This window comes from Schistocerca americana, chromosome 2, assembly GCF_021461395.2.
Source record: "Schistocerca americana isolate TAMUIC-IGC-003095 chromosome 2, iqSchAmer2.1, whole genome shotgun sequence".
NCBI classification, from domain to species: domain Eukaryota; kingdom Metazoa; phylum Arthropoda; class Insecta; order Orthoptera; family Acrididae; genus Schistocerca; species Schistocerca americana.
The window spans coordinates 696,145,725-696,289,903 of record NC_060120.1 but is presented as its reverse complement, the minus strand read 5'-3'; the positions used below and the strand labels follow the sequence as shown (position 1 = coordinate 696,289,903).

At 40.8% G+C, this 144,179-nt stretch overlaps 1 protein-coding gene and 1 non-coding gene across 2 annotated transcripts; both read right to left on the bottom strand.

Moving 5' to 3' along the window:
* Positions 1–26,051: 26,051 nt before the first annotated feature.
* On the bottom strand, positions 26,052–95,627 carry LOC124595041 (zinc finger protein 37-like). The gene is made up of 6 exons (XM_047133604.1): positions 95,612–95,627; positions 94,330–94,412; positions 88,036–88,561; positions 71,280–71,498; positions 45,959–47,248; positions 26,052–27,396 (listed from the first exon to the last, which is right to left on the bottom strand). Exons 2-6 carry the CDS (start codon positions 94,392–94,394, stop codon positions 26,950–26,952), a joined length of 2,547 nt encoding a protein of 848 aa, XP_046989560.1. The 5' UTR covers positions 94,395–94,412; positions 95,612–95,627; the 3' UTR covers positions 26,052–26,949.
* Positions 50,477–50,583, bottom strand: LOC124596730. The gene has a single exon (XR_006978371.1). It is a non-coding gene; the product is annotated as a U6 spliceosomal RNA (small nuclear RNA).
* Positions 95,628–144,179: the final 48,552 nt, after the last annotated feature.

The window sequence follows — 144,179 nt, the reverse complement described above, 5'->3', positions numbered from 1 at the left end:
AAACAGCTTAGTCTAATATTTCTGCTTACCCTTCATTGTACAAAAAGCCACTCCGTCCATATTAGCAAAAAACTTTAAAAAACAAGACAAAACTTAACAGTCCAAGCACATTTCAAAACCGGCTGCGTTTAAATGGGAGCGAAAATCGATTGTGGAATTGGAAAACCGGCAATCAGAGGCGGATTTCAGATACGATTTTGAAGTGTTACATGGCCAGCCAGAAGCGGTAATGGGAAATCGATTTACGGAATCCGGTTTTGGGAGTTCATGTAAACGGAATGTAACTCAGGACGGGGTATCTCAGTTTTCTAAGCCATTTCATAGCGACCCTGAGTACAAAGTCATAGTTAGTAGTACGCTGCAGCACTGCTGATTTGACACATGCTTCCATCTCGTTACCAGGAAATTACAATTCGGAGTTGTAATTTGGGAAAATGATGCTGGAACAGTTCATATATTCATGTTAAGTTATGTACAAGGTGACCATTGGGGTACATCCTGGAGTAAGAACGTCGTCTGAAAACAATTTGCATTTATTATTTCGAAGTTCATGAATAACGATTGGACACAGTGTGTCACAATGGAATGAGTCATCGTGAGCATAGCAGAGAGTGCTCTTAAACGAAATAATGGCCACGTGGTATTTACTGTCAGTCAAAAACACCTTTCTCTGTCTCCCAAAAAGGAGGTACGAACTTGCCTATTGTGAGATTCTGTTTCCCTCACTGTACTATTTTCCTATCATTGCTGCAGTAATTATTGTGACTTTAGTGGTTAAATGAAGGTACTTGCAGTAACCTTCAAGTTCAACACGTAGGAACTGCACTGCATCATTAATCTATCGTTTTTAGGGTTAGTAAAAACGAAACCCTTTTAGGATCACTTTGTTGTCTGTCTGACTGTTAAGAACCCTTTTACTCAGGAACGGGTAGACGTAACAAGCTGAAATTTGTCATATACTAAAGTCTACGGTCTCTTGGTGATGTAACTACTTTAAGCTCCTACGTCAAAATAAAAAAAAAATATACGGCCATTTATGTCACATATTTTGGTACCTTCCCAGTATCAAAATCGATAATAAGCAAAAATCGCCGAGATTCTAGACTTCTGGGTTTGATGACCTATCTACATACACTATGTGATAAAAGGTATCCGGACGCCTGGCTGAAAATGACTTACAAGTTAGTGGCGCCCTCCATTCAATAAGGTGTTGGCCCACCCTTAGCTTTGATGACAGCTTCTACTCTCGCAGGTGCTGGGTTTCTCGGGGAATGGCAGCCCGTTCTTCACAGAGTGCTGCACTGAGGAGAGGTATCGGTGTTCCAAAACAGCCCAACGGTGTTCTATAGGATGCAGGTCAGGACTCTGTCAGGCTAGTCTATTACAGGGATGTTACTGTCGTCTAATCACTCCGCCACAGGCCGTGCATTATTAATCTGTGCTCGATCGTGTTGAAAGATGCAGTCGCCATCCCCGAATTGTTCTTCAACAGTGGGAAGCAAGAGGGTGCTTAAAACATCAATGTAGGCTTGTGCTGCGATTGTGCCACACAAAACAACAAGGGGTGCAAGCCCCCTCCATAGAAACACGACCACGCCTTAACATCATCGCCTCCGAATTTTACTGTTGGGACTACACAAGCTGGCAGATGACTTTCACTGGGCATTCGCCATACCCACACCCTGCCATAGGATCGCCGCATTGTGTACTGTGATTCGTCACTACACACAACGTTTTTCCACTGTTCAGTCGTCCAATGTTTACGCTCCTTTCACCAGGCGAGGCGTCGTTTGGCATTTACCGGCGTGATGTGTGGCTTATAAGCACCCGCTCGACCATGAAACCTAAGTTTTCTCACCTCCCGCCAGTCACATTACTTACAGTGGTGCCTGAGGCAGTTTGGAATTCCTGTGTGATGGTCTTGACAGATGTCTGCCCATTCTTCAACTATCGACGGTCTCTGTCAATCAACAGATGAGGTCGGCCTGTACGATTTTGTGCTGTACGTGTTCATTCACGTTTCCACGTCACTGTCACATCGGATACAGTGGACCTAGGAATGTTTAGGAGTGTGGAAACCTCGCGTACAGACGCATGACGCAAGTGACTCCCAATCACGTGACCATGTTCCAAGCCTGTGAGTTCTGCGGAGCGCCGCATTCTGCTCTCTCACGATGTCTAATGTCTACTGAGGTCGCTGATGTGGAGTACATGGCAGTTGTGGCAGAACAATGCACCTAATATGGAATACGTATGTTTTGGGGGGTGTCCGGATACTTTTGATCAGATGGTGTAGATAATTTATTTTGTACAGAACCTGAGTTCTTCTCGCACTTATTCGGATTCTTTTTACCAGTTTTGTGGAATGTTGTCGCTGGTATGCGCTGCTAGAGTGTACTTTTTCGTATTCAATAGGCCAGTGGCTGAACTCACTTGCGGGCTCGGTGCATTCATTACATTTCTGGTTCCTCTATTAGAGACGAGTTTCAAGTCGTCTCTGACACAATTCCATTTCACCGGCTTGACCACTACTGCTCAGCATTTGCATCTCTATTTTCCTATACCTTGGGTGGTGCAAATAATGGCACGTACTATATTACGTGAAAACAAAATGCAATCCTACAGTTCTGCTAAACACGTCCTATAGATCTTGCGTTATGAGCAGAAATCAAACAGGAAACAGACAGATTGCAAATTGAGGGTGTCATGGAACTAGTAGTATACAACATATAAGAGAGACAACTAATTGTGACTTAAAATCCCAATAGTTCGTCCATTTGACTGTAGAGAAATTTCATTACAACTAAAATTGTTCACAAATTCAACTATATTCTGTTCGATGCCTAACTAATACGGTGTCCGAATTTGTGTGGTTATAAAATCAGTCACAAACCTACGTATTAGAACGCCAATGCTGGTGTCGTTTCTAGAATACCAATAAGCGATAGCCTGGCTTTGCATTCCCATAAATTTAAAACTGTTTTAAAATATCAATAGAATTTCTGGTTTCTCTCGTGACGAATATGTCGGCTATAGTGGAGTTTCAGGAGTATTCTTGCATCAAGATAGGCGATTGTTAATGGCTTGATGTTCAGTCCTTTCACATAACATCTACCCATATAGCAAAAGCTGCCAATGACATTGACGCTACAAGGAGATTAGTGCTACAATAACCTCTATGAACAGACTTATGAAGCTGGCCGAAATCATGTAAGAGATATTCAGCTTGATCTTATTGAAATCTGCTCAGTTTTGAAGCTCCTTATAGAGAGAAAAAAACATGAAAGTTCAGCGGCTGTTATTGGTAGTGTCAGTAAATTTATAGATACTGATGGAACAGTTAGTGATGTCACAGTTGCGCATGCCATATTCCAGATAAAGCAACTCACTGACGATCCTGTAGAGGAAGCAGATTGGAGGGATGTTCATTGCTACGTTTCACGCCCTGTTGTTCCAAATAGTCCCACAAAGTTACCTTGGCATTAAGATCGGTTGATATACAGGGCCACACGAAGCGCGATAGGGTGCGTGAGTGTTCATAAAACCAGGAGCGTACGCATGGCTGTTGTCATATTGGAAGATGGGAGCGTCCTCTGCAAACTCAGCAGGAAGTTGTAAAAGAATAAAAAAAGAAAGGAGGAAGATTAGGGTTTAACGTACCGCCCACAACAAAGTCATTAGAGATGGATGTAGAAGAAAGAGAACCACTTTCTCACTGAGAATTTTGAGAGAAACGTTCTGGTTTCTGTTCACAGTAACCTGGATGAGTGGGTGCATGTCATGGTATGAAAAATGTAATCTTTTTGGAAAGACCTGTGCCTATTCTTGTTGCCACACTGTGGTTCCGAGCCCATCCTGTCACCACTCATACTGTAGCCAACTGTCTATCAGTATGATGCTCCCGTGTCCCTAGTGCCAATGATTCGACCTTTCTCAAAGTCCAGATGATGGCAATAAGCTGTACATATGCATCCTCTGGACTAATTGTGTTGCAATCTGCATCTGAATAGTTCCACTAATGTCAAACACACCTAATAGTCATCATGTACTCGCATCATTCTTCATCTGTGCCATAGCTTTGTCCTGTACCAAAAATAAGCTCGTGTAAAGATGCAGTTTGATTCAACACGTATCACAGGCATGGAAATACTGGAGTATCAGTCAGTAGCATACCAGTAACAGTACAAGCCCAGCTTCAAGGTCACTGATGATGTCATTTCCAGTGTCAGGTTATGCACCGAGCGAGGTGGCGCAGTGGTTAGACACTGGACTCGCATTCGGGAGGACGACGGTTCAATCCCGCGTCTGGCCATCCTGATTTAGGTTTTCCGTGATTTCCCTAAATCGCTCCGGGCAAATGCCGGGATGGTTCCTTTCAAAGGGCACGGCCGACTTCCTTCCCTGTCCTTCCCTAATCCGATGAGACCGATGACCTCGCTGTCTGGTCTCCTTCCCCAACACAACCAACCAACCACACATTTGAGGTACTGCCAGTATGAGCCCAGATTCAAAGTCACTCCCCTGCCCATGCTTCCCAGGTGTGTCCATACTTCCAATAAGAACTTCCAATACCAGGCTACAGTTGGCCTTGGTCATACTAGCACATATTTCTAGTCACTCCCCTCTCTTCCTCTCCTACCCATCCCCTGGACCATATGATACAAACACCTCCTCCCCTCTCCTGCTTTTATAACTAAAATACTTGAATGTGTGGCTTCATTCTTGAGTTGTGCGCTATATGGGAAGGAACAGGTTGTGGCTATTTGTTAATAACAAATTAATTTTATTGTAATAGTGCCAAGTCATATCACTCAAGGTTTTGGGGGGTGGGGGAGGAGGAGGGGGGGGGGGGGAACAAGTTTGTCGAAATGTGTTACAGATCACTTTTATATTGTAATTAAGTAACTTAAATCATTGTCTAGTGAGAGGATAGGGGTGCAGATATTTGTTAATAACAAATTGAATTTAGTATTACTCATTCGAGAAAAAACCCAGTGAGACTTGTAAGTATGCTCATTTTCCATATTTTTCGTGTGCTTCCATATTTTCCACAATTTTACATAGTTTCCCAAATTTTTATACTTTTTCACGGTTTTTTCATATTTCCCATGGGCTATATGTAAATGTACAAGAATATACAGAGTGAATCACCAAAAATTTGGACCGCAAACATTGCGGAAATGGAAAGTGCTATAGATGTGCAGCTTTCACAGAATGGATTGGTAATCAGGGAGTCGTATCGTTAGCCATTCGAAAGATTGTAATAATAGAAAGTGTTTTTTTTTTGTTTTTTTTTTGCAAACGTATACTCTTTTAAATGGAACAATGCCTCAAGTTCCCACATAGACGCTAGTACAATACCTGTGGTACCACGCACTAAAGGACTACGAAGTGTGTACAGTAGTTATGTGGATTCTGACCAGTAACAAGACAATTGACGATCACAAGTTGAATTCAAAATGGCCACCGCCGGTGGCAATACACTCTTCCTGTCTGGTACGGAACGACTGCTGCATATGTGCTACCATTTCAGCAGAAATTTCGAGCAAACTGCAGTAATACAACGATGCTTATCATTGGGTGTAGTTGGTATGTTCTTGTAGACAGCGTCTTTCAACTTTGCACACAGAAAAAATGTCTAATAGGGAAAGAGCCAACCAAGGTACAGGTTCTCTGCGTCCATTCCAACGATTTGGAAACAATTCGTGGCGACCTGCTGTATACTTCGTGTGCTATGGACTGGACAGCCATTATGCTTGTGTGGCGGCAGCACCGTCCAACGCACGAAGGGCTGAACTACGGCACTGCCGACACAAGTAGGGGCAGCTGTACCGTTATGCGGAATTTCGGCAACGGTGCGTCGCACACCGGACCGCACGGGAACAAAGCTGCCACCAGTGCGAGCTAGTCGACGCGACGCGACACACGTCTCCCCAGTTCTTCCGCCGCGGACCACGTGCGTCGAGTCAACGTGACTCCGCCGTAAATGCGTACGCGCGGTCGTAAATGCAGTCGCCGTTAAATTGTCTTTCGCTTCTTCGCGGACGTTACGGCGCCTCCGGTCGCGCCAAGAGCAGAACATTCTGTGACGCGGCCTTTTGTCTCGCTCGGTCCACGCGGTCGCGCCACGGCTCGTCACTGGAGTGTGCACCCTCCGGGATCGGTGACCGAGCCGTGCCGCCAGTGCAACGCGCCTATATAGGCAGACATTAGCGAAGTATATTATTTGTCATTTATTGTAACGGCAGGAAAAATAAATGTGTCCTGTCCAGAAACCGCCTTAGTCATTTATTGCCACAAAGCCTCTCCCATGAGCATAGTGCGTGGGCGCGGCGATAAATGCCGGTTCAATGCACATGAGCGACTGTAAGCGGAGATACCACACGTTCCCGCTTCACTGGCGACCCCGACGTGATCTGAGGCTAAAAAAAACACGTGGTGACAAACGTTCGTCGGTACGAGAGACGTGGAACCGCGAGTAGGCTTGCGCGCATACGCCCGCGCCGAACAGTGCTCCGTAGTAATTTTTTTTTTAACTAACTTTTTTTGTATTGTTTTTGTGTGCGTATATTTTGATCGCGGACTGCTTAGTGTTATTTTTTTTTCTTTTCGTGTGTTTCCCTTGTGTTATTTTCACTGTGTGCTTTCCTCTTGTACGAGGATTCGACTCTGAACTAAGATGGCGACACTGGAGGAGTTGCGAAAGACCGTCGAAGAACTGCCCGCGCGCAACACGAGGCTAGAGAATGAGCTACAGGCACGGACTACACACGCGGACGCCGCGCAGCCGCAGACAGCTCAGGACAATGTTGGCGCGCAAATCCCCGCCACACCGACGCCTCCTACGACCGCCGGAACGCCGACAAGCGCTGGACGGGCATTGATCAGGCTGCCTCCCTTTTGGCCGCGCGACCCCGTGATGTGGTTCAGCCAGGTTGAGGCGGTATTTATGAGCAACCACGTGACCTGCGACCTGGCGAAATTTGTTCCCGCTTCACTTGTACCGTAAGTTCCTCCTTGTGTGCAGAGGAATGGCTTCAAGCATCTGTGGAAGATAGTCTGTTAAAGGAGGTTTGATACTTCCGTGTTCAATGTTCCATCTATGAGCTGATGGTTCGCTCTACCGTACCACAAATGTACACTCCATGGACACTGACGTACCACCTGACGATGCCAATGGGGAAAGTCAACAGACCAATAGTGCATGTTGAGGTGATTTACGTGGCTGTGATTGGCAAACTTGCTGTCATCAGTAAAAAAAATACATGAGGCGTCTGGAGTATCCCCTCTTAATGCCCATGTGTAGAAGTTAACACGATTCTCATAAGCGTTTCCATGAAGCTCTTGATGGACAGGAAATGAAATGAAATGTCGTGTGGCTAAGGCCCCCTGTAGGGTAGACCGTTCGCCTGGTGCAGGTCTTTCGATTTGACGCCACTTCGGCGACCTGCGCGTCGATGGGGATGAAATGATGATGATTAGGACAACACAACACCCAGTCCCTGAGCGGAGAAAATCTCCGACCCAGCCGGGAATCGGACCCGGGACCTTAGGCTTGACATTCCGTCACGCTGACAACTCAGCTACCGGGGCCAGACTTGATGGACAGGAATGTGATAGGGATGGAACCTGTGTCTATGGAGAATGTGTAGGACACTTGCCTGACTCATGCCACTTCCTTGTGCGATTGCACGGGAGCTAACATGTGATCAACTGCAACGGCAGCAAGAACATTGATATCCTCTTCTTCTGTCATCACTCGCTTTCTTCTGTTCATGCCTAGATGTTACATTACCACTCTCACATATCTTATTGTAGAAGTTGGTAAATAAATGCGGAGATGGTTTGCGTTTATTGGTATATCTTGCTGCATACACCATACTAGAGCAAACTGCATTCCTCCTACGCTCTCCATAAACTATAAGCATGTCTTCTTTTTCTTCATTGATAAATCCCATTGTCCACTCACGACCCACTGCTTGATCTGTCTTACACTAACTGACTATAAAGTCACAATGCACTCGAGGAACAAACAAGCACACTGTAGGAAAATATAACATCATCATATCTAGCAACTATGCAGGTTGAGTAGCAAACATAGGTGTTAGTGAGGAAACTTTTCAAAATACAATATCTTGTAAATGACTTGCACAAGAATCCTACAACAAACACCACTGACATTCTGATTTATCCTACTTTTAGTTTGTTAATGTAAAGAGGAATTGTTCCATTCAAAAAGGTGTATGTTTGCACAAAAAATACACTTTATAAGTATTGTTACAATCTGTTTATTGGCCAACAATATGAGTCCCTGACTACCAATCCATTCTGTAAAAACCACACATCAATAGCACTTTCTGTTTTCTCAATAAGTTTTAGGTGGTTCACTGGGTATATGTTCTTATTGCAACGAATTATTTATCAACAAATACATTATTTGCACAGCACTTTTATCCTATATCAGCAAACTTCTCATGATTTCTTCTCTAACAGTATTAAACTGAGGTCTATGTGTAACACATTTCGTTTACTGAATCATGCCACCTTACATTGCGTCCATATATATGGGTTCACATTTGGATGCTACCTCAGACTTAACAGATGCAGATCCATCTTTGGACTCTATCCTGGACATAATGCAGGTGCATCTGCCCCAAAAAAATATCCTGGGTGTAATGTTAATGGATGTAGCATTTGACATTACTCCTGACTTAACCTTGGTGAATCCACACCAAACAATAATCTAGGTGTATTACAGGTGGATCCACATTTAGACCACTTTGAAACTCTATCCCAAACCCACTCCAGATGGTGGTGCCCCGTCGCGCCCCCCCCCCCTCCCATCCCCCCCCCCCCCCCGGTCCAGAAACCGACACGCAAAATAGAAAATAGTGCAATTGATATGTGTGTTTGTTTACAACAGAATAACAGCAACACACACACACACACACACACACACACAGATATATATATATGTCACATCATCTTTGTTTTTATATCTAAAAACACAGATGATGTGACTTACCGAACGAAAGTGCTGGCAGGTCGATAGACACACAAACAAACACAAACATACACACAAAATTCAAGCTTTCGCAACAAACTGTTGCCTCATCAGGAAAGAGGGAAGGAGAGGGAAAGACGAAAGGATGTGGGTTTTAAGGGAGAGGGTAAGGAGTCATTCCAATCCCTCTTTCCTGACAAGGCAACCGTTGGTTGCGAAAGCTAGAATTTTGTGTGTATGTTTGTGTATGTTTGTGTGTCTATCGACGTGCCAGCGCTTTCGTTTGGTAAGTCACATCATCTTTGTTTTTAGATATATTTTTTTTCCCCACGTGGAGTGTTTCCTTCTCAGTTAGTGCCAGCTGCCTTGCTGCTGTAGTAACACTGGTGCCCATCAGATCAGTGAAGTTAAGCACTGTTGGGCTGGGCTAGCACTCTGATGGGTGACCACCCGGTTTGCCAAGTGCTGTTGGCGAGCAGTGTGCACTCATCCCTTGTAAGGCCAACTGAGGAGCTATTTGACTGAGGTAGCGGCTCTGATCTTGGAAACTGACATACGGCTAGGAGAGTGTTGTGTTCACCACCCATACCTCCATATCCGTATCCAGTGATGCCTTTGGGCCGAGGATGACACGGCGGCCGGTCAGTACCATTGGGTCTTCCGAGGCCTGTTCGGTCAGAGTTAGTTAGTTAGTTAGTTTGGCAGCTTGTGGTTATGTGGGCTCCCATTTAGAAGAAGTATAGTTTGTAACTAGTCTAGCTGGGTTGAAACTCTGTATCATAGTTGGATGGTGAAAAATAGGAAACTGCACCTGCTAATATAAGCTATAAGATCATGCATGCACTTGTACATTTTCATCTAGAATATGGAAAAGCAGGAAAATATGGTAAAATGGAAAAAATATGCAAGATACAGGTAAATAGGGGAAATGGAGAAACATGTTAAAAATATGGTAAAATCAGGATGCAAAATGGTCATGCAGGATATCTGCAGAAAGCAGTCAAAATTTGTGACATAAGAACTAGATGAAAGTGTCTGGAGGTCTCTTGGATACCCTCACCCTCATTGTCCACCATTCCCTGTCAACATACCTAATGGTCTTTTCTCACTTCTCTGTTCCTCTCCATTTCTGCCCTGCCCCCCCCCCACCCCTCCCCATCCTTCCCTCCCCCACAGCCTTGTTTTGTTGCCACGCAGCACTCTTCATCCCCCCCCCCACCTCCCCTGTACCCTGTTGTCCCTCCTCCTTCCCCTTCCCACTATGGATTGCTGCTTTCATTCCACGCAACAGTTGCATTCTGGCTGCAGTGGCTGGAGACATTAATTATTTGTGGCTCAGTGTGTGTGTGTGTGTGTGTGTGTGTGTGTGTGTGTGTGTGTGTGTGTGTGTGTGTGTGTTTGAAGGAGGCTTCGGCCGAAAGCTCAATGCTTAACAATCGTTTTGTGTGTGTGTGTGTGTGTGTGTGTGTGTGTGTGTTTGTGTTTGAAGGAGGCTTCGGCCGGAAGCTCAATGCTTAACAATCGTTTTGTTGTGTCTGCAAATCAACATAAGCATACAACTCTCTATATTGAGTTGCATGCTATCGCTCTGATATTCGAACCTAGACTTTCCATTGTTTTATTAGTGGTTTGTACTGAAATGCGCCTCAGTGAATGCACAAGTGTCAATAAACGTTATTGCAGTTCATAAAGCTAAAAAAGCTAGCCAACAAAGGGAGTTGATGAGTGCAACAGGGAGCTATAGGGGAGGATGAATAAAATAGGTTTGTTCCAGATTACAAAGCTAAAGATCTGGGGCATGATCACCCACTGTTTCTATATTTTCTCTCTTACTTCTCACTTCCTTCATCTCCAACAATGAGAAAAATGCAACTCAAGTAGCACTGTGTTTCAGAGCACATGTAGAATTAAAAGCCCCCCCCCCCCCTCCCCAACTGGCTGCATAAGTCAGTCCAGAGGTGGGAGGAAGACAAGGACAAACATGATGCCTAGTAATTTGCAACACTATTCTCCATTGTATCAAGATATATAATTATGCAGTTAATTCATGTTTGTAGTGCTGCAGAATGGTCAAAAAATAAGAACTTGGTGGTTACTCATGATTAACATCAGCAGATCATAAAGTTTCCTAAATGTCTATGAAATGCTGCTGGATGTACAAGGCGATCTGTAGGTGTTTTACAATTAACTCTTAGCAAATTTTCCTTTAGAAGATGGAATAGTGTTTTGATTAGACATGTGTCTATGCAGTCGCACATAGCTTTGAAATTGAAATGATTCACAAGAGATTCTGGGTTTGAAAACATAAAAGGGTTCTGATATTTGCAGCACTCTAGCAACTTTTTTATCGTGCACCAACTGCAATTATTGCAGCTATGTCTTACCCACAACTTAAAAACAAATAGTTCACCTGTACTGCTGTCTACTACTAAGCAATGTTTACAACAAACTACAGGCATAACTGCGATAGCCACAGGCATGTTGAAGAAATTTAGTAATGAGTTTGTAATCATGTTATGACATAAAAATAAAATTTATCCTGAACATAACCTGGTAGCTCAAGCTAATTTCGTTATCAACACAGTTACATGCAAAAATGAACAGCAGAAATGATGTTCATTATCCTGAAATAATGGCAATTTCAGAAGATATAAGTCATCGATATCTTCTTTGCATGTGCAGAAGATAGAACATATTTTCTTTAGTGTGACAATGAAAGATCTTCAAAAACCAAACAAGATTTTCAATGTGATGTTTGGGGGAAAAAAAGGTGTCCTGAAAACAAATTTAAAGGCAACAAAATTTAGCTAAATGTGTTTGCTAAATTACTGATAATTTGAGCAATAAATGTCATTGGATTTCAAATTTATCTTATTCATAATAAATTTTATTTTATTCCTAACACTTTTTGTTCACAGATGATGAATTAATGTTCTTATCCATGTAAATGAATAGTGCTTCAAACAAATATTTGTTATTCATAAATAATGAATAATAACTTTGATCTGTCTTCATTATATGAATAAATTTTGTCCAACTCTGGTGGTAAGAGAAGCACTTGCACACGTACACACAAGCACTGCAAATTCGCAGCCTATGTGCAAGTGACTGTGTGCATGACATCTGGTTGGCCAAGGACAACTGCTCACTGAGCTGAGTTCTTCCATCGTTCATCCTTAGCAACTTCTGCCAAGGTATACAAAGTGTATTCATGCTCTCTTGAACACCAAAGCAGGGTCCAGATCACTGTGATTGGCCATGTGCCTGCAGGGCTCTACTTCACACCTCATAAAGAAATAGATCTCCTACAGCTTGTCTTCCAGTCACCTACCATCCCACACTACTCAACAGTTGGCCTCTAAGGAGCAGCCCATAATGACTCAGTACCATCTAGGATTAAAGGAACTACATCACGCTCTCTAACAGCATTTCGACTACTACTACCCATCATGCCCTAAAATGAGAAATATCTTCCCCATCCCTCCCACAGAGGTGTTCTGCCACCAACCCAACAAACACAATATACAAGTCTATCCCTATCACACCCCCTGATCCCGGCCCATTGCTCTTATTCTCCTAAAAGACCTAGATGCAAGACCTGTCCCATACATCCTCCCATTACCACCTACTTCAATCCTGGCACAGGCATTTCCTATAGCATCAGAGTCAGGGCCAACTTTGAAAACAGCCATGTTGCGTGTCAACTTAGCTGCAAACACTGTGTGGCATTCTATGTGAGCATGACCACCAAGGTGCCTGTCCACATCAATGGCCACTGCCAAATTGTGGTAAAAGATAGCTGGACCAATCAGTTACTGTGCAAAGAGGGTGGTGAATTCAATGCCCATGCCATCTCGATTCTTCCCATTGCCACCACCAGTTTGTCTGAATTGCACAGTTGGAAACTCTCAATGGAGCATAACCATCATTCCCATAACCCACTTGCATCAACCTTGGCTAGCAATTTATCCTAATTAATATTGTTATTCCATAAAGATACCCCATTGACTTAACATTTTCTGTCCTTTTTTCTATTTTTTGTCTTTTTTGTATCTTCATAGTGTAATGGAGATGAAGCTACCGGTAGCCTCTGAGCACCTGTTGAATTGTGCCTGCATATGCTCCTTCTAGGAGTTCCTGTTATGGTATCACTATCTGTTGAATGGTGCACCACTGATGATGTTTTCCTGGAGTATTTCGAACTTATAGAATTCTCGAATTTCCGCCGGGGTCACACTGAAGGTTTTCTTTGATATCTCAACAAACAGTAGATTTCAAGATGGCGCCGATAGAAGAGTGCTGTGACACATCTCAGTCCTCAAAAAAGGTTAAGTTAAATAGTTCATCTTGTAGAGAATGTTCGAAACGTGCCATGAAAGGCATCTTTTGTGTGAAATGTAACTACTAGCTTCACGAAAAATGGGCGAAAATGAATTTAAAACTCATAAAACACGATTTTCCATGGTCGTGTCCACATTGTTTATGTATTGAGACGGCCGAACTCATAAGTACTGTGTACTCAAAAGAAGAAAATATTAAATTGCTGAAGGCAGATAATTTAGCATTGAAATAAGAAAATTCTGAACTAGTTACTGAAAGAAAATCCTTTGTGTGTAGAAATCAACCGTTACTGAACAAAATGGCAAAAATTCGTTAATTTATAATACAGCGAATAATACCACAGAGAACTCCGTCAGTGAAACAAGCGATAAGTATAAATAGAAAACGGTTTCCTATAATAAGAAAACGAATGTAAAAGTGCAACAAACAAAGAAGATGATAAAAACGATTTTCTGTTAATTTTAAAAATGTTATTGTACCAGACTGTAAGATCGATGTCACCTGGAATTCCACTGCATCAACTCAACAAACATTTTAACAATGTATTGTGCATGAAAAGAAACACGGGCGAAACTGGTAACAAAACTTTAAGTACCAACGATCACAGACAGAGATGTCTCAGTCCATGTGGGCACAAACTCCACCTGCAGTAACTGTGCAGAAGAAATCGACACTCAAACTTAAAATAAAAAGTTTATGTACCCAACAAAGGATACATGTGAAATAACCAAAAACAAAAATGATCTATTGATGCGCTGGAATATAAATGGCTTAGGGGCAGAACTACAAAATCGTAAATACTCAAAAATAGACCAACTAAAAATTCTGCTTTCAGAATCTGTAAATATTAAAATAATCTGCCTAAACGAACACTGGTTAACAGAAGATTGTATAAAAATATTAATAGTTTTAAGGTAGCTGCTAGCTTTTGTAGACTAAGCAAATCTGCATTCTTGTCAATTCGTCTGTAAGTTATAAAGAAAGAGACAGTTTTAATTATTTAAATGAAGCGAGCATATTTGAAACTTGCTCTGTAGAACCAAGTGATGCGAACACACTTGATGCAGCAATCTTCAGAATTCCTGGATGTGTGGCAGCAGAAGTGTTCTTAGCCAAATTCGAATGCCCCCTAGAAAAACTCCAGAAATAAAGTAAGAAAAAAGTTGTTTATATCAGTGACTTTGACGTAAATGTCTTAATTGAAAGCAATGATCCCACAAAATTTCGTGACTTAATTCAGAAATCTGGTTTCAAGCTAAACTTTTCTGAAAGCACTATGGAAAACAGCATATCAGTGTCCTGCATTGATAATGTTACCAACTGCAAATTTTGACAATGGAAATAAGTGCAAATACTGCTTAGACTTGGGTATTTCAGATCACTCAGCTCCATTTATTGAGCTCCCAAAAGCAAATAACCTAAAGCCTCCAGAAATGTATATAAAAAGGGATGTCAGTAAAAGTAAAATGGATTTATTCCACAGTAAATTAAGTATAATAAGCTGGCCTGTAGATCACAATAGTTCAAGCTCAATAAACCATGCCAAATTCTTAAATTGTTTCTTAGAAGTATTTAATAAATCATTTCCTCATAGATCTAAGCAAAAGAAAGTAAATGGTAAACTCAAATGGATTACAATAGGAATAAAAATTTCTAGTGTCAGAAAGAGAGAGCTCTACAATGAGTTAAAATCAAACAGAGATCCGGATTTTGGTACTTATGTCAAACAGTATAAAGCTGTATTTAGGAAAGTTGTAGTGGCAGCTAAAAAATGGCAAATAATAAATTCATACGAGAACACAGAAATAAGACAAAAGCAGTGTGGTCAGTTGTTCAGTTTGAATTAGTTGCCGAAGTAAAAATTCATGACATTTTGAAAATTAGACATGGAAATAAAATTATAGTAAACCCTGTCCAGATTTCAGGATGTTTCAATGAATTCTTCCTAAATGTAGTAAGATCAGATGTCGATATGACATTCTATCAAGGCAGCACAAATATGGGAAACGGCCAGAACACATCTTTTAAACAATTTGGAAAAAAAAAAACCCAAAGGGATGTGGAAAAGGAAATATTGTCTCTAAAAAACAAAGCCTCACATGTGTGGAAAGAAATAACCACATCTGTAATCAAGTTTGTGTATGATATTATTTCTCAACCACAGTCAATTATTATAAATCAATCTTTTGAACAGGGGTGCTTTCCAAATGTATTGAAATATGCCGAGATCAAACCTCTGTTCAAAAAATGATCGACAGAAGATATGGGGAATTGCTGCCCAATCTCTCTTTTTCCAGTCTTCCCTGAAGTGTTTGAAAAGGTTGCAGCAAAACAAATTAATAAATTTCTTACTGTAAATGATATTTTTAAAAACCAGTTTCGATTCCAACAGGGTAAAAGCACTGTGATTGCGATAAATGAGTTTATCCGAAAAATATGCTCCACGTTAAATAAGAGTAGAAAGGTCACAGGAATATTCTGTGATCTAACTAAAGCTTTTGATTCAGTGAACCATGCATTATTCCTCCACAAATTCCACATGTATCGAATCAGGGACACTGTTTTAAAATGGTCTAGCTCTTACCTGTCAGATAGGAGACAAAGAGTTATTTAACCTTCAAATGGAACCATTTATTCCTCAGACTGGAAAACAGTTCTCCAAGGAGTCCCACAAGGTTTGATATTGGGCCCCTAACCGTTTCTTTTTTATGTAAATTTACGAAAATGACCAACCACTTGCTATTGATGTTCACTTAGTCTTATTTGCTGATGATACATCAGTTCTAATTGAAAATGAGGCATCTGAAAGTATTCCAGAAAAAGCCAAAAATACTTTAGAAAAACTCGAATCCTGGTACCATCAAATCGGACTAAACCTAAATGTGACTAAACCCAAAATGATGCAATTTGAAGCTAAATCAGTAGAAAGGACTGAAATAAAGATAACTTGCAATGATCAGGATATCACAGAAGCAAACCACGTGAACTTCTTAGGCCTAAATCTTGATAAAAATTTAAATTGGGAGGTACACTTAGATTACTTAGCAAATAAACTGAACAGCTTGGCATTCGCAATGTGTATTTTGTCAGGTGCCACAAACATTGATACCAGAAAGATAGTTTATCACTGCTACTTTGAGTCATTTATTTGTTATGGCATAATCTTCTGGGGAAATTCAGCAAATGTCACTAGGCTCCTAGTATTACAAAAGAAGGTATTTAGAAACGTGTGTTGCAAAAAAGCGGGAATCCTGTTGACCACTGTTATAAAATTTAAAAACACTCTCTATCCTCTCACTTTGCATATATGAGGTGGTGGTCTTATATGAGGAGGTGAGAAGGCAAGGGGTATAAGTGACATTTTCAGAAAAAATGAGTTACGTGCAGAAATGGGTTCCTAATATATGTAAAATTAGGTGGCCAAGAGGTACAAGTGCATCTCTGCCTGGTGCTGCAATCTGGCGGCAGAAAATTTAACTACTTGCAGAAACGGGTTTATTGTTTGGCAGCCAAGGGGTATATGTGCAGCGGCAATAATGATGGTGCATGTGTGTGAATGCAGTGCTACTGTTACAAAGTGAAGTTCTTTGTTTCATTGCATATAAGTGATAAAACAAACTTCATTTACTGTCTTTCATCAGTAAATACGAATATTAATATTATTTTTATTGTAAATTGTACATAAAATACGAGAGAGAACAGTAACTATGACATCTCCAGAAGGGGACTTTTCTGAGAGCTCCGAAGCTGAGTAATTAAGTACACCATTAATATTATTGTCTCGTGTTTAAATAAAACACTTCATACAGACACGTGCTACATTTGACAACCTGCAAAATACCATTGATCATGGATTGCTTGACGAAAAACAGGGTGCTCTTGTTGAAGAGGAACCCCATCTAAGGAAAGCAGAAAGTGCTCGGAAACAAGTGGTCGATGCAAAAAATCTGGTTGCTAAAGATGCTTGGCATGTGGCTGTATGTTTTGACTTACAGGAAATGCTCCCAACACCAGTTCTGACATGTTCACAAGCTTATTACTCTCGGCAATTGTGGACTTATAATTTGTGTGTACACGATTTGGGTACAGGAAAAGCCTTCATGTTTATGTGGCATGAGGGTCAAGCTTCAGGAGGATGTCAAGAGATAATGTCTTGCCTACTGAAATTTATTAACAGTTTGCCACCAACCATCATCATGCATCTCACTGCATTTAGTGACAATACAGGAGGACAAAACAAAAGTCAACACATAGTGAAATTTTGGCTCTACATAGTCAACACCACTCACATTCAGACCGTTGAACGTAAGTTTCTACTTTCTGGCCATTCATTTAATGATTGTGACAGAAACTCTGGAATTATTGAGCGCAGTAGAAAAATTTCACAAAGGGGTATTTATGTTCCTCAAGACTGGGTTGATGTAATCACCAAGGCGTCAAGACGTTTTGAGGTAGTGAAAATGGGTGACAAAGATTTTGTCACATTAGACGCGATTGAACCATTTTTTCTAAAATCTGTAAAGGGAATTCAAAAAATGCAGTGGTTGCACTTCAAAAAAGATGAACCATGGACATTGTTTTACAAATGAACCTTCAATGAAGATTTTGGATTCTACACCTACAATATGAAAGCAAAAAGCATTGGAAGACATGTTCAGATACTCCCAAGACTAACTCACAGAACAACTCCGCCAAAAAGACTTACTGAACCTTCTACCATTTGTGCCTCCTGTGCATCACAGTTTTTACACAGTTCTCAGTTCTGCAGTCCATCCACAAGAGGAAAGAAATTGATTAATCCTGCAGAGGGAAACCACAAGAGACACTAATGAGTGTTGGCCCTTGTCAGCGGCATGTGCAGCACACCATCAAGAACAGTCGATAACAAAGAATGATAACTCGGAAGGTGAAAATGACAATATTTTGACAGTGATTCAAATTAAGAATGCAATAATAAGAGGAAAATTTTTATATTTTTTACCATTACTTTCCTTAATTTATGTTATTTTTTTAATCAAAAGGAAAGATTAGGCATTTTCAGTTTTTCTATAATTTGCAAAGAAACTTTTTCTAGATTTTTTCAACACTAATTATTACTGTATTTAATGTGCATTATGTACTATGATTCATAATATACTAAATAATTTGAAAATTCTTTTAGTATTTCTTTGAGATCATACCTTTCTAACTCTCACTTGGAAGCCAAGGGGTACAAGTGATACGTGTCATCAAATTATCAATGACAATTGTTAAATGACCAATTTTTTTCCTGTAGAAATATGAGGGAGATAAACATAAAACTATATCTTCAAATGATATGCAATAATGTTTTCTATGTTTATGTCCTAGGATTAACTATTCAACTTTAACTTTAAACTTGATTATCTCAAAACTAACTTTTTGTCACTTGTACCCCTTGGCCTCTCACCTCCCTGTATAAAAATCAACGTACACTAGACACTTTCCATTTTGACCACAACTACAGCACTAGCCACAGAGATAATTCAAACTTCCAAAACATTGTTTAAAACTTCATGCCCAAACGCCAGAGTATATGTGATTAAAAATTTACAATAAAATAAAAGGCAGTAATATATTTGAGATGGAGCTTGGTTCACTGAAAAAGATTGCTCTTTACTCTTTTTGTGGAAAAGTGTTACTATTCTGTCAAAGCTTCGCAGTCTGAAACCAGGGATTGTATTGCATTTATTATTTTATGTACTTGCGTAGCTGTAACTTAGAAATATATAATATAATGTAAACTTTTGTATTTCTCTTAAAAAATAGAAATAAAGTTTCTTTTGTAAACCTTGACATGTCTCCTGCAGATCAAATCAAATGATATGAAAATTGTACGTAATAAGATGAATAAATCGCATATCACATAGACATGTTGCCATCTTCAGATGGTTCCTGATGACTGCTGCTCTTGGGTCGACATCCTATTTACATTGGCCATTACCCCCTCCACCATTCCACTCCTCTTGCCATCATAATGAGAGATGGCAGTTGTGATGACTGGCTGTGAACTAAAGTCTTCAGTCTCTGTGCTCTCACTGCCAGGTGAGGACATCTCTGTAAGGCTATACTTTGTTTTTTCTCAGCTCAGCACAAGGTCCCACAACTGACTCAGTTACAAGCTATTATCTTTGTTTATTAGACCATACTGACCCTAATTTCAATGGCCTCTTTAATGTTGCAATTCCAGTTGCAACCCGTAGTATGGCCAGTTTTTATACTATAGTCAGCCACTACTTACCTGGTGGTCTGCCATAATTCATCATGTTATCTAAGTTCAAGGTAATCCTCTTCTACCATGCGTACAGTTTCCCCACTGAATGCCTTGCCACAATGGCAGGGGACTTAGCAGATCCAGGAATGCAAGAGCCTAGATCACCCTTAATTATACCTAGTGATGTCGAGGTCTTAGAGGATGGGTGAAATACTGATATGATACTGTGTTGCTCCAGGATCCTGCAGACTTTTCCTGAGGTATTGATGACAAACAGGACGCATGCTCGTAATTTGTGCTACACTTTTTCTTCATGCTTCTTAAGTACAACCTGTCTAAACACATGCCTTATCTGTTTATCGTTGTACTCATTCCTTCCAAATGTCTCCAGATGCTTCAGCTCAGTTGGAAGGCTGTATTGTTTGCACATGATCATGACCTGTGAATAAGTGTGCTGGAAACAGTTTCACTCTGTGAGTTGTGGTGACTACTGGAGACTAGTAGATACAAATCAGTGTGATAGTCTTTCTGCAAACACTGTGTCCAAGCTTGATATCTGGTTTCCAATTCACCAGGACATCAAGAAGTGGAAGGACACCATCTTGTTCCACCTCTACAGTAAACTATATGTTGGAGTGAAGCAAGTTGACATCATGGTGAAATTCGCATAAGATGTCCCATCCATGAAGCCAAACAGCAAATGTGTCATCCAGTAATGGCAGAAATATGTTGGGCTTCAGTTAAACTTGCTCCAGGACCTTCTCCTTGAAATCTTTCGTAAACCAGTTCATCACAACCTGCATCAGAGGATATCCCATGATGACACCATCTGTCTGTCCATATTAATTGCCATCAAGCAGGAAGTTGAGGTGAAATGAAGAAAATATTTAACTCATCATTCAAAGATGCAGCTGGGCTCAAACTAAGCATAAAAAACAGAAAGTATCTACGTACATTAAAGCAGTCAACATTTATGTAAACTCTGTTTGTAACATTGCTTCAAAGAGGATAAATTCAGTGGCATATTGAGCCCTATAAAGGCAGCAAAAACAAGTTCTGTTAAGCATTACACAGGTATTGTGATCTTGCTTGTTTCACCTTTATTCACCTACCTATGTATGGAAAGTACTCTCCAAGTCTTCTCCCTAAACAATTACACTCGAAGCACTTGCAAGACTGAAGAATAAGGTACTGTATTTACTAAAGTAAAACTTCTGTAAAGCAAATTTTTGCAGCTTCACTAATAATATGCCTTTGATCACAGTGAATATCTCTCTGATCTAATAATAATAATAATAATAGTGTTATTCCAGTAATGTCACACAACCCAACTGCCTGGAATTTAGTGGGCATGAAAATAAATAATTAGTAAAGGCAACAATATCATAACAATCTGAAGGATATTAGCAGTGCATACCCATATTAGAAAATAGATTATCATGAGGGTCACTTAATATCATTCTGCCACGAGGTTATTTATATTTATACATCTTATCCCTTAATATACAAAATCATTCAGAACAGATTTATACTAATTCAAAATTATTGTTACTCCCTGTCGGTGTGTGTGTAATCTCATGTTTACCTTTATCTGCTCAAAGAAGAGTGAATTAAATTGCAGGTCCACAGAAATCAGATGTTCAAATGAAGAAAGCACTAAAAACTTCTACTTTCTATTCACACACACAATGATGCTTAACTGGCTAGTTAGAAATTCCCCCTTACCCTGAGCATTTGTCACTTTACACGAAGTATTTTGCGGTCAAGCTTCTTTGAAAGACAGTTGCACCCAACTTTTGAAGTAATCGTGACATAGTTACACATAAATGAATATTTCACACTAACAGGGTACACAATGTAATTTACTCAAATCAGAAGCACAAACATAGGATTCTATAAATTTACAATTTCAGCTAAGGAAATACACAGAATTTACACATAGGCTACAGACATATGAAACTGAAATAAATAATGTTTGCCCAGAAACAAGAAACTGCTACAATATTTTCTTGTGCATTTAAAACCACCTCCTTCCTGCAAGAATCAGGGCAATTTAAAACATTGCTTACGGACCTCGTAAGCATCCCCATTCATAAGTTGTTCAGTGATGTCCATGTGATCTAGACTAAATTGTGATCAGCTCGTAAGCATTCTGCTGACTTTACACCTTCTTGGAGATTACTTATTTGGCTGACCACAATTTCTTTCTGGCCTCCTTGACTGATGTATTTAATACAGATGTTGCTCTTACTACACTTCAGCCTAGGTCTTGGAGAAATATGTCAATGAAGTGGGTATAACTCATTTTTGTCATCTTCATTTCTTTCACCAGTTACGAGTACTTCCCAATGTATGTCACGAAGAGCAATGCCTGCCAGGTAGTACAATTTATCAACAAGAGGACCTCACACATCCAGTAAGTAACCTCGCAATGTCTACTTCTTTCATGTGTGTGCATTTGTACCAGATTGCACAAGAACATTCACCAGCCAAGAAACACAGTGCCACAGCAAAAGTTCAGACTACCTGAGTTTGGGCACCCCCAGATACTAACAAACAAATTTCCAAATGGTGGTTTTTTGCTTGCAACTTGGTTAACTCCGTGTTATTTGTGTGTAAGACAATACTTCAGCTCAATGCTTCTGAAAGTACTTTTTTCCCCCTCCTGCCTGTCTGTGTCTTAGGTGGAAAGTGCAGATCTGAGTTCTGTGTGGGTTTGGCTTCAGGTGCTCTTGTTACAGTAATCAAAAAACATTCCGAGAGCACTTGTCAGCAAGTGTTCTGCTTCAATATCATCTATGCCGTCAATGCAAGGTTTTCAGCATACAGGAAAATTTTGAATGAATTAGGTCTTGGCAGCAGCTTCTTTAAGATTCAAAGTGTTGCCTTTCAGAGTGAGTATTTTCACAATCTGGGTTGTCCAAACACTTTCAATCAATGAGCAATATCTACAAGTTTGCAGAACAGCCTATGAGGAGTTGGGAAAATAGGTTTTCAGGTGGGTGATGAAGTGTGACTGGATAACTAAATCAATAAGAGCAATATCTGTGACTGATAAAGTAACCATATCCCTTGTTTATGCCACACAAGTGTCATATTGGTACAGAACATAGCACAACTGAACACAGGAAATAAAACTATTATGAAAATGCATTGATATTGTACAAAGTACATTTCTTCACCAACAAAGTTACACTGGATGGATATCTCAAACAAATGAAGGCAGCCACAGTTATGTCTACCCACAGTTACCCACCTTACGGTGTGTGGCAGAGGGTACTTTGTTACTGTTACTTCTTTTTGCTGTTTCAGGCACGAATGATGTGTAGTAAAAACGATTGTTGAGGGGATTTTATCTCTCTATTTTACCTTCATGGTGTCTTGATGTGATACGTTTAAAAGGAAGCAGTATATTGGCTGACTCCTCTTTAAAAGAAGCCCTCAAAATTTTAACAATAAATCACACCACGATACACATTGCCTCTCTTGTAATGCCTGTCACTGGAGATGGACGAGCACCTCTTGTCGGTCTTCCATTCTTACTAAATGAACCTGCAACAAAATGTGCCTCATCTTTGGATCTTCACTATTTCTTCCATAAGTTCTATTCCGAACTGATGAGCAATGTTCAAGTATCAGCCAAACAAATTTTTTTGTACACTACCTCATCCAAGGGTGGACTACAGTTCTTATGGATTCTTCTAATGGATCTGTCTGGCATCTGCTTTACCCGTTATTAGTTTTACACGATTGTTCCACTTTAAACTGTTCGGTATGTATACATTCAGATATTTAATGGATGTGATTCTTTCCAATGATTCTTATGCCATTGTGTATTAACAAAATAATAGATCTATTACAATTTTTTTGCGATATGTCCAAAGTTACTTTTATGTCTGGAGGTTTCGCTACCTTAAGATGGTCTACTGTGTTCTATTTGGTAGGAAATCTTCAGTCCACACAATGACTGTGCAAAACTTTCGTTCACTGTACGATGGTACGAAACTGTATCAAATGCTTTCCAGAAGCCAAGAAACACATCATCAAACTGGATGTCTTTACCTGCTGGCTTCTTGGTCTTATACAAAGTATATTTTGTCTCCAGAAAGGTCATAATACGTGAGCATAATGTGCTCTAAAATTCTACAGTAGACTGATGTCCACAATATATGTGAGCATGACGTATGTTGTAAAATTCTACAGTAGGCTAACATCAGCAAGACAGGCCTGTTGTTTTATGGATAAACCTTATTTTTTAAAAACGGGAGGACCTGCACATTTCATTCAACCAGTGAAATTCAATTTATCCTGCATCACAGTTTTTCGAAATACTTCTAATTTACCACAGAAACAATAAGGGAACACAAACATCCACTATGGCCTAAAGTATGGAAGTTCCTAGAAGAGTACACTTCTTCCGCAAGAAGAATTTCCATTGAGGATGCAGTGCAGTAAAATACCGCATTTACTCGAATCTAAGCCGCACCTGAAAAATGAGACTCGAAATCATGGAAAAAAAATTTTCCCGAATCTAAGCCGCACCTGGAATTTGAGACTCAAAATTCAAGGGGAGAGAAAAGTTTTAGATCACACCTCCAAATCTAAACAAAGTTGGTCCATTGTAACATGAGACACAATTCAGGTCGAATGGATGAAGATACAGCTACAGTAATTTGGTTCAAGTCGTAAGCTTAACAGTTAATATTTACCAAGTAGCCATTGCTATGTGTCCGTATTTATACTGGTACCCTTCCTTTTTCACGTGCTTCGTCTGGTTTGAATCGATTGCTTATTGTGCTTTGATCTGATAAGTGCCGTTTTCTTTGTTATAGTTGTTTACGTCACTCTAAGCTGAAAATGCATTATTTTACTGTGTCATGCATTGTTTGTCGCATTCTGATAATGAGTGCTTACGACCTGTAGCCACTCGCGGCCTGGCTCGCTTTTGTGCGCGCTACCGCTGCTTACAATTAAAAAAGAGAGAGGGATTGTCTCATAAGCGAAACAATGGCAAGAGACTGCTATTTGTTGTTACTTACACTGCTGCTTTCTTTGACAATGATCAACAAGAACCAAATAATATACTGCGTATGATAGATGTTCTGAACGAGAGTTTAGCGAAAATTTTTCTCCGTTTGAAAATCTTTGCATATGCTTCTTTAGCACATTACATTCTGCACAGAAATTAGAGTCATCTTAGATTTAAAAATCTAGTCAGTTGCTGTGCTTCATTTGTGACTGTATCACTATCCAGCATAAGAATAATATGAATATAAACATGACATGATATGTATATTCTTCCATGTTTGCTGTTGTCTCACTCTATTTTCGTAATTTATTAGGCAGACAGGATTTAAATGAGATAGTAGCAAATACGAAAGAATACACAGCATAATGTTTACGTTGTTCTACCTTTTCTTTTAATTTAATTGCTGACGCAGAGATTTTGGTGCCAGTATTTATCTTTGTGCCTGCAAAGCATGCCTGTGTAGCGCTACATATATTAGACGGCAGAAGTTAGTTGTGGCGGCACCTACCAGCATTTTTCAGAACTTTCGCTTACTTTGCACTCGATTCTAAGCCGCAGGCGGTTTTTTGGATTACAAAAACCAGAAAAAAAGTGTGGCTTAGATTCGAGTAAATACGGTATATACTTGGTGGTAACAGTCAAATCCAGTATGTCCAATCAGATTCAACGTTTTCATTGGTTACACTCTGTACAGCCTAATCCATTAACTATCTCCCCCTCCTCCCTCCCTACGCCACAAAGCATTCTCTTTTCTACAATTTGGAGTGATCACTATTTTTTTCTATGTCCCATATCCTTTAATGAATAATAATCCTGTTACAAAGTTATCCCGTCATGGAGATACAATTAAGGCCATGTTGCTATAGGCTAGAAAGAATATTACAAAACATTTGTGGTGGCTGATCACTACGGGAAAAAATGAGCATGCCACTCTGCAAAATACCCAAAATCTACAGACTAAGAGCTGAAGTGCTTAAGCCGGGTAGTAGGGCACTGAGGAAATCACAGAGATCAGAAACTTCTTTCTTCGAATCATCAGCACATACTATATTAAAATTGTGATGCATTTTTGACCACGAGCCTGTAGACTCTAAATGTTATGATTTATGATAATGGTTTTGCTGAACCTGACATGGTATTGTCCTCTGCAAGCACGATAAATAGTGAACATTGACAAATTTATGCCCTGAATTTCTGGTAACAAAGTAACATGTATTTCCAGATTTGAATTAAATTACTTGACATACTGAAGTCTGTTTCACTTTTCATTTGCCCTCCATACACAAACAACTACTGGTGTTTCCTCCTGAAGTGCAATACAGCACTGCCCTTGGTGCCAGGCAGACCAGTCCATTTGGTGAGGCTGTACAACATGTAAGGACTCCATTATTCAATCAAGTGTCAATAACTTACTGCTTAAAACCGAAGTCCAGAATATGAAGAAATTATGGGATGGTAACATTTTATTTAGCAACCAAATAAGAGCAGTTAATATGAAAAACTAATAACTGAAGCACACAACAGTACTAAAATTTTAATTTTGCTTTTATGTCCTTAATCACTGTTAAGGTAAAACAGTGGAGCATATAGGCAAAATGTTCATATTGCATGGTTCATCTGTTCTTTTCTTCTGTTTTGCTATCATCTGTTATGACAGTCTAGCGTGAGTTACACAGAAAAATAACTTTTACAATGTCATTCATCAGGCCATCACTAGAAAAGAACAGAAAATAAAAAAGTAGATATTTCTTCCCTAACTTCTGACAACACAATATCACAAAACACAATTTATCACAAAATGTGTTGGTCAATCACGCACTTACGCAAGATAACAGCTTGCATGGCGCACATTATGTATATTATACAATTCTGCAACAGTAATTCATAGATAAAAAAACATCGACGAAATTCAATGGCCTCTAAGAGAAACACTTGCTTTCAGCTCACTGTGCTTTTGAAGACATGATTCTTGGGTAATATTAACAGAGTACACAAACAATTAATATTATTACAACGAAATATACACACATCACAAACTCAACCACACCATTAATTACAAAGAAAAATTACAAGCAAGCGCATATCTAAACACACACACACACACACACACACACACACACACACAGGTATTTTCATATGTGACTTTCATTTTACTTTCAGACCACAATAGTGTACAAGGATACATTAGACCATACGTCATTTAACATGCACCCATACTATACATGTGAAAATTTACAAATATGTCAACAAACAAGGAATACTGGCATGACTGCCAGCATAGCACAGTTCCATAGTGTAATCACACCAGAGCAATCACATTCAATTACAACTCATACTTAAAGTTCACTGGCTGGCATTCACCACATTAAACCACGTCCGACCAGCTCCTAGGTGCTCTGATGAGGGTATCCTAATTTGAACAAGATGCACGGGGCCAGAGCTAGTCTGAATAGCAGGTACGGATCCACTGAGGGTAGCAACAGCATCCTGCTCATATGCAGCTGCAGCTGCCCCTAAGTTTGGAGTAGCGGGCACCACAAGTGTGTGTCTGCTCGTATCACCGGACGATGTTGTGATCTCCGTTACCGAACCAACATCAGTGTGAATATCAGCTAGTTCCGAAGGGTCCGCAAAGTGAACTTGTCCATCAATTATAAGATGCTCCACTGCTTCCTGGACAGTCTGGCTCTTCGTGTCGGCATCCTCCACTACTACTGTCTTTTCTGCATAGCAGCGATCATCGCTGTCTTGTTGGATAATCACATGATCCTTCAGTTCTGCAATGTACACCTGGAAAAAATTTATTTATTTTAATAGATTCCTGAATAATAATAATAAAAATAATAGTTAGGAAAATATTCATTCTTAGGGTTCTGTACGTAAATCAGTAAACATGTAACACTTATGTTGTCTGTCTGCCTGCCTGTCCGTTCATTCATCCGACTTTTCAAAATCCTTTTTCTCAGAAACTGCTAGACATAGAGTTGAAATTTATGTCACATACTAAGCTTTTAAGTCAATGCAATCAAAAGATTCAGTCATTTATGTCACATATTTTGATACTTGCAAACTCACTCATTTAAACCTATAGGGCACTTACCCTTGATGTACAATCATGAAATGTGGCAAAAAGATAGGTTTCACAGTACACGTAAAGGAAAAAACAGAAACTTGTAATTTTATCAAACAAAAAAAATTATTTTCCCGTCATTTGTTATTCAACTTCAAACTTTAAATTAAAATGTTCTTAACAGCCTTGGAATCCCTGGGACCGGAGCCAGTGTCAGTAAGGGGCAAAAACTGACTCCCGGAATGGCTGATTTGTCTATATACATTATAGTTCATATGGAACCTTCAGTGTGCGTGTCCTAATCACACTTCGCCAATTTTTTTTTGTTTTCGTCCATCAAATGTGTCCTTATTGTCAACTTTTAAGAGACATATATGGCCATAATATCGATATACAGGCCTCTATGTAATCAAAGAAACATTCTTCCTATACAAATAGCTTAACAAGTAAATGCACAGACTATGTTTTATTAATATGCATACTGATATCTAGCACAAGAGCATACACTGATAAATTCATACTTAATGCAACTATTAATTAATCAACAATTTTTCCACGAGGGATAATCTTATAAAAATAATGAAGAGCAAACTTAGGTTCCGTATTTCTTATTATGATTCTATCAAAGTGATGTGGAAAATCATTGGCGAACAACAAATGTGGCGCACACTGATTTTTTTAATGAAATACTGCCAAAACTAAAACATAATCAATACTCAACGTTACAGAAAACATATAACAACTCATTCATCACACAAGTCTTGTAGTGACACATCCCATTCCTTGAATGAGAGGTATCACATCCTGAAATACACGTCAGAGAAAATATGCTCATGACAGAGTAATCGAAAAGTGAAGACCACTCCACTGTTGAAATGTGTTTTACATCTGATACCAGAGCTAATGATCCAGTGACTGTATGGAAGTGGGTAGCAGTCAGACGATTCTACAGGGTGTTACAAAAAGGTACGGCCAAACTTTCAGGAAACATTCCTCACACACAAAGAAAGAAAATATGTTATGTGGACATGTGTCCGGAAACGCTTACTTTCCGTGTTAGAGCTCATTTTATTACTTCTCTTCAAATCACATTAATCATGGAATGGAAACACACAGCAACAGAACGTACCAGCGTGACTTCAAACACTTTGTTACAGGAAATGTTCAAAATGTCCTCCGTCGCATGGAATCCCTGATGCGATGATGCAGCCCTGGAGAATGGCGTATTGTATCACAGCCGTCCACAATACGAGCACGAAGAGTCTCTACATTTGGTACCGGGGTTGCGTAGACAAGAGCTTTCAAATGCCCCCATAAATGAAAGTCAAGAGGTCAGGAGAGCGTGGAGGCCATGGAATTGGTCCGCCTCTACCAAGCCATCGGTCACCGAATCTGTTGTTGAGAAGCGTACGAACACTTCGACTGAAATGTGCAGGAGCCCCATCGTGCATGAACCACATGTTGTGTCGTACTTGTAAAGGCACATGTTCTAGCAGCACAGGTAGTGTATCCCGTATGAAATCATGATAACGTGCTCCATTGAGCGTAGGTGGACGGAACTAAAATGAGCTCTAACGTGGAAAGTAAGCATTTCCGGACATATGTACACATAACATCTTTTCTTTATTTGTGTGTGAGGAACGTTTCCTGAAAGTTTGGCCGTACCTTTTTGTAACACCCTGTATATGCTGAGGTGGAGATAGGACTTCCATGGAGCGAGCAGTGCGGAAGAAAGAGCTCCGCAAAATCTATGAACATGAAATGCTGAAGATAATAAATGTATTGTAATTGTTAATTATCAAGTTGAATATCAGATGTGTTATACACATATTATAGAGAGGCAGAGTTGGTAGCTGTCCTCATTTATCATGTACTGAGTTATAATTTTGAAGATAATATAAGAAGGTGAATTGAATCTCACTTCTTATTTATGTGTAGGAGTTAATGAGAATGAGGAGTTAATTTTCAGCAGCTTTATCTGCAGCCTTTAAGGAGGCGAAGTCTGGGCCAAGTTGGAGGAGGAAGGTGAATGGATTCAGAGCACAGACTATCTGGACCCTGATTAATAATACTTCACTGCAACTGAATATTCAGTAAGCAAGAGTCACTGTATATAAAAGGAATGTTCAGATGGCAACTTATTTACTTGTTTGGTGCATGAGGTTAAGTATAACAAACCATCACACAGCCAAAGCCAACTTGAAACACTTCAGTCTGACACAGAAACTGTTGTTACATAATTATACAGATAATTATTCCAACTACACATTTATTTTATGGTGTCTCTTGACATTCCTACCATATAGTTTCAATTCTCAATGATAAAGAGTTCAAATGTCTGAAAAGATTTAATATATCATCCAAGATAATCTGTTTTCATATTATGTCAAATGGCTTGGATAACAGTGACCAGAGAAGGAAACCATCACAGTCACAGGTTCTTCAATACAAAGCTGATGTCTGTAGAGTACTTGACTTCCTAACCTTATTTGTGTGTGTGTTTTTAATGACAATTCCTTCATGCAAGCATGGGCATTTGTAGAGAACGAGTTGCCCAGCCTCAAGAAGCTAAGGTCACATTTTATGCACATTTCTAAGTACTTTTTTTTACAAGGAGACAAACTGCAGTGAAACTTGTCTGTAATAATCATTGCCCTTTGGGATTATAATCAAAGATCATTACTTGTTTGACCTTTGACTCAGCTTGTCCAACTTTCTTTCGCTGTTTTACTGGAAGTTCAACTCCAGCTGAAAGCCTGTATTCATTACACACGAGACTGTTGCAGTGCCCAGACATTTCTGCTTATAGTCAGCTATCTGGCAATGAGGGATGCACTGCACAGAAATTGGTCTCTTGTTTAAATCACTGTCAGAATTCAAAATCCTCAAGGACAGTTTCACAATGTTTTCCACATTCACACATAATGATCTTCAAGAACATGTCACATGATGTCAAGTTTTCTGTAACTATGTTGTTGGTTCACCATTTGTGCTCGTACAACCACCACAAAAAAGAAATTTATGAGAAACTGCGCGACAGTTTACTGTTGACTGTCTGTGAGTTTCTATCATGTTTTGAGCAATAACGTTTTGATCTTTATGTACAATCATTGGTCAACAGTAATAGTACCCAAGACCCAGCCATTCTCTATTAATTTCACATTTGCATTACTTAAAACCAGAGGATAAAACAAAACAACTTTTTCTGAAGCCACTCATTGCAACTAGCAGTATTTTTACTATTGTCACATCACCCAATCCTAAAAGTTGCCAACATGCACAGTATTTATAAAGCAATCCTCACATACGCTATTGAAGTGTATCTACTGTATTGTAGGTAAGAAACTCTGCAGTACCGCTGTTACTTGTAAAGTAATTTTCCTCTATGTCGCTGATGTTATAAATGACACAACTTATGATGAAGTAGGTAAAAACTAATACTGATCATAAAGCAGTGAGTATGCACAAAAATAAAAATTATAATAATGGCAATATACTATACAGGAAGCAGCTATTCAGGTAGCAGAATACTTGTGGACTGCATGTGAGGTTTTTTATATATATATAATAGAGGGAAACATTCTACGTGGGAAAAATATATCTATAAACAAAGATGATGAGACTTACCAAACAAAACCGCTGGCAGGTCGATAGACACACAAACATACACACAAAATTCAAGCTTTCGCAACAAACAGTTGCTTCATCAGGAAAGAGGGAAAGACGAAAGGATGTGGGTTTTAAGGGAGAGGGTAAGGAGCCATTCCAATCCCGGGAGCGGAAAGACTTACCTTAGGGGGCAAAAAGGACAGGTATACACTCGCACACACGCACATATCTATCCGCACATACACAGACACAAGCAGACGTTTGTAAAGGCAAAGAGTTTGGGCAGAGATGTCAGTCGAGGCGGAAGTAAAGAGGCAAAGATGTTGTTGAAAGACAGGTGAGGTATGAGCGGCAGCAGCTTGAAATTAGCGGAGGTTGAGGCCTGGCGGATAACGAGAAGAGAGGATATACTGAAGGGCAAGTTCCCATCTCCGGAGTTCTGACAGGTTGGTGTTAGTGGGAAGTATCCAGATAACCCGGACGGTGTAACACTGTGCCAAGATGTGCTGGCTGTGCACCAAGGCATGTTTAGCCACAGGGTGATCGTCATTACCAACAAACACTGTCTGCCTGTGTCCATTCATGCGAATGGAAAGTTTGTTGCTGGTCATTCCCACATAGAAAGCTTCACAGTGTAGGCAGGTCAGTTGGTAAAACACGTGGGTGCTTTCACACGTGGCTCTGCCTTTGATCGTGTACACCTTCCGGGTTACAGGACTGGAGTAGGTGGTGGTGGGAGGGTGCATAGGACAGGTTTTTCACCGGGGCCAGTCCCGGAAAGTATCCTTTCACAAGTGGGGCACTTTTGTGGGTCTTCTGTGGGAGGTTCTGTGTTTGAGGGGATGAGGAAGTGGCTCCGGTTATTTGCTTCTGTACCAGGTCCGGAGGGTAGTTGCGGGATGCGAAAGCTGTTTTCAAGTTGTTGGTGTAATGGTTCAGGGATTCCGGACTGGAGCAGATTCGTTTGCCACGAAGACCTAGGCTGTAGGGAAGGGACCGTTTGATGTGGAATGGGTGGCAGCTGTCATTATGGAGGTACTGTTGCTTGTTGGTGGGTTTGATGTGGACAGACGTATGAAACTGGCCATTGGACAGATGGAGGTCAACTTCAAGGAAAGTGGCATGGGATTTGGAGTAGGACCAGGTGAATCTGATGGAACCAAAGGAGTTGAGGTTGGAGAGGAAATTTTGGAGTTGTTCTTCACTGTGAGTCCAGATCATGAAGATGTCATCAATAAATCTGTACCAAACTTTCGGTTTGCAGGCCTGGGTAACCAAGAAGGCTTCCTCTAAGCGACCCATGAATAGGTTGGTGTACGAGGGGGCCTTCCTGGTACCCATGGCTGTTACCTTTAATTGTTGGTATGTCTGGCCTTCGAAAGTGAAGAAGTTGTGGGTCAGGATGAAGCTGGCTAAGGTAATGAGGAAAGAGGTTTCTGGTAGGGTGGCAGGTGATTGGCGTGAAAGGAAGCGCTCCATCGCAGCGAGGCCCTGGACGTGCGGAATATTTGTGTATAAGGAAGTGGCATCAATGGTTACAAGGATGGTTTCCGGGGGTAACAGACTGAGTAAGGATTCCAGGCATTCGAGAAAGTGGTTGGTGTCTTTGATGAAGGATGGGAGACTGCATGTAATGGTCTGAAGGTGTTGATCTACGTAGGCAGAGATTCGTTCTGTGGGGGCTTGGTAACCAGCTACAATGGGGCGGCCGGGATGATTGGGTTTGTGAATTTTAGGAAGAAGGTAGAAGGTAGGGGTGTGGGGTGTCGGTGGGGTCAGGAGGTTGATGGAGTCAGGATTCCTTGAAGCTCCGCCTGGACATCAGGAATGGGATTACCTTGGCAAACTTTGTATGTGGTGTTGTCTGAAAGCTGACGCAGTCCCTCAGCCACATACTCCCGACGATCAAGTACCACTGTCGTGGAACCCTTGTCCGCCGGAAGAATGACGATGGAACGGTCAGCCTTCAGATCACGGATAGCTTGGGCTTCAGCAGTGGTGATGTTGGGAGTAGGATTAAGGTTTTTTAAGAAGGATTGAGAGGCAAGGCTGGAAGTCAGGAATTCCTGGAAGGTTTGGAGGGGGTGATTTTGAGGAAGAGGAGGTGGGTCCCGCTGTGATGGAGGACAGAACTGTTCCAGGCAGGGTTCAATTTGGATAGTGTCTTGGGGAGTTGGATCATTAGGAGTAGGATTAGGATCATTTTTCTTCGTGGCAAAGTGATATTTCCAGCAGAGAGTAAGAGTGTAGGACAGTAAATCTTTGACGATGGCTGTTTGGTTGAATCTGGGAGTGGGGCTGAAGGTGAGGCCTTTGGATAGGACAGAGGTTTCGGATTGGGAGAGAGGTTTGGAGGGAAGGTTAACTACTGAATTAGGGTGTTGTGGTTCCAGACTGTGTTGATTGGAATTTTGAGGTTTCCACCTTCTAATACCATGTCACCATCACAACACCCCCACAACGACCCCATTAAGTTTTATTTGCATTCCCTCCGCAAACATGCCTTCGCCTGAGCCAGATTACACTCCCCTATTTTATTTTCTCAGGCTTGTCTGACATTTGGCATTACCCCCAAAGGCCTCATACTTAAAGTTCCCATCTCTGGCTGCAACCCTTCTCTCCATCAGTCCCTATACCAGTTCCAAACTGAGCAATCCATTGCCCTCACCCACCTAATCCTTCACCTACACATCAACTCAGCCAATGGACACACCCGTCAACTCCTATCCTTAATAAAAGTCCTCACTCTTTCCTCTCCCACATCCACACCGGCTGTTCAGAGCATCCTCCTCTGGCTCAGGCGAAGGCATGTTTGCGGAGGGAATGTAAATAAAACTTAATGGTGTCATTGTGGGGGTGTTGTGATGGTGACATGGTATTAGAAGGTGGAAACGTCAAAATTCCAATCAACACAATCTGGAACCACAACACCCTAATTCAGTAGTTAACCTTCCCTCCAAACCTCTCTCCCAATCCGAAACCTCTGTCCTATCCAAAGGCCTCACCTTCAGCCCCACTCCCAGATTCAACCAAACAGCCATCGTCAAAGATTTACTGTCCTACACTCTTACTCTCTGCTGGAAATATCACTTTGCCACGAAGAAAAATGATCCTAATCCTACTCCTAATGATCCAACTCCCCAAGACACTATCCAAATTGAACCCTGCCTGGAACAGTTCTGTCCTCCATCACAGCGGGACCCACCTCCTCTTCCTCAAAATCACCCCCTCCAAACCTTCCAGGAATTCCTGACTTCCAGCCTTGCCTCTCAATCCTTCTTAAAAAACCTTAATCCTACTCCCAACATCACCACTGCTGAAGCCCAAGCTATCCGTGATCTGAAGGCTGACCGTTCCATCGTCATTCTTCCGGCGGACAAGGGTTCCACGACAGTGGTACTTGATCGTCGGGAGTATGTGGCTGAGGGACTGCGTCAGCTTTCAGACAACACCACATACAAAGTTTGCCAAGGTAATCCCATTCCTGATGTCCAGGCGGAGCTTCAAGGAATCCTGACTCCATCAACCTCCTGACCCCACCGACACCCCGCACCCCTACCTTCTACCTTCTTCCTAAAATTCACAAACCCAATCATCCCGGCCGCCCCATTGTAGCTGGTTACCAAGCCCCCACAGAACGAATCTCTGCCTATGTAGATCAACAACTTCAACCCATTACATGCAGTCTCCCATCCTTCATCAAAGACACCAACCACTTTCTCGAATGCCTGGAATCCTTACCCAGTCTGTTACCCCCGGAAACCATCCTTGTAACCATTGATGCCACTTCCTTATACACAAATATTCCGCACGTCCAGGGCCTTGCTGCGATGGAACACTTCCTTTCACGCCGATCACCTGCCGCCCTACCAAAAACCTCTTTCCTCATTACCTTAGCCAGCTTCATCCTGACCCACAACTTCTTCACTTTCGAAGACCAGACATACCAACAATTAAAGGTAACAGCCATGGGTACCAGGAAGGCCCCCTCGTACACCAACCTATTCATGGGTCGCTTAGAGGAAGCCTTCTTGGTTACCCAGGCCTGCAAACCGAAAGTTTGGTACAGATTTATCGATGACATCTTCATGATCTGGACTCACAGTGAAGAACAACTCCAGAATTTCCTCTCCAACCTCAACTCCTTTGGTTCCATCAGATTCACCTGGTCCTACTCCAAATCCCATGCCACTTTCCTTGACGTTGACCTCCATCTGTCCAATGGCCAGCTTCACACGTCCGTCCACATCAAACCCACCAACAAGCAACAGTACCTCCATTATGACAGCTGCCACCCATTCCATATCAAACGGTCCCTTCCCTACAGCCTAGATCTTCGTGGCAAACGAATCTGCTCCAGTCCGGAATCCCTGAACCATTACACCAACAACCTGACAACAGCTTTCGCATCCCGCAACTACCCTCCCGACCTGGTACAGAAGCAAATAACCAGAGCCACTTCCTCATCCCCTCAAACCCAGAACCTCCCACATAAGAGCCACAAAAGTGCCCCACTTGTGACATGATACTTTCCGGGACTGGATCAGACTGTGAATGTGGTTCTCCAGCAGGGATACGACTTCCTCAAATCCTGCCCTGAAATGAGATCCACCCTTCATGAAATCCTCCCCACTCCACCAAGAGTGTCTTTCCGCCGTCCACCTAACCTTCGTAACTTCTTAGTTCATCCCTATGAAATCCCCAAACCACCTTCCCTACGCTCTGGCTCCTACCCTTGTAACCACCCCCAGTGTAAAACCTGTCCTATGCACCCTCCCACCATCACCTACTCCAGTCCTGTAACCCGGAAGGTGTACACGATCAAAGGCAGAGCCACGTGTGAAAGCACCCACGCGGTTTACCAACTGACCTGCCTACACTGTGAAGCTTTCTATGTGGGAATGACCAGCAACAAACTTTCCATTCGCATGAATGGACACAGGCAGACAGTGTTTGTTGGTAATGAGGATCACCCTGTGGCTAAACATGCCTTGGTGCACAGCCAGCACATCTTGGCACAGTGTTACACCGTCCGGATTATCTGGATACTTCCCACTGACACCAACCTGTCAGAACTCCGGAGATGGGAACTTGCCCTTTAGTATATCCTCTCTTCTGGTTATCCGCCAGGCCTCAACCTCCGCTAATTTCAAGTTGCCGCCGCTCATACCTCACCTGACTTTCAACAACATCTTTGCCTCTTTACTTCCGCCTCGACTGACATCTCTGCCCAAACTCTTTGCCTTTACAAACGTCTGCTTGTGTCTGTGTATGTGCGGACGGATATGTGCATGTGTGCGAGTGTATACCTGTCCTTTTTGCCCCCTAAGGTAAGTCTTTCTGCTCCCGGGATTGGAATGACTCCTTACCCTCTCCCTTAAAACCCACATCCTTTCGTCTTTCCCTCTTTCCTGATGAAGCAACTGTTTGTTGCGAAAGCTTGAATTTTGTGTATATGTTTGTGTGTCTATCGACCTGCCAGCGCTTTTGTTTGGTAAGTCTCATATGCTAGGTGGTAGTCTGAAGTACTCTGATGAACAATCATCAGTTGATACGCAGCAAGGGAAGTCATACTGCATTAGGAGTCAATAATGGACAAAAGGTGTTAATAAATTGACCACAGTTGGAAGAAAAAAAAAGTGTACTGATATAGAAGAAGGTAGCAAAAACAGGAACATTAATAATGGTTGTCTTGGTCTCATCAGCTAAACGAAAGCTGGACTGAAAAAAGAGTAGTATACAACACATTATTCTGAATTAAAACACAGAATATTTCTAATGCAGCAAAATCACAAAGCCGTTGTCAGGTAGGAGTACATTTGTGCAATCTAGGTATTAAACCAACCAAATTGGATAAGAGTTGCCGCAGTTAACAAAGAAGATAAAATACAAAGTTTAAAGTGAAATTTTTGAACATCCAGAAAGCAAGTTACACCAGTAAAGAAGACTATTTGACAGCTGTCTAGTTCAGAAAGAAGACAGAAGAAATTGGGGTAGCAATGGGATCCAAGGCACTGAAATTGTGGTTTTCCGATATTGTGTGTGAAGAGAACAATGTTGCATTAGGAGTATTTTATTGTTTAAAATCCACAGCTGAATGTGGGAACATTACAAAACACAATGAAAAGAGAGGCCAATTAAAATAAAGGAAGTTTGGGGAGTTGAAATCATTTAATCATGGAACTTTTTTAATTTTCCACACACGAGGAAATTAAATGCTGGTTTTGTAGCAAACCGGGAAAATCTTTGTAAGTGTTTGACAGAAAGTAGCAAATTGCAGTCAAATTTATTCATAGTAGTATGAACAGTAGGTATAAGAAAAATGAATTATATATACTTTCCAAGACGAAACGTGAAGTGGGAGATTAGAAGAGACCATACTGAGTGAGCTTTTTTGTAGCCAACAGCTGCGTACCCTGAGCTGCCAGAGTATGGTGACAGAGCTTTCAACAAGCTCGATAGGTCTGGGGTGCACTATACAAACGAAGCAGCTACTCAGGTAGCAGGTTACTTGTGGACTGCATGTGAAAGAATCTGAAGTACTCTGATGAACAATCATCAGTTGATAAGCAGCAAGGGAAGTCATACTGCATTAGGAGTAAAGACATTTTGACTGTCAAAATTTTATCAGTAAATTACTGAAGTATTTGCAACAAAGTTCCTGAATTTACTGCCCTCTAGGAAAGTTCTCGCTCTCAAATTATTCTCGGGACCAAGAGCTGGCTGAAACCCAAAGTGGAAAGCTCCGAGATATTTAGCGAGTCATGGAACATATATCGGAAAGACAGATTAGAGGCCATAGGAGGGGGAGTGTTCATTGTGGTTGACAGAAATATTGTCTCTATTGAGGTCAAAGTTGAGTGTGATAATGAAGTTATCTGGTTGCGTGTAACAGGTCTAGGTGAAACCAAGCTAATTATTTGACGTTTTCCCCGGCCATCTGATTCTGCTGTGACATTTCTAGTCATTCAAAGCTACAGTCATTCAAAGACTGTCTAATGTCAGCAGCACATAAATACCCAGATCATTACTAGTAGGGGGTGGCTTTAACCTACCAAGTATGGACTGGGATGTCTATGGATTCACTGCAGCGGGGTACAGTCATTCGTGTGAAGCACTTTTGAACACTTTTTCTGAAAACGTGTCTTCAGCAGCTATTTTGACAACCCACACACAACAGAAATATCTTAGGCCTTGTAGCTACAAATAGGATAGACCTTATTGACAATTAAAGTACATTAACAGGGATTAGCAATCATGATGCCATTATAGCAACTACAGTTACTGAAGTTAATAAACCAGTTAAGAAGGCTAGGAGAGTGATTCTGCTAGAAACGGCAGATAAGCAGTTGTTAGCATTCCACTTACACAAGTGAACTGAACTGACATCACTTAGTTCCGGTAAGGTGGACATAGAGAAATTATGGGCAAAGTTTAAGCAGATTGTAAATCGTGGACTCGAGGCTTATTGCCCAGTAATAGGATTAAGGATGGAAAAGACCCCACCATGGTTTAATAACAATACTTGGAAAATGCTGTGGAAGCAGAGGCTGTTGCGCGCTCTGTTCAAAAGAGAACGCACAAATGTCAACAAACAAAGGTTAGTAGAGATTCATGCGGCTGTGAAAAGATCTATGCACGAAGCATACAGCTACTACCACCATCATACCTTAGTAACAGATATGGCAGAGAACCAAAGAAAATTGCTAAGTGGGTATAAAGCTTCCATCTAGTCACTTGTTGACCAGTCTGATGTGGCAGTTGAAAATAGCAAAATGAAAGCCATATACTGCTGTTTGACCATCAAAAAGACTTCAGTGTAGACAACATAGTAATAAGCATCCCTGATGCGGAGAAACAACTGAGGGAGTTTAAAACAAATAGTTACCAGGTCCGGACAGAATCCAAATTTGGTTTTTCAAAGAGTAGTCTATGGCATTGGCCCCTTACTTAGCTTGCATTTATCATGAATCTCTAACCCAGCGCAAGGTCCTAAGCAAGTGGAAAAAAGTGCAAGTAACTCCTTTGTATAAGAAGGGCAAAATAACAGACCGACAAAATTACAGATTAATATCCCTAACATTAGTTTTATGCAGAATCCTTGAACGTATTCCAAGTTTGAATATAATAAATTTTCTTGAGACCGAGAAGCTGATGTCCATGGATCAGCCTGGCTTTAGAAAAAAATCACTTGTGCAGAACTCAGCTTCCCTTTTCTCACATGACATAATGCAAACTATGGATGAAGGGCAACAGGCAGATTCCATAGTTCTAGAATTCGGGAGAGCATTTGCCATGGTGCCCAGTTACAGGCTGTCAAAGAAGGTACGAGCATATGGAATAGGCTCACAGATATGTGAGTGGCTTGAAGACTTCTCAAGTTATACAATGCAGTATGCTGTCCTCAGTGGAAAGAGATTTGGCAGACAGAGTGGGCAGCAATCTGCAGTTGTTAACTGACGATGTGGTGTATGGTAAGATGTCGAAGTTGAGTAGCTGTAAGAGATAACAAGATGACTTAGACAAAATTTATAGTTGGGGTGATGAATGGTAGCTAGCTCTAAATGTAGAGAAATGTAAGTTAATGTGGATAAGTAGGAAAAACAATGTTTGGGTAAGTCATACATCATTAGTAGTGTCCTGCTTCACACAATCACATGATTTTAATAACTGGGCATAACATTGCAAATTGATATGAAATGGAACAAGCATGTGAGGACAGTGGTAGGAATAGCGAGTGAATAACTTCGGTTTACAGGGAGAATTCTAAGAAAGTGTGGTTCATCTGTAAAGGAGACAACATATAGAGTGCTAGTGTGACTAACTTTTGAATACTGCTCCAGTGATTGGGATCCATACCAAGTTGGATTAAAGGAAGACATCAAAGCAGTTCAGAGTCAGGCTGCCTGATTTTGTTACTGATTGGTCCGAACAACACACAAATGTTACAGGAATGCTTTGCGAACTCAAATCGGAATTCCTGGAAGAAGGCGATATTCTTTTCAAGGAACATTACTGAGAAAATTTACAGAACCGGCATTTGAAGCTGACTGGAGAACGATCCTGTTGCCTCTAACAAACATTGCACATAAGGACCACATAGATCAGATGTGAGAAATTAGGGCTCATACAGAGGTACAGACAGTCACTTTTCCTTCGTTCTATATGCAATTGGAACAGGAAACGAAATGTCTAGTAGTGGTACGAAATACCCATGCCATGTGCCTTTCAATGGATTGTGCAATATTGAAGTACATATAGATGTGCCTAACCAGAGGCCCTTTGTCAGCCTTCACGGATTGAGAGGATTTTAAACAATGAGTCATCACAATAGTATTGAGCAGAATTTCAGCTGACATACTCACAAGACACTTTAACATCAGGACAGCCACATCATCTTGTGGGTTTCTAGGCAGTAAAAATTTGGCCAGTTGTACTGGAGTGACACTACTACATCAGGTGGGATTCTTGTTGGCACTTACGAGTAACGAGCCACAACATTACAACTTCGTAGTGTATCTTCCTCCAGTGGGCTGCAGTGACCGTAAGAGACAATGCCCTCTCTACCCGTAGTGTCAAACTGGCTTCAGAAGGAGCAGGCAGCTCAAAAGGGCTTACTTTACTTCCCACTGTAACCACACAGACCTCCTGCAGCAGCTGCACCATATAATTACAATAAGTTATTTCAGTTTGAGTTGTTACTGTCTCTGAAGGGTTTGGAGTGAAGAAGAAAACTGTTCAGAAAGCCACTAAGACAGTTGACAGAGCAAAGCAGAATGTCCAGTTGTCTGCCTGTCCAAGTTACAATTAAACTGTAATGATCTAAAAAGTTCATTTTGAGTACTTCTAATTAGCATTTTCTTGAAAATACTTTTCCTTCTGAACAAACAGAATAAGTTACTTGTAATTTTATCAAGTAGGATACATCTTTCTTAGTAGTATACAGATTTGTATGGCAGTTCTAGTGTAAAATGTAACTAACTTTGTTTATGGAATCAACTGAGTAGTTTAGGGAGGAAACAGCTGGTGTCAATGGACAAGAGCTTAGTATGGGTGCAAAACTGGATGATATGAGAGAGCATAAAAATGATGTGAATTGGTAAATATGTCGAGCCAATTCAATGGCCATATAGATCAGTTACAGAAGAGTGTGATCAAGGATATAAGATAGTACATAAATCAGAGGAAAGGATCAAAATAATGGAACATCTAACAGCCACAAGTTGCGAGCAACTCCATAATAAGAACATGAACAAGAGAGGTTAGATCTCAAAGTTTAAATGACAACCTTGAATTATAGGGATAACTGCTCTGAAAAATTTGTTGGGTCCCTGGTTGACACAAGTAGAAGATAACGTCTAGGATTTTTCGCAACAAAGATATCAGATTAAGTGAACCGCTAAATTACAGTTTCATCAAAATTTAGGCACCGTGAAAAAAGAAGTTAGAAAGAAGCCGTAAAACAAAAACGATCACCTTGTGCTTCAAACCACTTTTGCATGCCTGATGTGTTATTACACATTTTGAACAACTCTGACATATCAGTTTTTAAAATTTCATTATGAATATTGTCCTTCAAATCTCCCAACATTATTGGCTTATCTGCATACACTTTCCCCTTTAGACTGCCTTCAGACAAAAGTAATAAGTGGTTAGGTCCAGTGAATACAGCAGCCACAATCCTTTGCTGACAGTCCTTTCTTCTATAAATCTTTCATAAATTTGTGAGACTGAGTCACGTGAAGTGTGACAGATTACATCATCCTGCTGAAAGACAGTATAGGTATGTTTATAGTGGAGCGGGGAGTACGTGACTCACTATTTGATTTTCTGACACAGCACACCACTCCAATTTTTTCACTGTGAAGGGGTTTCTCATTTAGACTGCCTTCAGACAAAAGTAATAAGTGGTTAGGTCCAGTGAATACAGCAGCCACAATCCTTTGCTGACAGTCCTTTCTTCTATAAATCTTTCATAAATTTGTGAGACTGAGTCACGTGAAGTGTGACAGATTACATCATCCTGCTGAAAGACAGTATAGGTATGTTTATAGTGGAGCGGGGAGTATGTGACTCACTATTTGATTTTCTGACACAGCACACCACTCCAATTTTTTCACTGTGAAGGGGTTTCTCATTAATCATGGATTGTTTGTTGACCAGTATGTGGTGTTCTAGAAGTTCACCTGTCCTGTCAGATGGAACCGGTCTTCATCACTGATTAAATACAGCAGAGGATCCAGCATTCCACTCTCAATTGTTTGACATAGCCATGTACAGTAATTCATACATTTGTATTATCTTCCTCTTTGAGTTCCTTGGCACATATCTTTTTGTAGGGTTTTATCCTTAAATGGTGTAAAACACACTGACAAGACTTATGCAAAAAAGTCACTTTTTGTGACAATTTACGTCTCTACTTCTTTGGACTCTGGACCACTTGTGCTCTAACATCCACAACTACAGCATCATTTGCAGCTGACCCTGTAGTATGCCACTTTGTTACCATATCCTATATACTGCTCTTTGCTACTACGGAAATGCCAGGAAACTTCTTTGCAAAAATGTCCCGCATTTCCTAACATGAAGTGGTAGACACGTATGCCTCCTGTGCAACAATTTTTTCTTGAACAGGATACACCTCACCGAGATATTTACTTAACACATCTTAACCAAGTTGCAATGGCTTTCATACTGAGAATACAAAACGCAGTCGCAACATGTTTGAAACAATAGATGGCAACAATGAGCAATGTAGCACTCAGGGCCGGTTTTTCATGCACCACCCTGTGTAACAGCTTACAGTAACTGTAAAAAGGATGAAGTTAAGTGTTTTTACTTCCTTCTGTACAGTCACGTTCACACAGAAAACAGAAATATTAAAATGAAGTGACATTTATGCTACTAAGTAATATAGTGACTCTAAAAATGAGGAGAAATGAATAGCAGTGTTTACAAATCGCTGTAAGATACACACAACATGACAAGTGGATAGTAAGGATACAATATAATTAAAAACATGGTGTGAAACAGCAATTGAAATCGAGCATGTTTTGCTCAGGAGCATGCTCATGCACTGGGTGGTCAATTTTGCTACTGGTCACAGTTTGACAGTAGTCATTTATTTGGATGGACACTTAGTTGGACGTTATGCCCACATGAAATGCCGTGCAGAAATTACAGCGAAGCTGGTATACAAGATGATTGCTTTCCAAAGGTGCCCATGCCACCGATAGGATATGACAGGGTAATGTAAGGTAGCATAGGCCTGTGATGGGACTTTAGTAGGATGTACTGGGTGGGTATCAGACAGTAGCTGAAGCCGTTAAATACAACATGCTCAATTTCAATAGCTGCTTCACAACCAGTGCCATTTGGGTCCTTGCCAAACACTACTTTCTCTAAATTATATAGATGGGAGTTGTCCTTGCAAAGCATTCTTCAATCCCATGATCCTCTTGGCCTCTTAACTTTGCTAACTCCTGCCTCCACCCATGCTCCGTGATCTTACTTCACTCATTCTGCACTCACACCCTCTTCTTCAAAGTTCCTTCCCCGTCCTCCACATCCACTCCTCTGTATCATTGAGCAATGTGCACAACGCCCCCTGCCTATAGCCAGAACAAGCTCTCTGACAGCACATTCCTATCCTTTGCACCTGCTGCCTTCTCTCCCAGCAATCTGTCACTCTACCCCAACACTCCCTCCCAATCCCTGCCTTCTTTCTCCACTCGCCCACTCCACATGTGCGAGGGGGCAGAACTCGCAAATGGCAAAGTTCACAATTAAGTCTGAACAATGTAAATAAAGAGCCTGATTAAAAATTTAGAACAACGTATTTCTGTGCTATCTCGGATAATATTCAATGTAAATCATTTATTAATAATAGGTAATTATTTTTTGAAATGCTTATGCAACACAATCTGGATGTGTGCTGTTAAAAGTGAGAGTATCACACTTAGTACATACCCGTAGCAGACAGCCACTGTCCAACAGGAAAGAATATGCAAGAGGACTAACACTGATGTAACTTTTTCATTGAGTTATATAAGACCGATACTAATAGTAAAATGAAGTTCGTGTTATGTTCCTAATCTTTTAAGTTCAAGTGGAATAAAAAATTTCATCTCCTTTAATGCAATAATTATAATGTTTTTATATTGGAGAAAAAAACTTCATTATGGTAAACATGACAGTTTTGGTAAATGTTTAGTGTATTCTGGGACAGAAGAAGTGAGATCAATATGTCAATGATGAAAGAAAGATAATTTCATAACATACTACTCTTGATTAAAGCATTTACTAAAACCAATGTCTGTGCACTGTACCCATCAATTTTATTTTAACAGTTTATTCCCTCTGTCCTCTTTATGTAACGATCAGGTTATTTAAAATTCTCTTCTCAATTCAAAATCCAATTAGTAATATTACATCTGAGATGGATCATTGCAATCATCAACAATTTATCATCCACTACAGGATATAGGCCTCTTCCAGACTTCTGCATTCATTATGATCTTCAGCTTTTCACATCCCAACTTCGCCCAGCTTGTTTCTTTACATCATCAGTCCATTTTCCATTTGGTACCCTCAAGGTCTTTCTGACCATAAGAAACCCAAAACAGAATCTTTTTAGTCCATTTCCCATTATTGGTAACACTGGTTCCCGTCAGCACACCAAGGTTAAATGCCGTTGGGCTTCGCAAGTACTTGGAAGGGTGACCATACGGGCCTGCTGAGCACTGTTGGCAAGCAGGGTGCACTGAGCCATTGTGAGGCCAATTGAGGAGCTATTTGTCTGAGGAATAGGGGCTAAGGTCAAGAAACCTAACAATGGTCAGGAGAGTTATGTGCTAACCACGTGCCCCTCCATAGCCGCATCCAATCAGCTGAGGATAACATGACAGTCAGTCAATACCATTGGATCTACCGAGGCCAGTTCAGGCAGAATTACTCACTCAGAATTTAATTAGTTATATGCTTAGTGATTCACAATCTTCCTAAGGTTCAGAAAATAGTTTAGGTGGGTTAGCCATTCGTTGACTGTTCTCCAAACTAACTTCCTCTTGCATCACTAAAAACTTTCCTATAGCTCTAATTAATTGTACAATGAGAACGTTTAAGGTACTATAATAATGCACACTAAGTTATATGCACTTCCATGAACAGAGTATGCAAGAATGAATATTTTTCCTTTTTTCCCATCATAAAATAATTCCTTGCATTATTACTTCTGTGCTAGGACTTCAATATTATTTAACTGTGATATTAGGTTAACACTTACAACATAAAAAACAGCTGCAAATTATTAATTTAATACCTGAAAGTTCTGGGTAGACAGTAAATACCGAAAGGGGTAAAAGTAACCACACACAGTATAGTTAAGTTACTGAATGGCTGGCTGGTACATAAACATGAGTTAAATAGTTACTAAGCTTTCAGACAATGTACTCATTTGGAGTTAAAATACTGAAACACAATAATCACCAAGCAAGGACACTGAAATCATTGTTAAGCTTTCACAACATTTTTATAGTTGTCTGTTGACTGTTTAACGTATCAGTTATATGGTGAGTGGTTATCTTTACTTCTTGAAATTACTACTACTACTAATACTAATAATAATAATAATAATAATAATAATAGTAAAATAAATTCATATCCCAAATTTACCTTGGTTTCATGCTCAGGTACATGACTGCCATCAACGACAGTCATTTCTACTTCTGCGCCAGCAGACAGTTCACCAGCAGTAGCAACTACTGCTTCTCTAGTTAAATCATCATCTGAAGTAAGCCTTGGCTGGTTCACTACAATTGTGTCATTCAAATGACCTTGGCTCTGCATGTGATTGTATAAGAGTGGTTTGCGCATGAAACCCATTCCACAACACAAACATTCATAAGGTTTCTTGTCACTATGCACAAACCTGTGAGCATTGCGATTGTCACGGCTGTTGAATGCTTTACCACATACTTCACAATGGAAAGGCTTCTCACCAGTATGGATACGGCGATGTTTCTTGAAATGCTCGGGATAAACAAAAGTTGCATCACACGTGGGACACTTATATGGTCGTTCACCGGTGTGAGCAGCTTTTACATGGTAATCTAGGAGACGGCGTCGTTTGAAACCTTTACCACAATCAGCACATTTATATCGTTTGTCTTGGAGGTGTGTAGCACGTTTGTGAGATTGCAAGTTGCTACGCTGACTGAATGTTGCACCACAGAATTCACACTGATATGGTTTCTCACCTGTGTGTGTACGTTCATGATCACGTATCTCAGCCTTTCTTGCAAATGCTTTACCACAGGTACGACATACAAAAGGCTTACACCCTGAGTGAACAACTGAATGGACTTCCAGATTTCGAGGTGTACCAAATGCCTTTCCACACTGCTCACAGATGTATTCACGAGAACCATTATGAGTACGTTCATGCTGTGCAAGGTTCTGTGCACTCAGGAATGTCTTCCCACATTCATTACATGTGAAAGGTCGAGGGCGTATTTCATGCGTCTTTGCATGAGCCCTGTATGTGTATTTTGATGCAAAATCTTTGCCACACACCTCACACACATAAGGTCGCACTCCAGTATGTGTATTGATATGTTCTTCTAGCAAATTTCGAGAGCTATACCGCTTGCCACAAGTCTCACATGTCCACAGCTTTGACTGTGGATAATGCATACGTTTGTGTACACGGAAAAGTCTAAGGTTACTGAATATACGATTACACACTTCACACTGATAGTCTCCATCCTCAGTGGCTGCATGCTCATCTAAGTGAGCAGATAATTCATTTCGTTTGCGGAAGTCCTGACCACAGATATCACAAATGTAAACACGGATGTTATGTACATTTTTTGTGTGTGATGATATGCTCTTCATGTCCCCTACAGCCCTCTGGTCTTCGTCACATAACAAGCAAGTGTAATTCTGTCCATCTCTCTCAATTACCTGCAATTATAAAAAAATATATAAATGTGTAACACTCAGTTCAATAATGAACGCATGAGAAAAACAAACCGGGTGGTCATAATTAAACTGATGTTGTTCCAATTGCTGCAGTGTGGGCTGTATACATAACAGGTTGCTGAAACATAGTACGTATGTTCATTAAATCGTGCTCATGGGGTTCGCTGGGGGAAAAAGCTTCACTTTCTGCCACCAGGTGAAAAACTAGGCACCGTAAGAAGTCAGAACATGAAACATTTCCTGTTTTCACATCAGTGTGCTGTTTGTGGCTTGGCGGCACATGTTGATATCTACTGTGAAGTGACTGTTGGTGTAAATGATTAAGAAGATTGAAGTTTTCTGTTCGAAACACAGTGGTATTGACAAGAATGACCGTGCACTGCTGGTAAAGTTATTTCATCAGAATGACAGCAATAGCAGTGCTATACTGCGGGAATATTGCCAAAAGAAACAGCTGCGAAGAGGCCCCATGTCAATAAATGGACTAAAGAATATGATCAAGCACTTTGAAGAAAGAGGAGAATTAGGGGTGCAGCAAGGAGACAGAAGTGACCCTTTTCCATGGAAGTAGTTGTTGAAGTTACTGTTGCTATAACCGAACATGCAGCATATGGCTCAAACTCTGCACAGACAGTGCTCAAGCTGTGTCATGGGAATTTTCTCTCCCCTGGTCAACTGATAAAAGATTTTGCATCACATTTTACACTGGTATCCCTACAAGATTCAAAGTGTGCATCAAATGAAGCCCCAAAGCAACAACACCGTGACTTTGTCTTTTGTTTTTTGGCACCCATGGAAATATATGACGTGTGGCCAAGGAATATTCATTGGCCGGGCAAGGCACATTTTACTCAGCATGGTGTCATGGATGCACAGAACTGTTGCATATTGAGTTCTACTCCACAACATGTTGTGCAGGAACATTCACTGCACCCAACTTGTGTGATTGTGTGGTGTCATTTCACGAGCTCCTTCATTGTCCATCTGTTTTTCTCTGCGCAGATGACACCTCATGGTCTGTTAGCTGTACAGTGACATCTTCATGTTATAAAGACCTTGTGCAACATTTTATTCCAGCTTCGCAAGTACGCAACTTTGTCACACCATATTTTGGTTGGTTGGTTGGTTTAAAAAGGGGCAGGAGGGGGGGGGGGGACTAAACTAAGAGGTCATTGGTCATTGGTCCCTGGACAACACAAAACAGAATGAAAGGAAAAACCACAACAACGACTGAAGGGCCACAAACACTTTAATGGACAAAAGGGGACAAGAAAACCACGAAGACGAAAGAAACAGGTATAAGAGGTTAAAACAAGAGAGCAGGTTACCATGGCTGGCTGACCATGAGGATAAAAAGGAAAGGCCAGCCACTCTGCAACACATTAAAACCCCAAACCTGAAAGCACTAGCGTGGAGGACACACAGGGACAAAGGACATTGCTAAAAACTTAGAGCAAATGATAAAACTCACCGTCACAAATAAAACATAAAACTAAAGCTGCTGTGGAGGCATTGTCGTCCAACACCGAAGGTACGGTGCTGGGAAAGTTAAAAGTCCACCGCGGTGCGGCTAAAAGTCGGCAGTCCTTCATGAGCCACAGCGACACCGAGTTGGGTCCTCACAATGGAGAAGGTAACCTTGCATCAGCCACGTATGGCCAAGGCGGAGTCGATAGAGAACCACAGAGTCCCTGCGAGAGGTGTGCACTGAGGTCTTCCACACATTCATAGTTTCCTTAATGGCACGCAGATTGTGCATATTGAGGTTATGCCATTCCATCTCCCAAAGCCACAAAAACTTGTTGCGTTATATAGAATGCAGGTCAGTTTCAGAGAAGCCGATCTCCATAAGCGGTTTCTGCGTAGCCTGTCAGCAAGTTCATTGCCTGGGATTCCGATGTGACCTGAGGTCCAGACAAACACCACTGAACGACTTGACCATTCCAGGGCATAGATGGACTCCTGGACGGTCACTACCAAAGGATGACAAGGGTAGCACTGGTCGATAGCTTGTAGGCTGCTCGAGGAGTCGGTACACAGGAGAAATGACTCTCCCGGGCATGAGCGGATGTGCTCAAGAGCACGAGATATGGCCGCCAGCTCTGCAGTGAAAACACTGCAGCCATCTGGCAGGGACTACTGTTCTATATGTCCTCCATGAACATAGGCAAAGCCAACTTTACCATCAGCCATAGAACCATCGGTGTAAACCACTTCATGGCCCCAGTACATGTTGAGAATTGAGAGGAAGTGACAGCGGAGAGTCACAGGGTTAGTTGAGTGCTTAGGGCCATGTGAAAGGTCCAGGCGAAGCCGCAGCCTAGGTGTACACCACGAAAGTGTTAGTGAATGAACCTCAAGTATAGGTGGTAATGGCAAGGACTCCAGTTCACAGAGAAGGAATCACACACGAACTGCAATTGTAAGCCCTGACCTACGCCGCTGATGCAGGAGATGAACCGCCATGGGCAGGAAAAGGAGATGGTAATTCGGATGCACAGGAGAACTACGAACAGGTGCAACGAAACTGGAGAGCAACTGCGCACACCTAACCTGCAATGGTGGGACTCTGGTCTCCACCAGGACGTTGGTCACCAGATTCATCCTAAAAGCTCTTGTCGCTAGGCAAATGCCACACACAATGGTGCACCGGGTTGAGTAAACGCAACACTGAGGGTGCTGCCAAACCATAAACCGGACTCCCACAGTCAAGACAGGATTGAACAAGGGCTCTGTAGAGCTGCAGCAGCGTAGAGTGATCTGCACCCCAGTTAGTGTTGCTCAGGCAGTGGAGGGCATTCAGGTGCTGCCAGCACTTCTGCTTAAGCTGACGGAGGTGAGGAAGCCAAGTCAATTAGGTATCGAAAACCAGTCCTAAGAATCGATATGTCTCCACTACAGTGAGTGGATCATTATTAAGGTAAAGTTCTGGTTCCGCATGAACGGTACGACACTGACAGAAGAGCATAACATCAGACTTTGCGGCCAAAAACTGGAAACTATGGGCTAGATCCTGTGACTGTGCCTTCTGGATGGCTCCCTGTAGGTGTTGCTCAGCAACACCAGTACTGGTGGAGCAGGACAAAATGCAGAAGTCGCCTGTATTCAGAGACGGTGAAACGGACAGCCTTACAGCTACTGCTAGATCATTAATGGCCACTAAAAGTAGAGATACATTCAACACAGACCCCTGCGGGACCCCATTCTCCAAAAAATGTGGAACGTTTCACGATTTCGCATGTCATCCTTGTGCAGGAGCCATGCTAATCTTCTCTGTATCGTTCCAATTTTAGTGTATGTACCACCGACGTGAGTACATCCTTATTTTCATGCAAGATGGAGCGACGACATGCTGCTTGCCGTGTGAAAGACTTGCTTGCTAACAATTGCAAAGTTTCAAGATGATTGGCTTTCCAGATCACCCAATCTAAATCTAAGTGACTTCTGGTTGTGGGGCTATCTGAAAGATCATGTCTATTAGAGATGTACCTGGACTCTTCGTGATCTGAAGGATAGCACACAAAGACCCATTGCTCTGATTCTATCGCATATGATGCGAGCAACTGTTGACAAGACCATGTTACAGATGTAGCATGTTGCTGAATCAGGAGACCATACTGAATACACATTGTAACTTGTGACCACATCCCAATAAATGTGGCAGAACCACCATTATCATGTGTGTGATGTTTCCTCCCCTTTTCGTGCACCTGTACCACATTCTGACTGCTTACAGTGCCATATTTTCACCCGGTCCAGAAAGTGGAACTATTATATTTTTTTTTCTAGCATACTCTGCTAGCACACAGATTAACGAACATGCATACAATGTTTCTGCATCCTGCAATGTATATAGCCCACACTGCAACACTCTGAAAACCTGTAATTATAACCATCCAGTATAAACAAAATGACGAAGACAGTCACAAAAAAAGAAACATAAAAATACTAAATTTTACATGTTGAAATGGTGTCAAGAAAGGGTACAGAGAGGCAAAAATTCTATTGGGAAGTGTGAGCCCACATCTAAGAGAGCCCTCCTATTCTCATAGGAGTACAAGACTGACAACATTGTTGTCTAATCTTTCCAAGGTGTACATACTAGGATAAAAGCGAAATTTACAGCTAACTAACACTGCCATAATTTAGATATAAACACTGCAAGATTTGACACCACTGAAAGTAGTCAAGCATATTCAGCAAAAAAATTTCACTTGTTAGTTATTTAAAGCGTTTGCTAAGTATGTCACAAAGTTTCTTATACAAATGTACAATCAACATTTCTTGAAGGTGCCACAAGTTGGAAATTCTTTGTAATTTGATTGCAAATTACACAAAAACTTGTCACAAATTGTTTTTCCTTCGGAAAAATATCCATAGCAACCAACACACAAACAAACTGATCATCATCATCATCATCATCATCATCATCTTAGTTATATGTCTTGCACACTCAGTCCACATACTTTTCTGTGTATGTTTCTAATTTACTACAAACCTACTACATGTCAACAACACTATGTCATGGCCCCCAAGTGTATGTCTTGAAAACTTTGTTTACATCTCAAATGCCTGTGTCTGAAGGACGGACACAATTTGCTTTTACACCAGATAACCTTTGAGCAGGCATGAGAATTTCAAGGCATGATGTCAACCTCTTAACAGCCATTTCTTAATTTAATGCTACTGATACATGAAATGGCACATGTAAGTTTATATTTCAGTGGTGATCTTTCAAGTAGCTTTTGTACCACACCAATAACACAAGAATGCATTTCTTCTTTATGCCTCAAGATGTCAGTCAGGTCCTTAACTTTCTGTTACAAAGTACTGCGTAGTGACCAGATTATTCTTATCCTTCATGTCAATCTTCACAAGAGATTTTTCATTTACTGAACTGTCTGATCTGACTATTCACTACATTAACGGCGTGGTAAGAGGGAACAATTCATTGTACAAAAAGGAGCCACACATACATTACTTTGAAAATCAAGCAAAAATCTTCGAATGCATGCACTATCGCAGCAAAAAAAGCCAATTTTGGACCTAAGAATCTGTCTCTAACTGCTGACTTTTATTTTGAGCAGCTGAGAAATATATGTTCTTAGATGTGGAAAATTTTTTAAGGCTTGTTCAGCCACATGTATATTTTCGATCCATCTTGTGCCATAGAATTGTTGAAACGAGTAAAGCTCTAAAAAATGGTGCAATTTCCCAATTTGTTTGTCACAGGCCAGTTTTGAAAGTTCCGTGAACTACATGCAAGAGTTCCATGTTATAAGAAATGTCATTCCAAACTTAAAAATTCACTTTTGGTCCATTCATCGACAAATTCAAAACTTTTGGAAGATTCTTCACGCCAAAAGAACCTTTCAAAGTATATAGTAAGTCACTGACCCATGTGCACTGAATAAAAGCAGAGTCAAAATATTAAATTGAAAACTAACTTATTTTTATCCCAAAACCTAAAAAGGACTTCAATTTGTTGGTCGGTTTAAAGGAGGGAGAAGGGACCAATCTACGAGGTCATCGACCCTTGTTCCTAATAAAACAGTGCCACAAGTGAGATAATAAAACGGGCAAAACATATACACAAAACGAAAAGCCACAAGAACGAAGGGAAGGCAATGAACACTAAAAAGAACAAAAGAGGACAAGAAAACAACAGAGAGATGCTGGAAACAGAAGAGAGTAAAACATGAAAGCAGATTACAGTGGCTGGCCAACCACGAAAATAAAAAGGGAAAGCCAGCCACTCTGCAACACATTAAGACCTCCACTAAAAGCACTAGGGTGGAGGATACAGAGGGACAAAGGACATGCACTAAAACCTACATAGAAGTATAAAACCCACTCTCACGGATAAAATGTAAAACTAAAGCTGCTGTGGAGGCATTGTCAGCCAGCACCAAAGGTAGGGTGCTGGAAAGTTAAAAGTCTGCCGCAGAGCGGCTAAAAGTGGGCAGTCCAGCAAGAGGACGACGACTGTCATTTGGGAGCCACAGCGACACTGAGGTGGGTCCTCGCAACGGCATAGGTAACCATGCATTAGCCACGTATGGCCAATGCGCAGCTGGCAGAGGACAACTGATTCCCTGCGAGAGGCCTGCATGAAAGACTTCCACACATTCATAGTCTCCTTAATGACACGCAGTTTGTTGCGCATGCTGTTATGCCATCCCATCTCCCAAAGCCGGAAAACCCTGTGGTGTAAGACAGAACGCAGGTCAGCTTCGGAGATGTCTATCTCCAGAAGCTGTTTCTGCGTCGCCTGTTTGGCCAGCCTGTCGGTAAGTTCGTTGCCGAGGATTCTGTTGTGTCCTGGGGTCCACACAAACACCACGGAACGGTGGGACTGTTCCAGGGCATAGATGGGCTCCTGAATGGACACTACCAGAGGGTGGCGAAGGTAGCATCAATTGATAGCTTGTAGCCTGCTCAATGAGTCAGTACACAGGAGAAATGACTTGCCAGGGCATGAGCGGATGTACTCATGAGCAAGAGATATGGCCACTAGCTCTGCAGTGAAAACACTGCAGCCAACTGGCAAGGAATGCTGCTCAATATGTTCTCCATGAACATATGCGAAGCCTACATGACCATCAGCCATTGTAAACCACTTCAGAGTCCGGAACATGTCAAAAATTGAGAGGAAGAGACAGCGGAAAGCGGCGGGGTTAACAGAGTCCTTAGGGCCATGTAAAAGGTCCACACGAAGCTGCGGCAGAGGCATACACCATGGAGGCGTACATGAACGGACCACAAGTAGAGGTGGTAAAGGGAAGGACTCCGGTTCGGAGAGAAGGGACTACACGCGAACCGCAATCGTTAGCCCTGATCTGGGCCGCCGATGAGGGAGATGGACTGCCGCGGACAGGAAAAGGAGACGGTAATTTGGATGCTCAGGGGAACTATGAATGTGTGCTGCGTAACTGGCGAGCAGTTACTCACGTCTGATCTGCAGTGAAGGGACACCAGCCTCCACCAGTATGCTAGTCACCGGACTCATCCTAAAAGCTCCCGTCACTAATAGAACCCCCACAATGGTGCACAGGGTTGAGTAAATGCAATGCTGAAGGCGCTGCCGAACCATAAACCACACTCCCATAGTCAATTCGGGATTGGACAAGGGCTCCGTAGAGCTGCAGCAGCGTACAGCAATCTGAACCCCAATTGGCGTTGCTCAGTAACGGAGGGCATTGAGGTGCTGCCAGCACTTCTGCTTAAGCTGACGAACATGAGGGAGCCAAGTCAATCAAGCTTCAAAAACCAGTCATAGGAATTGATATGTCTCGGATGAACGGTACGACACTTGACAGAAGTGCATGACACACAACTTTGCAGCTGAAAACTGGAAGCCGTGGGCTAGAGCTCATGACTGTGCCTTGTGGATAGCCCCCTGGAGGCGCCGCTCAGCAACAACAGTACTGGAGCAGCAGTACAAAATGCAAGTCGTCTGCATACAGAGAAGGTGAGACGGAGAGTCCGACAGCTGCTGCTAGACCATTAATGGCCACTAAAAATACAGAGACACTCAATACAGAGCCTTGGAGGACTCCATTCTCCTGGATATGGATGGAACTATGGGAGTCACCAACTTGGACATGGAAAGTATGGAGCGACAGGAAGTTTTGGATAATAATCGGGGGTGGTCCCCGGAGACCCCACTCATACAATGTGGCAAGGATATGATGTCGCCAAGTCATGTCATATCATATGCTTTATGCAAGTCAAAAAAGACGGCAATAAGGTGTTCGAATGGCAGACTCGATGGACACAAGTATATCAGTGATAGAGTCACCCTGGCGGACTGGCGGAAGCTGTCCTGACGCCATCGCACCAGACCCGGTTGAAGACGATGAGAAGATGTCACTTGTAGTCAGATGAGAGATGTTTAATCATCTGGCTGTGGATGCGATCAGGCCCAGGAGCTGTGTTGGGGGCAATGTGCAAGGGCACTGAGGAGCTCCGACTCTGTAAAGGGGGTGTTATAGGATTCACTGTAGCGTGTAGTGAATGAGAGGACGTTCCCTTCCAGCTGCCGTTTGAGTGTGAAAAAGGCTGGGGGGTAATTCTCCGACACAGAGGCTTGAGCAAAGTGCTCAGCAAAGTGTCCAGCAATCGCCTTTGTGTCGGTACATAACTCGCCGTTTATGGTAACACCGAGGACAACTGTTGGGGCCTTGTACCCGAAAAGACGTTTGATCTTTGCCCAGACTTGAGAAGGTGATGTGTAGCACCCAGTGGTGGAGACTTATCTCTCCCAAGACCACTCCTTCCGTTGTTCGATAAGGTAGCCACGGGCACGGAGCCATTTAAAGGCTATGAGGTGCTCCAGGGAAGGGTGCCACTTATGCCGTTGTAGAGCTCACCAATGCTCCTTAATTGCTTCAGCGACTTCTGGTGACCACCAAGGGACTGCCTTATGCCTTGGGCACCCTAAAGAGCGAGGGATCACGTTTTCTGTTGCAGAAACAATTGTGCTTGTCACCTGCTCAACCATCACATCGATGTTACCGTGTGGGGGAGATTCAGCGGTGACATTAGAGGTGAAAGTTCCCCAGTACACCTTGTTCAAAGCCCATCTGGGCAAGTGTCCATGTGCCTGATGCTGGGGCAGTGATAGGAAGATGGGGAAGTGGTCACCACCACACAGGTCATCATGTGCTCTCCAGTGGATGGATGGGAGAAGTCCTGGGCTGCAAATTGATAAATCAATTGCCAAGTAACTACCAGGAGCCACACTGAAATGTGTGGAGGCCCCAGTATTTAAGAGGCAGAGGTCGAATTGCGACAGTTAAGTTTTGACATCTCTATGTTAAAAAATATATCGGCTCAACCACTTGTTTATAGTGTAAAACACTACATTGACATTCACAACCACGACCTCTGATCCAGCGTGGATAAAATCAAAGTTCGACATCTCTACCTCGGCCAGTAAGCACGGTACCACCCCACAAGGGGTTATAGACATTAAAATCTTCCAGAACTAGGAAAGGTTTAGGGAGTTGGTCAATTAGTGCAGCTAATACACTCAGGGGTACTGCACCATCTGGAGGAAGATATACATTGCAGACAGTTATTTCCTGCGCCGTCCTCATTCTGACAGCCACAGCTTCAAGAGGGGGTTAAAGGGGCACATGTTCACTACAGACCGATTTTAGGACATAAACGCAAACTCCACCTGATACTCGATTATAGTCGCAACAGTTCCTGTAATATCCCTTACAGCCGCGGAGGGCAGGGGTCCACATTGCTGGGAACCAGGTTTCCTGGAGAGCAATGCAATTAGCAGTTGTGAAGCTTAACAGTTGCCGTAGCTCACCCGAGGCAGTTTACACCTCAGAGTCACCTGCTGCCACCGATTTATTGGCTGAGCAGTCTATATCAATTGTGTCCGAGGGTCTGGCGAGACCTAGGTCCTCAGCGGACCCCAAAATCTCCACTTCATCCTCAGCCGCAGAGCTTGTAGGTAGTGGTGGTGTGGGTGCTACCGCAATTTCCTTGGTCTTAGGGGCTTTCCTTTTGGATTTCTCTCACTGCTCCTTGGGTTTCCCTAGCTGGAAGGACTTCACTGGCTCAGTCTCCGGGATTGAGGATGAGCGTGCAGCCCTATGACCAGCTGCTTTTGGGCTCTTCAGCCACTGACGGGTGTCATCTTTCCCACTAGAAGAAACCTGGGAAGGGAGTGACCGAAGGGACCCCTTCCTAGCGAGAGAAGCCGAAGAAGACTTACGCTTCTCCAGCTTAGAAGTGGGGATGGATGTCCCCGATGGTTGGAGGGGGAGGGGGTCTTGCTCCCGAAGTAGGTGGTGCAGGCACAACAGGGAGGGAAATGCCGCACCATCAATGGACAGGTGTAGCCTTCCGGCTCTGACAGGTGACCTGGATTGGCGGAGCTGATGGTGCCAGAACTGTTGTAGCACTGGCGTAAGAAGATGTCATACGCACAGGATGCAGGCGTTCAAATTTTCTCTTAGCCTCAGTGTAGGCCAGTCAGTCCATGGTCTTGTACTCCATGATTTTCCTTTCTTTCTGGAGAATCCTGCAGTCAGGCGAGCAAGGCAAGTGGTGCTCTCCACAGTTGACACAGGTGGAAGGTGGGGCACATGGAGTGTTGGGATATGATGGGCGTCCGTAATCTCTGAATGTGACGCTGGAAGTACAGCGGGAAGACATATGGCCGAACTTCCAGCACTTAAAGCACCGCATGGGGGGAGGGATATTCAGCTTCACACCACACCAGTAGACCATCACCTCGACCATCTCGGGCAATGTATCATGCTCAAAGGCCAAGATGAAGGCATCGGTGGCAACCTGATTATCCTTCGGACCCCAGTGGACACGCCGGACGAAATGTACACCTCGCCGCTCTAAATTGGTGCGCAGCTCATCATCAGATTGCAAAAGGTCTCTGTGAAATACGATACCCTGGACCATATTTAAGCTCTTATGGGGCATGATGGTTACAGAAACATCCCCCACCTTGTCACAAGCGAGTAACTCCCGTGACTGGGCAGAGGATGCTGTTTTGATCAAGACTGGCCCAGATCTAATTGTGGACAAGCCCTCCACCTCCCTAAACTTGTCCTCTAAATGCGCAACAAAAAACTGAGGCTTCTTCGTCATGAAAGATTCCCCACCAGCTCTCGAACATACAAGGTACCGGGATGAATATGATCCACTGCCATCCTGAGCCTGATGTTCCTCCCATGGTGTGGCCAGAGAGGGGAACAATTTGGGATCGTACTTCTGTGCGTTGAATTGAGTTCTTGATTGCTTACAAGGGAACCTCCCCATTGCACCCCCCGCAGATTTAGTTATAAGTTGGCACAGTGGATAGGCCTTGAAAAACTGAACCCAGACCAATCGACAAAACAGGAAGAAGTTGTATGGAACTATGAAAAAAAAAAAATAAGCAAAATATACAAACTGAGTAGATCATGAGAAGATAGGCAACATCAAGGGTAATGTAAGCTCAGGAGCCCTGTGGTCCTGTGGTTAGCGTGAGTAACTGCAGAATGAGAGGTCTTTGGTTCAAGACTTCCCCCGAGTGAAAAGTTTTAATTTTTTATTTTCAGACAATTATTATCTGTCCATCCATCCGTCCTATGTGATCACTTTTTTGGGAGTGATTATCACATCGACAAGAAAACCTAAATCGGGCAAGGTAGAAGAATCTTTTTACCCACTCGCCAAGTGTACAAGTTAGGTGGGTCGACAACATATTCCTGTCATCTGACGCACATGCCGTCACCAGTGTCGTATAGAATATATCAGACGTGTTTTCCTGTGGAGGAATCGGTTGACCTATGACCTTGTGATCAAATGTTTTCGGTTCCCATTGGAGAGGCACGTCCTTTCATCTACTAATCGCACGGTTTTGTGGTGCAGTCGCAAAACACAGACACTAAACTTATTACAGTGAACAGAGATGTCAATGAACGAACGGACAGATCATAACTTTGTGAAAATAAAGAATGTAAAATTTTCATTCGATGGAAGACTTGAACCAAGGACCTCTCGTTCCGCAGCTGTTCACGCTAACCACGGGACCACGGCATTCCTGATCTTACATTATCCTTGTATTGCTTATGTTGCACATGGACTACTCAGTTTGTATATTTTGCTTTTTTTTCATAGTTCCACACAACTTCTTCCTGTTTTCTTGATTGATCTGTGTTCAGTTTTTCAAGGCCTATCCACTGTGCCAACTTATAACTAAATCTGAGGGGGATGCGATGGGGAGGTTCCCTTGTTAGAGACTGCTGGTGTTTTACCACCAGCAAGGGATGATTGACTATGCTTCATCGCATGTCATCTGCCCTGATTCCACCCACTCCACCAGGGGCCCTCCCCACGGACGCCACCCAGCCGCAGCAAAGGTCACCTGGTAGAATGGCCATTGCTGGGAATCCCGATGCCCCCGGGGGCTGGGCATCTACCTCTTGGCATATGTGGGGAGTTAATGGTGCAGACATCAGCAGAGCGATCCCTGTGTGGTCAAGGGGTGACAACCAACAGGGTACATGGCGGTCCCACCACAACGGACTGGCTACCGTGCTGGATACCAGGTGCAAAGAAGTCCACGGTCATCGTCAACGCAGAAATCGACACTGCATAGTGCATGGTAGAAAACACACCCAGGAAGATGTCCTCACCCAAGAGATGGAGAATGGGCAGGACTGCAATGTGACAAAGAGAAAGTGGGCTAAAGATCTCAATGCACGATGGACACAATGCACCTTGTAAGGCACCCTTCCCCAATTGGCTCGCTCTTCAGGAAAATTTTGAAGAATGGAGGTCAAACCCTACAGGGGACCATCACATAAAGGTCGAAACGTGTGAAATGCCTTTTAGTCGCCTTGTACGACAGGTAGGAATACCTTGGGGCTATTGTAACCCCTAGACCTGCGGGAGGGGGTGGGGGGGGGGGGGGGGGGGGGGGTTGGCTTCAATTTGTGTTTTACGAGAAACAGTGTTTAAACTCTCATCAAATTCAACAACAAAATTCTCACATTGTTTAACCAAGTCAGCAAATTTGCCGTGAAGATAGGGAGCAATACTGTAAACAATACTATATCCAATTTTTGTTCTTTGCAATTGCATTTTTGCTGCAATTTGGCTATCTGGAAACATTTCCAGAAATAATGATATACGAGCAACAGAACTTCTGAATGACGAATGATTGTATATAAGAACCACAAAATTTCAGCTTTTGTGGCGTTTTCTGATAATAAAAGTGAGTGCATTGAAGACTGTTTAGTCAGCCAGTTTTTTTAAAAAAGCTGAAGGTGTCACACCTGCTTCTGTAGTACCAGCTGCATCAGAAGATCTGCAGCAGGTTGAAGCTCCTGTAAAATTTAAGTACGTGCTAGAATTCCTGTATATGTGCCACACTAAAATGAGTTGGTTTGTCACTGTTTCATAAACATAAGTCAATGACTTTGGTCTTTGATTAGTTGTTCCATTAAAGTACCTCAGTATGTGTTCCATCACCATCCTCCAACGGGTTGTGGGCACTGAAAATGTCCAAGAGGAGAAAAGTTAAAGGTAGCTAACAGATCAACTAATATCTTGATATGTCAGCTCCCTGCCTGGAAAGAGAAAGGTATTTTGATAGTAAAATCCATTATTGTCCATATGTGCACAGCCGCAGCCTTTACAGCTGTACTGAGTAGAGACTGATAAAGTGTCTGCAAGCGCCAATGTAGAGGCACAAACTGATGCCCTTTCAGAGATAGCTCTATTTTTTAAAATAAGCACAGCGATTACGTAGGATATGGATATACATTTCAAGGAATCAAGCTTCCCAAAGGACTGTTCATACTGCTTGATGACAGGAAACTACATTTCCAAGTTCTGCTATGTGATGAATGTAACCATTCCAGTTCCACCAGATGATGGTTGTAGGGGTACTAAAGGGAGATGGGAAAAAAGCAGTAAGATGGTTCATGTTTCTGCCTCTGCCTACAACCCATGTTCAGTGGGAATAACGTTACTGTACATAATTTTATGTCTGTGGTTCAGAGGGGAAGGCAAGTGAGATTTCTGGGGAAAATTTAAGTGTACATCAAAAGGATATGCAAATCGGAAATAGAGGTGGCATACTTGTTGCAGTAAACAAGAAACTCAAATTCACTGAGGTAGAAAAAATTCAAACTGCATGTAAATTTGTTTGGGTAAGGCTCAGTATCAGGGTTGGGCATAAAATGATAACTGGATCCTTCTATCACCCACCAGACTCGTCCCCTGATGATACCGAAAACTTTACAGAAAATTCAGTTCACTTGTATATAAAATCCCCAATCATATTGTAATCATTGGTGGATACTTCAATCCTCCAATGATTATTTGGGAAAATTACAGTTTTGTTAGTAGTGAGCGAGATAAGACATCTTGTGGAACTTTACCTGACCTCTTTGTGGATGTCCACATCGAAACTGGTATCAGTGATCACGATGTGGTTGTGGCAACAATGATTACCAAAGTACAAAGCACAATTAAAACACACAGAGATTTTATATATATATATATATATATATATATATATATATTATATATATATATAAAACAAAGATGATGTGACTTACCAAATGAAAGTGCTGGCAGGTCGACAGACACACAAACGAACACAAACATACACACAAAATTCAAGCTTTCGCAACAAACTGTTGCCTCATCAGGAAAGAGGGAGGAGAGGGAAAGACGAAAGGATGTGGGTTTTAAGGGAGAGGGTAAGGAGTCATTCCAATCCCGGGAGCGGAAAGATTTACCTTAGGGGGAAAAAAGGACGGATTTCCCTCTATTATAACTATATATATCTCTGTGTGTGTGTGTGTGTGTGTGTGTGTGTGTGTGTGTGTGTGTGTGTAGGGGGGGGGGGAGGGGGAGGGGGGGCGGGGGGTGTGTTCAGTACACTTGATAAAAAAATCGGTAGTGTCATATCCCAATGAGGAACTTCAAACTTCCAGCACAGGGGAGGAGCACGAAGAGGAAGTCTGAAGTCTGCCTCAAGTTTAAACGAATAGTTGACCATGCACCGGATAGTTGTGTACCCTGTAGAACAGTTTATAATGGGAGGGAAGCTCTATGGTATACAGTCACTGGGGAAGGAAAAAAAAAAAAAAAAAAAAAAAAGCACGAGAGATTACCACATAACAGGTGAAAAGCAAATTGTAGGGCTACTGAATGAAACACATTTGGCTGTCAAGACAGCAATATATGATGCCTTCAATGATTACCGCAGCAGAACACTGTCAGTTGATCTTTTACAGAACAGAAACAAATTCCGGTTGCATGTAAAGCCTGTTGGTGGCACCAAAGTTAGCATCAGGTAACTTTGATGACAGTGGCACTGAAATTGAGGGCAGCAAAGCAAAAGTAGAGATTCTCTCCTCTGATTTCAAATGTTCCTTTATAAGGGAAAACCCAGGAGAATTGCCCCAATTTAATCCTCATATCACTGAAGGCATGCAGCTTTACTATATGGTTAAATGATGACGGCATTCTCTTGAGTAAGATATTCCCGAGATAAAATAGTCCCCCATTCGGGTCTCTGGGAGGGGACTACTCAGGAGGACATCATTAACAGGAGAAAGAAAACTGGCATTCTACAGATCAGAGCATGGAATGTCAGATGCCTTAATCAGGTAGGTAGGTTAGAAAATTTAAAAAAGGAAATGGAAAGGTTAAAGTGACATATAATGAGAATTAGTGAAGTTCGTGGCAGCATGAGGAACAAAACTTCTGGTCAGGTAAATACAGGGTTATAAATACAAAATCAAATAGGGGTAATGCAGGAGTAGATTTAATAATGAATTTAAAACAAAAAAAAAAAAAAAAAAAATTAGGAATGTGGATAAGCTACTACGAACAGCATAGTGAACACATTATTGTAGCCAAGACTGAAACGGAAGAGATTGAAGGAATGTATGATATGATAAAAGAAATTATTAAGATAGTCATGGGAGATGAAAACGTAATAATCATGGTGGACTGGAATTCGATAGTAAGGAAACGAAGAGAAGGAAAAGTAGTAGGTGAAAATGGACTGAAAATAAGGAATGGGAGAGGAAGCCTTCTGGTAGAATTTTGTGCAGAGCATAACTTAATCAAAGCTAACACTTTGTTTAAGAATCGTGAAAGAAAGTTGTATATGTGGAAGAGGACTGGAGACACTGGAAGATTTCAGATAGATTATATAATGGTAAGACAGATACTTGGGAACCAGGTTTTAAATTTTAAGACATTTCCAGGGGCAGATGTGGACTCTGACCCAATTTATTGGTTATGAACTGTAGATTAAAACTGAAGAAACTGCAAAAAGGTAGGAATTTAAGGAGATGGCATTGGGACAAACTGAAATTACCAGAGGTTGTTGAGAGCTTCAGAGAGAGCATTAGGGAATGATTGGCAAATACAGGGGAAAGAAACACAGTAGAAGGATGGGTAGCATTGAGAAATGAAATAAATAAGGCAACAGAGGATCAGGTAGGTAAAGAGACGAGGGCTAGTACAAATCCTTGGTTAACAGAAGAGACATTGAATTTAATTGATGAAAGGAGAAAATACAGAAATGCAGTAAATAAAGCAGGCGAAAAGGAATACAAACATCTCAAAAATGAGATCGACAGGAAGTACAAAATGGCTAAGCAGGGATGGCTAGACGACAAATTTAAGGATGTAGAGGCTTATCTCACTAGGGGGGTAAGATAGCTACTGCCTACAGAAAAATTATAGAGACCTTTGGAGAAAAGAGAACCACCTGTATGAAGATCGATCAAGAGCTCAGATGGAAAACCAGTCCTAAGCAAAGAAAGGAAAGCAGAAAGGTGGAAGGAGGATATTGAGAGGCTACACAATGGCAATGTACTTGAGGGCAATATTATGCAAATGGAAGAGGATGTAGATGAAGATGAAATGGAAGACATGATCCTGCATGAAGAATTTGACAGGGCACTGAAAGACCCAAGTCGAAACAAGGCCCCAGGAGTAGACAACATTCCATTAGAACTACTGACAGCCTTGTGAGAGCCAGCCACGACAAAACTCTACTATCTAGTGAGGAAGATGTATGAGACAGGCAAGACACCCTCAGACTACAAGAAGAACATAATAATTCAAATCCCAAAGAAAGCAGGTGTCGACAGGTGTGAAAATGACTGAACAATCAGCTTAATAAGTCATGGCTGCAGAATACTAACACAAATTCTTTACAGACGAATGAATGGTAGAAGCTGACCTTGGGGAAGATCAGTTTCGATTCCGTAGAAATGTTGGAACATGTGAGGAATACTGACCCTACGAATTATCTTAGAAGATAGATTTGAGAAAGGCAAACCTACATTTCTAGCACTACTCTCTATCAAATTCTGAAGGTGACGGGTAAAATACAGGGAGCGAAAGACTATGTCCAATTTGTACCGAAACCAGACTGCAGTTATAAGAGTCGAAGGGCATGAAAAGAAAGCAGTGGTAGATAAGGGAGTAAGACAGGGTTGTAGCCTATACCAATGTTATTCAATCTGCATACTAAACAAGCAGTAAAGGAAACAAATGAAAAATTGGGAGTAGGAATTAAAATCCATGGAGAAGAAATAAAAACTTTGATGTTCGCCAATAACAATGTAATTCTGTCCGAGACAGCAAAGGACATGGAAGAGCAGTTGAACTGAATGGACAGTGTCTTGAAAGGAGGATATAAAATGAACAACAACAACAACAACAAAAGCAAAACGAGGATAATGGAATATAGTCAAATTTAATCAGGTGATGCTGAGGAAATTAGATTACGAAGTGAGACACTTAAAGTAGTAGAGAAGTTTTGCTATTTGGGGAGCAAGATAAGTGAAGGTAGTCGAAGTGGAAAGGATATAAAATGCAGACTGGCTATGACAAGGAAAGCATTTCTGAAAAACAGAAATTTGTTAATACTGAATACAGATTAAAGTGTCAGGAAATCTTTTCTGAAAGTATTTGTATGGAGTATAGCCATGTATGGAAGTGAAACATGGACGATAAACAGTTTAGACAAGAAGAGAATACAAGCTTTCGAAATGTGGTGCTACAGAAGAATGCTGAAGATTAGAGGGGTAGATCACATAAATAATGAGGAGGTACTAAATAGAATTGAGGAGAAGAATTTGTGGCACAACCTGACTAAAAGAAGGGATCTGTCGGTAGGATACATTCTGAGGCATCAAGGGATCACCAATTTATTAATGGAGGGAAGCATGAAGGGAAAACATTGCAGAGGGAGACAAAGAGATGAATACACTAAGCAGATTCAGAAGCATGTAGGTTGCAGTAGTTACTCGGAGATGAAGAAGGTTGCACAGGATAGGGTAGCAAGGAGAGCTGCATCAAACCAGTCTCTGGACAGAAGACCACAACTACTGAAAAGATGAACGAATTAAGTATTAGTGTCAGTGGTGTTGAGAAACAGCTGAAATCATTAAAACTGAACGAAGCTCCAGTCCCCGATGGACTCCCTAACAGATTCTATACTGAATTTGTGGCTGAGTTAGCCCCTCTAACTATAATCTACTGTAGAGCCCTCAAACAAAAAACTATGCCAGTTCTTGAAAAAGGCACAGGTCACACCCATCTACAAGAATGGTAGTAAAAGAGAACCACAAAACTAGCATCCAATATCCTTGACATTGATTTGTTGTAGAATCAGAACATATTCAAGCTCAAACATAATGAGGTATTTTCAACAAAATGACCTACTCAGAGCCAACCAGCAGGAATTTCCAAAACATTGATCATGTGAAACCCAACTCACACTTTTGTCATATGACATACTGAAACCTTTGGATTGAGGCAACCAGATAGATGCAGTACTTCTTGATTTTCGAAAAGCCTTCGACTCAGTACTGCATCTATGTTTATTGACCAAAGAGTGATCATATGGGGTATCAAGCAAAATTGCGACTGGATTGAGGACTTTATGGTAGGGAGTACACAGCATGTTATATTGAATGGACAGTCACCATCAGAGACAGAAGTAACTTTGGGTGTGTTCCACGGAAGTGTGTTGGGACCGTTGCTGTTCATGTTATTGTTTATGACCTTGCAGGCAATATAAACTGTAAAATCAGGTACAGCTTTACATGACAGGGGTGAACCATTAGTTTGACCTTTTGAAGTAATACATCCCTTTCAAAAGCCAAAATGAAAGCTCCATTATCCACACTATTATCCTTTGGTGCTTGTTGAATACAGAAAACAAAATAGACATCCCATTTTTCCTTTTCCAAGTTTGTATGCAGTTCTTCATCTGCCTGTAATGTGAGATGCATGATGAAGTTCTTTCATAGAGGGGGTGTGTGTGTGTGTGTGTGTGTGTGTGTGTGTGTGTGTGTGTGTGTGTGTGTGTGTGTGTGTGTGTAGGGGGGGGGGGGGGGGGGGGGGGGTGATTGTGACTGCAATACAGGATGTCGCCAAGCTTCTCATAGGAGGCAATGTCTATGACTCAGTGAGTGTCACTCTTTTAAAGAGGATGCAGCCATTTACCATTTTTCTATTGGTTTTGTATGCAAAAAGTGTACATATTTAGAAGCTGAGGGGAATAATTGTTGCAATTTCTATTGAATTTGCTTTCCAACAAAGATGTGGTCAATGAAGGAAAGTGCTTTGAGTTGTACCTTTCTGCACTGAATATACTGTTCTATCTGGTGAGACTACATGGGCCACACAGCCACCACGGTGCAATGTTTTGATCCTACACATTGCAGATCATTTGCCACTGTGTCACCCATTCCATCTGGGAACTCTCCCCATGGCTAACCCCTCCCACCCCAGCCGCACAGCAATGGCTGCCTGCCTTGGTAATTATTCCTCTGCCTGGCATGGTAACCTTTGCTCAGAATCACTGTATCCCAAAGTTGAAAAGCACATATTCCTAGGCCTGCACATGGGGAGCTTGCAGCTCTGGCACCAAGAGGGTGTTTCCCAAGTTGTTAGGGATCCCTAAATTATTAGGGGGCTCAGACTGTGCTGGTAAAAAACCCAGTTTCCAGGGACAGTTAAATGAAACACAGTAAAATAATTTAAGACATGAGCTCCATAAAATGTAAGCAGTGGGATTAGTAAAGGTAAAAACCACGTTATTTGAGGTGTTGAGTCCTCAATGAGCCCAACAACTAAAACAAGGGAGTGTTACTATCTTTCAGAGCTATCACCATCAGGTGGTACAACGGTTGGTTCGTTGACTTGGGGAAGGGGACCAAACAGCGAGGTCATCAGTCCCATTGGAGGAAGGATGTGGAAGGAAGTCAGCTATGCCCTATGAAAGGAACCATCCTAGCATTTGCCTGAAGCATGAACTGTTGTCCTCCCAATGCTAGTCCAGTGTGCTATTCACTGTGCCACATCACTTATAGGCAGTACAGTGATTTCGGTTTTTATGCAATAGTTGTGCACCACCAGGGATGAATGTGCAGCTGTGTTACTGTAATGCAAGAACCATGAATTGTCCCACTGCATTTCAGGCAGTTTCCTTCTCACATTTTCTTGCAGGCGTTGCAACATGTTGCGATAGCACCATTGATTATCAGTCTGTCCCTGCGGCATGAATTCATGATCAACTTATCCTTCAAAGTCAAAGAAAACTTTCAGCATGGCTTTGACATTTGATCTAGCCTGATGAGCTTTTTATGATCTTGGAAAACCTTTCCCAACCGACTGTGAAACTGAACCTTGGCCTCATCATCATAACTGTAGACTCAGCTCATCACCAGTTATGATTCTCTTAAGTAAAATCTCGTTCTCATTTGTGCACTCCAAAAGCTCTTCACACATTGCAAGGCAAAGGTCATTATGGTCTTGACTCATGAGCCATGGGACAAACTACAAGGCAACACAATGCATTCCAAAATGCTATTTCAGGATTTCATAACATGATCCAACTGAAATGTTACATTGTTCTGCAATCTCATGGACAGTCAGGCTTCAACTGAAATGCACAATTTTGTTCATGTATTTAAAATGAGCATCATCAGACACTGAAGGGCATCCTGAATGAGGATCATTTTAATTTCCATCCAGTCAATTTTTAAACTGTGTTAACCATTTGTAACACCAAGTACAGCTTAAGAGCTAATCACTGTAGGCTCCCTGCTTCATTTGGTGTGTCTCTGTAAAGGTTTTCTTGAGTTTCATGCAAAATTTAATGCAGACATTCCTCTAAATGTAATGTCTTGAAATTTGAAAACTGTGCGACACAACTTTCAACTCAATACAACACTGAACAATAACTAACAGACATACAGCAATGAAACTTCAGCAGTTATAGATTGAACACAGGTGTATACAGGGATGCCAATCCCGTTTCACTCCAACACACCATTGGTACGAAATTATGAATGTTCTGGAATTCTTTTAACAGACCTCGTACAAAGGGAAAAACATTACACAGGCAATCCAGGCAACCCCTCATACTCTGACAATTAAAGTTAGTTCACAATGCACAAATAGTATCGTGTAAGTTTTATTTTATGGATTTCCTACTTCACTGTCTCTCTGTATATGTGAATAGCTGGCACAAAGTGAATTACATGGATCTGAAACAAATTACTATATTTGTGTTTGATACAAATATCTGAGAAAATATACAATTCCATGTTTCAGTTTAAAGTAATCTGTACACTGCAAACTGAAAATGAATTGATAATTTTTTTCAACTGTTTTAATTGGGCAAGTTTGAGACTGCACACAGGTTTGAAAACAATAGTGTCATATACACCAAGTATAAAAAATTTATTCCATTTTTCTAGGAATTCAAAATATTTTTCAATATCTAAATTTCACTTATGAAACACATGGCGTTCTAGAAAATACTGAATCTGCACTGAAATATGTACATTCAAGCATCTTTTCATGAGAATGCAAAGGCCTTAGAACAAATACAGCTTAATCACATTGTATTAAAAGGAAAATTCACTTAAGAAAATTATAAAATTGTGAGACAGAACTGCTGGCCAGTACCTGCCCCCAAGACGCAAAATTTTTACGATTGCCAAGATAGATATAAAAGTATAAGAAATGTCCCACTCACAACTGTGGCAAAGGAAAAATGACACACTGTGCCTCCATTAAAGCCATAATTTCTCTTATTTTGTCTTCATGGCCCTTTTGCGAACTGTACTTTGGCAGTAGTAGAATCATTCTGCAGTCAGTCTGCAAATGCTGGGTCTCTAAATTTTCTCAACAGTGTTTCACGAAAAGATCATCATCCTCCCTCCAGGATTCCCATTTCAGTTCACAAAGCATCTCTGTAGCTCTCACATGTTGATCAAACCTACTGATAACAAATCTAGCAGCATGCCTCCCAATTGCTTCATTGTCTTCCTTTAACCTAACTGAGGTTCAAACGGCTGGCTCTAAGCACTATGGGACTTAACATCTAAGGTCACCAGTCCCTTAAATGTAGAACTACTTAAACCTAACTAACCTATGGACATCACACACATCCATGCTCAAGGCAGGATTCAAACCTGTAGCAGCAGCGCAGTTCCGGACTGAAGCGCCTAGAACCGCTCTGCCACAGTAGCCGGCTAACCTGCTGAGGATCCCAGACACTCTAGCAGTACTCAAAAATTAGTCACACTAATGTTCTATAAGCTGTCTCCTTTGTAGATGGGCTATACTTTCCTACAATTCTCCCAATAAATCAAAGATGACCATTTGCCTTCCCTATTACCATCTTTATGAGCTTATTCCATTTCATACCGCTTTGCAATGTTCCACCTAGATATTTAATTGATGGGATTTGCCTCTTGACCTTCATCCATAGTTCACACGATATCATGTGAGAAAGGGGCAAGCCGAGTTTCACACAAATAATGCTCTCTAAATTTTTGTTGATTTGTGGACAGAAGCTTTTCTGCCTCAAAGAAATTTATTATATTTGAACTTTGAATACGCTCTGGAATTCTCCAGAAAATCAGTGTTAAGGTTCGGTAATTTTGCGGGTACCTTCTTTTAACCTTAGAATAGTCTGGAGTAAACTGCATTTTTTTCCGATTTGCTTGGAACTTTGGGCTGGATGACAGAGTGATAGTAAATGTAAGCTAACTAAGGGGGTCAAGACTGTAAAGTACTCTCTGCAAAATTGAACTGGGATTCCATCCAAACCAAGTAATTTATTTGGTTTCAACTTGCTCAGTTGCTTCTCTATACCAGAGATGGTTATTAGTATGGCTTCCAAGTGGAAGTCTGTACTATGGTCAAACAACATGACATCTGTACAATTCTTCTGCACGAAATGATTTCTTAAACACGAAATTTAAAACTTCAGCTATCCTTTTGCTGTCTTCTTTTGTCACACTGGACTAACTGATGACTGACTTTACAGAAGACTTCATTCTGCTTAGTGTTTTTACATAGGACCAGAATTTTCTCAGGTTCTTAGGAAGATCTTTTGCAAAGGATTACAAGTGAAGTTGTTACATGCTTGGAACATCTATCTTTTCATAGATGCACAAATTTCTCGCTAACTTTTCTCTGTTGGCATTCCCATCTGTAATCCACTTTAACACATTTCTCTAAGGCACAATTTACAATCAGTTCAAAGTTTGTGTTCACAGATATCTTCACAGTCAGGCTCAATTTTGACCTCAAAGGAGGACATTATTTTTTCGACTACAAAGAACACTCTCCCTCCTATGATATCCAATGTGTCTTTTCAATATATGTTGTGTATCTCACTAAATGTTTCAGAGCTTTCTATTCACATTCCACCCAGCTCTCAGTCCCGTGAATAATTTCAGTGTGACAAATTTCCTGGAGAGTAGTAAATTCAGGAACCTTTTACAAATGGTTCAGCAATTTACTGTTAAAATTCTGACAGTGGCTGTCTTCACTTTGTTCGTGATTTGATTTTACCACCAAATATTCAGAGAATACCGAACTGTCACCCAGCCTTAGGGGGGGGGGGGGGGGGGGAGATATATATACTCTGTTATCCAAGCAGGTGCTTCCTGCATGTAGTGCACCAATGACCTATCACTCAAGTAGGTGTTATCATGATTTTTCAATACTTGGTAATTTTGGGACTATAATGGTTACACTAATATACATCTCCTACTGAATAGGACTAAAATATAACCCACACTGAATAGGATCTTTTCAGAAAACCACACAATGAATAGGTAAATGAATCTTAGCAGAATTAGTAAATGTAAATTACAGAAATATACTGAGTTCCACTATTATATCTTACGAGTAAATGCAAAACAGCAGTAACTAGAGATTTTCAGATGATCTGCAACAAGTACATCGATGTACAACACAAAACGCCATATTTATGTCACAATCAGGAAACAGCAAAACCAATAACATCAAGCAAGAAGCTAATTCACACTAAGCAGTTACCCTACATATTAGACTACCTGAAGCCTAGGAGTTCTTTTGGAGCAACACACAAAGACAGGTTATTAAGAGTGAATAAATGCCCAACTTTAACTCTTTTGTTACAATTAAACTTGATACAACCCATTATACAAACCTTGTCCTGTGCATCATAATCTTGTGGCTCATTAGCAGTCTTCTGTTTCCTTTTCACTCCACGTTTTCTATGTACTTCCCTCGAATTAGACTCTTCAGATTGTTCTATTTTTATTTGTATAACATCGCCATTATTATCTGTGATTTCGCTGTTTTCTATTACCTCAGTGGCATAATTACTATCAGGATCTGATATTTCTATCTGACACACACTATTTTCCTAGAACAGAAGATGTTAAACTAACATGTAAGTTATGCGTGAATGATAAATACTAAAAATTGTATCATTTATGTTGTTTAAAGAAACATATATTACACAACCGGATAACAGCATTATTACAAAGATATTCGAAATGCTTATTTTAACCGATCTCCTCGCAAAAAGTTTTTGAGATGGGACGTGGAGGCTGAGAATCAAAGGTCATTTCTGCATTGCAACTTCAGCACAGTATACTGACAGGAACCACACAATAAAACTAGAAAGGGAATCTGAAAAGTGGTACTAACAACAAAACCACTTTAGCCTCCACGCACATCTGCTTTCACAATTTCAAGCATATGTAGATAAAGGTCTGATGGCTGAAGTACAGCTCCTTATGATATTCTTGATATTCCACTTCTGCTGATTTATCCAAGACCTCCTTATACCAGAGCACAACACCATCAAAAGTTCATCATCACTGCACAGTTGCAGATATTAAAGGGACTTTTTGCATATTTTTATGGAAATGTTATCCAGTACCCTTGTCCAAGGAGAGAAACTGGAAACTGTAGGTGGGAATACACTAAACTGTTCACTTACTCAGCTATGAATCATCTACCTCTCTAACCACAGTTAAAAGTGAAAAAGAAGAAATTCTCTCATAATGTTTAAAACACTGAAAAGTTAACATTTCCTTATATGTAATATACATTGGTGTGCAAAACTTTTGCATGGTGTATCACTGCCAAGTAACATAGCTCGATGAAACTTGGACCGTACAGAGAAAGAACTGCTACAGTATAGAATAGATGGTAGCTGAAAGAAATACATGTTTAGAATAGAAGGTAGCTGAAAGAAATACATTATGAGAAACAGATATGACCTTATTCAAAAATAATAATTAAATTGAAAAGCTAGCACAACTTATGATGGTTCCCTGGACATTGCAAAAGTTAGGACATGGTTCTTAATAGGGTGAGTGATCGCCACAAACAGCAAGGCATGCTGCATCATGCTGGCCATAATGTTGGTAAGAGGTACTTGGTAGGGCATTACATTCTTCCACTAGTGTTGTTCACAACTGCTGGACAATTAGTGTTTGTGGATTGCATCAATACACATCTACAGGGCATTCCACAAATGCTCGATATGAATTATGTTGGTGGGACGGGAAGGTCAATCCATTTTCTGAATATCCTCTCATTCCCACAGCTGCTCCACCTCCACTGTTTGATGTGGTTGCACAATGTCATTCATAAAAATGATATCAGGGTCAAATGCACCCCTGAAAAGAAGTACATGGGGAAGGAGTACAGTATTACAATAACACTGAACGATGAATGTACCATGTTCAAAGATTTGGGAAATGTAAAATTATGTCTTCCTAAATCATAACACCTGGACTACCAAGACAATCATGTCTGACAATGTTTCTGGGCACATCACATATTCCACCACTTGCCATATGAGGGTAAATCCAGAAGCACTACACTGTTAATCTGCTCTTATCCAAGAAGAGTGCATGATCTACTCCTCACGGGTGCAGTCCCTATACTCTTGGCACAACCGCGAAAGGTTGCCGCTGATGAACAGGCATCAATAGAACACAATGTGCTCGTCATCCAGCAACGAACGAAAACAGCCGTAATCAGTTGCTGTGCCGCTGTGGAGTGAGAGACTGTGCCTTGCAGTACTGTTAAATGTGACTGCAACAATTGCACTGTCGTTTGACATGGGTCACTCCTTGGCTGTTGCAGAATGAGACATACATCTGCTACTGTAGTTGACCACCTCCTCTCATTCGGACAGCAGTGCTCGTGGTTTGGAATGCTCCCCACGCATGAAAAACAATGCTGTGAGCATTACCAAACTCCCGAGCTACACAAGACACACTTCGTTTTTGTTCCAGATGATTCTTCTAATGTGAAATAATCCAAACTTTGTTTCTATACCATGCTGTAATGAAGACCACCACAACAGTACACCATAACTGCTTCATGTTAAGGGGCCAGCTCCAATTGGCACTATAGTCGCTGACCTCGTGCTGTATGACGTCCACATTTCTGTGCATGACAAGGAGACCTCTGGCAACATGCTTCAACTCTTTCATTCATTTCGACCAAGTTGTTATCCTTAAGTTTTGCTGAGCAGTGCATTTTAACAAATTACTTCACTCTGTGTGCCAACAGATTAAATACTCACATTTTTTGTACATTACATGCAAGGTTACCTATAATATTACTGTTTCTATGGGAAATTTTACACTATCAGTTTAACGGTCTCAACAAATCTATTGTGAATCAACAATAGCCAAAGTAAAGAAAATGCTCACTGGAAAATACTGTCACCATTCTCTCAAATTAGAATATATACAGTAACACTAATTACCTCTTTCACAATACCAGTTTTAGTTTGGAGGGGTATTTGACATACACACCGTCATTCCAGGTCAGGTCATCAATAAGAAAGGATTACGTAGAGCAATTTTTCATTTCTATTTAACTCAGCGGCAAATGCTCTCCACAAAATAACACGTATCATATTGGGATGGTGCAGAAACTGTTACAGCGTAAAGTCACGTGCCGGCACATCAGTCGGGAATGACAGATTGTTAGATGACTGTGAGAAGACCACAGCCAATCACATGCTGACCAACCCTTCTTCAGGATGACAACATGACAGCAGCAGCCCCCTATCTGAAGAGGACAAAGCGCCACGACCGACTGGTGACGGTCCAGTTGAATAGCAGCTTTAAGATTAACGACTTGGATAGAAGTGTCAACTCTAGTTACTTCACTTGCACACTATGTAGTACAGACTTGGAACTGTTTATACTGAAGAAGATTACCTATTTTGTATGTCACCCCTTGCTTGCGACACATCTGTGAATTTGACATTTAAGTATTGTAATCTTTTCCTTCTGTAATAAAACTTACGAATACAATTGTTTGAATGTTTGTCTCGTGAAGACATAATAGAAACAGTGAAATATAATGCAGCCCTAATTGACTCATGAACTACACTTTTAACTTTTACTGAAATTATTAGTTTTTGCTATTGCAATAGCCAACTTCAAACTCAAAGTACAAAAAAAAGTCTACTAGAGTTCGTCAGAACAGTCCAAAACCTTTGCGTTATTCATTCTAAAACAACTGCTCTTCTTTTTTTTCCTTTCACTTCCTGTCTCCTTGGTTCTAGCTTCTTTTATCATTTGAAGAGTAAAGTGTCTCTGCTGTGGCAAGATGCCCGCAGTCAGCAGTATTCTCTGAGATTATCCTTAATTGCAAACTCCAAACACCCACATATTGCTATGTCATTTAAAAGTGTCGCAGAATCTTGTTCTCAAAGTTTCAAGACACCTATTCCTACAAAAAAGTTTTTTAATACCTGTTCCTAATTTATGTGATTGAAATGTTCATTCAGGTACTTGGAGGGGGGGGGGGGGGGGGGGGGCGCACAGTTTTTTTTTCCTGACAAAAGGCAACACGGGGGAAAGATGGAGCTCAGAGCAGATGGTTCAAATGGCTCTGAGCACTATGGGACTTAACTACTGTGGTCATCAGTCCCCTAGAACTTAGAACTACTTAAACCTAACTAACCTAAGGACATCACACACATCCATGCCCGAGGCAGGATTCGAACCTGCGACCGTAGCAGTCGCGCGGTTCCGGACTGCGCGCCTAGAACCGCTAGACCACCGCGGCCGGCTCAGAGCAGATGACTGGCAGTTATCTCTTAATATAAGAGTGTAGCCTATTGCATATAACGAGGCGAAAATCTCCATTAATGTACGAGTACAAAATAAATGCCCAATCTTTGGAAGCAGTAATGTCCGTCAAGTACCTGGGTGTGACTATTCAAAATGATCTCAAATGGAATGATCAGATTACACAAGTAACGGGCACGGTGAACTCTAGATTGCAGTTTATTGGTAGAATCCTCAAGTCACGCAGTCCTCCTACAAAGGAAAATGCTTACAATACGTTAGTTCATCCAGTCTTAGAGTATCGTTCGTCCGTATGGGACCCTTACCAGTTTGGTCTCATTCAAGAGATTGAGAAGGTCCAAAGAAAAACAGCAAGATTCGTGACTGGTACATTTAGCCATCGCAAGAGCGTTACAAATCTCACAGAAAATTTGAAGTGGGATACACTTGCAGATAGATGACGTGCTAAACGGAAGGGGCTGCTCACTACATTCCGAAATCCGATCTTCGCTGAGGACGTAGAGCATACATTATTACCACCAACTTTCAGATCACGCAATGATCACCATTCAAAGATAAGGGAAATTAGAGCTCATACTGAGGCGTACAGACAGTTGTTTTTACCCCTCACGTGATCTGCGAGTGGAACAGAGAGGGAGAAATATGACTTTGGCGCAAATGACTTTGGCGCAAATTGTGCCATCCGCCACACACCGCTTGGTGGCTAGCAGAGTACATATGTAAATGTAGAGCTACAATCGTGATTCCAGACCTTGGCCTCTGTTTGGGGAGGTAGCTCTACCAACCAGGAAATAGGAACACAGTAGTTCAGATGCTCAGGAGAGCAGTGTATGTATATTGCATAGTTGAGTAGCAGTTGTTGGTGCCTGATCTGAAGGGGAGGGACACCAGCATCCATGAGTAGGCTGTTCACAGGGCTGGTCCGAAAGGCACCTACCACAAGGAGAAGGAGATTAGTGTTTAATGTCCCGTCGACAACGAAGCCATTAGAGATGGAGTACAAGCTCAGATTAGGGAAGGATGAGGAAGGAAATTGGCCACGGCTTTTCAAAGAAACCATCTCGGCATTTCCCTGAACCAATTTAGGGAAATCAGGAAAAACCTAAATCAGGATGGCTGGATACATGTTTGAACTGTTGTCGTCCTGAACACGAGTCCAGTGTGTTAACCACTGCACCACCTTGCTTGGTACCTGTCACAAGTTGGACCTCACAATGATGTATAGAGTCCAGCATCCACAGTGTTGAAGGCAGTGCTGAGCCATATGCCAGACACTCTAATCAAGATGCGATAGAAGCAGAGCTTTGCAGAGCCACAAATATGTATAATGGTCTACACCCCAGCTGATTTTGCTGAGACAGTGAAGGGTATTAAGGTGCGACCAGTACGTCTGCTTAAGTTGGCAAAGAAGGGCAATCCACATAAATCTGACATCAAAGGCCAATCCCAAAAAATGATAAGACTCCAGCACATTCAGCAATCGGTCCTCGAGATGAGTTTTGGTTGGACATGGACAATACGATGGCAACAGAAATGCACAGCATATGTCTCGGCAGTGGAAAATGGAAGTCACTGGTGAGAGTCAAGGACTGTGTCTTTCATATGGCACCTTCCAGATGGCGTTCAGCTTCATTCGCAGTTGAGGAACAACGGTAGGTTCAAAAGTCATGAGTACACAGAGAGGGTGACATTACCCCACAGGCACAGCTAGATCAATGACAGTCACTAGAAATGGTGGCACACTCTATACAAAGCCTTGTGGGTCCCTATCTCTTGTGTAAGGGGAGTACTGTGGGAAGCATCAACCTGAGCCTGGAAAGTACAGCAAGACAGGGAGTTCAGACAAAAATTGGGAATTGGCCCCAGAGACCCACTCATGGAGGGTAGCGAGGATGTGACGATGACATGTGGTTTCTTAAGCCCTATGCATTTCAAAGAAGACAGCAATAAGATGTTGACGCCAGACGAAAGCTGAGCAAATAGAAGACTCCAGGCAGACCTAATAGTCAGCAGTAAAACTGACCTGGTGAAAACTACCCTGGGACAGATCCAGAAGACTGAAACTCACCATACATTCAAGCAACATGCAGAGAATATTAGTGAGGCTAAATGGGCAATAACTGTCCAACTCAAGGTGGTATTTATCCGATTTCAGTACTGGGACAATCACCCTTTTTCACCACTGAAACAGGAACTCACATTCGCTCCAGACATGGTTGAAAGGGTAGGAATGCGACATTGGCAATCCACTGATAATGGATCATTTTGCTGTTGATATGGTCTGGTCCTGGAGCCACATCAGGGCAAAGGACTAGGACTCAGGAATTCCCACTCACTGATCGGGGCATTATGAGGTTCCAGCTGACGTGCAGTATACGGTAATGGTAGTATCTATACCAGCTGTTAGAGGACACAAAATGCAGGCTGATAATTCTCAAATGCAGAGGCTCGAGCATAATGAAAAGCAAAATGTTGGGCTACAGCACCTGGATGAGTGTGGACATTACCGCTCATAGAGATACCAGGTATACCTGTGAGGTACTGGTGTCGACAGAGGTGTCAAATTTTCACCCAAGTCTGCAAAGGAGGGGTACAGGGTCCAATGGTAGCAACATACCTCTCCCAGAATTCTTGTTACTGTCATTTTAATGAGGTAGTGGACCTGGGCACGGAGCTGTTTAAAGGCAATGAAATGCTCCATCAACAGGTATGGCATACAGATTTGGAGAGTCCACCTGCAATTTCTAATGGCTATGGTGATTTTGGGGGTCCACTAAGGTACTATTTTCTGGTGAGGGGGATCAATGAGACAGCTGAAAATAGAATGGCTGCAGCTGTGCTCTGGACAACTGCAGTGATATCTCTATGAGACAGGTTGTGAAGGGCAATGGCAATCATGAAAGGGTCCCTGTCAGCTTCAAAGAGAGTCCATCTGGGTGGATCCCCAGGCGAGTGATGCCAACGGAGGGTCAAAACGATGGGAAAATGATCACTATTGCACAGGTCATCGTGAACTTTCCAGCGGTTCGATGGGAGAATATCTGGGCTCAAAATGGAAAGGCCAATGAGTGAATAAGAGCCATATGGCACACTGAAGTGTGTGCAAAAACTGGTATCCCAGAGGCCAAGATCAAGCTCTGCAAGAAATTTCTGACAGCTTTACTGTGACCAGTGGTCACAGTTCCACCCCACATATGGTTGCAGGCAATGAAGTCACCAAATATTAAGTAGGGTGGAGCGAGCTGGGAAAACATTGCAGGCAATGCATTCTGGGACACTTCATCGTTGGAACTGAGATACATGTGACAGACGGTAAATTCCAGAGAAGTCGTCACACAAACAACCACAGTCTCCATAGGTGTGTTTACTGTAGAGAGTCTAGAATGTATGTGCAAACACTGCCCGATGCTCTTTTAGTCAGTGTGATTCTTAAAATAGCCCCAATAGCCACAGAGGGTAGGGGTCCACACTGCTGGGAAAGAAGTTTCCTGGAGGAAACCACTACAGTTCCACTGGAGCACCACACTATCAGTATCCCGTGGGTTTGTGAATGGACCAAGGAAGCAGGTCAGGCCTCAGTGCTGCCTACTGCCACTGGTTGTGAAAATACACCATCAATACACATTTGTTCTGAATCAAGGTGCGTGAGGCAGACGGGGGAGGGGGCAGGCCATATGGGCCACCAGGAATGCTGCATCAGAGGTGGAGCATTTGGGGAATGGCAGCCAGGGGGCCATCAGAACCACCTCCTTTTTGGAGGACTACTACTTGTCCTTCAACGATTTAGACCTGTAACATGTGGCTCCTCCAGCCACTGACTGGCATCTGGTTGTAGGTTAGCACAGTTCTGGGAAGGAAATGTCCCACAGGATCCCTTCCTGGTAAGGGGTGCTGTAAGAGCTCATTACTTCTCTAGCTGTAGGTTGGGGCTGGTGCCCCCAGCAGATATGGAGTCGACAATTCCAAAGGAGGTGTGGGGGAAGTCATAGGAGGAGGATGCCAAACCATCGAGGAAGCCAGTGTAGTCAGGCAGCCCCGGGGCCCAGACATAGAATACACAAAAGGCAATGGCACACTCTCCGAAGAGGATGATGATGTTGTAGCACCAATGTACATCATTGCATACATGTAGGCAATGTTATTTCTTCTTGGCTTCTTGATATGCAAAACAATCTAGTGTATTGTATTCCTGGATATTCTTTTTGCCTTTCAATATGGTGCAGTCTGTTGAACAATAGGATGGTGCTCCCCACAGCTGACACAGATGGGAAAGGAGCACAAGGATCTTATGCAACTGATGGCCACAATACCTACAGACAGGGGTGGCACTGCAACAGAAAGAATCACATGCATTTTTAGCACAGCATGGGAGGAGGAATATATGACTTGCCGTCTTAGTGATACATCATCATCTTGACTTTCTCAGGCAACGAGTCACCTTCAAAGGCCAAGGTGAAGGCTCCAGTATCCACTCTGTTGACCTTCGGTCCCTGCTGGACATGACAAGACAAAATGCAAACCTGTTTGCTCCAAATCAGCATACAAATCATCATCCGTCTGTAAAAGGAGATCTCAGTGGAAAAGGATATCCTGTACCATATTCAGACTTTTATGGTGGGTTAAAGTGACAGGGAATATCCCCTACCTTGTAACATGTGAGCAGTGCCCGTGACTGAGTGGGGGAGACCATTTTAAGCAGAATGGAGTCACTTTTTATTTTTGAAATTGCTGCCTCTTCCCCAAACTTGTCCTTGACATAATAAACAAAGAACAAAGGCTTTGTAGTGGAAAAGGAATCCCTGTCCATCCTAAAACAAACCAAGTACTGGGAAGGGGGGGGGGGGGGGGGGAGGGGGAAGGGGCTATTCCTCACCTTGTATCTTTGAGTGTGAGGTCACAAGTTCAATCTTTAGTAAGGCTCATATAAAAGTGTTGTATTAACAATTATGACAGGAAAAATATTAGCTGCTAATGACTCATGATGTGCATCAAGAAGGCAAAAGAAAATAAGTGCCGAAGAGCTGTAGAGATCAACTTTTTATGGGATGCATGTGTTACACTTCACAAAATGGACATTGTCGACATTCAAGAAATGTTCAAAAGAAATCATTAACAAATAATGAAAAATGGTGCACCACAACGATCACAAAGTTTCACACTATCAAGATCGAAGGCAAACTCCCAAGGATTACAAATAGTGCAGGACATTCAGCTAGGTATCCACTCTTGAAGAATGCATATAAAATCATATTGGTGTAATGGGATGATGAGAACCAATACCCCTTGTCGTGAAGCTCATCGTGAAACTGGCTATCCTTTAAGGCATAGCTGCAGATGGTGTACTAATATGTTTTATAGGCATGGAAAAAACAAACATCCAGAGGCTCAATTTGTCATAGTCACGATCCAGAACCTGAACATTTCTTTTAAAACTGTTTTCAAAAATGCATTTCATATCTTCCACTAACTTCGTCCTTTAAGTTTACTAAGTCTAATTATCTTGATAAAAATTACTATTAAAACTCATAGTACTATTGAAGTACACTTCACTATAATTAAAAAAACATTACAAAAACTTGAGGTAATATACAGATAGCTTAGGTAGATAACACAGTTTTGCGAGAAGAATTATTTACCACTTCCTTTGGAATCTACATCACACTTGGAGCATACAAGAGATTTTTGCTGTGTTTACCACATGTGTATCTCTTACAATTGTTGCTGATTATTATTGTTGTTTTGTTCACTTCGTTGTACTTTTCTGCTTTTGAATAGCTTTCACCAACACACAAACGACATCTACCTTTACCTCCATAAGCTTCCTTTGCACCGAAGTTCTGTTCGATTTTCTGTCCAAGAATACCCTCCATACTTGAAACTCCAGGCTTGGGTAGTCCTGCAATTTTTGTAGCCCTTTCTTCAATGTATGGTTTCGTGAGCTGCAGTGTCAGTTCTTTAAGTAAAAGTCATCACTTACTAGGTTTTTTTTCTTATTCCAGTCCAGGAAGTTGAACAAAAATAGTGTATAACTATTTATGACTGCTATGTCCACAAGAGAATAGGAAACAGACAGCGGCCACCTTCTTGCCGCCCTCTTAGCTGAATATTTCCTCACCATTTGATCTATCATGTCAATGCCACCTTTAGTCTCTTTATAATATAAATTTATAACTGTTTTCTCCTTAGGGTCATAATGTTGAGATGACAGAAACAGCAGATTTCTTTTGGGCTTTTCACGGGGGATATAAGAAATAATTGTGATTGGAATATTTTCAGTACTAGTATCACTGAAAGCCAGTTTACTAAAATATAATTCTCGTCTTGAGATATCTTTCAGTTCTTTAGGTATATGTTTCCTATTAGCCTGTAATGTTCCCATGAGAGTTAGTTTGCAATTCCTCCATAGATCTTCAGCCAAATTAATTGAAGTGTAATATCTGTCTGTGGTGACATTTCACCCTGAATTATGTATAGGAACCACCAGGCATTTGACCACAGCTGCAGTGGAATTTAACTGTTGGGTATCATCATTTCTGTTCCCAGCATAAGGCTCCATGCGGATAACATATCTGGTTTTAGCATCTGTGAGCATACGTATAAGTATATGGTATTTACCAGGTTTTTTTCTTCATGAAGATCTTTAAGGAACACCTGCCACGGAACAATGCCAACATTTCATCAGTAACAGTGTGCATCCGAACAGAATAATCTTTTAGCAGTTATTCATTCGTTTTATCAAAAACTTCTTGTATTGCAGCAAACTTATCACATCTCCTGCGATCGCTTCGCGATTCTCTGTCATCAAATCTTACTATTTTAATAAGATGCTGGAATCTGGTTTGGCTTATGCTAGCAGTATAAACAAACCTTCCTGAAGTGTAGGACCATAAATCTATAACAGATGACATACTGTCATTTTCCTTCCCCAGAATAATAAGTAGCCCTATATATGCCATGAATTCAAGTCTGTCTTGGGTAATTTCTGCCTCAATGCCTCTTCGTCGGTATGCTTTATTATAATGTTGACAATTTCTGGAGACAAAAACTTTTCAGATGATTCTCTTATTGTTCTTACTTTGTCTTCGTCTCTTATGCCTTCTCTTCCCGTCACTATGTTTTGAGCTACTCGTCTTCTAATGTGAGGATGTTAGGAGCTATAAATTTTTCCAGTGCTTGTAATATATCTGTCACTAACCTTGCAAGCTGTGTTGTCATCAGTTTCAGGTGCTCAGAGTTCATCTTCAGCAGCTGTAGGTACTCTATCAGTAAGTGACTGTCATTACATTTTCGATCACATTTGTATCTAACACTGGACTAAGTGCCACGGAACAAGAAACAATGAAGAATTGTTGAGATCATTGGTGCTGTCAACCAAGAGAAATATAATTTCCATGAGTTCTATGGTCACTTAACGCTATTATTTATTGAGTAAGACGACCATTGTGGGAAGTCACATCTACCACCAAGTGGGGCAGACTTTATAACCACCTCCCTTAAACTTAAATTTTCCGACTAAGCTTAAGTGAAAAATGTAAATCACAGAATCTGGAAGAAGACTTCATTAAAGGCAACAAATAATTTTTACAAAATTTTAAAAAATATGCGTAGTAATCAATCTTTTCAAAAGGTGGGCATTAAGTACTCCCCCCCCCCCCCCCCTTGGTATTGCAAGTGTTAATTAAATGATACCATTCAAGCAAGTGGTCTTTTTCAATATATAAGATTTGCCCATCTTTAAGTGCAACATATAATACCATTACAAACTAGCCTTCCAAGTGTCCAAGGATTTTGCAGATGAGGGTTATTTCACTCTAAATCGAATTGCTTTCCCTTTGGCAGGGGTTTGGTCAGATACAGCCACAGAGCAGAATCTGATGTGCTCCATCAAGAGTGGTCTGACACAAGGAAGCGGAATAACTGATTTAGTTCTAGCAAAGTAGGTTGGAGGATCCCCTGGAGCAACTGCTATCTGCTCGTCATTAGAAGAGTTTATCGAAGTGACTTTTTCAAATGGGAAGCAGGACGTTGATCTACGGGTAACACGACGAAATAAGGATGTACAAGACTGTGCAAAGATTTACCAGTGGTTTAATGTCCATCCACCTTTTCCGGAAATGAATTCACTTATGTCTGTCACAGGGATAATCGGAAACCTGAAAATAAATTGTCACCAAGTGCTAGAAATTGGTAACAGAACCTTCCAAAGTTATACTGGTTGTAATTTTGGCAACATAAAACAGTCTAAGAAGAATGTGCTGTTGTCTTTGGTTAGTATGAACAATGCCATAAAAGTGCACGGTGAAAAAGTAGCTGTAGAACATCTGAAAATTTTCCAAAGGCAAGCCACTGCAAAAGATTGGTGACATTGCAAAGCTTACAGAATACAAATTACCTATATTCCTGTTGCCCTTTTCTAATGAAGCGAGAATGAAGAAAGGAAAGAAATCTTCTCTCTACAAACATTTTCCAGAGGACAATGACGCAACTCATGACCTAAGAACACCTGAGCACCAATGTAGTAGATGGAGGTTTCCTCTTTCATCACTTGAAATCGAATATAGGCACAGTTTCCCATACTTGGTAATCAATGCGTAGCCTATGTACTCAACATTATGGACAAATTGCAATTATGGTTTTTCATGGTTATGATGGTGTCAATGGTACAAAAAAGTAGAGCAGAAGAGTCCTCCCAAAAATTTCAGCTAACCCCATTTTTAATGAAAGCACGACTGTAACTGTTCAGCAGGAGCATTTTCCTGCAAACGAAAAGAACAGAACCAGGCTTAGTACTAACAGAAACAGTAATTTCACTGGCAATGCTGATGATACAATAGTGAGATGCACATCAGAGAAAGCGGACAGGAAAAAATTAGTGCAGTCAGGTGATGTTCTTTCAAGAAAATTACTGCAAAGTTGGCATTACACAGGTATTTAACAGAGTCAGAACTGGGTGTTTTTAATGGCTAGTTGCTAGTCACCATTTGTCTTCCAAAATAATAATACTCACAACTCCCCCCTCCCCACACACACACACACACACACACACACACACACACACACACACACACAAACTATCATATGGGTGCTCTTGACTTTGTAATAAAGTTTTAGATATCTTCAAACATTAATATAACTGTAAAAATTCAATGTATGCTTTATGGAAGCACAATAAACCGAACATTTTAAGCAGCAGTTCAAAGCAAATTTGAAACACAGATCAGTCTAATTATGAAACAGATGTATTTGTATAAATTAAAGCACAAGCCAACAAAAATTGTTATGATATGTTTTATATTTCCTACTGTTCTGATTCTGTAGATGGCGGAGCAATAAAATCAAATATCACAGAAGTACCTCATAAGAGAGAAATGTAGAAAGTTATCGACAAGGCATTGCAGTTGTGCTAATGGTAATAAAATTTTGTTTTCGTAATGTTGGTAAACACTACACAGTAATGAAAAGGATGCAATACCATCATGTAATTATTTGAGCTTGATAGGTTATCAGTTTATCGCACAAAGAAATTCACTAATGTTTGTGAAAGTTTACAAGGAGACTACTGCCTCAAGTTAAAAGGGTAGCTGAATTCAAATGTGGTTGCACTTACTCACACAAGACATTTCAAAACTTCACCAGAGGGAAATTTTGACAAAATACACAACGTGAATGACCGGCAATCAAAAGCGCACAAACTACCTGATGCCACAACCATAAAAGGAGAACGAGCAAACAGGATTAACTGAAAGACAGCTTTATGCGAAACAGATTCCAGCTTTGTTAAATGTTGACCAAAGGCAAGAGAGAAAATGAATTTCTCAGCAATGTTTGGAACATGTCAAATAGAATGAAAATGATTTTGTGCACTGCTTTGTTCCAGTATATGAGATGCGTGTTCTTCACTACACAACAGAGACAAAGTAGTAACAGAAAAAGTGATACCGATATGTAGCAAAGTGAGGTAACTATTTGCTACAATATTACTGCTTAAATAACTTTTTATCTTATGTATCAATACCAGATGTACTATAATTATGTACAATATCAAAATTCTTCATTAGGTGATTTTCATTAAGATTTACCTATCATTCAGTGGTTTGGTTGAGCTATACTGATTCAAATGACCCACTCAAGTTCCTTATGAAAACGTTTTCATTTAAGAGAAATCACTGATTATGTCCACAGTTCATGCGATTATAAAAAGTACTGTGAGCTCACTGTTTTATTTCCGAAAAGACATAACTCATTCTAAAACTATAATTTCCCCGTTTCCAATAAGCAGTTTTATTTATGCTAAGAAGTCGTCAAACAAATTATTTGTAACCTAAGTTTTGACCCACCTGAAAAGACTTTCATCATCTGAACTTATTTAATCTTATAACATACTTCTCTTGTTCCAATTTTTCTAATTCAGCTAGTACATCTGATTATCCAAATAAGGTACTAATTAAGAATTAGGAAAATTGGAGATCTGAGAAATTTATTTGGAACTCTGTAAACCCACTGTGGAGGTATGCATTGAATCAGTCAGATAGTACATCAAACATCATTACTTTTACAGTTATCTAACATATAAATAAACAAAATTATTGCTTGGTCCAATACAAGTTTGGACTTCATTATGGAAGCATGTTACGAAGAAACTGTCACTGTCTAGAATCCATTGTGTGTGGTTACTAACTTGATTTACTGCTATTATTACACTGAAGGAAGAGGCCCGATAAGACTGAGATGGTCCATTCAATTTGACTGTTATCATCACTGTAAAGTGAAATGTAATTACAAATTTCATTAATAATTCTTACACTTGTCTACATATACCATCATTAGACAATATGTCACCAGTCCTCCCTAAGTTATTATCAAGTTAACATCTCTGTGTGAATTTGGACCTAATAATCACTAAACCAGCGTCCCTATATCAATGTTTGCAGTTAAACCTCATCATGTTAACTTCTTAATGAAAAAATTCATGGCTAATGTTCACCATCACATGAAGTTCTGAGTGTGAAACTTCACCTTAATTATTCAAGTGATAACCATTAGCCAATGTGAATAATTTACAGACTTACTTTGCACAGTCTACCTGCAGAAGTCAACATAACTTTTCTGTGCTAGTACACTAGTAAAACTCCAGTGACCATATCAGGGAGTTGTTTGTAATGTTTGGGTGAAGGTGTGTCATTTGTAGATAGGACTCCATTACGGAAGTGTGTTATGAAGAAACTGTCAATCTAGAATCCACTGTACGTAGTTACTAACTTGGTTTACTGGCATTATTATCTCTAATGAAAGAGGACTGATAAGACTAAGATGGTATTCTTGTTGATACACAGATAGAAATATGAAAAAGACCGTGTGAGCTGATCACTAAAGAGTGTTTTAATCTGCAGAAAGGTGAAAGAATTTCAAGCTTAATTCAATGATGTTGTAGCTCTTATTGAACTATGATACTACCAACTCAAGCAATTTCAGACGATGAGACATCACAACATCAAGTGACACTGAGGTATTTTAGCAACACGGGCAGGTTAGAAATGTTACAATATATTCTGAAGTACAGTGATGGTTATTCATCTGGGATACAAAAAAGATTCCTCTCATTGATTACCATGAAAGGGTGACATACTGATTGGGAAATATATGCAAATCTTTTTGACCCCTGTATAAAAGGTGGAGAAGTTAAAAGAAGAGGAAATAATCACATGTCATCAGATCATAGCACCTGAGCACAAATGTACTTCAGCAATGAGAAATCTTATTTGATTATGAATTGTTCAAACATGTGCCCTAAACATCAGATGTTAAATCTTCAGATTTTCACTGATTTCCACAAGTAAAAAATCCTGTGGCTGGAAAATGTTCATAGACAAGAAGGTTATGCAAGGTGTAGTTTGGTTTTGGTTTTGCTTTGCTTTAGGGCGAAAACAACTGGGGTCATATGCGCCCAAGTCAAAACTATATAACATGAAGACAGAGAGGAGTTAAAAAACGACTATACATCAACCCCAATTGACATAACAAGAGACAGCTAAAAACAGGCACACGGGAAAAGGGCTAAAAATACACAATACAGAAACAGAGGTCCAAAACTAAAAATTAAATGGCCTTTGCCATATTGCTTCGGAGGATAAAAAGTAAATGTGGTCGCCAGCCTGCACATCATTTGCTAAAGTGGCCAATAACTCAGACGGCAAACCCAAGCGGGAACGTAAACAGTTAAAAAATGGGCAGTCCATTAGGAAGTGGCGGACAGTTAAAACGTGGACGCAATGTGTACAAAGTGGTGGGGTAGCCACTTATCGAATGACAATGGCTAAAAAGGCAGTGCCCAATATGCAGCCTAGTTAAAATGCCTCCTTCCAGTGGGAGGGCCATACAAAGAGTAGATGAATATTTCAGAAAACTTTCACCACTAAACTTTAAAGGAGGGAATATGCACAAGAACAGTTACAGACAAGGAGTGTGTCAGGAAAAAATAAGTGCATTTCTTCACTGGCGCAATGGGAACTTCTCAACTTTACCTTGTATCTGTTTTTGGACAATTATTCATCAGTAACAGAAAAAAGCTTTAACATAACTAACAACAATAGCTTACGTTACAGGATGTTTACACATGATAGTAGGGAGAGACTGATGAGCTTAACTGTTAGTTGTAAAGTGCACAATGTATTCTACATGAAACAGTCCATGGTGAATAATAAAATTTCATCAAGATTTTAGGGTTCATAAAAATGAAGTTTTTCCTTAATTAACAGTAATCCTTGGCATATCTTAAGATTATAATGCTTTCACTGAGCAATTATTTCTATATCACCATCTATAACATACCTTTTGCTGTTCATATTCTTCTTCACTGTTTATTAAGTGACTTGATTTCATTTTCTTAAGTGGTCCCTTTTTACGAGCTCGAGGCAAAACTTTTGCTTTCACAACATTTCCATCTTCTGATCCCAGGGGCAACTTATGGTTCTCCTCATCTTCCTCAACTATCTGAACAATTTCCTTTTCTGCTTCACTCTGAATTTTCAAAGTCTTGTTATAATTTGTTGTTATTTCAAGTTTCACTTCCTCCAATCTTGCTTCTATTTCATCTATTTCATTAAAAAGTTTGAAACATTTTTTACAAATGACGTGACTGTGCACTGTGTCCTCACTCATCTCCACCCCTAAAACAGTTCCAATAGTATACGATATTGGTTTCTCTGTGGAAGTAACTGTGTACTTGTGAAAAATATTGCAGCTGTTCCTGGAGGAGACTGCCACACGACTATTGCAAATCAAACAATGGGTTGTCTTTGAACTATTGTTTTGCTCTTTTTCTGTATCTGGTGTCATGATATCTCCTTGAATTAACCTGAAATACAGGAGTGAAGTGAATTGAACGTTTACCATACAAGCATATGCACAAAATGAATGTGAAGTAATGACAATTTGCAAGTATTGGTACAATAATGTGCACTGCAGTAGTTTAATTTGGAAACGTATGTTCAAATAACAAGACATCACAATTTCAACATGTTACTTTTGTCAAGCAGTGAATGTTCCTTTCCTATCAATTCTTAGCAGTATATTTTCATTTACAATGAGATGCTAACATTTACTGTAAGTTCTATGCTGTTTACTAAGGAATTTGTCTCATATCATATGGCCCAGTAACAAATAATCAATGTTATTTACTTCCTTTCCTGCAGAGGGCACGTGGTAGAGCAATAATTATCAGACACAGCACAGTTACACAGCATCTAGTGATGTCAAGATTTCTGACAATGGTCATCTAAATTGTACACACTATGCAATTATCTAGCAATGTAGAACTAAATGTGACGTAAACATTTAAGCTTCCTAAATATTCTAGTTCATCCACATTACAGATTTACTTTTGTTCCACAACCACTGACAAAATTGTTACCCATTAAGACAGTATACTCTATTGTAAATGTAAATGTTGCACTTAGTGCCATCAGTTGGTATGAAAACACTACAGTTGCAACCAATTGTGATGGTTATAACAGGCCCCAAAGTGTTAGTGTTGTAAGCTATTGGTAATGTCATCAAGTCTGGCAGAGTATATGATGAGTGTGCAATGCGTCAGATGGTTAGCAAGAATTTTGGAGGATTATGGAGAACACCACACACTTGTTAAGATAAAGAAACCAGCATTTAATAGAGTTTCGAACGGGGGGCATCATTTTAAGCCTGCTTGCGGCCAGCTGGGCAAATTCTGTAATATGCAAACAGCAGACATTTGAATGTGACAGAGGCATCATGTCTGACTGAGGGGGGATGAAGGGGAAACCACATAAGGCATCCAGGTACTTGTCAACCAAATCTGCCCACATGAAGGGAGAAATGCCCCAGTGCACACCAACCACATTGCAACCCCTTCATATCTGCACTTGCCATCCAAGCATAAGCAATGGCTTACAACAACACCCCATATCATCCCGTCCCATTGACTGAAGACCAGCAAGCCTACTACATCAACATCCATGAGTAGGCTGCCATTAACACCACTGTAGTACCGTGACTAGAAGCAGGGCCTGCTGCTGAGTGGTACTGTACCATTTTCCGTGATGAATCTTGTTTCTACACTACCTCAGATCACAGTCTGTGAGTACAGCAGCACCATGGAAGAGGCTACATTTAGGCAAAGTTTGTAGGGACACATTAGTGTTATCCCCTAACATCTATCATCCTCAAGTGTTAACCTTTTTCAACATATGGCTTATGTGCCTGTGAACAGCCAGCATAATGTTGAGATACTCCCTTGGTCAGCAAGATATCCCTATCTGTCCCCAAACAATGTATGCAGGACAAGTTGTCACTGACTTCATCCCAATATAGCAGTATCAAGAACCATCTGCAACATTTGTGAGACAACTACCACTGGAGAGTGTGCAATAGCTGTATATATCTACCCCAGTTGAATCAGCGCATATGTCCAGGTAGATAGAAGACGCAAGGGACCAGCAATGTGCTTGTATTTAAGTTTGTCTTGGCTTCATTATGAAATAAAACTGGATAACTTTCATAAATGTGAAGCTCCCTTTCACTCTCCTGTCCCTCTGGGTGTTTATCCTTTTTTGTCAGAGAAATTGTTTTATTGGCATTTGGTGCACATACCACACAGGCCAGCACCATATGACATTACTACATTTTAGACAGGAATCATAAGAAGAAAACAAAGTGCCTAAGTTTGTCAAAGAATGCCGGCCGAAGTGGCCGTGCGGTTAAAGGCGCTGCAGTCTGGAACCGCAGAACCGCTACGGTCGCAGGTTCGAATCCTGCCTCGGGCATGGATGTTTGTGATGTCCGTAGCTTAGTTAGGTTTAAGTAGTTCTAAGTTCTAGGGGACTAATGACCTCAGCAGTTGAGTCCCATAGTGCTCAGAGCCATTTGAACCAACCATTTTTTTGTCAAAGAATGTTTCTTTGCTTGGAACTAAAAGTTTTGGAGTAATTGCAAATAGCTTAGTAAATTAACAAAAACTGTGCAATAAACTTTCACAAATACAACGTGATTCGAGAAAACTGCGTAACCTGGATTTAAAACATAATTTACACAGTAATTACATAGCACCTTAGTTTTCACATTCACAGACAAATGTCTAGAAACAGAGCAGATGAGATGGTAAACGATATATTGGCAGTAAGCTCACCTTGTATCTGTATTGGTCACAACCTGTATTTGGACCACTGCAGTCTATCCAAAATTACTGTAGGACTGAAGGCAGGGACAGAAGTGGTAGGGGGGGAAACCCACGCAGCAGGCCCGGACCACTTTCCACCAATACCATACTACCAGTAGCTGCAGCAAATCCCCAAAGTTGCAAAACCATTGGTCCACACAACACTTTCTCCTTGCAGTGGAGAGCTGCTGCCAGGTAGCTCTCCTGAGTGATTGTTGTCTCCTATGGTTTTCTGTGTGTGAGTTTTTATTGTTGTAAGAGTTATTCTTTTATTTGTTGCTTCTGTTACTCCTCATATGGTACTGAACGAAGTCAACAGGAAGTTCATCGAACATTATAAGTGGAAAAGTTAGACATCATTGTCTTGGCCATGGGATTGCCATACGAGGGCAGTCAAGAGAAATGGTTTGCGCGTTATGTGCCTACTTTGAGAATAAAAAACTTAATGTTAGCCTGCTGCTCTCTAATACAAAAGTGAACGATAGAACTGCTGTAGCCTTGAATACAAGCAAAAACATTTATGTGAATATTGGGAAGAAAATTTTTGACAAAGAAAAGGAAGTTGAAGAACCATAGGAACCTAACATACCTGGGGAAAATGTCATATTGGAAGCAGATTACCAATATTTATTCATCCGCCGAGGATGAGATTCACCATTACATTTATAATAATTACTGCGGGAAGGAACATCTGACGCTCAGGAAGTTACTATTCAAACTTAAAGACTAGGACTTTTTCAAGGGAGTCACACATCCTTGTCCACTGTTTTACACATTCTTGGCTTTCACTACGGAAACTTCTGTGGACATAAGCTGTTGATGGAAAGGGGGGATATAGCTGCATGGTGATGCCAATTTTTAAGGGACATCTGTAGCATAAATATCGAAGTGGTGTGGCTTGATGAAACTTGGGTCAGTTCTGATCAGGCTGCCAAGCAGAGGTGGACAGATGCCTTCTGGCAAGGGTGGAGTGGACTTTTTCTTCTCCATGTAGGTACCTCGCAAGGTTTTCTCTCAAATAGTCTCCTGCTTTTTAAATCAAAGAAAACAGGAGATTACCTTGAAGAAATGAACCACACTACATTTACAAAGTGGTTTAAGGATACCAAATCTTGGAAAACAGTCAACAATTTTTCAAAGTAATGCTGCTTACCATTCAGTTGTTATTGACAAGCCACTTACCACGGCACACAGAAAGGAGGAAATGATTGACTGCCTTCAGCGTCCTAATGTCGATGTAGGTGACGACTTTAAAAAGGTCGAGCTTATGGAAAAATCTCTCTCTATAGGCCACAGATCCATCTCCACGAAATCAACGAACTGGCAAAAAAACATGGGTACACAGCCATTAGACTATCACCTTACCACTGCCATTTCAACCCAACAGACTTGATATGGGCCCAAATCAAAGGTTGCATTGCCAGGAATAATAACAAATTTACCCTCTCTGCAGTCTAAGCACTTACAACAGAAGCCATCCAGAACACCACAATGAAGATTGGAAGAAACCCATCAAACATATACAAAGCATCATGGACAGAGCATGGCAGAATGACACTCTTTTTGGAAATTTCAGTGGAGGAGATGATGTTTCATTAAATGGCACCAGTGAAAGCTACACTTCAAGAATCCATCATAGCGACAGGAATGTATCAGTGGAGTTATAAAATGAATAGTTTCGCTGTGTGGGTTAGTTGAATGAAATTTAAGATTACGTGTGCGTTCTGTGCAGGATGTGGCAACACTGTTCCATGCCTTCACATGCTCCTGAAGTGTCAGCCCTAAACTAATTTTGGAGAGACTATAAAGTATTTTTTTTAAATGATATATATGCAGTAATAAAACACAAAAGTATTATATCAGTGGTAGATGTTGCACTAAGAACTAAGTGAGAAAAATGGAATGGGCCAGTCCTCCAGCCGACTTGCGAATTACAGAAGGCAACATCTGACAAATGTGAATGCAGCGACTAACATTTTACTTTAAAACCAAAACATAACAATTTGCAATCACCACCTGGAAATAGAGAGTTGTTTAATGTTCCAGCATTTAAGTAATCACTCTTACACATAGTGCAAATGAAAATAGTTCCAGCCCATCTACCTAAAAAACCTACATACACTAAAATAATTATATAATTATTTACGTGTGCCTGGTGCAAGATATTTATTTATATGCACCACGTTAAAGATGATTTGTGCCCAATGTTCTTAGGCAGACACCTTTAAACATCTATGTTTTGTATGGGTGCAGGACTATAAATAATCACTCAGTGCAAATGGTAACATCAAACCATTGTCCACATGTTCCATTAAACAGGAAGGTTTGCCTCTTCTGAAGTATCATAAAATTAGCAGCTCCACACTAGAGAGTTGGCAACATTATTTCTTTTAATTATTTCTACTCAAAAAGTAAAGATGGGTGAACGTTACATTGTGGTAATGGAACTATCACTATTTTAAACCCTCTTATAATATTCCTATTAATATTTATGCAAATTTACCAAATAGGCACCACCAAAAACTTTCCCAGAAATTTATAATATTTGACTTACATCTTTGATGAAATATTTTTTCCTTCTTTTTTTTAATCCAAAATTACACTAACTGTGAAAGGGACGAATGAAGGCTGTGTGAATTTAAAATCTTCTCTTTAAGGTCTTAAGAAACCGAAAATTAGCTTTCAGAGAGAGAGTAAATGGAGAAAGGAAGGCACTGAGCTCTATTTCAGGAATGGTCTTGGCATTTCTGTATGTGAAGCACAAAAAAAATCTAAATTTGGAGGATCAGAAAAGGATTCAAGCTCCTCTTCTCATGCACAGGAAGTGTCTTTCCTTGCATCACCTCACTAGACAACCTGAATTCCGAGGCCAAATAGTGTTGATGTAGTTACAACAATGAAGAATGTAATCTGTTTTGATCTACCTCTAACAATTCAAGGTCACCATCTTCCAAAGCCTTCTAAATGTCATCTTACCTAGTCCATCTGGATATTGGTGTAACATTGGAAGTTCGACAAATCGCCATGACGGATCCACAAAATATAACAGCTTAAGAAAACCAAACACACTTAATTTCATTTTACAAACAATAGAAGTGAAAGAAACATGCTTATGATACAATTCAATACTCTAACCATCACACTCTTTACAACCAATCAGTAACCATTACATTTAATGCCACCCCTCCATTAATTTCAAAAAATGCACAACCTGAAGTACAAACATTAAACTGGTTAGGAGAAGTATTACAGGTGTTGATGTGCAAAATTGAGAACCATTCGTCATTAAAGGAATAACTAAACATGAAGTTCCCATAGTACACTCCTGTAATGCATCCAGATATACTTCCCAACAAACTTTCTCAATAAACAAAGACTAAATCTATTCTGAAAGAGCATTTATTATGCTTCAAAATTAATGAAGCACTATATACCTGTATGAAATTGAGAACCCAGGATGTTCCTGATCTTCGTGCTGTGTTTCCACTGGAGATGCCATTGAGGACTTCTGCAGGCCCTATGGAATGAAGTGATTGAAAATACACTAATTCATCCAGGAGAATCATAATTTAAAGATGGGATACGGTTTCTTTAAAATACCTGACTGAATGTGAAATTTCGAGAAGACAAGCGTACATTTTTTTCAACTGTGATTTGCGACAGTGAATAACTAATAATGAAGTGTACATTACGCCTATTACGGTTTTTCACTAATCAGTTGACTAAACTGTCACAATAGTGTTTGATGATACTCGATGTTTTAATTGCAAAAACTGAAAACATACTGAATGATAGGATTTAATGTCATGGAGCATAATGGAAATGAAAGTTAATATTATTGAAGGAGACTACTGACGAAATTTTAATCAGTCTTAATTTCGAAATATGTAGCGAAATGCCAGAACCATGCATTGTAGAATTATTTAACTGTTCACAAAGGTAAGACAACATTGTATTTTAAAATGTTACAGCTCAGTGTGTATAAATGACTTCAAAAACGAAAGCTATCGCTTTTTCGCGTAACATTAACACAGCCGGATTTTGAACGACGAAGTATTTGCTTAACAGGATACTACTGTGTGGGATTGGATAACGCCTTTTGACTGTTGGGTTGTTCTGCACGCTATGACCGTTATTATATGCAATAAAATATTTGTTTACAAGCTGTGTGATGGTTTCGGCACAAGCAACTGTCAATATACAATTGATGCAGGCTGCCAACAACTTGCAACACGCTTCCGTTACCAACACATTTACAACAGGTTCGTGTTTTCAGTTGGCGATGTTTCTGAACCATGTAATTCTGGGTATTACCCTATATATCTAACATAAAACTCGATTATGCTATATATTCGCTATAACATAAATCATATTGCGCGAACTTTATGTCTATTGGCCGAAAAATACACAACCAGCTCGTTAAATGCAGAAACCAACTTAGGTTATGCGACGAACTTAAATGTCAACAATTGGCGCAACATACGTAAATCGTTTGAAGTGTTTCGCACAATGGTACATCGAAGTATGTAGTTTCTTCCCACATCTAAATAGTTGTCTGTCGAACTGGTATTTCAACTTTTTCAGTAAATTACGAAATTTATATTGTTTGTATCGCCTACACATTCAGTACTAAAGCAAGAATTCACTGAAGAATGTGTATCCATTTTAATGATCCAATATTGGCATATTTTTAAATTCACTACTGTTAATACTAACCGAGGGGCATTTGAGTTTCAACAAAGATTACATACTATAAGAGTATGAACAAAATAAATTTATTAATTACTTTATAAAATTTATAAGGAGCACTACAGGACGCCCGTGTGCCTTATTTTCGTATAGATACGACAAAATGTTGGCATCACACTATTTCCTCAGGAAAACATATACGCTCATGCAGTAATCTAACTATTGTAACACAAAACAATCTATTCGTTACTCACATACCTTATTTTAACAAGTAAAAACAGGCAGTCAGAAGTTGCCAGCCCTGGACAAACAATATGGCGCTCAGAAGGTCACTATCTAGAGCTGCGCTGCTTCGGAGCTCAGTGTATTAGGCTGAACGAAGAATGCATGTTCATTAATTCATTGGAATACCGTTATAACGTGAGCATAAAAGTGTAAAAGCTATATCTAACAATCAATAATCACAGTTAATTCGAAAGTGTTTCTTTATTCGTAGATTTTCTAAGTTGTTCATACACAAAGATTACATGGCAAGTTGTACAAAGCAAAGACATTACTCCCGTAGTCAATCATAGCAAACGTCACGTTATCAGTTGATAACTTTGCTAATGAAAGTTGATCAGAAAAGCGATGTAGTGAAAGAGTAATTTTCAGAGTGTTTATGTCATACAAGCTGAAAATATTGCATTGTCAGAAAATTGGACTTATATTTAGTGCTAGCTAAAATTTTTCGACAGTTCTAGTGCCTTTCACATATCTACAAGAACCTTTTCTTTTTGTAAAGCCGAGTCAAACTGGACTTCAGGGGAACGGTGGGAGGCGTAACATCAGATCATGTTGTGTTGGAACTACACGAAACATCAAAACAATCTCACTTTGATTAGCACAGTATCAAATATTGAAAATAAGGTAATGAGATAGAATCCGTGACAAAAAGCAAGAGCCTTTTTACATGTGCGTTGCATTTATATTTTTTTCTAAGTAACTACTAACTTCAAAACCAAATTTATTTTTCTTTTCGGGTAGAACTGACTTTCTCAGTATTAAGAAAGGTCGTTTAATGACAACTGTGTCGTCAGTTTTATGTTCTCATTTATGAGCAGTGAAGGCATTTTCCTTTCCATAAGTGAACACAACTTCCTATGTTAGCAGACGACACCATGATCCCGCAAAAACGCCAATCTCTAATATTTTGTCCGAAAAATTTTACATTAATGTACCGAGCAGTTCCGTTGACAACCTGTGAATAAAGCCTTTTGAAATGCATTGTGCAATGTTTTGAAGTTCTGCTCCGTCAACTGAGAATTGACCTGTAGAGTAGCTATAAAACAAAAAAGGTCAATTCACACTAGACATCAATGAAGCGGCAGGCTACGTCACCGCCAAACTATGGTGTGTTTACATCAGACAGAACGTCAACACAAAGTCACTTCCCTTAGTTCAATTCTAAACAGTAAAGTGAGGTTTTGAGATATCATCCTCGATACATAATGTCGGAATATAATATCAGAATTCAGAACTTAGGAAAGAAATGATAAAGTTTATTAATAGTCAAAGTGAACTTCATAACAGATGTTTTTCGCAAAGTTTGTATGCTAAATCGTTAAGAATAAAATAGAAAGCGTCAGGCGAACAATTGAAAACATCCGTATTTCTGTATTAGCGAAAAAAACACCTACAATATGTAGAGTGCAACACATTGAACCTTCCTACCACACCCACTTAAACATTTTCTTTTTAAGTACCAGATAACAACTACTTTATTTCCCTTAAATAGAGCTGACTTTTTTATAGTCAAAAGTTGTTTAATGGAAATTGTCTTATCAATTTATGTTCTTATTATGAACAGTGTAAGTTTTTCTCTGTCCAGTTATTGTAAAACCAAAATCGTTTTTCACTTTAAGATGTCAGGTCTCTTTAGTGAAAAAACACTCCTGGAAAAAATCTGTCATCATGGAACATTTACAATGTGTCATGGAGGCGAAGCCCCTCCACAACAGTCTGTACATGCATTAAATCGCGACACATGTGATGTCTTCACACGAAACAAGTTCCAAGTAACTGCTCACCCACAATCAGTCGGTCTAGAAAAGAAATTTCAGTGGCTAGTTTGTGTTCGAAATATGTTTTGCTGAAAAAAAGCAACAAAGAGAAATGCTGAGTGAAATTATATGAGCAGTGGCAGCTTAAGTGAAGACAGTTTTCTCACATAAATTCACTTAGTGAGTTGCAGAGTGAACCCGACCACTAGCGTAACTATTTGTGGATGGATTTGGAAAACATAATTATCTTCTGATGCTCATAATGCCTCATATAACACGAAAAATACTTGTATAAGGAGAGCAATCGAATGGGAATATTGGAAGCCCACATGTCCATTTTTTTAATTTTGTACTTTAAACATATAGCTCAATGACGTTATAGAGAAATCTCATACGTTCTGGCATTTTTTGTATTGTTATTCAGGCATTGTAACCTTATTTGAAAATTTGAAGTTTTCAGCACTGTTGTAAATAGATAGAATATTACAATATCATATTTCCTTGCCAAGGTTGATATCTCAAAGAAATTTGATAGTGTAATAGGGAACTTTGACAAATCTTGTCTTTCGCCAAAGAAATATGATGAAATCTAGGACCTTACCGTAGACTTGATTAGAAAAGTCGTTCGTCATCTCTTCACTGCAGTGTGAAATGTAACTGCTTGCAATGACCTCTACAGCTATTTGACATATGTAATGCGTTTCTAAATGTGGCTGCAAAGTTTAGTTCATGTGTTCCTTCGGCTGTTTATAACAACCTTGCTTCGATAAAGATGGGGGAGCGATCAAGGGGCACAATGCATGCAATTAATCATGTGCTGGAAGCATATGCTGCAGGTGACTTCAAATCCACAATCCCAGCTACAGCCATATACCTCTACATCGGGAAACACCAAGGTAGCTTTTCACCAAACTGGAATAGAGGATGACACCTCTTAAAATAAAAAAATCTTAGCTTTCCATTCTTGTTTGTCTATTTTTTAACTCTGGATCACACAAGTTAAAAAGCTCTTCATCTGTTTCGTACTTTTCATAAATTTTGTTGTGGTTGGAACACTAATATTATTAATTAAATTATTCAAAGGTAAAAATAGTTCTTGGTGCCCATGTAGCACATTTAACATTCATTGATATTCAGATATGCCTCCTTCAGTGCTTTACAAATCATTTCACACATTTCTGGAATTATTTTGGTTAATATGCATGGTGGTATTCGAGTGCTGTAAAGTACATTAGAGTACCTTTCTCTCGTAGCAAGCAATCACGATGTCATGGTGAACCTGTCTTCTACACATATAACATTATTCAAGTGAGTATTCTGCTTTGTAACATTAGGAGCCACTTCACTGAGCAAATACTAAAATGCACTCTCTTCCATTCGTGAGTAATTTAAATAAGACATGATGTCCTCCTCCTGCAGCTCTCGTAACAAATTTTGATGAATGCTTTTACTATCTCAACACAAGACCCATAGTTGCACCCACTTATGTTCACTGTTTTCTGCTGCTTCTTTTCCAAAAGAATAAACAATGCAACTGAGCTGTCCGCCATCTTGAACTTTGACGAAAAATATGATGACAGTGTAATACCCCTTTCTAGCGCCACATCAAAGATCTGTTTTCAAAGAAATTTGATGAATATTTGATCATTTTACTTTGTCAAAGAAATATGATAATGCAATACCGACCTTACTCTTAGGTTTAATCGATTTAAATTGTCATTAGTGGTAAAATATCAGACAGTGGTGACGCTAACAGCAAATATCAGGACGTAATGAAAAAGAAAGAATTAAGTGGCGTTTCCGTAACATATACCCATAAAACGAGCAGGAGTAAAAAAATGAACGATATACAATTTGGAGAGGGAATAGAGTTCTACCAAAACATCATGGTTATGACTGCAGGTGAGTTATAATTTGAAACTTAGTATTGCTTAAAACGTAAGGTTTAATTATCACGGTGAACATAATAATAATATAGAACATTAAATTAAATTTATAATGCCTCTGTCGATATTACTCCAGGCCCACTACAATGGGTCACAGTCTCTGCTTACTTTCCCAACAAACTTTCTGTACAGCTAATCCCATTAAATTATTCATACAGTGATACTATGATGACTGTTTCAAGTAAGAACACCGATTATTAAGGGGTCAGGAATTATAATTTACTCAAACACTCAGTAAACATTAACACTTTTGATAACGTTCCACATTTCAAGCTACATGCGACAGCTTGCTGCTGATTGCTTCCACACAGAAGCCTAAGTAATGACCAATAGTGGCACGGACATGCTATTAAAGTACTGAGATGGTTACCAAGAAGTGCCGACGAATGCAGTAACCAAGCTCAACTCATTCTGCCCTAGCTTAGAGTCCAATTGCCACAAACTCACATAACAATAATAACAGGTCTCCAGCATACTGTCAATGAGCAAAGATCAACTTATACTGGTAGCCACAGCTACAACATGCTCAATGGAAAACTTCATAACATACAGGAAATACATAGCCGTTTGAGGATACTGTACCCTCACAAATTGAATACATAATTATATTTCCAGTTGATGGATGAAATGCATAACAACTAAGTGAACAGAGAGCACCAAGTTGGAAAATTTTATGCTAAGTTTTTCATAGAAATTTTAGTTCAAAATCTGGGCAACGACAAGTGGATACATGTTGCACATTTGAAGTGCTCAGTGTAAAAATCAGAAGTCCATCTCTGAATGATGCTGCTAAAAGGGCAGCAATAGCTGAGTTAATAGTGCACAAGAGGTGTGCCGATAAATTCTTCATGAAGTTAGATGCAGTTAAAATGAAAACAAACTGATTCTACCACTGCAGGCCCCTCGTTTGATTTTATGCAGAACCTGCAGTTTCCTCACTGACCGATACAACACGCATTTTAATTGCAACAGCTTTCAGTAAATGTCTTTAACGTGCAAAGCCTATGGAATAGAAGACCTATGTGCTATCTCTATCATGAAGGAGTTGCACAAAAATCCCCAGTTACGTCTGTTCACTTCTTTTTGATTATGTAGATGAAAATGTTGGACAACACGTTAAATACCTTCACTTGTTCTCTGGCCTTTGTGGAGGCCAAAATAAAAAAAACATACAATGATGAGATTCTTTTTAAATACTTGTGGCACAGAGAAGATTTCAGTTCATTACTTATCACTTTCCAATAAGAGGCCAATTCAGTATGGTGAAAGGGGAAATCAGAAAGGCAGATAGGATATATGTGCTGAAAGAATATGCAGCTTTAATAATAGAATCCAGCACTAAGACGAATTTCGAAGTGAAGCAGAAGAGGTGCTAAATTTTAAGGAATGGTGACTGTAGTCATGCCAAAAGAATGCGATTTCTGGGCTACACATAGAAATAACAAACATGACTTTCATGTAACACAATTATGAAGTTCTGCTATTCACACGAACCTCTTGGTGGTGTTAAAGTTAAATAAACACTTCATTGATGGGGCAGAAGAGCACACATTCCAACTGGCTGATCAAACAGTAATTCCACTAAGCGCTGTAAGTCAGGTTTATTGAGGGCATGTGCCCATTAATGAGAAGAAAATGCGTGACCAAAGGCGATTTCTACCATTCCCACCAAAAGAAGAAACCATCAATAACTTCTATTTTGACACATACAATTGACCAACACGTGTCAAAGAATGTACCATATGCGGAGTATGCCAAAGAGAATCGAAAATAGCCGTAATTTGTTTGATTCTTGTCCATATTAGCACTAAAGTATGAGTTAAGTATTGATTTATGTTTATTTATTACAAAATATTGAGAAAACCCCTATTTTCACTCAATAAATTTTAACACAAAGTCAAGAAAACATATTAGGATTGCCTACAGAGCATTGGCATTCAGCCTTTTGCATTCATTTTCACGAAAAATTAAAAGAAACAGGTAATTTCGGCATAATTTTAAGACCTGGAATGGTTTTTTTGTATTGTCTGAAACGTTTAGCTTCTTGGACATGTAGAGTTTCTCAATATGCGCATCTAATTACTCCAAATGAGCGGATTACACTGAAGTTAAGATTCTTAGCAACAGGAAGACCCTACAAGGAACTAGATTCTGTTCTGCACTTTCGAAACAAGCATTGCGTGAAATCACACCCAACACATGAAGAGCTATGTATATTGCACTGAAGGAGGATTTCAGAAAGGCAGATAAAGTATTGGTATCTCAGTTCTGTAATATACCAATCCTGAAAGGTTACAGACAATAGTTTTACAGCTTTAGGCGTGATTGAAACTTAGTATGCTCTTAGAAAATATGGGTGTGGCCAGTGATTTGTAGTTTAGTTTGTTTCTGAGTCGGATTTTCAGCTCGCTGCTTGAAGCCTACGAGAATCTGTTCCAGACTTTTGCACTAGAATATAAAACCCCATTCAGAAGTCTAGACAGAGATTAATTGTCATTCTCGCAAGTTTAACACCTGTTATTGTGGTTGCTAATTCTACAGTTCATCTCCAATTAACACTTGTTATGAACCATACATTATTTTAGGTTCTAAAACAAGTGTAAGAACGCCTATGATCCTGAAGGTATTGCTGCAATAACTTTCATTATCAGCCTATCACAGTATTCCGACTGCACTTTTCTTTAGAATAAATAGGATCTACTTCTTTTTTACTACTGGGTCAACTGAGAGTATGGCATGGGACAGTTCTGAGTGAAAATATTATAGAAACCTGGTCCCAGACCCCTACAGTCATCAGGAGAGAGCTGCCCTCAGCGGCCAAACGTTCATTTCCTGGGTATGGGTTTGGTAACCCTGGGGTTCCTGAACTGGGGACTAATAATAAGCGCAGGCAGTCCTTTGTCACTGTATGCTCTGGGCATGCTTCAACGACAACCGTGTGGTGTGGCAGTGGAACGTTGCATGTTATAGGGAATGGCGATCTTGGTTTGACCACCCAGATTGCGAGGTTGGTGAAAACCTCTTGTAAGTAGGCTGTTTATGTTTTCTTATTGGCAACGTTACGTAGCGCTCAATATGAAAATCACTGGCTGTGCTGTGTGCAGTCTGTGGCTGCTTTGCATTGTTGTAATACTCGCCATTGTAGTGTTAGGCAGCTGGATGTGAACAGCGCGTAGCGTTGCGCAGTTGGAGGTGAGCCGCCAGCAGTGGTGGATGTGGGGAGAGAGATGGCGGAGATTTGTAATTTGTCATGAACTGCTATATTTATATATGATGATATCAAGGTAAATACATTGTTTGTTCTCTATTAATATCTTTCATTTGCTAACTATCCCTATCAGTAGTTAGTGCCTTCCATAGTTTGAATCTTTTATTTAGCTGACAGTAGTGGCGTTCGCTGTATTGCAGTAGCTTGAGCAGCGAAGATTTTTGTGAGGTAAGTGATTTGTGAAACGTATAGATTAATGTTAGTCAGGGCCATTCTTTTGTAGGGATTTTTGAAAGTCAGATTGCGTTGCGCTAACAAAATATTGTGTGTCAGTTTAAGGACAGTCGTGTATAATTGTCCAAAGGGGACGTTTCATATGTCGACCCTTAGCCGAGGATACCTCACTGGAATCTTCTGATTTTTTTCTTGTAGTTTGTGTAATTAGTGTAGATTTTGTTTATTGCTACTGCGTAATTGTAGAGAAAATCTCCTTTGTAGTTGCAGTCTTTCATTGTTGTACAGTAAAACAGTTGTGGCATGCATGTAGATTTGCACCAAGTATTTCGCAGCTGCGCTGGCAATTAAGTAGACATTATTTCCATTGCTATGTTATTTTATTTTGCTCTTCAAATTGCGCTTTTCTGTGTTATCGTGTGAAATACTGTGACAATAATGGCGTGTGAAAAACGTAATACTAGGCTCCAAAGTAAACTGAGAAATGACAGTGAAGACGAAAGCAGTGTGTTAACGCCGCAGAGTAATGAATTAACTAATGTTCAAAGTAGTAATTTGGTAATTGCGCATAGGGAAATGGAGCGGGCGGCAAACAATGGTGTAGACAGTGAAACAGGTAGTGAACAGGGAAGCGTTATCGATCGATTGGTCGGCAACAGCTCGCCTCAGGAATCGGGAATGACAGAACACAATATTGCAAATATTGCAGACTCAGGTTTTGGGTTCCCGCCGTTTTCTCAAATGAGTCAAGACACATTTTCCACTTGTCAAAATGTGAATGTTGCCGGTGCAAATGCACTGCCGAAAACCGTAGAGAAACAGATTCCAGACACTAATACATTATTATTGCAATTAATGCAACAAATGGAACAAAATCAGAGACAAATGGGACAAAATCTTAAAAAGTTAGACACAGTGGAACAAAATCTTAAAAAGTTAGACACAATGGAACAACATCAGAGACAAACACAGCAACAGTTAGACACAATGGAACAAAATCTTAAAAAGTTAGACTCATTGGAACAAACACTTGAACAAACACGTGAAGATTTAACTACTGAGTTACATAACATTGAATCGAAATGTCAAAAAGTCTGTAATGACGTAAAAACGCAAATTTGTGAGCATTTTCAACCTATTTTTTCGCGGCATGAAAATGCATTACAGAATCACGAAGCAGCCATAACAGAACTGCAAACCATTGTTCATGAAAATAATGAGACCTTGTGGGCTAAAATTGACTCAGTTGCATCTACCGATTCGGTTACGCAACTTGCAAAAACTCAGGAAAACTTAAAGGACACAGTAGATTCGATTTCAACACAAATGGACACTCTGAAACTTGGTTCAGAAAAACACACTGAGGAAATGTGTTCACTATCGGAGAAAGTAGCCAAACTTTCGGATCAGGTCACTAACTTATCTACAAAGGTAGATGATGATCTGAATGACACAAGACCCGTAGCCTTCACTGACACAGAAGAGTATGAACAAATAAGAAAATTCAAACAAAATCAAAATCAAATCAATACACAGTACAAAAGAGAAATCCGGGAAGTACAAGATCAGTTGACGCAGGTAATACAAGAATTACGTATTTCAGAGGACACTCGCGCTCCAATACGGGAAGAGGGACATAGAAATACGGAACAAACACAAAATAATAACACAGGACACTTCGGAAATTATGAAAGAAATTGGCAAGGCCCATTGGATTTTGAGATGGAACTCCCGAAACGAAGTAACAATGACCGACATGCAACTCGCCGACATGACGATTTTGACTATAAGCTGTTCATTACTACACGTAAATTCAAAACATTTAAGAATTCTGGCAACGACATTCATCCACAAGCATGGCTCCATCAATTCTCTCATTGTTTTCCTCCCAACTGGTCGTTAGAACACAGATTAGAATTTGTGTGTGGCTACTTAGAGAATGAACCAGCTGTAAGAATGCGATCGGTCATTCACGATTGCCACAGTGAAGGAGAATTTTACCATGCCTTCCTCTCAGCATATTGGTCTCAAGCCACACAAGACCGAGTAAAACATGGTATCATAATGATGAAACATTTCGAACAATCTGAATTCTCCAGTCTTGTGAAATATTTTGAAGACATGTTGCACAAGAATCAGTACCTGTCAAACCCATACAGCCCCTCAGAACTCATCCGCATTTGCTTAATCAAATTACCTGAACATTTACGGCATATTATTTTAGCAGGACGTTGCAAAGACGACATTGAAGCTTTTCAGGGACTGTTACAAGAACTAGAAATTGACACTGATAATCGCGGAACGCGAAAACAAGGACACAACAATTACAGGTCACATCCGTCACAATTCCGTGACGACAGAAACAATAACCGGACACGACTGGTCTATTCTTACAACGCAAATCGTGACCAAAATAGACACCACCCGTATGACAACCGCTGGCAGAGTAATAATAGTTACAGAGAAAGATCGCATTTCCGTAGTAATGACTATCACAGAGACAATCAGAGAAACAGACAATATGGGAACCAAAACAATTATTATCAAGGGAGGCAGAATAACTTCAGACGCAACAGTTCGGCGCAGAGTTACGATTCAGGGAGAAATTCTCCACCACTTAACCGACAAGAAAGAAACTACAGGAACTACCAACATGACGACAGACGATGTGATCGTAACGACAGACCTGAATTGAATCAGAACTGGCGGGATTTAAACAGGGCAGGGCCCTCTCGTCACGGTGAATTTGTAGAAGTTAGGTCTCCGAACCCGAATAACGGCGCGCACCAACAAAGAGACAGACAATGACTCGCACAGCAGGCAGCCGCGTGCGTCCGCTGGCTCCGAGAAAAATATCATAAGACGCTAGCCTTGAGAAGAATTTTAGCATTCTTTACCGATGTATACCACATGATAATTGCGTTGAAGTTGAACTCTGCGTACTAGGAAGAGTAAAGGTTTACACCACATTTCACATGTAAAACCGTTTATTGAAAGATAATCTACTTTTTAACTTTGTCATTGCCATAAAACTTTTCACTTTACATTACTAGTATGCTTGTCAGACTTAGAATCTGTTAATATGCAACAATGTTTGAAGTTAAATATCCAGTCAAGAACCTAGGGAACATTTTTAAACAGAAATTACGAATGCATTGTTATAGTGAACAGACGACACAGTGTTGTATTTGTACATTCTTGCTTGTTAGTTGCACGATTACGTGACGACTGCAAGGCTCACACACTTAGAACATTTACCAGTACTGCTAATGAGATTTTAATGCAACATTTTGGTTTACTTGAAAATATATTCTGGATTTAAAGTACTTTCTGTGAGATACCAGATGACACAGTGGTTAGTTTATGTGACAACTACACGGTTTTATCACGACGCTACTAATGAGTGAAAATTTACAATGTTGCTTTTGCGGTGTATCTGTTTTATATCTGCACAGTTTTTCTGAATTCTTCTGGAAAGTAAAACAGGTTTTAGTAGTAACTTTTGTAGTATAGCTACAATGAGACTGCCTTTTCCGTAGCACAACAATACGTTACTGTACAGTACTTTCTTCATCACGCCAATAAGCATAATAACTACGATATCTATACGCAAAGCATTTCACTTTTGTTTATCATGTGGTAAGTACATTGACTTCTGCAGAACTTAGTTTTCGGAGGACGATAACTACGACACTTCCACAGAGATTATGTTGCGACAAGATGCACAGTTTAGCGCTACAGTACACGCATTTGAGTGATTAATCTTATACTTAAAACACTTATTTTTAAAGATTTTTTTAATTACAAAGAAAGTCTTCCGTGATACATTTCATTCCATTGCTATAATTTGTAACACCTGGGAGTATAATTACATTTATCCTCAGGGAGGTACACACTTACTTTGTGTACCATGTGTGTGGCAACCACAAGGAACCCTAGCTAATATGGTATTTGCTTATACAACTTTACACATCGGTACCATATTTCTCTAACACACAAATTACACAGCTATCTGATCATGTAACTGAGAGATAAACATTTTTATTATTTCAGTGACATATGTTTACGCAATTACAGAGTTGGATTACTTCACACTTACGAAATTGTATTTTGTCTGTACTGTGTGATCTGTTCTTATTTTTTCGGAACCATTGTGATACTATGAGAGCTTTGAATGATATATTTGGTAAGGGAGCACGATTTTAAAGTACGTTTGAGGTAGATGACATTATTGAAATGAGCAGAGAATTTTTTTTAGGTTTTGAAATTATTGGAGGAAGCTACGACGATTTTGAGATTTGACTGAGGTGTTATGATGTTGTTTTTACGACGACGATGTGTATTATGCTGTTGAGGTATGTTTATGATCAATAAGCTGATGTTATATGAGGAATCTGATTATGCTATGTAGTTATTATGTGTTGATGAATACGAATATGTATATGTGTAATAAGGTAAGGAATAATGAATAGTGGGTAGGGACTCTTGATTTGTGAAAAAGGATGTTGGAAACCAAGAATCGTACTTTAAGAGTTATGAAATGTGTGTAAATGCGTGAATGTATCACAATGCCGGCGAAAATTTTTTGGACAACGTTATATTCATAGGATTTTCTTTCTACAGATTTGCAACGCTAATTCTTGACCTGTGAAATATTTGTGTGTGAGACTGTCACTGTAGCGGAAACTGGTGTCGTAAATATTTCCGTAAGAAAGTTAAGTGACCACCTGCACGTAATGCGTCGTGGGCATGCAGCTGTGTCAAACACCTGGAGAACAAGCCATTAGGGTGTGCCTTTCTGGAAGCACAGGTAGAAAAAAAAGAAGAAAGGCAGGCCTTTATCCTCGCCATTGACATTCCTTTAGGGAAAATATTGCAAATGCGACACCCTCATTACTTCCATTAACCTTGCTATTGACATTCCTTTGTAGAAAGCATCGCAAATATTACACGCTCATTACCTGAAAACATATGATTACTCGTACTTTGTGCTAATTACTGCAATGCTTTTGAATTGATGGGAAATATTCGTACATCTGCACACCTGATTATGACAAGTGTCTTTCTATGAGAGTTGAGAGCTACTGACTTACGAAATGCCACATGACTATTGAATGATATTTTTATGCTTTGCTTCTCGTAGTTGCTTATTTCACTTGATATCTGGTTTCCAGCTGTTTTGCAGCATTGCTTTTATAAAATGAAATGCATTTGCTAATGTGAACACTTTCTGTCAACAGATCTATTAAATAATTATTTTATGATCCACATTCTTTAAAAAAGGAGCACTTGGAAAGGAAAGAACAATAAGAAGGAACTGGTAACAGTAACACATAATTTTCTTTTCAAGTACATGGTAATATTTCCTTTACAATAAGTTGTTGTGGTGCACCACTTTAATTACGTAGACATTAAGATGTGAATATACATTTCCCTTATCTGCATTGTTGTCTTTAGTGTAATGTTTTTTTCTGCTTGAGCTATGTCATGTTTAGATATAAGTTATTTCTGCTGCTATTTGCCAGGCATAGTGCTACTAAATTTCACTTTGTATTACTCTGTTAAGCTAGTTTTACTATTGATTTATTTTTATTGTTGCTGCACATTGGCTCATATTAGTTGTAATTTTGCATTTTATCTGTTAATTTAGATTTGCTGCTGCTTGCTTTGCAAATTGGCATTTTGTTGTCATTGCTGTTTGTGATAATTTGTTATGAGATGCTGCATTGCCTCGTCCCTTAGTTTAGCATTTGAGCTCAGTAGATTTAAGTTAGCTTAAGAGGGGGTAGCCTCTAAGAGAATGAGTTTCGATGAATTGGAAGAAATGCATTGAGAAGTTATAAAAAAAAAAGTACAGAAAACAGGTTTAGGTAGGTTTTTCTTGGAAATAAATGTTGAGGTAAGAAATGTGTGAACATATAAATACAGAAAGCATGCTTAGATAGAATTTTTTTGGTGGAAACAAAGGATGAAATAAGAGGAAAGATATATGAAGTTGGACTGCAGTACCAAATGTTACACTGAAAACGAACCCTGTCCTTTCCTATTGGTGTTATCCCACTATGTGTTTGTGTACCCTTGTGTATTTGTTTTCTTCCTGTCTCTGTGTAGTTTCATAGAATTTTTTCTTCTTTTAATATTAAGCTACATTCACTATGATGAGGAATACTGTTATCCTCGAATATAATTGGCATTAATAATATGTTATTTACTTTGTAAAGATGTTTAGACATTAATTATTCTGTTTTGTGTTAATGCTCATGTGTGAAGTTGGTGTTTCGAAAGTTATTCTGATATTTTATGTATGTACTCATGTCATAATTCCTGGAACACTGACGTATATGTTATTTCGATTCTTTTGTAAAGCCTGTACTACAAATGTTATCTATAGTGTTATGTTTTTAATGATGTATTTTGTACCTTTATTGTATTCTTATGTTATAAAATTGTAATTGTCACCAGTTCATCTTATTATTAACTTGTAAGTTACATTTCACTGCACACGTTTCTGTTGGTCATAGTATATGGACAATATGTGAGAAGTAGGGACTGTTAGTGTTTGCACGTGTGATAATAATTCAGCAAGGGACTGGATAACAGCATTGCTGGTTCTAAGGACAATTCCAAAAACTTTGTGAGTGCACAAGTGGTGGTTTATGGACTTGCTATATTCTCCGCAAGACTCTTCGATGGTGATTGTGCACCTGCACAGTCGCAACAGATCGCAACAGATGGCTGCTGGCCATCTCTACAAGGACTACAGTGGGTCTGCATCTTTGATGACCCACCAATACCATCATCTCTACAAGGACTACAGTGGGTCTGCATCTTTGATGACCCACCAATACCATCATCTCTACAAGGACTACAGTGGGTCTGCATCTTTGATGACCCACCATGCCATTATTTCTACAAGGACTGCAGTGGGTCTGCACCTCTGGTGGCCCACCAATACCACAATCTCTACCAGGACTCCAGTGGGTCTGCTCTGTGATGACCTACCTACCAATATTCTTCAAAACTTCGAATGACTCTGCTGTGGGTTTGCTCCATTGTGGCCCATTACCTGTCAGCATGTCAAGAGTCAGCACTGTTTTTCCGTTGGAAGGACAACACTACTTCTGTGTGCATTGTCTTTTACTGCTCAGACTTTGAGAAAAGAAACGGCAGTTTCACTGTGATGAATGATCAGGACTGTCTTTATAGACTGTGAGAAAATTTGAGCTTTTGACCAACATAATATCAATAAGTGTGTGCATTTGATTTCTTTGTTATTGTAATTATGAAAAATTTTATCAAATCATTATTGGCCACTGCCCAAAAAAAATTTTTAAAATTTTTTGTGGGGAGCATGGGGGCTATGTAAGTAGGCTGTTTATGTTTTCTTATTGGCAACGTTACGTAGCGCTCAATATGAAAATCACTGGCTGTGCTGTGTGCAGTCTGTGGCTGCTTTGCATTGTTGTAATACTCGCCATTGTAGTGTTAGGCAGCTGGATGTGAACAGCGCGTAGCGTTGCGCAGTTGGAGGTGAGCCGCCAGCAGTGGTGGATGTGGGGAGAGAGATGGCGGAGATTTGTAATTTGTCATGAACTGCTATATTTATATATGATGATATCAAGGTAAATACATTGTTTGTTCTCTATTAATATCTTTCATTTGCTAACTATCCCTATCAGTAGTTAGTGCCTTCCATAGTTTGAATCTTTTATTTAGCTGGCAGTAGTGGCGTTCGCTGTATTGCAGTAGCTTGAGCAGCGAAGATTTTTGTGAGGTAAGTGATTTGTGAAAGGTATAGATAAATGTTAGTCAGGGCCATTCTTTTGTAGGGATTTTTGAAAGTCAGATTGCGTTGCGCTAACAAAATATTGTGTGTCAGTTTAAGGACAGTTGTGTATAATTGTTCAAAGGGGACGTTTCATACTCTATAAAAACCCTTCAGTCTTAAGGTGTGCTGCACACCAATGAGATGCATGGCAGTTGAGACGGAACAGTCATTAACAGGCAGCCTCTGCGGAAACTGCCGCAGCTCAGTTCTATAAGGCTTACCTAAGCACATGGGGCTGCTTATGCGACCAAGATGGAATCATCGAAATTCTCACCTCCTCCAAACGGAAAGGGTTGGCCACTCGTAGGTACTAACACCCAGTCAAACAAGAGGGCTCGTATAGGCAGTCCTCCTGATTCAGGAGTCCCTTTCAAAAGTTTTGTCTGCAGTAACAGAATGCATACTGGTAATCAGACTGTGTCTTTAATAGTAAAAAAGAAAGAGGTTAGCTTTGAGGAAGTTTCGCTGTTTTATATTCAACGAGCTTAGAGGGCATTGCTGGAACTTTAAAATCAGTCAAGTGATTGTGTAATGGCCAATGGGACACTGTTAGTAGAAACTTTTAGTTCCCAACAAGTTAAGAACTTCCAAAAAGCCTCAGTGCCTTGGGGAATATGCTATCGAAACTGAGCTACTCATCATCGTAAATTACAGCAAAGGTGTTGTGACATGCAGGGATCTGCTGGACATTCCCAAGGAGAAACTGAATAATGAGTAGGCCCAAAAAGGTATAGTCTACATGCAAAACATCATGAAGAGGGTGAATGGCGATGTCGTAAAATCCACCACCTTTATCCTGACATTCAGCAGCACGAAACTTCCTGAGCATGTTAAGGAAGGTTTCCTTTGCCTAAGTGTGAGGTGTTACCTCCCAAACCCAATGTCCTGCTTAAAATTCCAGTACTCTGCTCATCCTATTCTTGTGTTTCATGGATAAGCCACATGTGGCAAATGCGGTAAGGCCACCCATAAAGGAGTTGCTTGTTCATCTCCTTTGAAGTGTGTGAATCGCTCTGTGGCTCACCCTGTTGAGAGTTGGGACTGCTGCGTATACCATGAAGAATAGTAGATACAAGAGCTTAAGACAACGAAGTGCGTCTCATATGGTGAAGACGAAAAGATATATAATGCCATGCTGACCCCATCATTCGCGACCTCCTGTGCTTCAGTTCTTAAACATCCAGTGTAGAAAGCCAATGCTGCTTCACAAACGGAAGTACCTAGTGACAGTACTAGTATCTGCATTTGTCAATGCGCTTGTGCTGCTGCAGTTATTTTGAACCCTGTCCCTTCCTTGACTGCCAGGAAAGACTGTGATTGCTGACACTGTGGGACTCCCTGCCTCTCCAAAGATTCAGTCTAGTCCACCGTCCAGTGCCACAGTTGTGGCTCAATAGCTTCTCAGATAAAATATCAAAGTCGAAGGCAAAGAATGCCCACTGATGGAGACACGAGGTACACAGTCAGACACTGTCGACTTTATCCCCGCTGATGTCTCTCTCGACTCTTCTTCAGAGGCAATGGGCCTTGATGTCAGACTGGGAAATCATCTTGCCCCAAGACTGAGCCTCCACTCATCTCAAACTCTCCTATCTCGCAGAAAGTCGGGATGAAAGTGGAACCCATGTTATAGGTGGCTCCCATTCTACAGTGGAACATTAATGGGTTCAGGACATATAAGGAGAACTGAAACTCCTTGCACAGGAACACTCCCTGTTCTTGTGTTTGCAAGAAACGTATTTTAAAATGTCTTATGTTCCTCTATTTTGGGGTTATATGCTCTATCGCAAGGATGACCTGACAGGGGAAAGGGTCAAGGGAGGGATCACTATTTTTGTAAATAACACACACCACTCCTCTGCTCTCCCCTTGGCTACTGACCTGCACACAGTTACAATTGAATTTCATGTGTGTCCAAGGCTCACGGTTTGTTCACTGTGTTTACCTCTGCAAGATGCAATAGACTCTGTGATTCTCAAAGATCTTATGGAACAACTCCCCTGACCATTTCTTCCTTTGGGAAACTTCAGTGCCTATCATGCCTTGTGGGGCTCGACCTCTACTTGCTCCTGGGATCGGGTTTTGGAAAGCCTCATGGCGTCTCCCAAGCTGTGTGTCTTCAACAAAGGTACTCCCTCCCATTTCTGCACTGCTTCTGAGTAACTCTCAACCCTCATTCTGCTTTCCAGCCCTAGCGGACTGTGCTCTGTGGGAAGCCATTGTCGACCCTCATTCCAGTGATCACTTTCTACTCCGACTTCATCACTCGAGGGAGCATTACCTGAACAGAATCCACGAAAATGGATAGTCAGCAGGACTAACTGGACGCTATTCAGTCACGTGGTGCACGCCACAACAGTGTCCAGGTATAGGTGGACCACATTGCAGGAGTGATCCATCATGCCACAACTTATTCATCTCAATGTCGTCAGGTCACCATGCTTCAACAACCCAGTATAGGTGTGTGGCTCTTTGACGCCAACAGCAGACAACTTCACAACCTTTCGGGTCAAGAGACCCAAGGCTTGATGTGTAATTAAGGAGTGGAAGGAAAGGTTATGTCAAGCATTCCTGGACTCCATCAACCATTCCTCTTGTTCTACAGAAGTATGGGAAGCCATCAGGAGGATTTCTGGTAAACACAGTGGTTTACCAATAACAACAGTGCTGAAACAAGGATGTCTCTACACTACACCCAATACATGACTCAGACGATGGCAAAGCATTTTGCACAGACTACCATCAATGCCAGTGAGGATCTGGCATTTTACTGTTGCTGTGTGACTGTAGATAATGATAAGCTGGACTTTAGACCCAACAGTTCTGAGTCCTACAACTACCCTTTGTCCATGTGGGAGCTGGAATCGGCACTTTCTGAGACTTGTGATATTGCACCCTGTCACGGCCAAATATGGTACTGCATGCATCGACATCTGCCTACAGCATCAAAGGAAATCCTACTTGGATGTTTTAATTTGATAGAGTTGACAGGTCCCTTTCCCAACTTTTCTAGATAGACAATTTTGATCCTTCTCCTTAAACCATGAAAGGACCTCCCATGTCACCTTAATGAGTTTTGTCGGAAAGACGATGGACGGAATCATTAACTGTCGTGTGACATGGTTGTTAGATACCACGAAATTCCTTAGCTGTTCAAAATTTGGATTCCGGAGATTTTGGTCCACTATCGACAACCTGACCCTGCTATAGGTGGCCATTCAGCAGGCTTTACTATGTAAACATCACTGTCTTTGTATTTTCTTTGATGTAAGTAAGGCATATAGCACTACTTGGACACAATATTCTAGAGCAACTTTATGAGGGGGTTTCATGGTCATCTCCATCTTCATCTTCATATGGTATTTCCTATGTAAGTGGTTTTTTAGGTCCCACGTTGGTGACACTATCAGATCATTTTGATCAGGAGAACAGTGTCCCTTAGGGTGGTGGTGTAATCTTGCCATAGCCTCTTCAGACCCAGTGCCAAGTTTATTTAAAAATTTTGAAAATATCAGTAATTTTTTGTTTATTTGGTTGCATAGGCACTGGATTATGTTTTGAATTTAGAAAATTTTCATTTTTTGAAAATTGATGGTACACATTTGTGTACCTCGGGTTTCAGTCATAGACATATTTCTTAAATTTTCTTATGGGAACCTACTGTATTTCAAGGTAAAATTAATTACAGTATGTTGTATTTGTACAATCTGCATATTTTATTTACAATAAGAAATTTTACAATAGGTATTTCACAACTTTTTATTACTTCCAGATGGTTTTTTATTATATGTCAAGAAACAATTGTTTTTCGTCACACACAAATACATTGGTATTTGGTGCATTTAACTCTTGTCCTTCATTTGCAACATTTGAGTCTGCATTTTGATGCAAACTTGTCATCACAAAATACAGGAAAATGCCCTACTTGATCATACCTTACTTCACAAACTGGTGGACTTACAACTTTCCTGTATTTTGGTATTGGTGTAAACTGTTCCTCATCTATGGAACTTTCTTCATCAATGGCACTATGTGTGTGCCAGTGACTGCTTACTGATATTACACAGTTCCTGAGATTTTGTAAGTGACATGGCTAGATGTAGTCGAAAAGCAATCAAAGGCATCTGATCCTTTTTATTCAAATCTGCAATCACACAAGCTCTTCTGTAGATCAACCAACAGTTCACAACCACCACATCAACAAAATGGTTAAATACTCTTACTCGACATTTTTTTGTTCGAATAATAATAAGCCAGCAACCTGTCACACAAATCTATACCTCTCATCATTTGATTGTATGCTTGTACTACAGCTGGGTGGGGGACATTAATCTTCTGCCCCATCTTTTTTGGACCATCTTTTACATGTGCCCACACGATTGCTGCCAGTGCAAGAGGAAAGTAATGTCACACATTTATTGTCTTTCCATTTGACAACACAGCGTTTGCCATCTTCCCTTGCAATCTCATTCCATTCACTGCTTTTTAGGCACTTATCATCGCTCAGTTTTGAAGCAGCTGAATCAATTATATGTCTCATAACTGTTCCTGTCGGTAAAAATGTTCTTCTCCAACAGCATTTCTGCACATCTAACACGTGTAAAGAATCTATCTGTGTAAATTACATGAGAGCCATCTTGAGGGACAGTTATTGACAGTAGTTTGACAACAGCTCCTCCCAAACCCAGGATCTTCGGATCATCTTCTGGTACAGTACACTTCCCAACACAAAAACAGAAATCCAGGAGCAGTCCGTCATTAGAAGCAAGAACAAAATTTTTTAACCCCAGTGGATTAGGCTTGGAAGGAACATACTGAGTGAAACCACACCTCCCAGAAAAAGGAATAATTTGTTCATCAATACTCAAATGTGAATTTCTGGGCAATGTTAAGGATTGTTTTCTCACTGCGTCAACTAGTGGCTGAATTTTCCACAACTTATTATTAGGATCTCGAGCACTTAGGTTATCAACAAAATGCAGATTACTTCTCAGTTTGTAATATCGATCCCTGGGCATAGCCTCAGTAATGAGAGGAAAGCAGAGAAGCCTGGACCAATACATTTTTGCTTGTGGTATCTTAAAAGTTCTCATGATAATTTCAATCCCAACATAACGCAGAAATTTCTGATGCTGTTGTTTTCAAACTAAGTGAACTAGTCTGAACCGATTTCTGGTTTGTCTGATACACCACAGGCTCCCAAAATTCAGCTGTAAAGTATTCCATGAAAGATTCCAGTACTCCTTTAGGTCCCCTGGAATCACATTCCTGTTTGTTTTCCGGAGATGGGCCCATCTCAGGCATATTGAAATGGAAATTGAACAGATTATGGGTTGGCACCAAACCAACAGTTTAAAAAAAAAATTGTGTGACACTTTACATATTTTTGTTGCAAATAAAGAAACAAACAAACAAAAATACTGTTCTTCAAAATGAATAACGATACTAACCAAGTAGCTCTCCACCTCAAACCTCTTGTGGGTTTTTAGCACCACCATTCATTACATCTTCAATGTTTTGAGACTGAATTTCGTTATTAGCATCACATCCAGAGTCAGAAATCGGAGGCTGTTGATTCATTTCAGCAAATAAGTCATCCACAGAGTCAGAATTTGAACATTCTGCATCACTTTCATTCAGTATGCGTGATATCTCTACATCAGTTAGTACATGAGCTGCAAAAAAAAAAAGTACATTATGAAGTAGCGATCTATCCTAAAATTTCTCACCAAGAACCAAGGTACACGGACGTGCACCATGAAAACATCGTCATTTACTGCACAGGAAAATTGAAATAACACACATTTGCTGCATTTCAGATAATCCTCCAGTGTTTCAACTTCACTTATCACTCACTACAACGAAGGTAAACACATATAGGTCTAGGTATTATTTAGTTACTGTCATTACGACGTTGTCGGGCCGCCATCTTCTTTCACAACAAACTTCTGATGTGTGTAGTTCACGAAGTGCTGCTACAAGAGCGCTCCAAGCGGCGTCATTTGAAAGCACAAAGGTACCCGACCGTGACCTCGCAGTCTCAGTATACAAACTACGCAACAGACAGCGACACAAGCTTACAAACGAAGGTGCACATATGTGCACTTATAGACTGAAGAGGATAGCCACAAACAGTATCACGTCTACAATGAAGAGTCATGTACAATGCTTCTTATTTGTGGACAATTTTGCTGTTTTCCGTTCCTTCTCCAGTGTCGTAACAACGACTCGCCAGTTGTAGCTTCAATTCCAGAGTTTAGAGGAGTATGCTGCTAATACAGGTTTCCAGTTTTCTGCAGGTAAATGTGTGTGTGTTCATTTTAATCATTCTCAATAAATTTTTAATTTGTCTGCTTTGCATATGAGGGCACTGTTCTGTGTTTTAAAGACTCAGTGAGGTTTCTGGGACTTATTTTTTTGCACAAAATAGTCATGGTTGTCATACCTGTGGGACCTGAAAGCCAAAACCTAGAAGGCATTGGACATCCTAAAGTGTCTTAACCACAGGTCTTGGGGATTGAACAGGGCGCATTTGTTCCAGTTTTATTGGCCTGTTGTGCTTCCGTGGATAGATTACAGGTGCACAGTGCATGGATCAGTGAGACGTTCTTACATGAAGTTCATCGACGCTGTGTCCACCATGAGGGGATTAGGCTGGCCATGGGTGCTTGTAGAACAAGACCCATACACAGTCTCTGTGCTGCAACTGGTGAACCACCACTTACAGTACGACGGAAACTCCTCATGACACATCAGGCATGAAAGTCCTTCACAATTGCGAATTCACCCGCATGCCATACTGTTGTTCGTCTGTCTCTGGAACGCCTTTTCTTCAATCTTCGATGAGCAACTAGTCTTCTTGGGATCTGCGAATGGCGTATGCTCGAATCGCTTGGTGTGGAGCAAGTACAAACCCACATCGAGGTTTTTAATTGTCTACTACCCTGGTTACTGCAGAGGCCCTGTGTAATTTTATATTTAGTCGCAGTACAGGAGAGGCTGTACTCCAGCAAATTTTTAATATATTATTTAAGAACATATTAACCATGCACCACAACTCTACAACTGTCTTTTTGAATGGACCGAAAGAGTGGGACGCCTTTGGTAGCTTTGTTGGTTTCCCTGGTCGTGTCCTCATGGCCCAACTGCCTCGCGATTTTTACTGTCTTCAGTGTGGAATTATATGCTATCTTCTGGGCGTTCGAGCAGATGAGCTGTTCTTCGAGTGCTGATTTCCTTGTCTGTTCCGGTTCTCTGGGTGCTCTTTCACTTTCTACAACACTTGTACCAGCAGATAAACTAGCCCAGAATACCCAGGATGCCCTGCTCCAACTACAGTGATTGTGGGAGGGGGCGTCTCCCCACTGGGTACAAGGGTACATGGATACTGCGGGGAATGAAAGGGCAGAAGTAACAGCCAAGGAGGCATGTCGTGATCCTCAACTATTTTAGCATGCCATTCTCGAACATGCTGTCACTTCACTTTTGAGATACAGTCTTGCCTCGATAGGAGGGTGAGTGGCTGGAAGTGACAAACAATAAGCTCTATCTAGTAAAGCTGACGTGTCTATGGCATACCTCTTTCCAGCGACGTTGACCAGACGAGATCCTCCATGCTCATCTTCACATAGGCCACAGCCCTATGCCACATGGCTTCTTGGTCCAGCTAGAGAAAACTCCAATGTTTGGTGCTTGTGATGTACAGATTCCTATGGGCAACATTTTATTACACTGTGTTTTATTTTCCGACTAGAGGGCAGTGGCAGACTTGCTGACAGATCTACCCTCTATTTTACGTAACATTCAAATGAATGTGGTGAGAAATTTAAGGTTATGTGATTTGTCCAATTTGTTTACTAAAATTTTATTTCAGTGTGCTTAATGTGTTAGCAGGGTGACTGGTTCACCAAAATTTTTTCTAAGTGGTCAACCTGTCACATTACCCTGTGCCTTTCTTTTAGCTCTTGTGTGGTTTTACTTCTGGTTTAATCCCATGTGTAGCACCCTTTCTCCATTGTGTTAAAGTGTGAGAGATGCAGTGATCTTCTGAGTCAACATGGGTGAGGTGGGAGCGAGTGAATGAGTGTCACTTTATATGTGTCTTCCTCAATGTGTTGCAATTTTAGTTCCTTAAGGATTTCAATATAGAAAACACTATTTATACGTATAGTGAGAATGAACTCAATTCATTAGATAACAAATTAAAGGCTACTGTCATTTTCTGCGGCCTGTCAAAAGTCTTTGACTGTGTGAATCACAGCATTCTCTTAAATAAATTAGAATATGATGGTGTCAAAGACAAAATGGATCGAGTCTTCCCTAACTAACAGGAAACAGAGTTTCGTTGCGAAATAGCCATAGAGTATGCAATCTGTCTTTGTCTGATTGGGAATTAATTGCATGCTGTGTTCCTCAAGGTTTCATCTCGGCTTTGTTGCTTTTTCTTGTGTACATTAATGACCTCTCGTCTGTTAGATTGCCAATGCTAAGTTTTCTATCTTTGCAGATAATACAAACATTGGAGTAAATAGCAAGTGAAGTACAGATTCAGAAATGGCTGCCAATCAAAATTTCCCTGACATTAATAAATGGTTTAAAACTAATTCACTGTCATTAAACTTTTAAAAGATCCACTACATGCAGTTCAAAACTTGTAAGAGATTCCCTTTCAGCCTGAGTACAACATATGATTTCATGCAGAGAGAAGTTGACAGTATCAAATTTCTGGCATTTCAACTCGATAATAAATTCAGTTGGGAAGGACATACCACAGAAATGCTTAACTGCCTAATCTAGTCTGTATTTGCAATGCGAATGACGTCAGATGTAGTAGACATAAATATAAAAAACTTGCATGTTTGCTATTTTCATTCTATTATGTCATATGGGACCATATTTGTGGGTAGCTCCTCTAGCTGAGTGCAAGTTTTAGGATTCAAAAGCGTGTTATAAGGCTCATTTTTAGTATAAATTCAGGAACATGATCTAGAAACCTTTTCAGGGAAATGGGCATTGTAACCAATGCTTCTTAGTATATTTATTCTTTAATGAAATTTGTTTCAAATAATATGTCTCCATTTCCAAGCAACAGCTCAATGGCTCTGAGCACTATGCGACTTAACTTCTGAGGTCATCAGTCGCCTAGGACTTAGAACTAATTAAACCTAACTAACCTAAGGACATCACACACATCCATGCCCGAGGCAGGATTCGAACCTGCGACCGTAGCGGTCACGCGGTTCCAGACTGAAGCGCCTTTAACCGCACGGCCACACCGGCCGGCGCAACAGCTCAATACATAGTGTCAATACTAGGAGTAAGGTCAAAATACCTAAAGACTTAAAATAACTTACCTTGGTCCAAAACAGGGTGTAATGGCCAGGAACACACATTTTTAATAAATTGCCAGCAACTATTAAAAACTTGGTTTCAGGTAAAGTACAGTTTAAACAGAGTTTGAAAGACATTTTGTTGGGCAACTCCTTCTACTCTATAGATCTTACAGGGACTGTTAGATCAGTTTAAGTAAAAAGTCTGTTTGATTTCAGTTTTGACAGCACATGGTCACAACAGCCAAGATTAGGTATCTTATGTATGATAAAGTTATTGAAAGTGTGTAACTATGTTTCATTCTGGCAGTGTATTAATTATGTGAATATTGGCAGTTCCAGTTTATTGTAATGTATTCACATATTTAGACAATCTACTGACAAATTATTGTGAAAGTGAGTATTATATTCAGATGTTCTATGTTTTTTGTGTTATACTATCTGACGTATTTCACACCCATGAAAAAATCACCTCATTTTTGGGTCTATGGAACTAAAATTGAAGCTAATATAGTCTACCTCTACATTCGTTTCTTTTTACATGTGTAAAGGAGCTGATAACCTTAGTGTTATTCACCCATAAGCTTTAGACGCACAAACAAGGGAGTACCAGGCAGGATGTGGTGACGAAGGACCTACCTACGCTTGAAAATAATACTGACAATAACACATCTTTAAAGGGACAATACATATTACGTTAAGTAAGTAAGATGTATTAACTCCAAAATATCGTTAGCAAAGACAGTGTGCTCATCTCGCGGCTCACGACAAGTGCAGCGATTAGCAGTGATGAATGCCACCGAGATTTGTTTATGTTGGCTGAGTGTGGACATTGCAGCAGACGCTTCGTCATCAACAGAATGAAATAATCTTGGCTCTGACTACAGTGAGCGGACATCTCTACTCACGGTGCCATGGAGCAATTGGAACTGGTATATGTCATTAGTCATCAGAATATTAACCAGTGATGGAATGTCCACTCTATTTGAACCCCAAGAAAATAGAAAAGATCTCACAAAGTAATATGAGGTGATACAGGGTTGTCTGTGTCGATTGGTAGTGTCTTTTCTTTCGGACATGTCTGAAAGATCAGACAACACACACACACACACATTTCTATCTTAACTGCTGAAAATGTTTGGCAACTCAGTGGTAGTGATGGACTGGAGTTGCATAAACCTAATCATTTCACTAGATATAATATTGTAACTTTCTGAACAATTCATGTTTAACAAGTGACAGCGATTTGGAAAATTTACGTTTGCAAGATGGTTACTTTATGCATTAATTACAGTGTCTTTCATCGTTTACTGTTTGCGAAACTTGCTTCTTTCTGCCCTTGCCTACACTACAGCAATGAGTGAATGCTCACATTCTTGATACCTCACTGCATGTGCTACTGCAACTGTAGCCAAAGATTCAAATCGCGCTGGAAAAGTATATTTCAAGTCAGATGTTTTTGTTGCTCCTGTAATACCATTAAAAACGATCACAACGAAAGTATAGGAATCCTACGAAGCCCTTGAGTTAATACTGCGGTGCTGTGCAGATGAAAACAGTGGTTTTTCACAATTGTCAGATGACTGATGGAGTTTGTCAAATTCCACTAATTATGACTGCATCATTAATTGTTGGTTCAGAGGCGCTTTCCTGCCCCTTATTGTAACTATTTTTTGAATGTTGGAGTTGGAAGAATAGGATCATCGGACTTCCGCCATATAGAATATTCGAATTCACTTTAAGTCTTCACGTTTTGAGCAACGGCAGAATATCCGTCAGAAAAGCTGACAACAGGAAGCCAGGTCATGCCTGTCTTCTGGCAGGTGTGCCAATGACAATTATCTCAATAACGAAATTGTCTAGCGAAGATACGTTGCCAACTCAACCACAGGAGAAACTCCAAAATTGTGAATCGCGTCTGGTGAATACACTTTCGAGGTTTCGCTCCGATTAAGAAGGTAAAAATAATTGTCATAGTTACTAATTTGTAACGTTTCGTTTGCACTCAGTGCTTCGATGTATTGCAAGTAATTACACTCTAGCCCCTAAACCCAGTTAAGAAATTCCAATAAGACACATTGACATATAATGATCATATTCTGGCTCTTGCCACCCACAAGTATGAGACGAAGCTATAGTCACTTCCGAGGTCACTCACAGAACACATCAGCTGGTATCCTGGCAACAACGCAGAATGTGTTTGGCAACTCTCTGAACGACGAGTTACTTCTTTGATGACACAGAACTATTCTGCTAAATTCACTTGATATTATGTGAAATGTATTCCAGATTTTCTCTCAGTTGTTCTGCCACTAATGCTGTTGAGTCGGGAGGTCGGTAAAAGGAGCCAATTATTAACCTAGCTCGGTTGTTGAGTATAACCTCCACCCATTATAATTCACAGGAACTATCCACTTCTATTTCACTACAGGGTAAACTACACTCCTGGAAATTGAAATAAGAACACCGTGAATTCATTGTCCCAGGAAGGGGAAACTTTATTGACACATTCCTGGGGTCAGATACATCACATGATCACACTGACAGAACCACAGGCACATAGACACAGGCAACAGCGCATGCACAATGTCGGCACTAACACAGTGTATATCCACCTTTCGCAGCAATGCAGGCTGCTATTCTCCCATGGAGACGATCGTAGAGATGCTGGATGTAGTCCTGTGGAATGGCTTGCCATGCCATTTCCACCTGGCGCCTCAGTTGGACCAGCGTTCGTGCTGGACGTGCAGACCGCGTGAGACGACGCTTCATCCAGTCCCAAACATGCTCAATGGGGGACAGATCCGGAGTTGTTGCTGGCCAGGGTAGTTGACTTGCACCTTCTAGAGCACGTTGGGTGGCACGGGATACATGCGGACGTGCATTGTCCTGTTGGAACAGCAAGTTCCCTTGCCGGTCTAGGAATGGTAGAACGATGGGTTCGATGACGGTTTGGATGTACTGTGCACTATTCAGTGTCCCCTCGACGATCACCAGTGGTGTACGGCCAGTGTAGGAGATCGCTCCCCACACCATGATGCCGGGTGTTGGCCCTGTGTGTCTCGGTCGTATGCAGTCCTGATTGTGGCGCTCACCTGCACGGCGCCAAACACGCATACGACCATCATTGGCACCAAGGCAGAAGCGACTCTCATCGCTGAAGACGACACGTCTCCATTCGTCCCTCCATTCACGCCTGTCGCGACACCACTGGAGGCGGGCTGCACGATGTTGGGGCGTGAGCGGAAGGCGGCCTAACGGTGTGCGGGACCATAGCCCAGCTTCATGGAGACGGTTGCGAATGGTCCTCGCCGATACCCCAAGAGCAACAGTGTCCCTAATTTGCTGGGAAGTGGCGGTGCGGTCCCCTGCGGCACTGCGTAGGATCCTACGGTCTTGGCGTGCATCCGTGCGTCGCTGCGGTCCGGTCCCAGGTCGACGGGCACGTGCACCTTCCGCCGACCACTGGCGACAACATCGATGTACTGTGGAGACCTCACGCCCCACGTGTTGAGCAATTCGGCGGTATGTCCACCCGGCCTCCCGCATGCCCACTATACACCCTCGCTCAAAGTCCGTCAACTGCACATACGGTTCACGTCCACACTGTCGCGGCATGCTACCAGTGTTAAAGACTGCGATGGAGCTCCGTATGCCACGGCAAACTGGCTGACACTGACGGCGGCGGTGCACAAATGCTGCGCAGCTAGCGCCATTCGACGGCCAACACCGCGGTTCCTGGTGTGTCCGGTGTGCCGTGCGTGTGATCATTGCTTGACAGCCCTCTCGCAGTGTCCGGAGCAAGTATGGTGGGTCTGACATACCGGTGTCAATGTGTTCTTTTTTCCATTTCCAGGAGTGTATTACTAACCGCGACAAACACGCCACCACCAGTTGCATGCAATCTATCCTTTCTATACACCGTCTGTGCCTTTGTAAAAATTTCAGCAGAATTTATCTCTGGCTTCAGCCAGCTTTCCGTACCTATAACGATTTCAGCTTCGGTGCTTTCTATCAGTGCTTGAAGTTCCGGTATTTTACCAACACAGCTTCGACAGTTTACAATTACAGTACCGACTGCTGCTTGGTCCCCGCATGTCCTGACTTTGCCCCACACCCTTTGAGGCTGTTGCCCTTTTTGTACTTGCTCAAGGCCATCTAACCAAAAAACCGCCCAGGCCACGCCACACAACTCCTGCTACCCGCGTAGCCCCATGCTATGTGTAGTGGACTCCCGACCTATCCAGCAGAACCCCAAACTCCATCACCCTATGGCGCAAGTCGAGGAATCTGCAGCCCACACGGTCGCAGAACCATCTCAGCCTCTGATTCAGATCCTCCACTCGGCTCTGTACCAAAGGTCCACAGTCAGTCCGGTCTACAATGTTGCAGATCATGAGCTCTACTTTCATCCCACTAGTGAGACTGGCAGTCGTCACCAAATAAGATAGCCACAGGAAGCCACAGAGGATTTCCTCTGACCCATAGCAACACACATCATTGGTGCTGACATGAGCGACCACCTTCAGATGGCTGCACCCCGTACTCTTCATGGCATCCGGAAGGACCCTTTCCACATCTGGAATGACTCCCCATGGTATGCACATGGGGTGCACATTGGTTTTTCTCCACTCCCTTGCAGCCGTATCCCTAAGAGGTCCCATTACATGCCTGACGTTGGAGCTGCAAGATACCAGTAAGCCCACCTTCTGCGACCACCCGGATCTTGCAGACTGAGGGTCAACCTCTGGAACAGGACAAGCAGTCATGTTCGGCCGAAGATCAGTATCAGCTGGAGACAGAGCCGGTTCATCAGACAAACAGCAGAGGCCTTCCGTTCAGCCCTCCGGAATGTCTTTTTCCCCCTGCCACACCTCGAGATGACCTCCCACTCTACCACAGCTGAGGGGTCAGCCTCAATGTGGGCAGTAACCCGGGCACCCACAGCCGTAGTCCAATCGGGGGATGTGTGGGATGAGCTGGCCGTCCCCGGCAAGCCCCCGTCCAGACCCCCACAGTGATGCCCATTGGCAACAGCCTCAAGCTGTGTGACCGAAACCAACACTGCCTGAAGCTGGGAGTGAAGGAATGCCAATTCAGCCCGCATCCGAACACATCAGTCGCAGTCCCTATCCATGCTAAATACTGTTGGGCAAAGAACGTCTGAACAAATCTACAGAGAGCACAAACAATTCGACACAAAATTTAAACGGTTATTAAAATTCAAGACTGCCTAGTAAATGCAGTAATGCTGCTACTTGCACACTGCTGACACACTGCTTGGCAGCAGATGGCTAACTTATATCAGTAGTCGAGACTTCCTTATAGTGGAAAATCATTCATGCCAGAACGATCTTTGTTGAAACAAGAATATCTTATATCTTTTTCTGGCGTATTTTTCCCAAAGGCACTCACTCCACACACAGTTCAAATCTTTTGAGCTGCCTCCTCTGCATTCCCCCTCTATTATACCAAAAGTAAATATTGTGTTATAGATGTTACAGTTTCTACCTTTGCGATCAAATTTTACAACACTTAACCATAGTTCATGATTTTCAAGTATGCAAAATCCAATGCAAGATGATAACTAGAACTTCAAATTCGAAAATGTCAGTTGATACTTGCACTGATAGCATCGCGCCGCGTTCACCTGGGCGGTGCCCGATTTCAGGCAGCGGGTGGTGTCTGGCTGATGGTAGCCGCTGCAGTGCGAGGAAGTGCTCGAGCGTAAAGTTGTTCTGGTCATGATGCGTCTGCGAGCTGTCATGTGAAATTGTTTCTGGAAGTATTTGTTGTTACTGGTGGGTAGAATGTAAAGCGAATTGTCTTTCATGTTCAATCAGACTCATATCTTTAGACAAGGGTCGAATAGTGGTAAGGAAAAAAAAAGGTGGGACGCAAACACGCGACTGTAAGTTTAGATTCCATAACAATTACCATTAGACCACAGGCTCACACAGCACGCCAACATCTCGAAAGTAGACAGCATTTCCTCCTGACACTTATGCATCTTACAGTGTTGCCACAGTGTACAGACGGCCGGACTTAACCTTTGTCAGGGGCGGTTGGTTTTATTGGCCACCTTAAGCGAACGACTCAGACTTAGTCACTGTGGCAGCCGGCCAGCAGTCAATTTTTATGTCTAAGACTGTACATGAATTCATTACTAATACCTTTTGGCCTACACTGTATTGTCGTAAGTTTCCTTAACATTGTCCTATCTGCTCTTGTTCTAAGGCTTTCACATTTGCTTGTTGCCAAATGTCTTGTAATTTCTTAAGAAACATTGTAATTTCTTAACAAACATTTTTACTAATTCGACATCGGATTCAAACTTTAGCTTAATCACTTCAAAAGATGAAGGCATTTTTCATTATATTATATGGCGAAGCACTGGTAGTCATACGAACTTCAGCATTACATGCAACAGTTACAAAATTTAAATATACATCCCAATTTTCATGATTGCTGATCACATCATAGTTCAACATCTTCAAACTCATGCGAAGAACCTTCTCTGTTCTCCCACTGACTTGTGAGTGGAAGATGCCTTCTCATATCTTGCGAATTCGGAGCAATCGACACAACTACTTCATAAAGTCAGACATGAAACTGATACACTGGTCTGTAATTAATATGTCCAGAATGCCAAATGTGAGCAACCAATTATTTACTAATGCTTGAGCAACTATACTCTCTTTTTGGTCAGAAATTGCAGTCATTACTATATAACATGAGAAATGTTCAATTAGGGTTAATAAGTATTTATTTCATGTTGGCGTTTTATTGAATGGTCCTAATGTGTCCATCCCAAGCATTTCAAATGTTTTAGATGCTTCCAGCTGACACTGTAATGGAATCGATTAGTGGCTTCGATCAGCTCGCTTAGCACAAGTTCACAATTCCTGACATATTGTTCGGTATCTCGTTTTCTAGCCCTTCATCAAAATTTGTCATCAATTTGTCTATCAATTGTTCTGCACCCACCATGACCTGACAACATATGGTCATGGGATTGTGCCAAGATTCTGTTCCAGAAACCTGTAGGTACAACCAATCATAATCTACAGCGTTTTTCTGCACAGCAAGCCATCATGCATCACAAACTGAGGTTGCCAATTGAATTGTTGATAGATAAGCAGCTTGAGCCTTTCACCATTCAATAACGCTCCTGCCCAACGGCTGTAAAATTGCAGATTTTCTATTCAAACTGTCAGCTTTACCATGCTTTTTCCCTAGCTTGTGTATTGCCCCATAATCTAATTCACCCACTCAGAGTGCCCACATTGTTAATCTGCTGCAAGGGTCCTTCAGTGCTAATAACTATTTGAGAGTAGTGTGATCCATCACTACTGTAAACCTTCGGCCATGTGAATAACAGCGGAAGTAGATAATACCATAGGTTACTGCTAAAACCTCCTTCTCAGTTTTGGAATATTTTTGCTCTGCTTTGTTCAACTGTGATGATGCATATACTGCAGGATGCTCTTACCCATCTATATCCCGCCCTAGGAGTACCTGAAGGGCCATATTACTTGCATCACAAAATAGAATATATTCTTTTCCAGAAACAGAGAATATCAGAACTGGCTCCAAGGTCAATTCTCACTTTAAAGTATCAAACGCCATCAGACATTCAGTAGACCATTCAAGTTTTGCTCATTTTTGTAACGAACAGTTCAAAGGTCTGACAATTTCAGCAAAGTCCTTTATGAATCAATTATAGTAATATAAATACAATGAAACTTTGCAACTCTGTAACTATCTTTCATGGCAAAAATTCTGAACTGCTCAGACCAAGTGTGGATCTGTTCTCACACCTTCCTTGCTAATTATATGCTCAAGATAATTTACTTCTGTTGGAGCAAAATGACGTTTATCGTTGCTTATCAGTAGTCATACTTTTCTCACTCTTTTGAATACCTCCTTCAACCATCATACATGCTCTTCCACATCCTTTGAAAACACTGTAATGTCATCAAGATAGATCGTACATTGTTTTGGTTTCAATTCTCTAAGTACACCGCCAAACAATTTGTGAAAGATGGCAGGTGCATTATTGAGTCCAAATGGCATTCGATGATATTGGAAATGATCATCCCAGAAAAGAAAAAGCTGTCTTTGGTCGATCCTCTGGCATTATTTCTAGTTGATGATATCCACTACTTAACTCTGTTCTCGAGAAAAAGTCATGCTGATCCAGGTTATCGAGAGTCTCTGTTATGTTCGGTACTGGATATGCATTTATGATCGTTCATGCAGTGAGGTATTGGAATTTACAGCCAAATCTGTGTAATACCATCTGGTGACTTGTTCAGGACAAAATTTATGGGTGCTCCACAAGAACTATCACTGTCTCAGTAATACCATCAGATAGTTTGTTGGTAGATAAATTCTTCCGTTAACAGTCCGCAGCTCGTGGTCGTGCGGTAGCGTTCTCGCTTCCCGCGCCCAGGTTCGATTCCCGGCGGGGTCAGGGATTTTCTCTGCCTCGTGCTGACTGGGTGTTGTGTGCTGTCCTTAGGTTAGTTAGGTTTAAGTAGTTCTAAGTTCTAGGGGACTGATGACCATAGATGTTAAGTCCCATAGTGCTCAGAGCCATTTTTTCTTCCGTTAACAGTATCATACACTTTGGAAGTCAATATGGGTTCTTGTACACTGGAGCATTATTCCCTGTTGGTATTCTGTGACACATATGTGGAATTGCTGGTAATGGACCACTCAGATTAAACCTAGCCATTAACTGCAGTAACAAAGCTTCCATTGCTTCTCCAGCATTCCTCTGTAAATGTTTCAGTTTCTCATGTAATGCAGTTTCTTTGATGGTATGCTTGCAGCAGAGATCTTCACTTGATCTATCCATGTCATCTTGCTCCAAAACATCCAAATTAGCAATTAGTAGACTCACTTCTTCACTGCTAAAATTATCAAGACTGACTGGAACTATAAAATATCCATTAACACGCTGCATACAAAATGGTGTAACTTACTGACTTCTTCTCTTAGTTTCCAGTGGCTCTACAAATATAATACATGCATAGGTAGGTCCATATTCATGTCCGCCCAGCTCAACTTCCCTGTACCTCGAGGTATTGTATCACATGAATTGATCTGCAATGCCTGTGTCCACAGTTTATAGGGTACAGCCTCCATGAGTGGTGAACCTTGTGACAATGTAACACTTATAGCTGTTGCCCCAAGCGTAAACAATGTCACACCAAGTTAACTTTCGCATAATGTTTAGCAACAAAGTCGCGTCTCAGGACCGCTCTATACAGGGTTATTACAAACGATTGAAGCGATTTCACAGCTCTACAATAACTTTATTATTTGAGATATTTTCACAATGCTTTGCACACACATACAAAAACTCAAAAAGTTTTTTTAGGCATTCACAAATGTTCGATATGTGCCCCTTTAGTGATTCGGCAGACATCAAGCCGATAATCAAGTTCCTCCCACACTCGGCGCAGCATGTCCCCATCAATGAGTTCGAAAGCATCGTTGATGCGAGCTCGCATTTCTGGCACATTTCTTGGTAGAGGAGGTTTAAACACTGAATCTTTCACATAACCCCACAGAAAGAAATCACATGGGGTTAAGTCGGGAGAGTGTGGAGGCCATGACATGCATTGCTGATCATGATCTCCACCACGACCGATCCATCGGTTTTCCAATCTCCTGTTTAAGAAATGCCGAACATCATGATGGAAGTGCGGTGGAGCACCATTCTGTTGAAAGATGAAGTCGGCGCTGTCGGTCTCCAGTTGTGGCATGAGCCAATTTTCCAGCATGTCCAGATACGCGTGTCTTGTAACGTTTTTTTCGCAGAAGAAAAAGGGGCCATAAACTTTAAACCGTGAGATTGCACAAAACACGTTAACTTTTGGTGAATTGCGAATTTGCTGCACGAATGCGTGAGGATTCTCTACCGCCCAGATCCGCACATTGTGTCTGTTCACTTCACCATTAAGAAAAAATGTTACTTCATCACTGAAAACAAGCTTTGCGCTGAACACATCCTCTTCCATGAGCTGTTGCAACCGCGCCGAAAATTCAAAGCGTTTGACTTTGTCATCGGGTATCAGGGCTTGTAGCAAATTATAAATGGTAAGGCTTCTGCTTTAGCCTTTTCCGTAAGATTTTCCAAACCGTCGGCTGTGGTACGTTTATCTCCCTGCTTGCTTTATTCGTCGACTCCCGCGGGCTACGCGTTAAACTTGCCCGCACGCGTTCAACCGTTTCTTCGCTCACTGCAGGCTGACTCGTTGATTTCCCCTTACAGAGGCATCCAGAAGCTTTAAACTGCGCATACCATCGCCGAATGGAGTTAGCAGTTGGTGGATCTTTGTTGAACTTCGTCCTGAAGTGTCGTTGCACTGTTATGACTGACTGATGTGAGTGCATTTCAAGCACGACATACGCTTTCTCGGCTCCTGTCGCCATTTTGTCTCACTGCACTCTCGAGCGCTCTGGCGGCAGAAACCTGAAGTGCGGCTTCAGCCGAACAAAACTTTATGAGTTTTTCTACGAATCTGTAGTGTGTCGTGACCATATGTCAATGAATGGAGCTACAGTGAATTTATGAAATCGCTTCAATCATTTGTAATAGCCCTGTACTTCCACATGCTCTCTAGAACACTTATTTCCCATGCTAAAACTGAACAGCATTGTTACCAACGATTTCACGGCATTGTCACTTACTCTGTATAACCTATACTGTGGGGACCTCAGTCTCTTTCTAGCGAAGAGGTCCATACTGACTACTGACACGTGAACCCCCCTGTACTCCAGAAATTTATGTTCCCTACCATTTACTTTGCCCTCCACGTTTCCGCGTTAGTTCATACATTTGCGAGTTCAGTTTTCTAACTGTGTCAGAGAAGGATTCCACTTATTCGCTGTGCTTCTGTGATAGTCCACTGAGTTTCTTTCTAAAGGACCTCGCCCTGTTCTGCATCCAATAGCGCTGTATTGAACTATTTGCGAGCTCATCAAATGTTTGGGCCTTACTGTTGCTCTCATGGTACATAACGTACATCTTTGTATCACCCACCAACCTTGATCTACCCATTTTCAAAGACGTTTCCTCTGACCATTTTCCCAATTTGGAGGCAGCCTCCAACTCACTAAAAAAATAGATACATTCTGAGTTGCTTTCTCCGAAAATGGTTGTATGAGGTTAGCTACTGTGGAATTGATGGAATGGGCACGTACACCTAGCAGTGTTTCACTTTCTCTTGAGTAAAGGAGGACTAAATGTCCAATGGCTTCCTATTGCTTTATACTCCTACGCAATGCTTTATTGTCTTTCTCCTGTTGCATTGTAGTTTGCAACAATGTGACACTCTGCCCCGTCAAAACGTCCACCATTTCAGTCAGATTCACTGCTCATGCATGTGGCATTTGCATAAACCCCATCTGCCGTAATACCAAAAACGAAGGAAACTGCATACACAATAGGCAAAAAAGAGGAGTGAAGCTACACTTAATCTTTATGCTGTATCATACCTAAAGGATATTCGGTCCACTATTGTACTTTGTGGCCAACCATTCTACACGCACCACAGGTAGCTGACACAGCTTGAAAACATGGCAAGGCATGCCCAGATAAATTACATTATGGAAACATCATTGGCTCCAAGTTTTCCCATGGAACTGAGACAAGTCTGCAGTTTCCTGTGGCCTAACTAATGACTTTTTTAATGTACTGTGAAAGTCCCTATGCTTAAACATGGCTATAAGAAAATACAGAAGAAGAAAGCAAAAAACAACATCAGTCACTCACCACACTGCATTGTCACAAAGTTCAACTCATTGCTGTTGACCTTAAGTCATAGCTGCGTAGATTCTATATGTGTAGGTATGGCACGAGGCATATACGCCTCTTCCACCAGGAACCACTTGCTGATATTAGACTCCTACAATTGTCAGGAGCGAGCCAGGCAGGGTGTGGTGATGAGGATCTTGCTACACTTGAGAACACCAAGAAACCACAATTGACAACAACACATTTATTATGTAGCAATACAGGATTATCTTCAAAAGCATCATGCCACATCCAGATCGGCAGAGAGGCGGCCTCATCAGCAGAAGAGGGCCAGTAAGCACTCGACTTGCAGTTCCACCAGTGCAGTAAAGCATTGGGTGGCAGTGGTTGCATCATGGGGCGGATGTCGACCCATGGAAACTGGTGGCCTCTACCTCTACGCACCGACCTCCAGTGGGCTTTCATTTATGTCGAAGATTTGCACTCAGGAGTTACACCCCATGCCCACCTGAATTATTCGATGACTCACAGGGGTCGGCTTTCAGCCCCCATTTAAGAAACAGAAGCCAGCAGCATCGGTGCCGGCCTCAGGTATGGCATGAGCAGCAGCAGTGGCCCTTCATCTCGAAAGCCAATCAAGGGCAGCGTCCTGGTCGCGCAAGTCAAGTTTCCAGCAGGTCTGCAGGATTATGATGGCCTCCATGTACCATCAGCATTGCCTCAGAAGTTAGCAGTACAGCTGGCCACAGTAGTATCGCTTCAATCAGACTCGTGGTTCCATAGATTTTCAAAGACAGTTAGGTGTGCTGAAGGTCGACCTCCATAGCCTCCCCCCTCACTGGATAGTTGCAACTGACAAAAGGGCTTGGTCTATGCACTGTACAGCACGCAAACCATACACAGAAATCAGATATTTGTTAAGTTGTCGCTTCCCCTGCAGCAGTGGGGACAGCATTGATATAAAGTATCCTGGTTTCCTCTCTCTCTCTCAGCTCTCCTAGTGACTTCCGACTTTCCTGACTTCACCTTTCAGAGGCTCTTTTCTGCTGGTTCAGCGCCTGAATGCTTATTGTTGTGTTGTAGCTATGCCTTCTTATGACACTCTGCTTTGTCTATAGTACAACAGTATCTCTTGGCTTCCTTGATGTCATTATGCTTAGGTTACAGACTTGGGCGCTTGGTCATTCCCCCAAGCTGCAATAGCTTCCATGTCTGCCACAACTCGCTCAGCATTTCACCCTAGCTGCCAGTTTATGGATTACTGACATGGGTTGTTTGTCTTCCGGTAACTGCCAAGGCAGAAGTTGGAGGAATTTTTAATGTATGCTCGGTACTATCTTGGGGCTTAACAATGTGCTAACAATCCCTTCTGCAGGTCAACAGAATGAGAGAGATTCCTAAGTGCAAAGCAAGCAGAACTATCGATTCTAGTTAAAGCATTCACATGCTAGTGCCACTTCAGTTTGCTGCAAAGATTTTCTGTCAGTAACATTTAAAAGAAGAACTGGGTAAAGCTGTGTTGATATATGCAGCAATTCCCTCAGTTCCGCCTTGTATGGTTTTTGTGTTGTAGATAAGTGAATAGAGTAGATAAGTAAACAGAGTTGCAAACACAAGATAAATCTTACACTGTGTTTCGTATGGTCCACCTTCACCTGCGATCACTCAGAAAGCAGAGGAAGCCAAAAAAACACAAACTTGTCTTATATATCTCGTCGTCCTCGGTGCCAGATTGAATAGGTTTCTTTACTTTGCTTACCTCTTTACGACAAACAGTCCGCAATGAATTTATACTTTTTATTGCGAATTCCCTGTGTGCCATAGGGTCAATTGCTTGTAATTTCTCTATTACAGATTTATAAACAGCTGCCTTTTCACCTCATCGTTGTATTCTTCGCTCTTAATTGTCCACAAACATGTGTGATTCCCATACATTTTAATAATGTCAGCAGCGAACGCTCTAGAACACTGACTGTAACTGTCATTTTAAAATCTATTACACGCTGACAAATAAACACTAGACTGATAAACAGCTGACTCAAACACCTTTCATTTGCCAGATTTGTGGCGCTCTTCTCTTCACGCGCTACGATTTGTCCGTGCAGATGTGGTTGGTGTCCGCAGATTTCAGCAATTTTACCCAAATCTCCAACTCCAAACTTCCAGCTTTGCACACACCTCACATCTGGCAATTCTCCTGTTCACATACAACGATTTGTCTGCATAGATGGATGTGTACAGACACATCGTTTCGTATAGCTGGGCCTTAAGAATGCATGACATCCGTTACTATAACATGAGTGAGTGCGGCAAAAATAGGTTAACTTTCGATATAAGCAAACCATGCCGTCCAACGACGTCAACATCATGGTTCTCTTCCTCAGAAATCTTAACATTGACGTCTGTTCTGTTGATACCCTCCTTCGTTGATGCCTTGTGTGAACACCATCTTTGGAAGTGCATTGTAGAATGTCTTGATATTCAGTTGTGTCAACTGGGAATCGATCTTAAAATTCAGCTTGTGTCTGTCAGTTAAATGACGATTCGCTTTGATGTCAATGGAATAGCAGCCGACCTCTTTGTCAAGTGGTGGTGTGTTTACACTAGAGAGAACCTCAACATAGTGTCCATTCTCTTAACCTAGTACTAGATAGTGAAAATGGAGTGATGAGATAGCATCCTTGATGTAAAAAAGTCGGAAGTCAATCTCGTTACGCAAGTATCAGTTTATTAATGCCTAAAAAAGTTCATGATAAGAGATGATGCTGAAAATTAAGGGCTCCAAATTTTTATGTGAAAACTCTTACAACCGATTGTATAAGATAAACGGTATCATCCTTCTACATTTTTATTCTCCATGACATGTTCTGCAGTTACGTTTTCCCTTTGTATGATCATGTACTGTCTTTTCTTCATTAATTTTAAACATATGTTCATGGCAGTTCCATTTAATTTCTTGAACGGTGTTTCAATTTGACTACTGCTATATCCTATATCATTTGCATTGGCCAGTACATTTGGTTGTTTAGTTGTGATGTTTCCATTTGTTGCTTGCTTGGTTTCATTTACTATCTTTTTATGGAGAAGACTAATAGTAAAAATATCCTAGTCTTCTTGGAGGCTTTACAATTTGTCATGAAAACATAGCAAACAATACAGTTAAGAATAAGAACACATAATCTCTTATTATATCATGAGTGAGAACAATGAGAATAGGTAAGAGTCCAATGTTAGCAGACAGTGCCATTATATCGTCACGCCACCCCCTCCTACCAATGTCAGTGTCAGTTCTTCTTTCCTGATCGACCTTGGCATTGATATGCCATTCTCCTAATGACCTATACGAGTATGAATGTGACCATTTGATATGCATCATTGAATGTTTTATGTTTACGTTTTGTTCCACACCATCCAGTGTGAGTTGATGTTAATAATGCTGATTTCGTGATTCATATTAAAACATAATGCCAAGTGATATGTTACATTAATATGCTAGATAAAATGGAACTGAAACGACATATTCATCCCAATTGAAAGGTATGGTCCCATTTCCTGATTGTAGCGAAGACAGTGTCTAATGGGCTCCAGACTTCTTTAACCATTTCTAGTGCCAATGTTTAAAGGTCAGTTCAGGCTGGACTTATGGTACAGAATAACAAAACATTCCATATTGTATTTCAAATGGCGTTATTCACACAGACTATCAATGGAATGGAACATCAGTGTTAAGTGGCTCCGGAACGCCCTATACTTGCAATGTTAAAATAACGCTTATAAATTACATCTTTCCTCACAAAGTATTTGAGGTAGGAAGTTGAACTTTTTACAGATTATTTATTGGAATATGGGATACAACTTAACACAGGGATTTTACAAAATTTTAGTTCAGTTATTAAAGATGATTTTTTTCAATTGTAATGAAAATTCACAACATTTTTTTGGAATTTTTTATTTATATATTCAAAAATATACAGCTTTTTGGAAAAAGGCTGTGTTAAATTATGCAGAAGGTACTGTGTAACATTTACTGAAAGTTTGAAACAAATATGTTTGGAAGATCCTTAGAAAACATGTAATTAGTATGAGAAAATAAAAGTCTTGGGAATCGAGCGACAAAGATTGGATTAACTTTTTAGTGCATTCCAGGTCCATAGGATGGATTATCTTCATCCTCTGCAAACTCCTCCTCCAGATTCCTCTTGTTCCTCCTCCTGTTTACTCTTGCTTGTATTTCTAGACTCTTTACAGCCCTGTCTGCAGCCCGAAGGCGTTCCTTGTCTAAAGCAAGCATCGCTCGTACCATGTTAGAACCTATCTTCATTTCCATATTTCTAAATACCTTGCACCTTACAATGTTGTCATCATTGAAAGTCACAACAGCATCATACACACCAAAGTGAAGTGTTTCTATTCCAACAAATACAGTCTTGGGGATTCTCGACCATATAACACTATTTACACTTTCATTGGGGTTTTGAGTTTTTCCGTGAATACACTTTTTCAACAGTTCAGGTGCTGCTAAGTCTCTGAAAATAGGTTTTATCACCTCCATTATTGCATGAGGCAGACTATGCTTATGAGTGTACACTTCACCAGTTAGCAATCCTTTGTTATATTTACACCAACTGTCTTCTTCTTTGGGACACAAGCTATGTTGGGGATTTTCATAGGTTGAAGAAGTATGAAAAAAAAAAGCCCAAACAGCCTTCTTCATTTCGTCGACACTTTGTGTATTTTGCCTAATAGCCATTCCCTAATAGTTCTGTATTTTGTCAATTACACTGTCAGTTAACCTTCCCTTCCCATCCAACCCTTTACCATCACTGAGTTTTTGTTTTTTGTACGAAGCTTTCAGTCGCCGAAGTCTTGTTCCCATTCGCTTCTGTACGTGTCCAATACACTCAAATTTCTGCACTACAACATCGTCACCATAGGGCTTCAGTCCTTGAACATGTTTGAAACTTCTAGAATCACCGTCACCAAGGTAATTAACATGTCACACTTTATCACATGCCTCAGAACGCTGGAATATATTGGCAACACCAGCCACTTCCATTCCTCCACTACTGCCACTGTAGTTAGCTTTGCAATTATTTTCATGTGTACCTTTATATTTTTGTGGACATCTACAATACTTTGATATTACTGCTACATGTAAAACTTTCCCTGTATACATACTGGTGGCAGATACTACACCATGAAGAGATGTGTGTCCCCGTTTATGCCAGGTACCATCGAACGCTGCAGTCAAATCTCTGTTACCATTATTTTCCATTACTTCCTCTTCCACAGCGTTCTTCATAGATTCTATACAGACATCTTCTACTTTAGACCCTATTAATTTATTATAGGTCGTAAACTTGGTTGGGGGATTTGGAAGATTCATGATGCCACAGAAAATTGCACATGCAGTAGCGCCCTTACCAACTGAACGCAAGGAATAAACAAATCTAATGTTGTGTTCGTAGATTTTGCTACCATTTTCTTCAGTTGCAGTTACTGCAACACTGTTACAAAAGGTGGTCATGTATGAACACTTATCACATTTCAGTTGTATTTCACTAGCAAGTCCTACATGCTTTATTATGGAGAGTTCCAGACCAACTTCACTACAATGAATACATCTTACACAGTTTGAAAAAATTCCTTTGAGAACAGACATATCAAATATTTCATTCACATCCGATTCGCCCGTAAAACATTCATAGTTTTCACTCATTGAACCAAGCTTCTTCTGTGAAGTATTTTCTTTCCCACTTTGCTTGCTATGGGCAGGTGTACTTGAGAGGTTAGGTTCACTCACTTGGTTATCGTCTTTATTGTTTACAGTAATAACACATACCTTTGGCTTTCCAACATTTCTCCTTTTCTTAAAAGCCTTCAGAGGATTTCTAATAACTTTACTTTTACTCATTATTATACTTCAACAAAACAGAGACTCAAGAAACAGAATTAATTACGAATATTTTCGAGATAACGACAGAGTAAATAAACATGAAACAATCGACAATCACACAAGCGATATATATTGAACCATCACAGGTTAGCCACAACACATACTTTATCTCACATCACTAAAATGTACCTGATGAACACGGACGTTAATAATAACACCATTTGACAGCAGTTTAACAGCGCCACAGTGGGTCACGCCCATGTAGAACACATTTCAAAAAAAATTTAAAAATAGTTGTAGTCTTCGGAATTGAATAAATTATATATCTATTAAAAGGTAATAGTCTGCAGATTCAGAAAACTCAAAAAAGTAAAAATTGAACTTTTCATGATTTTGAGCCTTTCCGGAGCCCCTTAAGGATACTTGGAAAAAAGTGTTGACAGGGCGGGGGGAGGGGGGGGGGGTGGCAAGTGTGGGGTTATCTGTTAATATTGGTAACTAATGTTTTCTTTCCATATTCACTCTCATTGTAATAGTCAGTTCCTAGTTTTCTTCTGTTCTGTGGTCTTAATAGTTCTCTTACTTATGCTTTATCATATATATCAGGGAAATTCCGTTTTTTGCAGTTGAATATTTTATTTAGATCTACCAAACATGGCTCGTCTATTCTTGCTAGGCGTCATCAGTGGTCTATAATACAAAGAAAATTATTTAATTATATTATACAATAGGGTGAAGTGGAAAAGATTTTTCAACTTTTCAGGAAATTTGCCCATCAATTTTACTTCCATGCTTCATGAAATTTTGAATATAAAATCATTCAACAATGTTTTATAATGTGCTCGGGCTCAAACGTCTTAAATATATTTTGCTATTTCTGTGGCTTTACGAAATGTCCTACTTTGTCCGTCTTGGAGTGAAGTGGGACAGAGATTTTGCTTTTCTCCCTCTTGCAGGAAATTAACACTACAGAGAACAATAAGTAGAACATGGGTTTTGTAGACTATCATATACAATAACAACCATTGACCTATTTACATTTTCAGATAGACGAAATATGAGATTAGGGTATTGACCAAAGGTCTGTTATCCTTGAACTTGCTGACATGATGTCCATGCCGATCAAGAAAAGTTTTCATCAAATCCTCAGATCACTGCTATAAAGGCGAAACCCCCAGTGTGCACACGTTAAAATCCCTTTTACTAAAAAAACAAAACTCCGTCTGAACAGGCTTTGAAAGGCCAAATGGTACCGACCGGCCGTTGTGTCATCCTCAGCCCACAGGCGGCACTGGATGTAGTCAGCACACCACTCTCCCAGCCGTATGTCAGTTTACGAGATCGGAGCTGCTACTCCTCAATCAAGTAGCTCCTCAGTTGGCCTCACAAGGGCTGAGTGCACCCTGCTTGCCAACAGTACTTGACAGGTTGGATGGTCACCCATCCAATTGCTAGCCCAGCCTGACAGATCTTAACTTTGGTGATCTGGTGGGAACCAGTGTTACTACTGTGGCAAGGCCGTAGGCATCCCTTTTACTAGTAATTCTTTATATTCCTAACTTAAAACTTGCTGATCTCCATATTTCTTATTAAATTTTTCATTTACCCACTTTCCTAGCGTTGTTTTTAGAAATATTCCTCAGCTATTTTCCTTAAGCTTCTGCCACTTCTCCAGTATTCTGCAATACTCTTACTCATTACATTTTCATCTTGTTTAAAGAGTTCAGCACTCCCAGAAGGTTTTTATAATTTCTGACCATGTCTCACTTTCCCTTCGAAAACAGCAGTCATTTAAACAAATTAGCCTTGTGCATAAATTAATGACAAAAATATCATGAGGATTTTCGTACTAAATAAACTTAGTTCCAGGTCTGAGACTAATGGTTAATATGAGAATTCTATTAGTGATCTTCAAAGCTATGGAGAGTTTTGCAAAGGTATCACGTAGTTTTCCTTTTCCTATATAAAAGAAAAAAATATTCTATCAACTACTTAGCAACGAAACTAACTTAAAACACAATGTTTCTGTTTTATCAAACCTTGTTGGACAAAACTAAGTGCAGAGACTAACTTCAGAGTGAGTCGCTATATGAAGGGCTTGTTTCAATATTGGTACAAGTCCATTACCTCCACTTTTCTGCCTATACTGCTTCTGAAATTAATGATCCAAACAATCAGAAAGAAAGGTTCATCTCTAGCAAGAAGTCATATGCTTGGTATCTCAACTCCAGATTTTTCAGTGCTCATTTAATTTTAGGACTCTGTATCTCAAAATGATCAAAAATGGACTTGTACCACTATTGAAATAAGCCTTTCATATATTATCACCAACAAAATAGTAATGATAATATGTCCTGCTTCACTCTGCTGTGTGGTATGTTTTGATAACAGATCTGTAGTGAGAGGTGGCAGCTCATTTAAATTATCTATTTACAAATATGTGGTTGTTTTTGTCTTACATTTACATTCACTTTCATCTTCATGTACTAAAGTTCATCTGTATGTACTAGATGGACATACTACAGACTTCTGATTGATAGGTCACATTTAAACATTTCACTGCACATAACATATATTGTAGTGCTCTGTATATAGTCGTACCCACATGTTGCAGGGCCCACTGAGAGATCATGGAAGCTGTAGAGGATGAGAGTAAAGTGGGGTTATTCCTGTAGAGTGCGCATTCCCTCCTTTGTAGTTATGGCAGAAGATTTCCATGTTTGCTTTTATGCCAGTGTGGTGGTGAATTTCTTTTATTGTATATCCTGCATGTGTGGAATGGGAATATTTACTCTTCAGTGACATTATATGTATATGATATTAAAACTTGTTATAGTCACCCTGATATTTTAAGGGTTGCAGCTGTTACACATTATTTCATATATTCCTGAATTATTGTATTTATTTCTCTTATTTGCAGTGTTCAAATGGCTCTGAGCACTATGGGACTCAACCACTGTGGTCATCAGTCCCCTAGAACTTAGAACTACTTAAACCTAACTAACCTAAGGACATCACACACACCCATGCCCGAGGCAGGATTCGAACCTGCGACCTTAGCAGCAGCGCGGTTCCGGACTGGGGCACCTAGAACCGCATGGCCACCACGGCCGGCATTTGCAGTGTACTGTGCTGTCTCTCTTTAAGGACACATTAAAGTTATGTGTTTGGAAGATGTTAATCTTGTGTATGAATTGGATTTGGTACATTATGATGTGCTATTTTGTGTATTCCTGTAGAATAAAAATTGCAGAGTAGTAATATTTGGTGACATAAATATAGAAATTAGGCTTAGAAGTAGAACTGTAAGTTATTTACATAATGCATTAAGGTCACTAAATTTTTATTGCATAATGACAAGCTCACCAGTCTGATCACATGTTTGGGTAACATTGTCTGTAATTTCCAGCTGAGCAGATGACAATTTAATACAACTAAATTAGTTTTTCTGAAAATGAAGGGCTGTAGTTTAGAGTTCCTCTGGATCATAAATCAGATACTTGTCAGTGAAGATTGATCTGTTCCATAAATGAACACAGGCTAAACAAAATAAAAATGTAGTTTAACTGTAAGGTAATTGAAATCCTTGAAGAAATGTGTCCTAATTAGGTATTACAAGGAACACTGAAAGCATTCTAAACCAGAAAGCAAAAAACAATGGTATATACCTCAACTAAATAATATAAGAATATTGATGCTCCTATATTATGATAGGCCACAACACAACATAACAGATAAGAATAAATACACGATCATAAAGAATCTCTAAATATCTGCAACAAAGCCAGTAAACTGCAAAGCCAATGATGGATATATTCTTGAGTATTTAACCAAAAATAAAGCAATTATGGGAAGTCAACAATATTGAAATATACTATCAAAAAAGGCTAAAATATTACAAATACGTCTGATATATTTAATACAGTTTTTATGAATTATAGTTTAGGAACAAAAATCAGTGATGATGTGAGCAATGGAGAAGCACTACTGTCACTATTAACAATAAAGCAATGGAATGTTTCCAATGGCTCATGTAACTTATGACCAGTCAGTAAGCAATAGCTAAGCTAGGTAAATCCTAGACAGAAAATCATTGTGGCTTTTTTTGATGTTTTCATCATGCACATAAGGAAAATGATAATAGTGCCCTTAACAAAAATAGTAAGTAAAATATTCATAAACAAGTCTGTCCATAAGAAAGGCGGCACAGTATAACCTAATGATTACCAATCCATTTCACTTGTTCCAAGAATCTCTAAAATAACAGAGCACTGTGTGCCCTAGAGATAAACTATGTTTTGAATACAGCAGCCTAATATCTTCTTGGAAGCATGGCTTTGGATCTACTGTGCATATACACTCCTGGAAATGGAAAAAAGAACACATTGACACCGGTGTGTCAGACCCACCATACTTGCTCCGGACACTGCGAGAGGGCTGTACAAGCAATGATCATACGCACGGCACAGCGGACACACCAGGAACCGCGGTGTTGGCCGTCGAATGGCGCTAGCTGCGCAGCATTTGTGCACCGCCGCCGTCAGTGTCAGCCAGTTTGCCGTGGCATACGGAGCTCCATCGCAGTCTTTAACACTGGTAGCATGCCGCGACAGCGTGGACGTGAACCGTATGTGCAGTTGACGGACTTTGAGCGAGGGCGTATAGTGGGCATGCGGGAGGCCGGGTGGACATACCGCCGAATTGCTCAACACGTGGGGCGTGAGGTCTCCACAGTACATCAATGTTGTCGCCAGTGGTCGGCGAAAGGTGCACGTGCCCGTCGACCTGGGACCGGACCGCAGCGACGCACGGATGCACGCCAAGACCGTAGGATCCTACGCAGTGCCGTAGGGGACCGCACCGCCACTTCCCAGCAAATTAGGGACACTGTTGCTCCTGGGGTATCGGCGAGGACCATTCGCAACCGTCTCCATGAAGCTGGGCTACGGTCCCGCACACCGTTAGGCCGTCTTCCGCTCACGCCCCAACATCGTGCAGCCCGCCTCCAGTGGTGTCGCGACAGGCGTGAATGGAGGGACGAATGGAGACGCGTCGTCTTCAGCGATGAGAGTCGCTTCTGCCTTGGTGCCAATGATGGTCGTATGCGTGTTTGGCGCCGTGCAGGTGAGCGCCACAATCAGGACTGCATACGACCGAGGCACACAGGGCCAACACCCGGCATCATGGTGTGGGGAGCGATCTCCTACACTGGCCATACACCACTGGTGATCGTCGAGGGGACACTGAATAGTGCACGGTACATCCAAACCGTCATCGAACCCATCGTTCTACCATTCCTAGACCGGCAAGGGAACTTGCTGTTCCAACAGGACAATGCACGTCCGCATGTATCACGTGCCACCCAACGTGCTCTAGAAGGTGTAAGTCAACTACCCTGGCCAGCAACATCTCCGGATCTGTCCCCCATTGAGCATGTTTGGGACTGGATGAAGCGTCGTCTCACGCGGTCTGCACGTCCAGCACGAACGCTGGTCCAACTGAGGAGCCAGGTGGAAATGGCATGGCAAGCCGTTCCACAGGACTACATCCAGCATCTCTACGATCGTCTCCATGGGAAAATAGCAGCCTGCATTGCTGCGAAAGGTGGATATACACTGTACTAGTGCCGACATTGTGCATGCTCTGTTGCCTGTGTCTATGTGCCTGTGGTTCTGTCAGTGTGATCATGCGATGTATCTGACCCCAGGAATGTGTCAATAAAGTTTCCCCTTCCTGGGACAATGAATTCACGGTGTTCTTATTTCAATTTCCAGGAGTGTAGTTGAGGACATCATAACAACAATATATAAATGCTGCAAGTATAAGTCAATAAACTGTAGAACGCTACTGTATTTAGTAAAAGTCTTTGATATAGTGTCCTACAGTATCCTAATAAGAAAGTTACAGTACTTTGAAATAGGGGAGAATCCTATCCTCCTACTGTACCCATACCTAAGCAATAGGAAACAGTTATTGTATGTACATAACCAAAAACCAGGTGATTTACCTGTTAAAAAAGGAGTGTCACAGGGCTCCATTCTTATAACCTTTCTGTTTATTATTCCATGACTGAAAAAATCTCAGACCCAAGAAGGAGCTGCGTGACATAAACTGAAATTAGTAGGCGTGTTTCTTCATCTAAATGGTGATGTCTTTTCAAATTTCGTGCCAGGTTTGCTTTAAATATATGCTATAAAGCTCGTGAGCGTTAGTTACCTTTGAAATTGGTCGTGCACAGTTAATGTCAGTCAAGAATGCCTTTAAGGCTACAGAGACGCGATTATCAACACCTCACTGAGCTTGAGCGAAGTAGTATAATAGGGCTACAAGAAGCTGGATGTT

Bases quoted from the DNA above. Each gene is read 5' to 3' on its own strand.
- LOC124595041 (XM_047133604.1), bottom strand. From the start codon at position 94,394: ATGGCATCTCCAGTGGAAACACAGCACGAAGATCAGGAACATCCTGGG. The intron at 88,562-94,329 runs GTATATAGTGCT...CCTGTATTTCAG, and splicing joins GGGTTCTCAATTTCATACAG to GTTAATTCAAGGAGATATCA. The intron at 47,249-71,279 runs GTTTGTATAATG...TTATAATTGCAG, and splicing joins ATTATGATGCACAGGACAAG to GTAATTGAGAGAGATGGACA.